At 42.1% G+C, this 120,111-nt stretch overlaps 2 protein-coding genes across 9 annotated transcripts; both read right to left on the bottom strand.

Annotated features, from left to right (window-relative positions):
• Positions 1-18,028: 18,028 nt before the first annotated feature.
• On the bottom strand, positions 18,029-37,360 carry mapre1a (microtubule-associated protein, RP/EB family, member 1a). 2 transcript variants are annotated; one of them, XM_060930822.1, is made up of 8 exons: positions 37,337-37,360; positions 27,677-27,803; positions 26,209-26,354; positions 25,882-26,077; positions 21,620-21,658; positions 21,389-21,480; positions 18,348-18,500; positions 18,029-18,255 (listed from the first exon to the last, which is right to left on the bottom strand). In XM_060930822.1, the coding sequence occupies exons 2-8, from the start codon at positions 27,795-27,797 to the stop codon at positions 18,205-18,207; spliced, it is 798 nt and encodes a 265-aa protein (XP_060786805.1). In that variant the 5' UTR covers positions 27,798-27,803; positions 37,337-37,360; the 3' UTR covers positions 18,029-18,204. The 2 variants fall into 2 exon arrangements, with proteins under 2 accessions (XP_060786805.1, XP_060786806.1); XM_060930823.1 differs by having other exon boundaries at positions 27,677-27,799; positions 37,337-37,358.
• A 6,283-nt stretch (positions 37,361-43,643) lies between these two features.
• On the bottom strand, positions 43,644-116,771 carry dnmt3ba (DNA (cytosine-5-)-methyltransferase 3 beta, duplicate a). 7 transcript variants are annotated; one of them, XM_060931960.1, is made up of 27 exons: positions 87,100-87,146; positions 84,405-84,479; positions 83,544-83,670; positions 83,319-83,464; positions 79,595-79,799; positions 77,647-79,406; positions 77,222-77,381; positions 65,974-66,042; positions 65,646-65,710; positions 65,297-65,428; positions 63,521-63,601; positions 60,958-61,107; positions 53,146-53,253; positions 52,937-53,069; positions 51,098-51,217; positions 50,913-50,957; positions 50,742-50,821; positions 50,012-50,124; positions 49,728-49,911; positions 49,403-49,487; positions 49,154-49,299; positions 47,017-47,107; positions 46,776-46,924; positions 46,104-46,189; positions 45,903-45,972; positions 45,701-45,819; positions 43,644-45,530 (listed from the first exon to the last, which is right to left on the bottom strand). In XM_060931960.1, the coding sequence occupies exons 3-27, from the start codon at positions 83,665-83,667 to the stop codon at positions 45,386-45,388; spliced, it is 4,566 nt and encodes a 1,521-aa protein (XP_060787943.1). In that variant the 5' UTR covers positions 83,668-83,670; positions 84,405-84,479; positions 87,100-87,146; the 3' UTR covers positions 43,644-45,385. The 7 variants fall into 7 exon arrangements, with proteins under 7 accessions (XP_060787943.1, XP_060787945.1, XP_060787944.1 ...); XM_060931962.1 differs by lacking the exons at positions 84,405-84,479; positions 87,100-87,146 and adding an exon at positions 116,738-116,771; XM_060931961.1 differs by lacking the exon at positions 84,405-84,479 and having other exon boundaries at positions 87,100-87,183.
• Positions 116,772-120,111: the final 3,340 nt, after the last annotated feature.

Raw genomic sequence — 120,111 nt, 5'->3', positions numbered from 1 at the left:
TGTGCTAAAGTGTATGAAATTTGGTTAAATTGAGAATTGTTGGTTTCTTATTGATGGTAATTTCCCACGTGGAGACTAGATCTCCCGTGGGTGGTGTAGTCACCTTTACTGCCACCTCTACACATTCTCCCACTGTATAAAGTTTACACACTACACAAAATGCTCAACATACGACCTAGATCTGTTCTTTCATCATTTCAAACTGAATTAGGCTACATTTTATTCTACACTCATGCAGAACACTACACTGATGTTAGATCTGCCTATACATAAGTTCAGCTATATGTAAAAAACAATACTTTCAAAAATGAATAATTTAAAAAAAAGATCCATACAACAATCTCTCTGTCTGTTGTGTATGTGCGTGTGCGAAAGTTTTACCGTGCGCAAAAACCTCCCCCCTCTTGATCCAGTCCGGGAGAGCGCATGAAAGCTATTTCAGTTTTAAGACAAATGCACAACACTACACTTAGGTTAGATCTGTTCTTACATCAGTTCAAACTGAATTACATTTTATTCTACACTCATGCAGAACACTAGCCTACAATGAGGTTAGATCTGTCTGTATAGGCTACATAATTTCAAACAGAATGGCCTATTTCAGTTCAATGTATTCTAAGTGGAATGTGAGCTATAGCCTACAAATGTAAAACAATACTTTCAATAATAAAAAAAAGATCCATTCTACAATCTCTCTGTCTGCTGTGTATGTCCGAAAGTTTTAACATGAGCAAAAATCGCTGCCCCTCTTGATCCAGTCCAATATATATGGCTACCTGTGCAATTATTTATTTTTTAAAGATAGAGACCCCCTTAGAGACAAAATGATAATTCGAACCCTGGTGGGTTTCCTCACATGAACTGCTCGCTTCAGGTCCTTTCACAACATTTAGATTGGATTAAGGTCAGGACTTTAACTTGGCCATTCCAAAACATTAACTTTATTCTTCTTTAACCATTCTTTCGTAGAACGACTTGTGTGCTTAGGGTCGTTGTCTTGCTGCATCACCCACCTTCTCTTGACATTCAGTTCATAGACAGATGTCCTGAAATTTTCCTTTAGAATTCACTGGTATAATTCAGAATTCATTGTTCCATCAATGATGGCAAGCCGTCCTGGCCCAGATGCAGCAAAACAGGCCCAAACCATGATACTACCACCACCATGTTTCACAGATAGGATAAGGTTCTTATGCTGGAATGCAGTGTTTTCCTTTCTCCAAACATAATGCTTCTCATTTAAACCAAAAAGTTCTATTTTGGTCTCATCTGTCCACAAAACATTTTTCCAATAGCCTTCTGGCTTGTCCACATGATCTTTAGCAAACTGCAGATGAGCAGCAATGTTCTTTTTGGAGAGCAGTGGCTTTCTCCTTGCAACCCTGCCATGCACACCATTGTTGTTCAGTGTTCTCCTGATCATGACCATTAACATTAGCCAATGTGAGAGAGGCCTTCAGTTGCTTAGAAGTTACCCTGGGGTCCTTTGTGACCTTGCCGACTATTACACACCTTGCTCTTGGAGTGATCTTTGTTGGTCGACCACTCCTGGGGAGGGTAACAATGGTCTTGAATTTCCTCCATTTGTACACAATCTGTCTGACTGTGGATTGGTGGAGTCCAAACTCTTTAGAGATGGTTTTGTAACCTTTTCCAGCCTGATGAGCATCAACAACGCTTTTTCTGAGGTCCTCAGAAATCTCCTTTGTTCGTGCCATGATACACTTCCACAAACATGTGTTGTGAAGATCAGACTTTGATAGATCCCTGTTCTTTAAATAAAACAGGGTGCCCACTCACACCTGATTGTCATCCCATTGATTGAAAACACCTGACTCTAATTTCACCTTCAAATTAACTACTAATCCTAGAGGTTCACATACTTTTGCCACTCACAGCTATGTAATATTGGATCATTTTCCTCAATAAATAAATGACCAAGTATAATATTTTTGTCTCATTTGTTTAACTGGGTTCTCTTTATCTACTTTTAGGACTTGTGTGAAAATCTGATGATGTTTTAGGTCATATTTATGCAGAAATATATAAAATTCTAAAGGGTTCACAAACTTTCAAGCACCACTGTAAACTCTTGCCTTGCAATTCAGACCAAGATCACAGGTATATTGAACATAGGAATGTGAAACTAAAAAACACAAACAATTACTCTTATAAAGTAATGAGGAAACACACTAATAAAGCAGTCATAGTACCATCATGTACATGACTGTTGCCATATAATCATAAGAATAATAGCACATCCAAATAGTCATAATATTTAACAAACAATGCATCTTTTTGTGAAGAGGAAAGGAATATGATCAGAAGAGGAGAAATAAGAGTAGAGGAGTAAAATATTTAGCTGCCATTTTTAGAATACATATAGTAATGAGATCATGTAAGGAATGAAACACAGTGGACCATGCTGTCATGGGAAAATAATCCACAACAAAGTTTATTATTTTCCAATAACTACACATTTTATTCTTCTTATACAACAGCAATTTTTAATTTATTAGTGAATGAATGACAGGTAATGCTTTGTGAATGTTTATAGTTACATTTTACTTTGTGTAATGTCCACAGGATATAAAACTCAATAACCAGTTGTTCCCACACTAGCCTCTGTTTTTTCCCCTCTCTCGAGGTTAGTAAGACATTTAAAAAAGCCTGTCACATTATCGAGATAACAGAAACACAAAGTCCTCTGTCCTGAAGAATCTTGCACAGCATTACACTTTGTCCCAAAATATCTCCTTATAGAAAACTTGAATTTTTTGTGTATTATTGGTGTACTGCCCTCGTAATGGTGTTCATAACCAAAATTAGACAGCCAGCCAACTCCCTGAATGATCAACGCGAGAGTCAGGATGTAGCGTCTCAAGCTCCAAGTTTAATGAAGACTCTTGTTGTCAGACAAGGTGTAAAAAGACAATGCTTCTTATGGCTCAAATTAAACAGATGGCAATGGATGAGAGAACAGCTCCATCTTCAGCTGACCTCTTCATTAACTGACAGCAGCATGTGTTACAACTACTTCCTGCTCACCTTTTTAACTAATTTCTCACTTCCTGCTGCAATACCACATTTGACCACATTACAGGGGGCGCTCAAATGCCAAAACTTCAAAACTGCCTGGGAGGCAGAACACTCCCTGCCTGGCGTCTGCGATGCCACCATCAAATTTACTTGCTAACTTGGTCCTCTTTGGAAAGAAGAAGAATAACTGCTGAGACAGGTCTCAGGAATGTCTTCGGTGTCCCTTGTGCTGCAGTCTTCACTTCGACCTTTCGCACCTTTCCGTCTTGGCTTAGGTAGGTTGATGTGACCAATGCCAGGGGCCACTCATTTCTTGCAGCTTGGCTGTCTTTTAACAGCACTATGTCACCTTGTTGCAGGTTGCGGTGTTCCCCGACCCACTTGCGACGACTCTGTAGTGTAGGGAGGTACTCCCGTCTCCATCGGGTCCAGAACGTGCTCGCGAGGGCTTGTACCTGTCTCCACTGGCTCTGATGGAGGTCTTTGTCTGAAAAGTCTCCAGGTGGAGGAGGCACAGCACCCTTTTGTGTGAGCAGCATTGTGGGAGTCAACAAGTATGGAGCGTCCGGATCGGTGGACACTGGAGTAAGGGGTCTGCTGTTGATAATCACAGAAATTTCGTACATGAAAGTGCATAGGACCTCATGGGAGAGATGGACGTGTTCCTGTAGCAGTATGGAGTCGAAGATCCGCCGGGCTACTCCAATCATCCGCTCCCAGGAGCCTCCCATGTGCGATGAATAGGGGGGATTGAACTCCCAAGAGCAGCCTTGGTTACTGAGGTATCTCTGGATACTACGCCCTTGTTGCTGTTTCAGCAGTCCAAGTTCCTTGCTTGCAGCAATGAAATTCGTCCCGCAGTCGGACCTAAGTTGCTTTGCAGGTCCACGGATTGCAAAGAATCGCCTCAGGGCGTTGATGCAACTAGAGGTGTCCATGGACTCCACTACCTCAATATGCACTGCTCTAGTGCTCATGCAAGTAAACAGTATCGCCCATCGTTTACTTTCAGCAAGTCCTCCTCTGGTGCGCCTTGCGGTGACTTTCCATGGGCCAAACACATCCAGCCCAACATAACTGAAGGGTGGAGATGTGCTGAGGCGCTCAGGTGGCAGATCTGCCATGGTTTGCTCTCCCAACTTGCCTCGAAGCTTCCGACAGGTGATACACCCATGTATGATGGAGCTGACAAGCCTTTTGCATCCGATGATCCATAGGCCTGAAGATCTCACGGCACCTTCAGTGAAATGGCGCCCTTGATGTTTCACCTGCTTGTGGTGGTAGGACACTAACAGGGTGGAAACGTGGTTGCGCTTAGGTAGAACTAGGGGGTTCTTCTCAGAATATTCCAATGGGGCATGTTTGAGCCTGCCTCCAATTCTCACGAGGCCTTCTACCACTATTGGACTGAGCCTGAAGAGTGGGCTTTCTTTGGGCAGAGCCTTGTTGTCAGACAGAGCAGAGAACTCCACTGGGAAAGCTTCTCTTTGAACTGCTTGTATGATGACATTCATGGCTTGTGAACACTCATCAGGTGTACGAGGTTGTTCACACCAATGCCAGCCTTTACATCCCTTTGCATAGTCCTTAAACTTGTAGCATCGGACTATGTGGATTAGCAAGGCGACGGCTCTCACTAGCGAGTCCCAAGAAGAAAAGCGCTCGAACCGATGTGTCGTGAGGGATTGCACTTGGACCTGTGTGTTGAAGCTTGATACCTCAGGTCGCACCTCAACATTGAATTCAGGACTGATGAGTTCGTAGGACTCCAGTTCTTCTTGCAGGCCATCGTATGGTCTTTGAAGGAAAGCTGGTCCGCTGAACCAGGTAGTATTCGCTAGGTTTGATGCAGAGACAGCCCTGGATGCATGATCGGCCGGATTGTGCTCTGTTGGTATATAGAGCCACTGCTCTGGCTTGGTCGACTGACGTATCCTCTGCACTCTGTTATGTACATATACGTAGAAGCGCTTCACCTCATTGTATATGTACCCTAAGACCACTTTGCTATCGCAGTAAAACTTGACTGCATCCATCTTGAGATCCATCTCATCGAGAATGAGCTCTGCCATTTCCACTGCTAGCACAGCGCCGCAAAGTTCAAGCCGAGGGATGGTAGGCTTATACTGAGGAGCTAGCTTGGATTTCCCTAGGACAAAGCCAACATTGCTGTTTCCATCTTCATCAATGGCTCTAAGGTAAGCAACTGCGCCGATAGCCTTGGTGGATGCATCGGAAAACACACAGAGTTCCAATCGTCGTGCCTTAGTAAGGGACTCTGGAGTGTAGGTACGTGGGATGTGCAGCTCTTTCAACTCTAGGAGTGAGTTTCTCCAGGCTACCCATTCACTTTGTTTCTCCTCTGGGAGTGGAGCGTCCCAATCAGAAGTGTCACAGGTAAGTTCCCGTAGTAGAGCTCTTCCTTGCACAGTGACCGGAGAAGCTAGGCCAAGAGGATCAAAGACACTGTTGATAGTGGATAGGACGCCGCGCCGGGTGAATGGCTTGTCATCCACGGACACTTGGAAGGTAAAGGTATCGCTAGCTATCTCCCAGCACAACCCTAGACTCCGCTGCAAGACCGTGCTGTCCTCAGTAAGATCCAGATCCTGTATGCCTACAGCATGATCTTCTGGTGGGAAAGCCTTCATCACAACTGGGCTGTTGGAAACGATCTTGTGCAGTCGAAGGTTTGATTCGGCTAGAGATGCTTGCGTCCTTTTTAGAAGGCTAATGGCCTCTGTGTCACTAGGCAAAGAGACGAGCCCGTCGTCCACATAGAAGTGTCTCTCTATGAACCTTCTTGTATCTGTGCCGTGTTCTCGTTCGCCCTCTTTGGCGGCAAGCCTCAGGCCGTAGATGGCAATGGAAGGCGAAGGGCTATTGCCAAAAACATGTACCTTCATCCGGTACTCAATGATGTCCTTCGTTGGGTTGTTATCCCTGTCCCACAGGAATCTCAAGAAATTCCGGTGGTCCTCTCTGACCAGAAAGCAGTGGAACATTTTCTGGATGTCCGCCATAACTGCCACTTGCTCCTTGCGGAAGCGGATCAGGACCCCCAGCAGGCTATTATTGAGGTCTGGACCTGTCAACAGCACGTTGTTGAGGGAGACGCCACCTTCCTGTGCGCTGGAGTCGAAAACCACTCGAATTTGATCAGGCTTCCGGGGATGATAGACTCCAAATATCGGGAGGTACCAGCACTCCTCTTCTTGCATCAGGGGAAGAGCTGGTTCGGCATGGTCGTTCTCGAAAACCTTTCCCATGAAGTCAAAGAACTGCTGTTTCATCACAGGTTTCCCGTTCAGGGTTTGACAAAGTGAGGAAAGACGATTGAGTGCCTGTTTTCGATTGTTTGGGAGTCGCCTTCGTGGGACCTTGAAGGGTAGTGGGGCGACCCAGTTGTTCTTGTCATCTCTGTACACTTCTGCGTCCATGATCTTTAGAAAGGCTACGTCTTCGATGGATTGAGCAACCTTATTGTCGTTTTCTGTTGTTTGGAACAGGTTCTGACCCAAGAGGTGCTCTGTAACTCTTTCTGAGCTGGATTTGCAGGTGTTGGTGAGACCACTTGGCTGCTCCCCGCCATGGCACACTTTCTCTTTCAGGTCGATGAAGTTGTCACAGGGTGACAAGAAAGAAGGGCGTCCTTTCTCCAAAACGTGGGTCTTGAAGGTACTCACCCTAGGCTTGTGGGCCTGTCCAAGGCACACTTCCCCTACCACTGTCCAGCCCAAGTCCAATCTCTGAGCGAAGGGGGAATCATGAGGGCCGTTAACTTGCTGGCGCACCTTATGTGCTCGAATGATATCCCTCCCTAGCAAGAGGAGGATTTGTGCGTTTGGATCAAGGTCAGGGATGTGCTTTGCCACGGACTTCAGGTGAGGGTGGCACAGAGCGACCTTAGGTGTCGGAATTTCTGACCTATTGGTGGGTACTTGATCGCACTCTATCAGAGGCGGCAAAGCAAGGGTAACTCCTCCATTCACTGACTCTACCTCGAAGCCTTCTGCCTTCCGGCCAGACATTTCAACAATGCCAGCGCAAGTTTTCAATGAATAGCGAAGGGAGCTGCTTTTGACATCAAATAGGTCAAAAAATTCAGGCCTTACCAAGGAGCGGTTGCTCTGGTCGTCATGTATGGCATACATATTGATTGCCCTATCCCGTTGCCCTTTGGGGAATACACAGAACAAGCATATTTTTGAACAGGACATTGCTGGCTGGCCTTCACCGCAAATCTCGGTACAATGTGATGTGACTGTAGGCACAGACGCAAGTGCTTCTCCCTCCTCCTTTTCCTCTGAAGTAGAAGTAGGAGCTGGAACTTTGGGTGTCTGTGGTGCCGGACCAGGGTGCATAGCTGTAATATGGCGGTCACTTTCACACTCACTGCATTTTGGGGTGACTTTACAGTCTTTGGCCAAATGGGAAGTTGATGCACAACATCTATAACATATCCCGTTTTCACGGAGGAACAACTTCCTTTCCTCGAGTGTTCTAGCTCTGAATCCACGGCATTTTTTCAATGGGTGTGGCTTATGATGGATCGGACAGTTTTTTCCTGGATCCTCTGCTTGCTTTGAGGAGATGTTAGACTCAGTCTCTGCTGCAACATCCGTTTTGTGGACTGATACTGGTACCTTTCCACTCCGATAGCCTGTCTTCTCTTTAATGGGAGGGTTGCTACTGTTGGGGATAAGGAAGCTTGGGTCGTTCCTGGCTTCTGCTTCACAGTAGACGAAATCCGCGAAGAAGGAGAATGGGGGAAAGAACCCGTCGTGTTCGTCTTTGAACTTAGAGCCTCGTGATATCCATTTTTCCTGTAGAGCGTGGGGAAGTTTCTCTACTATAGGGCTGATGCCCCGAGAGGTATCTAGAAAAGCCAACCCAGGTAGGTATCCATCCTCTTTTGCAGATAGAAACTCCATGAGGAGGTCTCCGAGCTCCCTCAGTTTGATATGATCCTTACTGGCGATCTTGGGAAAGGTATCCAGTTTCTTGAAAAGAGCTTTTTCAAGTACCTCAGGCGCTGCATATAACTTAATCAGCCTCCTCCATGCATTGCTCAGTGCTGCATTGGGATCGTTGACGTGCACCTGACGAATTGTACGGACATGGCAGGATGATTCCTTGCCCAGCCACTTAGTCAAGAGGTCTAATTCTTCGCTGGCTGAAAGGCTAAGACCTCTGATGGCGTTGTCGAAGGAGGACTGCCATGCCCTAAAATTCTCTGGGCGGTCGTCGAACTGAATGAGACCTGTAGTTACTAGCTCCCGGCGTGCTAAATACTTAACAAAGTCTGTCATGGCAGGTGCCTTAGGCTGATCAGCAGGGTCAGTATGCTGATGGGGTATGTAGGGTTTAGCTGAAGGGTTCATCTTTTGATGGGTATGGTGATGAGAAGTGTACTGTTGTGCTGAAGTAGTTATATTGTGGCCAGTAAGGCGTTGCGAGGAGTAGAGTTGAGCTGCAGGGGTTATGTTGAGGTTGGTATGGCGAAGAGGGGTGTAGGCTTGAGGTGAATGGGCCACATTAAGGGCACGTGACTCATCTTCATTCTGATGATCAGTTCCTCTGACAGGATAAGGTGACACAAAAGGTCGGGGAGGTGCTTTATGTAAGATGGCAGCATTTCGGGCAGAGCGGTCAATATCAGGTTGACCAGTTGGAGTACCCCATGTCAAGAAACTTTCATCAAGTCCGCTGGGTTGAGATCCATGGTCATCATGGCGTGTGGGTACATGTAACTCACTCTGCTCTCTTACATAAGCTCTCGTGCGATCCTCAGCCTCCTTCTTTAAAAACCTCACACTGCAGTGCTCAATGTCTGGAGCTCTAACCTGTTCTTCAGCTGCCTCCAAGACCTCTGCCTGCCTGCTGGCTGCTTCTGCTTCTCTCTGCCGTGCTAAAGTCTCTAGTTCAGCATCAGCTTTTGCTTTTTCGAGAACTGCCTTAGCCTCTCTCTCAGCCTGCTCCACTTTTAATTTAGCTTCTCTCTCTGCGAATGAAGCGCGCACACGTGCTGCTTCCGCCTTAGCTCGGGCCTTGGCTGCTGCACTGGCTGAAGACGTGGATGTGCGTACGCTGGATCTGCTGCTGACATGAGAAGTGTTGTCATTCTCCCTACTTGTTGCCATGATGTGTGTTTTTCCTGTCTTGATCTGTCACTGTTGCTGTTGAGCCGACTCTTCACTGTCTTTTTACTGTACTGCCCTCGTAATGGTGTTCATAACCAAAATTAGACAGCCAGCCAACTCCCTGAATGATCAACGCGAGAGTCAGGATGTAGCGTCTCAAGCTCCAAGTTTAATGAAGACTCTTGTTGTCAGACAAGGTGTAAAAAGACAATGCTTCTTATGGCTCAAATTAAACAGATGGCAATGGATGAGAGAACAGCTCCATCTTCAGCTGACCTCTTCATTAACTGACAGCAGCATGTGTTACAACTACTTCCTGCTCACCTTTTTAACTAATTTCTAACTTCCTGCTGCAATACCACATTTGACCACATTACAGGGGGCGCTAAAATGCCAAAACTTCAAAACTGCCTGGGAGGCAGAACAATTGGCACTCCTTGTACCGTAAAGATTAATAAAAAGGGTTCAAAAAAATCCACCTTTTGATGAAGTAGCTTCATCTCACACTGAACAATTAAAAGGTTGGATTTTCCTTAATTAAAACGAATTTATTCAGAGAAAAATAAATCCCTCAACAAGAAATTATATAATTTCCAGGGGTACCAATAATAGTGGCACATGTTTTTGTTGAAAATAATTATTTCTTGATGAGGGTTTTGTTTTTCTCTGAATAAATTTATCTAAAATAAAGGTTGGATTGGGGCGGCACGGTGGTGTAGTGGTTAGCACTGTTGCTTCATAGCAAGAAGGTCCGGGTTCGAGCCCCGTGGCCGGCGAGGGCCTTTCTGTGCGGAGTTTGCATGTTCTCCCCGTGTCCACGTGGGTTTCCTCTGGGTGCTCCGGTTTCCCCCACAGTCCAAAGACATGCAGGTTAGGTTAACTGGTGACTCTAAATTGACCATAGGTGTGAGTGTGAATGGTTGTCTGTGTCTATGTGTCGGCCCTGTGATGACCTGGCGACTTGTCCAGGGTGTACCCCGCCTTTCGCCCATAGTCAGCTGGGATAGGCTCCAGCTTGCCTGCGACCCTGTAGAACAGGATAAAGCGGCTAGAGATAATGAGATGAGAAAGGTTGGATTGTCATTTTTTCAGTGCGACATGATGCTCCTTCACCAAAAGGTGGATTTTTTTCTAAACCTTTTTTTTTACTAATCTTTACAATGGGTGTCAATAATCATGGAGCATGAATAATTTTAACCTGTTAACTCATACAGTGCTCAGCGTAAATGAGTACACCCCCTTCGAAAAGTAACATTTTAAACAAAATCTCACTGAACACAATTTCCAAAATGTCGAAGACAAAGTTTAATATAACATCTGTTTAACTTATAATGTGAAAGTAAGGTTAATAATATAACTTAGATTACAAATTTTTTCAGTTTTACTCAAATTAGGGTGGTGCAAAAATGAGTACACCTCACAACAAAAACTACTACATCTAGTACTTTGTATGGCCTCCATGATTTTTAATGACGGCACCAAGCCTTCTAGGCATGGAATGAACAAGTTGGCGACATTTTGCAACATCAATCTTTTTCCATTTTTCAACAATGACCTCTTTTAGTGACTGGATGCTGGATGGAGAGTGATGCTCAACTTGTCTCTTCAGAATTCCCCATAGGTGTTCGACTGGGTTCAGATCAGGAGACATACTTGGCCACTGAATCACTTTCACCCTGTTCTTGTTCAGAAATCCAACAGTGGCCTTAGATGTGTGTTTAGTCATGTTGGAAAAGTGCACAATGACCAAGGGCACGGAGTGATGGTAGCATCTTCTCTTTCAGTATAGAGCAATACATCTGTGAATTCATGATGCCATCAATGAAATGCAGCTCCCCGACACCAGCAGCACTCATGCAGCCCCACATAAGGACACTGCCACCACCATGTTTCACTGTAGGCACCATGCCTTTTTCTTTGTATTCCTCACCTTTGCGACGCTATACAGTTTTGAAGTCATCAGTTCCAAAAACATTTATTTTGGTCTCATCACTCCAGAGTCCCAGTCGTCTTCACCTTTGTCAGCATGGGCCCTGGCAAACTCTAGGCGGGTTTTTTTGTGCCTGGGCTTTAGGAGAGGCTTCTTTCATGGATGGCATCCATGCATGCCATTCCTCTGCAGTGTACGCCATATTGTGTCACGGGAAATAGTCACCCCAGTTTGGCTTTCTACTTCTTTAGATAACTGCAGTGAACTTGCATGCTAATTTTCTTCAACCCTTCTCATCAGAAGACACTCCTGTCGAGGTGTTAACTTCTGTGGATGACCTGGACGTCTCTGTGAAATGGTTGCAGTTCCAGCTTTCTTAAAATTTTGTACCACTTTTGCTACAGTGTTCTGACTGATAAGTAAAGCTTTGCTGATCTTCTTGTAGCCTTCACCTTTGTGGTGTAAAGAAATTATTTTCTTTGGGGAATTCTAAAGAGACAAGTTGAGCATCACTCTCCATCCATCATCCAGTCACTAAAAGAGGTCATTGTTGAAGAATGGAAAAAGATTGATGTTGCAAAATGTCGCCAACTTGTTCATTCCATGCCTAGAAGACTTGGTGCTGTCATTAAAAATCATGGTGACCATACAAAGTACAAGATGTAGTAGTTTTTGTTGTGGGGTGTACTCATTTTTGCACCACCCTAATTTGAGTAAAACTGAAAAAAAATGTGTAATCTAAGTTATATTATTAACCTTACTTTCATGCTATAAAAGTTACAGATGTTATATTAAACTTTGTCTTGTCAACATTTTGGAAATTGTGTTCATTGAGATATTGTTTAAAATGCTACTTTTCAAAGGGGGTGTACTCATTTACGCTGAGCACTGTATACATGATGCGTCTGCCATGCAAGTCACTGTGAATGAGTTGTTACTAATAGAAACCATACTGTAGTAGAATACTGTAAGTGCCTTTATATAAACCTCATTTGAATGACCGTTGGCACTATTGTCAAAGTCATAAAAAGTTATTAAAAAAATTAAAAAAATTCAACACTTTCTGACCAGACAGATTCGAGAATTCAACAGTGCAATTATACAGAATTATACAGTACAATAGTATAAAAAGAAACAAGGGTATGCAAGCCTAGTTTTGCAGGACCATCACTAGCTGCATAGCAACATTTCAACAATGGTTGAGGCAGTCAGTTATACAGGGTCTAAAATATATATCCGTCTTATTAGAAGTAACTGAGATGCAAGTTCAACTTTTGGGCAATACCCGCTGTTCCCAAAGAGGTGCTGCAGCACCATTAGATAGAATAAGCACAGAACACATTCACAAACACCACAATGGTCAAGATGAACACAGCCAATATGTAACTTCTACAGCCCCGATTCCAAAAAAGTTGGGACAAAAGTACAAATTGTAAATAAAAACGGAATGCAATAATTTACAAATCTCAAAAACTGATATTGTATTCACAATAGAACATAGACAACATATCAAATGTCGAAAGTGAGACATTTTGAAATTTCATGCCAAATATTGGCTCATTTGAAATTTCATGACAGCAACACATCTCAAAAAAGTTGGGACAGGGGCAATAAGAGGCTGGAAAAGTTAAAGGTAAAAAAACAGCTGGAGGACCAAATTGCAACTCATTAGGTCAATTGGAATTGGCAATAGGTCATTAACATGACTGGGTATAAAAAGAGCATCTTGGAGTGGCAGCGGCTCTCAGAAGTAAAGATGGGAAGAGGATCACCAATCCCCCTAATTCTGCGCCGACAAATAGTGGAGCAATATCAGAAAGGAGTTCGACAGTGTAAAATTGCAAAGAGTTTGAACATATCATCTACAGCACATAATATCAAAAGATTCTGAGAATCTGGAAGAATCTCTGTGCGTAAGGGTCAAGGCCGGAAAACCATACTGGGTGCCCGTGATCTTCGGGCGCTTAGACAGCACTGCATCACATACAGGCATGCTTCTGTATTGAAAATCACAAAATGGGCTCAGGAATATTTCCAGAGAACATTATCTGTGAACACAATTCACCGTGCCATCCGCCGTTGCCAGCTAAAACTCTATAGTTCAAAGAAGAAGCCGTATCTAAACAAGATCCAGAAGCACAGACATTTTCTCTGGGCCAAGGCTCATTTAAAATGGACTGTGGCAAAGTGGAAAACTGTTCTGTGGTCAGACGAATCAAAATTTGAAGTTCTTTATGGAAATCAGGGATGCCGTGTCATTTGGCCTAAAGAGGACAACCCAAGTTATCATCAGCGCGCAGTTCAGAAGCCTGCATCTCTGATGGTATGGGGTTGCATTAGTGCATGTGGCATGGGCAGCTTACACAACTGGAAAGACACCATCAATGCTGAAAGGTATATCCAGGTTCGAGAGCAACATATGCTCCCATCCAGACGACATCTCTTTCAGGGAAGACCTTGCATTTTCCAACATGACAATGCCAAACCACATACTGCATCAATTACAGCATCATGGCTGCGTAGAAGAAGGGTCCGGGTACTGAACTGACCAGCCCGCAGTCCAGATCTTTCACCCATAGAAAACATTTGGCGCATAAGACAAAAAAAAGACCTAAGACAGTTGAGCAAGTAGAATCCTACATTAGACAAGAATGGGTTAACATTCCTATCCCTAAACTTGAGCAACTTGTCTCCGCAGTCCCCAGATGTTTACAGACTGTTGTAAAGAGAAAAGGGGATGTCTCACAGTGGTAAACATGGCCTTGTCCTAACTTTGAGATGTGTTGTCATGAAATTTAAAATCACCTAATTTTTCTCTTTAAATGATACATTTTCTCAGTTTAAACATTTGATATGTCATCTACGTTCTATTCTGAATAAAATATGGAATTTTGAAACTTCCACATCATTGCATTCCGTTTTTATTTACAATTTGTACTTTGTCCCAACTTTTTTGGAATCGGGGTTGTATATTTGAAGCAAGCATACCTACCTACATGAAACAAAACTTTAGCAAAACTATTCTCTTCAACTATCCCCAACATGATGTGGTGTGCGCTAGTTTACAACTCTCTTCAAGTGTCCCAAAACAACATGGAGGTGGGCTAATTTGTGAACAAATGCATCAGATGCATATACATATATTAATCAAATATACCATGCACTGAGAGGCTCTGGTTGAAATTATAGATTCTTTGAGGTGACTAACAGTACGATTTTGTGAGAGGCACAGCCTGAAGAAAATAGTACCCTGTCTTTTGCCCAAAGCCAGCTAGGTTTGGTTCCAGCTTCCCCCATGACTAACAGATAAGCAGCTGGGCTAGACGCAACAATAATCTGGGTATTTATCAAAGGCATAGAACTTTTCATTCTTAAACTTTCCCATCATGCACTACATCCAAGTTGACAAGTCTACTTGTTTTTGATTTAGAGATTTGGATTAAACATTTATGTGACCAATTGCATCAGCTCATAACTAAAGGAACTCAATACTAAACAAACTTTGATAAATGTGGGCTCTGTCAGCAGGGGCACCGCTAGAAATCTTGGACCCTATGAAAGATTCCAATTTAGGGCCCCCCCAGTAAAATTTTCAAGCTCAAGCAACTGAATTTGAAGTCTGTTTTTGGCTGGCACTTTTACTTTACTACGCGTGTGATCAGCTACCTAGCAAGTTTAGGTGATACAATTATTTGGTATATGAACATTTTAAATGCAGAACTGTCAGAATTAGACTGAATAGACTGTTGCCTTAAAATGAACATTCCATGATCTATATGGAAGATATATATATATTTTTTCTTTTATGAGCAACTATTATTAGGCCACTCAGTAGCCTATGGAGTTCATTCAATCCAAATGTTTGTGTTGAGAGAAATTGCATGCATCACTGTATCAGTATGGACTTATAACATTCTGTATGCACATTATGGATACTCCAGAGCCCTCCAGCAAACATAATCAATAATCAGGATTACAAAATGTATTCCTTTGTTTCCTCCATTTATTGACTTATTGTATGTGATCAAATGTATGCCTTGACGAATAACTACACTAGGTTTTTGATACAATTACATAGTGCACTGCAAGAAATCCACTAAGTGTTTTTGGTTTCTTTTAGGCATCACACATTTATTAGAAAACACAGCAAATGTTCAAATATTCAAGTTAAATACCTAGCAACAGTATCAATAAATCCACACATGAACAATAGCAATGATATCTATGACCACAGCTAATGTGCAAAATATTAAAGTTAAAAACTTAACATCAACAAATCCACACATGAACAATGGCAAAACATCTAGACTTAATTATACAATAAAGATACCTATAAAAAAAAGTGATTTTTTTTTTCACACACAGTGTGATATCCGGACTTCATAATTTATCACACCTGCTCCTGCTTAGCAACTTCTAGAATGCTCACCTCTGTTGCGCACAGAGAGAAACTGACAGCTGCTCTAAACTGCGCTAATCCCGCGCCCAGAATCACACTGTACCATTAGTAAAAAGGGTGGAGGGGTGAAATGACTATCATAAATAATTCAAGAAAAATGTTCTAGCAAATCATAACCATGTATAATTTGCATATTTTAACAGATGAAATTAAATATTTTATTTCAAAAACTTACACAAGGCAATACTATTAAAATAATATTAATATCCTTCACAGGGCCCCCCTGTCAGTGCCAGGCCCTTAGAATCGTCCTAACTTTTCCCCCCCTAGCGGCGCCCCTGTCTGTCAGGACCACTTTCGTCAAGGAACTTTATTTACAATGCAATATTTGCAATAAGCTGTATTTGATGGGTGGCTCTGTTCTGGGACCTCCCTGCCCTTCCACGTGCCTATGTGGAAAACCAAGAGGCAGGGAGCACACACCTCCCTGCTCTTCCATGTGCCTACATGGAAAGACTAAAGCAGGGAGAGCCATAGCAAAGACTGTTTCTATTAGAAGATCATAAAACCAAAGCACCCACCCCTTATGTGATTAATTTATGAAGTGTGAAAGACATACATCAATGCCTGTGGTTTCTCTCTCTTCAGGCCATTTACCAGGAGATGAATAGATGGGTTTTCAAGGAGTCTGAAGGTGGATGGATCCAAAAGCACGGATGAAATTGAATTCCTGTGACAAGTCCTTTAATGGAGGATGGCTGCCTTTGTGGGACTCGAAACAGTGAACTATAAAGGCACCGAGATGTGATGTGAACATATGAGGACACCTATCAAGGGGTTGGATATGTTAGGCAGTAAGTGAACAGTCAGTTCTTGAAGTTGATGTGTTGGAAGCAGAAAAATGGGCACGCATAAGGATCTTAGCATCTCTGACAAGGGCCAAATGCAGTGGTTAGATGACTGGGTCAACACACTTCCAAAATTGTTGGTCATGGGGGTGTTCCAGGTATGCAGTAATTATCTATCAGAAAGTGGTCCAAAGGAGGACAAATCAGCGAACCACTGAAGAGCACCTGTAGCACAACTTGCTGAAAAAGCTAATGCTGGATATGCTAGAAAGGTGTCAGAACGCACAGCACATCACAACTTGCTTTGTATGGGCTGAGGAATTGCAGACTGGTCTGGGCACTCGTGCTGACTCCTGTCTGCTAAGGAAAGTGCCTACAGTAGGCATGTGAGCATCAGAACTGGACCATGGAGCAATGGAAGAAAGTGGCCTGGACTGGGTTGTGAGCAGGCATTAATGATACAGAAATTATATGGATTAAAATCAGACAGCATAAAAGGGGAGGAGTTTGGTTGCAAAATGACTTGCAGAGGAAGCAGCAAAGGTAAGCAGGTTAAAGAAGGTGCTCTCAGAGATTTTCACCAATAGAATGTGTAGAAGGAAATCAGCTGATTTGGTTTGAGATCAGCTGAGCTCAACTTCATGGCCTGCCAGAACTACGCTATGCTCAATTTGTGATCACATTACCTTACTTCAAGAACCACTGTGCTGAAGAACCATTCGGAAGGTCATTGCTGAGAACAGAGTCCTTCAAGCTAAACATGTTCAAATTTAGCAGTAGCTAGTCAAAATTGAGAAGTTAATTAACCTCTCATGAGATATGGCTAATAGTTCAACTTGCTACTGTACACTGCAATAAACCTAAAACTTTAAGCTGCATCATTTTTTGATTCATCGCAAAACTAAGTGAAAATTCTCTTCTATTGAAGATGTGCTGTGCATTCACCCTGTGGTATAAACCTTTCTATACCAGGTTGCTGGTTTCATGGATCTGTCTGTTTTCTTAGATGTATGCCCATTTACTAGGGATCTAAAGAGCCACACAGTGTTACTGGTGCCCCCCCCACCTTTTTTTTTTTTAAATACACCCATAACACTCATCTGAGCAAAACCTCATGATTTAACATTTTAAGCATTTATGCATGTTCTGACTGTAGGTTTTTGTTTCAAGTCAGATTGATTCCCTAAATCCTGGGATCACATTTTTCAGTTTTATTGTTGGTTTGTATGAACTATTAAGGTCACCTGAAGTAAAAATAGAAAAAACAGCCCAAAATTACCATAAAATTTCCATTCCATCAGGATGTAAACGCTATAAAAGGTGTGAATGAATCCTAGAATATCTTCACGTTATGAAAGCAGACAGGGTGCTTGTACTTGATTTCATGCCCAATTAGTGTCCGAGAAAAGGGAAGCTGCCAGAGACAAGACCACAAACCAGTACAAGTTGAACGAAGTAAAGTTAAAAAGCTATAACTGAACAGCAGCATCATACGGTAACAACTGTTTCGGGCAAGATGTAGTCCACACCACAAGCATAGTGCTGCAGAACAGGTTTTAAAACCTCATCATAATTATTACAAACCCAATAACCACTTCTGTAGAAAGTGTGACAAACACCTTTAATATCAAAAATCCTTTAATTCAAAAATAAATATTTGAAGCCACAAATGGAACATTTACAAATATAAAACATTCAAAAAAGTAAATGTGCAAAAGATCAAAAGACACCCAACTGAAGGAAGATGGCAGTCTGCATGTGTAACAATCATCCGTTTAGGGCACTTGAACAAGAACTCGCATGAACAAGAGCTTAACATGAAATCAAGCAATGGCCTAAGATTGCTCAAAACTCTTCTGGTTCATCAGCACCTTCCCCTGGGATCTGAAAACCTTCCTGTTGAAGCAACCAATAAAAATAATGGAATGGCTGACAAACAATACTAACCAAGATCTATACGTACATCTTAAATAGTAAGCAACACTTACATCTGTAGCATACAAAACGTCAACTATTTTTTGCAGCGTGGGATTGGCTTCCCCCTCTTTTTCCTGGCAAACCAGCTCAATGTTCCTCAGTTTGTTGAAATAAAAGTCCCTCTCCTTTTCCAACTCTGCTATGTTGCATTTTAGATCATTCATCTGGTGAAAAAAAAAATAAAATAAAATAAAAATAGAAGTGAAACTGAATACAAAAGCTAGGTATGATACAAGTGGAAGCTGCTTTCATGAAATGGTACTCAATAAGCTGTAGATATGAACTGGACCTACACAATTTGTGCGTGCGTATCACCCGACTGAACGTCTCCAATTTGCTTCATACTTTCTGAAAATAAAATGTCAGTATTACCGATAGTGTGCAACATTTCAGGCTTGTATCTGCATTAGTTTTTAGACAGAGGCTTTAAAGGTGGTGGGGATTGCTTAAATTGTACTGTAAAAATGAGCGCTACAGAAACGGTTACAAAATTCAGCGAGTCATTACTTTTATTCATGCTAGATACATGAAATTTGAAAGCGATTATTGTCTAGTGCAATGTCTTATAGGTCTGCCATTGCATAACTGCCAATTTGTGGCCTGTTAATTTGTATTTTAAAAAACAAAATTCATGCTTTAAAAGAGCATGTATTGATTAGCAAATGCACAAAACATGTTGGCATTTCCATTTGCAGTTAAACATGGTAGATTTGATCTCATCTCATTATCTCTAGCCGCTTTATCCTGTTCTACAGGGTCGCAGGCAAGCTGGAGCCTATCCCAGCTGACTACGGGTGAAAGGTGGGGTACACCCTGGACAAGTCGCCAGGTCATCACAGGGCTTGGTAGATTTGATACCTTAATAAATATGGTTTGGTTCAAGGTATTGTCATACTTTGGGCATCCATCAATCTACACTAATCCATTAGGGTCACAGGGGAAGCTGGAGCCAATTCCAGCTGAGACACAAGAGGCAGGATATACCCTGGGCAGTTCACCAATCTATCGCAGGGCTAACACAGAGACGAGCAACTATTCACACTCGCACCTATGGGCCATTTACAGTAGCCAATTGACCTAATCCACATGGCCTTGGACTATGGAGCACTTGCATGTGACGTCACAGCCGATCCAGATTGTGACAGACGCCATCTTGTCGGTCAAACGCCATCTTGTCGGTCAAACGCCATATTCCGCCTTCTACTTCTAGGTCTACTTCTGCTTTTACTTCTACCTTTTCTTCTGGAAAACCCTACTATATACAATTCTACTACAACAGCTGTGGCTACAAGCTCTCCCTACCTGTGCACAGTTTTTGTGTGTGTGTGTATTTTTGCGTGTTGTTCGTCTGTACCGGACTTCAATATCCACTACAACCGTATGGACTTACTGGACATTGGTTTCCAGCAGAAAGTGACGGTTTGTAGCGATTTCCATCACATGCACAACATTCCGGACGAGAAAAAAAAAACAAAAAAACATTCCGGACGAGATAGAGAGACCAGCGGGGTCTCCGTGGATTGTTATCGGAAGCAAAGCGAAGGAGGTGGTGCCGGGAGCAGAAGCAAAAGCGAGGCTGCAGGCAGAGCCGGCCTGTTGACTAAGCTCAGAAAACAGCCACTCAAACCTCCACTGCCAAGCCTCTACCTCTCCAACACCAGATCCATGTAAACAACACGGACGATTTGGAATTACCTTATTCCATTCTATAATCGGCTGGTCAGTGCTATACTCAATACTTAAGTGACTTACCCATCCAATGAGGATTCTTGTTTACAAGATGCCACATCTGAGTTGCTGACAAATCCTGAATTTCTGTAGAGATAACTGTCCAGAGATTTATAGGCACGCAGTGCTTCACCACTGAACAGCGAGGGAAAGTTAATGAGGTAATTATACACGTCCGGGTATTCCGCTGGCAGTTCAAAATCTGGTCGTGAAAACGCCGTCCGGTAAGCCATAAGGGTCACAAATCTGTAGATCGTTTATTTTAGACATACATCTAGTTATCTGTTCATTAGAAAAATGAGCCGTGTAGTCCGTCGGTTGAAATTGATCCATTCTGTACACGAGTGCAGCAGTATTCAGCGGTGTTTTTGACCGACAAGATGGCGGCTGTGTACTTTCCGGTCACGTGACTGCAAGATCTCTATAGGAGGAAACACCCAGAGGAAACCCACGCAGGAAGATCATTCAAACTCCTCACTGAAAGGTCCCAGTCAGCCACAAGACTCGAACAAGAACCTTCTTGCTGTGAGGTGACAGTGCTAACCACAGTACCACTGTGTTGCCTACTTTGGGTGCTTGTTAATTAAAACAGTCTTTCAAGTGGTATAATTCTTTTTATGGTAGATAAGAGTTGAAAGCTGCGATATGCTTTAGTGTGAATATATAGTGGGCCAAAGTTGCTCAAAAGCACAAAAGTCCCCCCAAGCAGGATATAAATTGGCAAATACGCAACTGTGGACTTTATTTTAGAAGTTAGATAGCTTATACTGGGCAACAGTCCTTGAAAATTTCATGCATCTACTATGAATAGTTCAAAAATAACTTGTGGAACTTTGTAACCTTTGCTCTAGCACTCATTCTTGCAGTAAAATTAGGGCCACACCCCCTTTTTAAAGTCTCCACATCTTAAAAACCTAAATACTGATACAAGCCTGAAATTTTACATCCTATTTATTGGGAAGAGTGATTATTTCCAGGAAGTATGAAGCAAATCAGAGATGGTCAGTCATGAGACCTCCAACGATTTCTCATGGATTGACCCATTCATCATTAACCACCATCATGGTGCATTCCGACCCAGAACACTGAGCATGAGGCAGGAATACACCTGCCTGAATACTACAATGAATTGGTGAGCATCTACATACCACCCCCCCCCCACACACACACACGGCAATTTAGAGTCACCAATCCACCTACCAGCACATTTTAGAATAGTCTCCTACGATTGGTGAACTCCAACAGATTACAATAAGGATTTATACATTACTTCAAGTGTGCATAAAAGGTTATGGAGTACACGTTCTTTTCAGTGAAACCTAACCATCTGAATGAGCTGTTCTCCAGTCACTGTATCTGTTCTCTGGGCTGGAGGAGTTGCCCTCTTGGGAGAAGCTGCGGCCAGTCTCAGTGGAGCTGGGGAACATCATGGTACACAGCACAGTGACTCAAACATGCAATAAGACAGTCAGTGTGGTGCATCATTCTAACAGTAAAGCAGAATAAATCTGCAAGCAACACTAGTTTAGCTACACACACACTTGACATCTCTTACCAACTGGAGCTGTGGGCTTCACTGAACTGATCTGCGCGTCTGAGATTAAGAAAAATGAGAGAGAGGGGGAAGGAAAAGTCAGTCATTCAGGCTGCGAGTTCCTCAGGCACCAACACAAAGCAAATACTGTGTTAGAAAAATGACAGATTAAATGGTACATGCAAAAACAGATTTTTGAATATGTAATGGGGGCATGGCTTGGAATTCTGGTCAGTGTGCCAACAGTTCATGTTCTATTACATGGAAATATCCATGTAACAGAACTAGTCCAAAAGAGTGGCTCTCAAATTTGTTTAGACAGGAACCCCTTTACTTATAAAAAGAAAAAAAAAAAAAACACAAACATACCCCTCAGTATAGATTTTAATGAACATTAAACTACTCAAACAGTTTCATTATTTAAAATGTGTTCAATAATACTATTGACACCTTCCACTCAACTCAATTGGACATTTATAAGCTGACTTGTACGAGTTACTGAGGTTTGGATTGAAGCCAGTCAATTTAAGCAAGTCAAACCGTTATTATAACCCAATAATAGATGCATCATTTATAATGGTGCTGGCTGTGATTTCAAATACTGTCAATTTATTAAAAAATTTTTTTTTTAATTATGGCAGCCCTGGTTATGCCTCAAGGTTTGCAGGGATGAGAGTGGGTGGTCACCAAAAAAGCAGAAAACAAGATGGCGCCCGAAGCCGGGGGTCTGGGAGGGATACCCCCCCAGAAAAATTTTGAAAAATAAGGCCTTACAAACCACTTTTCCTGCAATCTGAGCTGTAGTAGATAAAAAATCTGTTGTCTTTTTTATATATTTACATGAAAATGTGTTTCAAATCAATAGGAGTATTGTTTGAATTCAAAATAAAATCATTTTCTACATTCAAGGGTATGGTTATAATTTATGATCAACAAAAACGACAAACTAAATTCACATTAAACGCAAGTTTTATTAATTATCAAAATGTTCATATATTAATAAAATTTCTTAGGGAGAAAAGGTCAGTCACCCTATGTCCTCATTAGTTGCATATGATTTCAAAGTCTTTTGAAATATTTAAGTTTTCAAAACTGTCAGCATTAATTCAGATTTACTGACCATCATATACATGTTCAATGTATTAAATCAAACGAATGCTAAGTTTATGGGATAATGTCTATGTACACTTTATACAATTATTTATAGTTCACAAGTCACTTCTCATTTTCATTTAATCATTTCGACGACTTCAGCTTTTTGGCCAAAGACAAAAGCTTGTCACTCTTTTTTATACCAGCATCGATTTCACGTACCTTCGCTTCGTCTCGCTTGTCAATTGTATTCAGCATTGAGTAAAAAAAGCCGATACGAAAGAGAAACGTATTTTTGAAGCACAGCGACGATGAACATGTGCAAGTTTCGATAAAATAGAACAGATGCGGGTACTTTTGTAAGAACGGTTATGACTGGCTTTTGTTCTCTCCCACACTCTTGTAAGAACTGTTATGATTGGCTATCATGCTCTCGCCAGCGATGTTTTGGCCAATTACATTGTAGAAAACATTCTACCGCGAGACTTAGCGAGACTAAAGATGGCGAAAATGTAAACATGTAACATCGTCGTACGCTTGAGTATCACGAAGGAACATACCCCAACCCCCCTCAATATGAAAAAAAAAAAAAACGGATTTGGCATATCGATTTTCGCTCAGAAAAAGCGGAAATCTGCCGAAAAGCGGAAAACTCTCATCCCTGGGTTTGAGAATTATGGGTCTCAGTAGCTCCCTTGATACAGTGATTCTGCAAGATTGCCACCAAGACGACGCCTCAATATGACAGCTTGGGTTACTTAAAGTGGGTTTTTACATAGCTTTCCAGCATTCTGGAACCAGAGACATGACACAAGCATTGACGTCTGGTGTAATGTATAACATACTACTTGTGTTTGTGTGATCAGAAATATGTTGGAGGAGAAATTGAAAAGAAGTGAAGTGGGAAGTGATTTGAGACACAAAGGCACACAGACCTTAAATGCTGCCAACAAAGACAGTTGAATTTGACCATCTTATTTCTGAGACCAGCCCAAGGTCAAAATTGCCACACCCGTGTCTCACCATGCCAGCTGTTCCTTTTATACAGATGTCGATTTCAGCTAGACAAGCCTCAACACCAGGCATTGCCCGAATGCCTGACCAAAACGACATCAGCTTTTGGGAACAGAATGTTGTGAAAGCCAAAGCATTTACTCTCAAAGGACATCTACCTGAACTGTGGGCTCGATGGTATTCCTGCCCCTCCATGTTTCAGCAACCCCAAGGACATCTAGTTACAGAGCTATCTGCATGCCATCATCTATACATTGATGCTTATTACTGTTAAAACACTATCCGAAATGTTATTTGTAAAACAATATCTAACTCTAGACTTTCAATGTTGCAAGATTCTAATCTTATCTAATAGTGGATGGTACAATAATTACAAACGCAAACAATCAGCACAGTCCAGTTGTAGCTATCGTCCTATAGTAACTATAATCACTCTTGTAATAATAAAAGCTAGTAGCAAGTACATTCACTGAATGGAAAAACATGCTTGTGTCTCAAATAGTAAACCATACCCTTTACAGTAAATATATCATTTACATAGTGAATTATCCCATAGATAAATATATATCTTACTCCATTTATCATGGATATTGGCCCATCATGCATGTGAAGATGAGGACGACAGGTTTAAAGGTCATAGGCAATGGTCGGAGGTGAAACGTAGAATATCAACTTTGTCTAGAAAAACGACCCAAAAAGCGAATCCTAGTGTCTAATGTGCACCCTAAAATTTAATAAAAAAGTTAAAATGTACTGTTTTGCCCAATTTCCAAAGATTTGTTTACATCTCACTTATGCGCACTTTCACCACCAGGGGGCAGTCGTTGTGACATCATTCAAGGCAAACAGACCGGGAGCAGTTCTGTATTTACTTGCGAACTGAGCACACGTGTACAGACTTTGGTTGTGAGAGGTTGTGTAAAAGCGACAGCAATTTTGAAGTAGGAACTCTCCAAATTGAATATCGAGAGGTGAAACCATACATGTATGAACCTATGGCCGTTGCGAAGCAATCGGTGAATGTGGCTCACTGGTTTGACCGTGCAGCCTCAGAATCGGACAGCGACTTGGCCGACTCTCTGATCGCGGTGACCCCGGACCTCAACAAGACTCGCGCCCAAATGATTTATCCTGGTAGTTATGATAAATTCCTACTTTCATCGTAATACTAAATAAGAGCCCTTTTGAAGAATAATTAAACCGCCCTCCCTAGTGGATATAGGGAACGATTACTTGACCGTGCACCGGTAGGCCACATTAGCCTGCCACCCGTGGCATTATACTATTTATTTGGAAAAAGCCAATCCACTCGCTCCACCTTTTCTCCTCTCTTGGAAAAAGGTAAAAACTTTCTGAACCAGTCCTGTTGTTACAGTTCACTGCACAATAAGGCATGTTTTTTCTTTGGAAATTCCTGAACACACGTCTGCACTCAAGCTGAACAGCAATGCAAGTAAACGGAAATGGACTCAACTCAAGTGGTTTGTCTTGAATGACATCACACACCAAGTGGTCATGAAAATCACAGCGATCCGCACTAACTTGTTTTCTTGGGACCAGAAGAAAATTAGAGGGTTTAACATAAAAGTTTCAAATGTGCATAAATTGAAAACCGTTGCCCATGACCTTTATTATTTCCTCCTAAATGCAATGGCAAACTGAATATGACAGTACTGACTCCTGTTTTATAATTAATCTTTGCAATATTGCTATTTGTTGTTATAGGCAAAAGTGTGTTTTGTATCCTAAACTCACTCACTCTATAAAATGTACGGTACTAGTACGTAATGATATTGATTTACGTTTCATGTTTTCAGGGCTTGTCTTCTGTTGCAGAAATAAGTGTTTTTAAAAATAAATGTTTTTTAAAAAAAAAATCATGTACTTTTGTTTACTCAATTATACCCCTAGAAAACATCAGTATTGCCTTGAACCATGTACTTGAAAACTTGCCAAAATACCACAAAATTTTAGGGCAAAAGGAAATTCAAGGGGGGCAAAAAATTTGAGGCCATTTGCCCTGCAGGGCAAAAGGTGTCAAAAGTTAACATTGAGGCCTGTTAGAGGAAGACCACCACAGAACCCCCATTCCATATTCAGCCATTTCACACAGAACATTAAAAATAGGCTAAAAATGTTCTATTGAATTCTGCTAAGGTTATCTTAATTCCTCATACCCAAACTGCCTTTCCGAGATTTACTGCCTGAACCTGGAGCCGGACACTGGGAGGCAGCAACCTCCTGCCCCTGTCGAGCCACTTCTGGATCATACTCCTTTCCATCATAGTTAGCATCAAAGAATTTCTTAAACCATTGCACAAACTCAAAATTATCCTGGAATCTCCCTCTTACAAGCTTGTCCACTGGTATAATCTACGAAGAACACCAAAACGCATGTTAATTAAATAAAAATAAATTTTACACAGTTATTACTTCTGTTTGCCCAAAGAATGAATATTGGCTTTACACTGTTTGCAAACAAGTAACACCACATCTTTACTTACTTTATTCACCCCGAGCTTTTTAAAGCTTCCTTGAAGAATTTTAAAATTGTAGATATACTCATGCTCCAATTTGGCCTGGAATTTTACTTTCTTCAATGGCACACAAGCTGGGAACAACATATCCATGAACTGACAGTAGGCAGCACCTAGGAACACCAGAGCAGCAACACCGTCTCCAATGAGAAGAGAACTAGACCACATTGAATGTGATCACTGCTCTGTCTGAGTAATCTGAAACTAAGATTTATCATTGTGTATGCGCGCATGCATTCCCTCATCTTGTTAAAAGGAAAGTAACCTCCCTAAATATAAAATGGTGTTCCAATCGAACAAAATATAAAAAGTACCTTGGCCTAGTTATTGATTCTAATTTGAATTGGACAGCTCATGTTAAAGAATTACGTTCAATAAATAAATTGAATAAAATATCTAGAGGTATAGGTATTCTACCCAAAATATATTTCTATATTGGTCAGTCTATATTATTTAAATAATATTGGCTGGTATTGAGTGGTATATCAAATATACTGCATTCAGCTAGCGTATTAGAGTCGAAGACAAGGTCAATATCATGCTAACTGAACAAATTCTCATGTACCATGAAAAAAGCCAGCCAATAATAGCATTCCTTTTATTCCTCTCTATTTCAAAGTTCTCTCAAAATCTTCCGTATTTAATGAAGCAAACCTGGCAGCCATGTTTATTTACAAACTGTATGTATAATCTCATTATACGGCATAATTGTTTGGGGCATTACATAAATCCAATATTCAATCAAATTTTATCCTACAGAACAAAAAGCTGTGAGAATGATCACCTTTTTCTAACAGAGATCAGCACTCTGCTTTAAGAAACACTATTGAAATTGCATGATTTTTATACATTATATAAATATCCAGTATGCTTATTTCATGTACCAGTTTTACCACAACTGTCTGCCAGTAGTTTGTAATGATTTTTTTTTTGTAAATAAGACCTCATCAGTTCATTCTTATGGTACTAGATTAGCAATCAAGGCTCCTTCGGTCCTCCTTAAATCTGGAAGAATTATGGCATATTTGGTATTCAATTTTTAGGTTTGCAAATTTGGAACGAAATTGATGAAAACCGAAAATCTTGCTCACAATTTTCCTTTAAATAAAAGATAGCATTATTTCACTGGACTGAGTTCTTTTTGCTTTTCTGTCCTGTGGCTTTTTTGTTTCTGATTCTGGTCCATGTTTGTTGTTGGGTTCCCCCCACCTGCCTTCTGCCAATTTTTTAAAATAAAACTTTCCCCCTCTTATTTGTAAATGCCACTTAGCTTCGTTTAGCCTGCTGGTTAATCTGACTAGCATATACTTAAAATATTGTGTTATGTTTGTAATACTGTTAGTATGTATGAAATAAAGGTGCATACATGTCGTTAAAAATGATCTGAAATACATGGAAATTGCTGGAGTGAAATGGATCATTGAAATGGACAGACCTGTACACAGCTGCTCAATCTTGGCGTGGTTCATGCGGAGGGAGCTGTTAATCCAGGTCAGCAGTTCATGACGACTGAGGTTGTCACTAGTAACTGACGTGGAGTAAACATTCACCGCCATGCCTGCCTGGTAGAGAAGGTAAACTGTGACTGGGAGGACCTTTTAAAAAGTCTTTGCTCTCAGCCATGAAAAAAGTTCACCCTGAACAACTTGCATATTCATCTTTATGGTTTGATAACACGCTGTAGGGTCATTCCACGCCAAATCAACAAATGTGTGACAAATTTATGCTCGACCATCTCAGATTTCAATGAAATTTGGAGGGCTCAGAGATACTATTAAAAGAAGTTAATCCCCAAAATTTGAGCTTCCTATCTCCAACGGTTTCAGAGATACAGGCATTTGAATTTTTCGATTTTTCTGCATTTTGCTCAAAACATACATATTTCCAAGTGTAATATAATCTTTATTATGCAAGATAGAAGCCTAAAATTTTGCACAGAGAGACTCAATGTCTTGTACTACAAGCTTCAACTTAGAATTTCAATGGTCATTGTATATTAGATGGTGATTTTAACAAGGAAATTAAAAAGACAAATTTGCATTTTTTGCATTTTTAACTCATTCTGGAAGCTTGCCTGTGGCAGTAATGCTTAAACTAAGAATGTTATTCAAATCTACACAGAAATATCTACCAATTTCAGTTTTACCAAGTCTCCACTATTCCTAGTTTGTCTGTAATAGGGTTTTGAAATTCGCCGATTTCTAAAACATGCCATTTTCAGTAGCATGGATTCCAATGTGGGATAGCAGTTAGGAACTTGTAAATTTTTTTCAGTCATCTCCTAGACCCATATTTTATATTTCCAAGTTTTTGTTCTGTGTCTCAAGTATTTCTGAGCTACAGGTGTTTAAAAAATCCATTTTTTCCAAATTCGAATTTGATATTTCCATTTTATTGATGATTAAGGACTGATAAATACAACTAAATGGTTTGTATAGATAAGGAAACATTTTACTTGTGTTTATGTCACAGAAATATGGTTTTAAAAATATCATTTTGAAATAAGCTGAATAATATATGAACATTTCACATTTTTCAGTAAATATATATATAAAAACTAAAGAATTCAGTCATTTTTCATATAAATCACTTGCTCTTCTTGACTGCAAGGAACTTTTCTTTGATAGAATCTACTGTTGACTGGTCAATGGTGTAACTTCTTGCTGACCTAGAACTAGAAGCAGTTGGGGGAAGAATGACTTGTAGAATGTGTTCTGCAGGAACCCAACAAATATCATCCTTCTTCAAAGGCCACTTAAACTGTTTGCAGGGACCATGAGGATGCATAAATTTGACTTCGTAGTCTTCATATTCAGTAGATCTTTGAACTATATTGCCACACCACCAGTTGCCATCATATAGACAGGCAATGTATTGTCCTGGGAAGTATTCTTGCATTGTTTCCTGTTATATGCAGCTTTCTGTTTGTGGCTATACTTGGCAATTTCAGTGGAGAGCAACCCAATTGACAAGGCTTTTGTCAAGTGATTCAGCTACCTCACCAGTGTATGTTGGATCCACATCTACACACATGCTCTCTTGTTCTGATTCTGTAGAACCTGCTGAATCTGCTTGGTTTAAATGTTCTTTCACTCTCTGTGAACATTTAGAACACAATTTTTGTCCAGGTTTAATATTTTTATTTATCAGTTTTGAAAGTGAATCTGCTGTTTCAGGAAGAATTGAACATAATTCTGTTTTAACTTTTTTCTTTTGCCTTTCATATGGATCACAACTTTTCTGTAGCTCTTCATATTTCATCAGAAACAGTTTCTCATGATGCAGACATACTGTGTGCTTTAAATGTTCTCAAGTTCAGTTCTCTGTTTAATTAATGAAATTTGCTCCAAACTGAGAGTGTGTATTTAACTTACAATTTCTGTTGTATGTTAGTTTATGGCAGTCAGAATCTTTCTTTAGTCCAATGCCTATAGAACAGGAAGGAAGTTCAGCCATTTCTAGATGTCTAAGAACAAACTCATTTATACTGATCTCAAATTGAAAGCAACTACAATTAAATTCCCTAGTCAACTATTCAAAATATCCAATCCTTGCAAAGAAACACATTCAGTTAATAACATTGGTAAATTTTCTCAGTGCTCTGTATTACAATGTATTTAATATAATCCAAGCAATATAATGTTATCTGAACAAGTATGCAGTTTACAGACTCTAAAACTATAAGATATGAGCCACCTGTTCTAGTATCAAAGGTCACCTATTGTGCTGTGTTGATACTGATAAGGCTGGCTGTTGACGGGTACACAATAGCTGGTCATTGATTGCTAATGTTACACAGTCTTAGATTAAAATAAATTTACAAATAATTAATACTGAGCATTAACTGAAATTTTATTTAAAATTGAGGAAGAAACATGTCTCCTAACCTACTTGAGCCTTATTGAAGCATTTATTAACCCTCAAATATCAGTTATATGAAAATATATCAAATTCGAATTTGGTGAAAATGGATTTTTTAAACCCCTGTAGTTTAAAAATACTTGAGAGACACAGAAGAAAAATTTGGAAATATAAAAATATGGGTCTTGGGGATTACAGAAAAAAATTTACAAGTTCCTAACTGCTATCCCACATTGGATTTCTTGCTACTGAAAATGGCATGTTTTAGAAATCGGTGAATTTCAAAACCCTATTACAGACAAACTAGGAATAGTGGAGACTTGGTAAAACTGAAATTGGTAGACATTTCTGTGTAGATTTGAATAACATTCTTAGTTTAAGCATTACTGCCACAGGCAAGCTTCCAGAATGAGCTAAAAATGCAAAAAATGCAAATTTGTCTTTTTAATTTCCTTGTTAAAATCACCATCTAATATACAATGACCATTGAAATTCTAAGTTGAAGCTTGTAGTACAAGACATTGAGTGTCTGTGCAAAATTTTAGGTTGCTATCTTGTATAATAATGATTATATTGCACATTGAAATATGTATGTTTTGAGCAAAAAACAAAAATCGAAAAATTCAAATGCCTGTATCTCTGAAACTATTGGTGATAGGAAGCTCAGGTTTTGGGGATTAACTTCTTTTAATAGGGTCATTCCATGTCAATTCACACACCCTCCCCAGTGACACCTCTTCAATTTGCCTGATATTTATTTTATTAGTGCCTTATGATGTCAAAAGAAAGAATCCAAAATTTTAGCTTCCTAGCTGGAACGGTTTTTGAATTTTGGCCCTTCAAAGTTTGGGTGCCACGCCCACTTTTGGGGTCCGGGAATTGTATACTTAATTTGCAAGCATTTTTGGAGGCCCATATCTTTTGTTCTAAGGGGAATATAGACCTGTAAATTGCTACATCTATGTATTCTGGTCCTGTCTATCAGATTCTGCACCTAAAAATAGCACAAGTTGACTAACTTTAGAGATATTAACCCCTTAAAAATGGATTTTTTTAATGACAAATTTTCTTTTGACATTTCAGGGGTCCATATCTTGGAAAGTTTTTGTGTTGATAGGGTTTCAACTGATTTATCATTATATTTGGGAACTCTACTGCGTACTTGGAGAGTTTCAGGGCACTCAGAGGTTTGGTGGGGGTACAGGAGGGCCCCAAATATGGCTTCGGGACAAAATTACCATTTGGTACGCCCTACTTCAGGCCATTAGTTGGCCATGTGGGCACATGATGACTGGAATGAGCCTTTAACCCCATCAACAGACACCTTTTATCAAACTTTTAAGCCAGTAAAAACTTTGATTATCCAACTCCTTCAATATAAACTAAGCATTTGTATATGGTGCTATTTTTGCATATTTTCTGAAAAATCCTAAGTCCGGAAGGTAGGTCAACTGTTGTTTTGACTGCCTATTCATGTTTAAGGTAGTAAAAGCACACCCATATAGTGATTTTAATCTATGGGAAGATTATTTATACCCAATACCCCATTAGTTATATTGACAGTTACAAGGGATAAACCCTTTCCCGGCTGCTTCACGATGCTGTTTTTTTTTTTTTTTACGTTTGACACCTTTCCCTGTATCCAACCAAACTCTGACCACTACACACTTTCCACTTTTTACTAATTGATATGCTAATTTCCCCCACATGAGTGGCTAGGGGCCCCTTCCCCTTTTCTTGAAAAAAAAAAAAAAAAAAAACCTGATGAGTCTAGGTTTAACTTCCAGATCGGATGTCAGAACAAATGTAGTAAAGCAACCAGGATGTTTTTCTTGGGATCATCCCCTTGTTTGCATCTTTCCCTTTCCTGTTTGAAAGATGCATTTAACTATTAAGTGTATAGTGGTCAGAGATTGGTTGGATACAGGGAAAGGTGTCAAATGTAAAAAACCCAGCATCGTGAAACAGCCGGGAAAGGGTTTATCCCTTGTAATTGTCAATATAACTAATGGGGTATTGGGTATAAATAATCTTCCCATAGATTAAAATCACTATATGGGTGTGCTTTTACTACCTTAAACATGAATAGGCAGTCAAAACAACAGTTGACCTACTTTCCGGACTTAGGATTTTTCAGAAAATATGCAAAAATAGTACCATATACTATTAGTTTAGTTTATATTGAAGGAGTTGGATAATCAAAGTTTTTATTGGCTTAAAAGTTTGATAAAAGGTGTCAGTTGATAGGGTTAAAGGTTCATTCCAGTCATCATGTGCCCACATGGCCAACTAATGGCCTGAAGTAGGGCGTACCAAATGGTAATTTTGTCCCGAAGCCATATTTGGGGCCCTCCTGTACCCCCACCAAACCTCTGAGTGCCCTGAAACTCTCTAAGTACACAATAGAGTTCCCAAATATGATGATAAATTAGTTGAAACCCTATCAACACAAAAACTTTCCAAGATATGGACCCCCAAAATGTCAAAAAAATTATTGCGGTCATTAAAAAAATCCACTTAAGGGGTTAATATCTATAAAGTTAGTAAACCTGTGCTATTTATAGGTGCATAATCTGATAGACAGGGCCAGAATACAGAGATATAACAATTTACAGGTCTATATCCCCCTTAGAACAAAAAATATGGGCCTCCAAAAATGCTTGCAAATTAAGTGCACAATTCCCGGACCCCAAAAGTGGGCGTGGCACCCAAACTTTGAAGGGCCATAACTCAAAAAACATTCGAGCTAGGAAGCTAAAATTTTGGATTCTTTCATTTGACATCATAAGGCACTAAGAAAATAAAAATAAGGCAAATTGAAGGTGTCACTGGGGAGGTTTTGGGCATTTGTGTGAATTGACATGGAATGACCCAATAGTAACTCTGAGCCCTCCAAATTTCATTGAAATCTGAGATGGTCGAGCATAACCTCTTGTTGATTTGGCATGGAATGACCCTGTACTCAATGGCACCCAAAGTTTATTTCGCAGTGACCGTTTTAGTTTAAAACATCTTTCACTGACATGTTGGTCTAATTGACTACTTTGGTTAATGGTTTTCTATATTGCCCACAATGCTGGTTGACTACATACTGATAGTAGTGCCTGTAAGATTTAGCCTTTCCTTCACCTCGACATAAAATCACTGCAGCAGTGCTTTAGTCCTTAGGCTGTCCAACTCTCTTGCCTGCTTATCTGTACACTGTTCAAACAGATCAGCTTTCAAAGCTTAACTTTCATGCTATTACTGTCTTTAACATCATTGCACTTGCCAGCTTGGACATTGCTAATTAGTCAAGCTGAGTTTCTGCCAACTCATTTAGCTGCACTGCATTCTCAAACTACGAGTCCAGTGTTTGCTGTCTCCACCATTTCTATATTGGCACTCCTTAATGACACTGAATATTGCTTGAAAATGGTGAGTAAGAAGCTCTTGATTTTTTTTCTAAAAACACACAAGCACAACCACTAACTGCTTAAAGAAACTAGACAGGGACACACTAACGAGTGCAAACCCCGCCTTTTCCCTATTAAAATACATTGGGCGAAAATTTCGAAGTTCTGCCATGACCTTGACCTTTGACCTCCAAAATTTAATGGTTTCCTTCCTGGGTGATTGGCAACACATGTACAAAACTTGGTCCAAATCGATCCATTGGTTCTTGAGATATCTTGCAGACACACAGACAGACACATACACACACAGACTGACGCAGGTGAAAATAATAACCCCTCCGACTACTGTCGGCGGGGTTAATAAACAGAGCGCCCAACAAATTAGCATCACATCACTAAGAACATTAAATATTTATTCATACAACCCCGATTCCAAAAAAGTTGGGACAAAGTACAAATTGTAAATAAAACCGGAATGCAATAATTTACAAATCTCAAAAACTGATACTGTATTCACAATAGAACATAGACAACATATCAAATGTCGAAAGTGAGACATTTTGAAATTTCATGCCAAATATTGGCTCATTTGAAATTTCATGACAGCAACACCTCAAAAAAGTTGGGACGGGGCAATAAGAGGCTGAAAAAGTTAAAGGTATAAAAAAGGAACAGCTGGAGGACCAAATTATAACTCATTAGGTCAATTGGCAATAGGTCATTAACATGACTGGGTATAAAAAGAGCATCTTGGAGTGGCAGCGGCTCTCAGAAGTAAAGATGGGAAGAGGATCACCAATCCCCCTAATTCTGCGCCGACAAATAGTGGAGCAATATCAGAAAGGAGTTCGACAGTGTAAAACTGCAAAGAGTTTGAACATATAATCTACAGTGCATAATATCATCAAAAGATTCAGAGAATCTGGAAGAATCTGTGCGTAAGGGTCAAGGCCGGAAAGCCATACTGGGTCCCCATGATCTTTGGGCCCTTAGACGGCACTGCATCACATACAGGCATGCTTCTGTATTGGAAATCACAAAAAGGGCTCAGGAATATTTCCAGAGAACATTATCTGTGAACACAATTCACCGTGCCATCCGCCATTGCCAGCTTAAACTCTATAGTTCAAAGAAGAAGCCGTATCTAAACATGATCCAGAAGCGCAGACATCTTCTCTGGGCCAAGGCTCATTTAAAATGGACTGTGGCAAAGTGGAAAACTGTTCTGTGGTCAGACGAATCAAAATCTGAAGTTCTTTATGGAAATCAGGGAAGCCGTGTCATTCGGACTAAAGAGGAGAAGGACGACCCAAGTTGTCATCAGTGCTCAGTTCAGAAGCCTGCATCTCTGATGGTATGGGGTTGCATTAGTGCGTGTGGCATGGGCAGCTTACACATCTGGAAAGACACCATCAATGCTGAAAGGTATATCCAGGTTCTAGAGCAACATATGCTCCCATCCAGACGACGTCTCTTTCAGGGAAGACCTTGCATTTTTCCAACATGACAATGCCAAACCACATACTGCATCAATTACAGCATCACGGCTGCGTAGAAGAAGGGTCTGGGTACTGAACTGGCCAACCTGCAGTCCAGATCTTTCACCCATAGAAAACATTTGGCGCATCATAAAACGGAAGATACGACAAAAAAGACCTAAGACAGTTGAGCAACTAGAATCCTACATTAGACAAGAATGGGTTAACATTCCTATCCCTAAACTTGAGCAACTTGTCTCCTCAGTCCCCAGACGTTTACAGACTGTTGTAAAGAGAAAAGGGGATGTCTCACAGTGGTAAACATGGCCTTGTCCCAACTTTTTTGAGATGTGTTGTCATGAAATTTAAAAAAATCACCTAATTTTTCTCTTTAAATGATACATTTTCTCAGTTTAAACATTTTATATGTCATCTATGTTCTACTCTGAATAAAATATGGAATTTTGAAACTTGCACATCATTGCATTCTGTTTTTATTTACAATTTGTACTTTGTCCCAACTTTTTTGGAATCGGGGTTGTACATGTTATTTACCAGCTGGGAGGTCTGTATCGTGAAATACCGTGACCGAGGTCTTGAAAGTACTGACGGAGGCCCTCCGGGCCAAGGTCAGTATTCAAGGCCGAGGTCACGGTATTTCACCATACGGACCGACCTTAAGCTGGTAAATATTCTTTTTTTTTTTCTTTACCAAATTCTAACAGAAAACGAGAGCGCCTGAAAGGGAAAACCAAGCCGGGCCGCTATTTTGAATCCTCATTCACGGCTGTAATGCAAATTGCTTCCTCCTTGGTATACAAGTGCACTTCCATGGCAGGAAAAAGAACAAACTACATTTTGCCGCCTATGTAGTCCCCCATTTATACAAATAGGAGTCATTCAGGATTCAGCCATGTTTTTGCTCGGCGTTAGCAAGTTAGAGTTTTTTTTTAGCTTTCTCCTGAAACGTTTTATTTTATTTCTTCTTCCTCAGGGTAGTAAAACTCGCTTTCGCTGTGAGCACTGGCGTTATCCATGCTGTAAAATTAATGCTATTCTCCTGAGAAATGCTGGCAAAAATGTATAAGATTTGATAATCTTATAAATAAATTTATAAAAAAGATAAACGTTCACAAAAAAATGCTACCATGTTGTGAACGAGCGAGTCGCCAGAGGTCTGTAACCGGGGTCCGTACTGTAGGATACGGACCCGCTCGCCAGCCAATCAGAGCGCAGGATTTGGACCACGAAAAAAATAAATATATTATTTACCAGCTGGGAGGTCCGTATTGTGAAATACCGTGAGAGGGCCTCGGTCAGTATTCAAGGCCGAGGCATTTCACCATACGGACCGACCTTAAGCTCGTAAATAATATATATATTTTTTTTTTACCAAATTCTAACAGAAAACGAGAGCGCCCGAAAGGGAAACCCGTGCCGATCCGCCATTTTGGATCCTCATTCACGGCTGTAATGCAAATGGCTTTCTCCTCGGTATACAAGTGCACTTCCATGGCAGGAAAAAAAAATACGACATTTTGCCACCTATGTAGTCCCCTATTTATACAAATAGGAGTCATTCAGGATTCAGCCATGTTTTTGCTCAGTGTTAGCAAATTACAGGTTTTTAGCTTTCTCCTGAAATGTTCTTTTATTTCTTCTTCCTCAGGGTAGTAAAACTCGCTTTCGCTGTGGTTATCGCTATCCATGCTGTAAAATTAATGCCATTTTCCTGAGAAATACTGAAAAATTTATAAGATTTTTGATAATCTTATTTTAAAAAATAATAATAAATGTTGACCAAAAAAATGCTGCTACTTGTTGTGAACGAGTGAGAGTCCATAACCGGGGTCCGTACCATAGGATACGGACCCGCTCGCCAGCCAATCAGAGCGCAGGATTTGGACCGCGGGGAGGGGGGAGTTCCTGGGTGTCAGGGTGGAGTTTAGTTAAAGGCTAAAAACTCCACCCTGACACCCAGGAACTCCCCCCGGCCCAAAAAAATTACTGGACTAAAAAAATGATTAAAGACAGTTAAGACAGTTGAAGTTAAGACATGCACGAACGTGTTCTACAAAACGTGGTCTTTTCTTGCTCAGTTTATTTTTAGCCTCGTCATCTCACAAATTAACGTTGCTGCAGGATTTAATTAAAGCAGCCAGGTGACAAAACTAAGCTCACGCGCCAGGTTATGTTTCCGCTATGCTATGTAATTCACCAACAAACTTAATTCGTGAAGTAGGTAATTAAAACAAACTACACAGTTTGGTCTCAACCAATTACCAAACTCTAATTTTGCCAGTTTAAAAACGTGAACTAAACTACACTCAGTATAACACACCGGTGTAAAGCCAAACTCACCGCTGCTCGGTTTAGAACCTGCGCCCTTCTGTCCGTGCATCTATATTTACGACTGTGGGCGTGGCCCAGCGGTCACGTGATCACTCTAACGCCAAACGAAAGGTTCCAGTTGCCATTTTGTCCTCACGTCTGAACGTGTTGGAGTCATGGGGAAGGCAACATGGAAGTGCTGGGCTGTGTCTGGAATCACTCACTCATTCACTTCTCCCTATTCACTATCTAGGGAATTCTATAAGGAGGACTATATAGTGACCTCATTGGTAAAATGGAAAAAATAAATAAATAAATAAAAACTAACTTTCGGACACTACTCCGCCGCACTGTTATTGATGCCATTCCTGTCGCACAATTAAAACGTGCCAGATCAGTCGGCTAGTGGGTTTTCAAAGTATTAAATACGTATTATACTGAGCGTGTTTCCCACGTTGATTAATACAAAGTACTGCTGCATCTTTCAATTCTTTTAAATCAAGGCTTTCTTCTTTGTCGCTGCCTTTTATTAAAACAAATTTGAGGCTTTTGATTAATTCCTCGCTCTGCACTGTAACTTTTTTTATTGTTTTTATCGGTCTTATTCTATTTGAGCTTTTATCTATTCTCTTTCTATTTTTAATTGTACTTGAATGTACGTTTACCCCAACACACTACAATATTATTGGCATTTTCGCGCCACAACTTAGAAATTTGTCTCGTGCCAGTTGTCATAAGGAAAAACAAACCACTGCTATGCTCAACTGGCAGCATGGTGGTGTAGTGGTTAGCACTGTTGCCTCACAGCAAGAAGGTCCTGGGTTCACAGCCGGTGAGGGCCTTTCTGTGTGGAGTTTGCACGTTGTCTGCGTGGGTTTCCTCTGGGTGCTCCAGTTTCCCCCACAGTCCAATGTAGGTTAAGTTAATTGGTGGTTCTAAATTGACCATGAGTGTGAATGGTTGTTTGTCTCTGTGTTAACCCTGTGATAATTTGTCCAGGGTGTACCCCGCCCATAGTCAGCTGGGATAGGCTCCAGCTTGCCCGCGACCCTGTAGAACAGGATAAGCGGTTACAGATAATGGATGGATGGTATACTCAATCTAAAATACTTAGCGGCCCTTATGAAACAACTTTTACAGCTTTTCTTTCAGCGCAACCGCAATGCATGATGGTATATATTGCTTGGTTAGTGACCATCGGTTGTACGCTATTTTTCATGATGCATTGTGGGATACTATGATTCCACTATGTAGGGTGTAATAATTCTCACTATACGTTCAGACAGCACCACAAAATGATGAACTCACTATATAGCCCACTATATAGTGAGTAGTGAGTGATTTCGGACACAGGGTTGGTCTTTGTTCAACACTGACTGTCCACCTTATTCAGAACACTTGTACATTCATGCAGTTCTCTAATCAGCCAGTCAAGTGGCAGCAGTGCAATGCAACGGGGGGGAACACCCCACCCTCATGCACATACAGGTCAAGAGCTTCAGGTAATGTTCACATCAAACAGACTGGGCAAAAAAATGTGATCTCTGTGACTAACTATGGCATGGTTGTTGGTACCAGATAGGCTGGTTTGAGTGTTTAAAATTTCTAGCTATCAGGCTCACCCAAACTGGACAGTTGAAGTAAGATTTTGGAAGAAAAAAAAAGTATATCACCTGGTCTTTTTCCACTCTTCAACTGTCCAGTTTGGGTGAGTCTGTGTCCGTGATAGTCTCAGGTTTTTTTTCTTGACTGTCAGGAGTGGAACCTGATGTGCTCTTCTGCTGTTTTAGCCCATCCACCTCAAGGTGTGATGTCTTGTGCATTCTGAGATGCTTTTCTGCTCACCACAATTGTAAAGAGTGAGTATTGAAGTTGCTATAGACTTCCTGTCAGCTCAGACCATTCTGGTTATTCTCCTCTTATCTCTCTCATCAGTAAGGTGTTTCAACCTGCAGACCCTCTGCACACAGGATGTTTTTTGGTTTTCACAGCATTCTGTGTAAACTCTAGAAAGTTTCTGTAGAAACTCTAGAGAATGTGTGAAAATCCCAGATGACCAGCAGTTTCTGAAATCCTCAGACCAGTCTGGCTGACATCAACAATAACGTCATGGTTAAAGTCACAGAGGTCACACTTTTCCTCATTCTTATGTTTGATGTGAATATTACAAGCTCCTGAGATAAGTGCTGCATTCAAATCAGGGAAAATGCTGTCTCAGGAGGGTGTCCCACATGAGAGCAAGGTGACAAGAACCATTGGAAATTGATCAAACTCATTTCCTGTCCTGTAAGCTGCCTTCAAACTGCATCCAGAATCTTCTATTTTGAAGGCAACATTGGCATGCGTGTGTCTAGTCTATCACAAGACAAAGAAAAATGAGAGAACATTGAATAAATGGGTGATTCAGAAACATTTGGGCAAGGTTTGCCCTCTTTGGCCACCCGCTTAGTGACTTGGTCTGCTAAGTGGTTCCCACTGACCTCAATCGAATCACCAGAGTCATGACCTTTGGTTTTGATGATGGACAAATGTTTTGGGCAGGGAACATGCTTCTGAAACATCCATGACAAGATAGGCATGTGATATAGGCTTACCATCAGTGACCTTAAAGCCATCCATCCGTCTATTCATTTTCTGCTGCTTATCCGGGTCTGGATTGCGGGGGTAGCAGCCCAGACTTCCCTCTGCCCAGCCACCTCCACCAGCTCTTCCAGGGGAATACCAAGGCGTTCCCAGGCCTGTCCACCTCATGTTCCATTTTACCATCACTCGTGAACAAGACCCCGAGATACTTGAACTCCTTCACTTGAGGCAGCAACTCATTCCCAACCTAGAGGGAGCATTCTACCATTTTCCATCAGAGAACCATGGCCTCAGACTTGGAGGTGCTGACTCTCATCCCAACTGCTTCACTCTCAGCTGCAAACCATCCCAGTGCTTGCTGAAGGTCATGCTCTGAAGAAGCCAACAGAACCACATCATCTGCAAAGAGCAGAGCTGCAATTCTGAGGATCCCAAACTGGACACCCTCCTCACCTCGGCTGCGCCTTGAGATCCCATCCATGAATATGACAAACAGGATCGGTAACAAGGGGCAGCCTTGGCAGAGTCCAACACCCACCGGGAACATGTTTGACTTTGTGCCGAGAATTCAGACACAGCTCACACTTTGGTTGTACAAGGACCAGATAGCTCATAGCAACAGCCCCGATACCCCATACTCCCGCAATGCCTGCCACAAGAGCCCCCAGGGGATATGGTCGTAAGCCTTTTCCAAATCTACAAAACACATGTAGACTGTCTGGTCATACTCCCCATGAACCCCCCAAAATCCCTGCCAGGGTAAAGAGCTGGTCCACTGTTTCACGGCCAGGATGGAATATGCATTGCTCCTCTTGAGTCTGAGGTTCGACAATCGGTCAGAGCCTCCTTTCCAGCACCCTGAAATAAACTTTCCCAGGGAGGCTGAACAGTGTGAATCCCCTATAATTGGAGCACACTCTCCAGCCCCCTTTTTTGAAAATTGGAACCACCACCCTGGTCTGTCACTACACAGGCACTGTACGCGACCTCCACGTGACACTGAAGAGGCATGTTAGCCAAAACAGCCCAACAATGTCCAGAGCCTTCAGTACCTCAGGGCGAATCTCATCCACCCCTGGCGCCTTGTCACCAAGGAGCTTTTTGACTGTCTCAGTGACCTCTGCCAGAGATATGGGTGGAGCTTCCCCTGAGTCCTCAGACTCCACCTCTTCCATAGACAACGTGTAGGACAGGCTCAGGAGTTCCTCAAAGTGCTCCTTCCACCACCTGACAATATCCCCAGTTCAGGTCAGGAGTTCTCCCCAGCTGCACACAGCCTGAGGCAAGCCCTGCTTCCCTTTCCTGAGTCACCAAACGGTTTGACAGAACTTCCTTGAGGCCAAGCGAAAGTCATGGCCTCCCCAAACTCCTCCCACACCCAGGTTTTTGCTTCAGCAACTGCCAAAGCTGCAGCCCTTCTGGCCTCTCAGTACCTGCCTGCTGTCTCAAGGGACCCCTGGGCCAACCAAGTCCGAAAGGCCTCTTTCTTCAGCTTGACGTCTTCCTTTACTGCTGGTGTCCACCAGCGGGTTCTTAAGTTACCGCCATGACAGGCACCGATGACCTTTTGGCCACAGCTCCTACGAGTTGCCTCTACAATGGAGGCTTTGAACATTCCATTCGGATTCCATGTCACCAACCTCCCCCAGGATGCACAAAAAGCTCTTCCGGGGGTGGGAATTAAAGACCTCACGAACAGAGGACTCCGCCAGACGTTCCCAGTTCACCCTCACTACACGCTTGGGTTTGCCAGGTCTGTCTGGCAGCCTCCCTCGCCATCTGATCCAACTCACCACCAGGTGGTGATCAGTTGACGGCTCTGCTCCTCTCTTCACCCAAGTGTCCAAGACATATGGCCGCAGATCTGATGATACGACCACAAAATCGATCATTGATCTTTGACCTAAGGTGTTGTGGTGTCAGGTACACTTATGAACCACCTTATGCTTGAACATGGTGTTTGTTATGGCCAATCCATGATGAGCACAGAAGTCCAACAACAAAACACCACTCAGTTTTAGATCAGGCAGGCCAATCACCGCCCTCCAAGTTTCTCCATCATTGCCCACGTGAGCGTTGAAGTCCCCCAGAAGAACTATGGAGTCCCCAGTCATCACCCCTTCTAGGACACCACCCAGTGACTCCAAGAAGGCCAAATACTCTGCACTGCTGTTTGGTGCATAAGCACAAACAACAGTCACGGTTTTCCTCTCGGCAACTTGCAGTCCACATAGACGCGACCCTCTCGTTCTTCGGAGAGAACTCCAACACAGCAGCGCTCAGCCAGGGGCTTGTGAATATCCCCACATCTGCCAGGCGCCTCTCACCCTGGGCAACACCAGAAAAGGAGAGAATCCATCCCCTCTCCAGAAGTTTGGTTCCAGAACCGGTGCCATGCTTGGAGGCAAGCTCAACTATATCTAGTTGGTACCGCTCTGCCTCCCACACCAGCTCCCATTCTTTCCCTGTCAGAGAGGTGACATTCCACATCCCAATCACTAGTCTGCGCTGCTGAGGATCAGCATGACCAGGCTCCCACCTTTGCCTACCACCTGGCTCACAATGCACCTGACCCCGGTGCCTGTCCTTGCAGGTGGTGAGCCCACATGGCGGCTGCTCCATGTCATTTCTTTGGGCTGTGCCCCATGAGCCAAGGTCCGGCCACCAGATGCTCGCTGGCAAGCTCCCCTCCCAGATCTGTCTCCAGGAGGCGGCCCCAGCTTCCTGCTCCCGGGCGAGGTGCTGCAGCTCCTTCTTTGCGTTTTCATCGGGGTCTTGAATTGCTCCTAGTCTGGCCCCTTCCCTGGAACAAATTTGCTTTGGGAGATCCTACCAGGGGCTAATGCCTCCAACAACACTGCTCCCAGGATCACTGGGACACCCAAACCCCTCCACCACATTAAGGTGGCGATTTTTGAGAGGGGAATTATTCAAATATTCACTTAAAAATTCCAAGTTTATTAGGAGTGTGTTAGATGCAGGAAATGACCAAAATGTTCTGGATACTAATCCTCTGGGACTAGAACCAGCATTCCACACCTTATGTCAGGGCAGACTATAGTCTTTAGGAGGCAAGCAAATCCTCTGAAAATGATCCTAAGCAAGATTTGAATAGGCACCCTCCTCTCCAAAATGATTAACTTAGCTCAAGCAACCCTCTCAGGTAGGGTTAACATTGTGGCAGAATAAACAGCAAGATCAGATTATAATATCTAAACATAATTAATGAAAAAATATAGCCTTTTATATGATTAACTACCTGGTTAAAAAGACTAAGTAGTTTCTTGTAGATTATCTAATAGCGGAGCTCCAGCGGAGCACCATACCTAAGAAAAAATGGTAAACCCATCGAGTCGATTTTTTTTGTGGTGTGTACATGTACCACCAGTCATACACACCGCCTAGTGGCCAGTGTTAGTAATTACCAGTCATACACACCGCCTAGTGGTCAGTGCTAAGCCAGTAAAGAAATAAAACAAAAGAGACTGGCTATAAGAAAATTCTACAACCCAGAAACAGATGGGAGCTCCGCTCTTAGGCAGTGCCTAAATCTATATATTAATTATGTAATAAACACAGTTGTTTGTATAAGACACAGCTCTGTGCAAAGGTTTGCACCCCTATGACTTTCCTGCTTACTGAATACTAATCAGAAAGCACCTATGATAAACTGAAATGTAGCAAATCCAAAAGAAAATAAGGTGTTTAATTCTTCAGTGAATAAAAAAAAACTGAGCAGGATCAGATTCAACAGTACGTTGAAACAATTTATTAGTTGCCAGTTATACCACATGTCATTCAAGCTTAGTGGACCATCAAGTTACAAGATAAAAATGTAAACTTAGCCCTGTTTATAAGTTGTGACTACCTTACAGGACTTTTATGCTTGTTACTTTAGGAAACTATCACTAGCTGGTACAGCAATGATCACCCTCTGACAATGAGAACCCAAATATAAAAGCTTGTTGTTAACATAATCACTCAGTAGAAAAGTTCAAGAGGATGGAACTAAAACTCAGTCTAAAAAAAAAGAAGAAAAAAGGGTATTAATCAAAAACAATAACAACAACTGATCTGTCAACAAAAACAAACAGAGAAAAGTCAGTTCTAAAGTGTTCTCCATGGACATGTGACCTGCTGGTGTAAATGGTTTATCTCAAGTAGATTCTCCTGATATGCTAACATTTATTATCCAATAAAAAGTAACATAAAAACATTCCACATACATGAATGACTTCACACTTGAAATGCATTCAGCTAATCAGACTTTATGCATCTTGCATTAATATACATGCATTTTATCCCCATTTCAGATTACAGCACAGATGTGACTACAGCACTGATCTAACTGATTTCATGAAAATGCTAGTGAATAGTAATTGATTAACATAAGTTTGTATACAGAATAAATACTAATCTTACAACTTCCAAACAATGAGCACCATTTGTTAGCACCTTGAACTGGATAAATATGACTACCTACAATTATAGCACCTCATTGCTGAATGGACAAATGGAGCCGCGGAATGTTTTTGGCATTTCTTAATGTGAACAAAGCACAAAATGTCGATGTGATCTGATCCTATGTTCATAACAGTGATAAGGCTGGTCATGTTAAAATATATTCAGGAATCACAGTAGTCATGAATAAAATATTAAATGTCCTCTTGCAGGCACTTATGTTATTAAAGGTAGTTGCCTTTTCCTCCTCGTAATATACTGAAAAACTTCAATAAAAAGTGATATCAGCACCAGAAGCTCAAAAAATTAAGCTGTCAATTTAAAAACGTTGAGGCTTATTCACTTTCTGGTTAGATTTTTTTCATATTCAAATCTGATTTGGGATTTGTACTATAAAAATATATTACATGATTACATTAAACATTGTCAAGAGAACCAGTGGCGGTAGTATAAAAGTAGTATATAAACCGAGGAAGAAAAATAATTAAAATTTCTGAAAAATGCATGACAGAATGACTTAAAATGACCATTTTGATTATTAGTATAAAAATTCCTGATCAGACAAGTTCATGTAAAATTAAGAGTGCATATAAGCCCAACTCACTGCCATTCATGTTTATAAATAGGTAAACAGCATTTGTCCGGACAATGTACCAGTCACAGATTATAACTGAGGTAGCGGAGTGGGGTTTCAGCGGCTCTCTCTAGCACAACATTGCCATTAAGACAGTCTTTAAAAAAAAAAAACAGTCTAAACAAAACTAGATCAACAGTACATAAAATGTATAAAATAGAACCAAAAAGTGTCTGTGCAGTCTGGCCTTGATCAAGCTGAAAAAAGTGATCAGGTGACTTTAAAACAATAAAAGTGAGGTCAAAGCTTGCAAAACACAAAAAAAAACCTTCTAAAAATTCATTAAGTAAAAACCTATTGAGAAACATAGACTTTAGGGTTGTAGGTAGAAAACTCTATAATACTACTTTCCCTCTCATTTTATATATCAAGGTTGTTAAGGGATAGTATGCAAAGGATAATTAAGATTCGCATGCAAAGTAATCCTTCAGTGGTGCAAATAAGTGACGAATCACAGGCACGCTCCAGGAACGCCCCAGAACCTTCTGCCTCTGGCCTCGGCCCATGTTATTCACATCAGTGTAATGCTTAGGGAAGCCAAATACCCTGCAATAAAAAGACTGCATTTAAATAAACCTGAATGAAACCATGATGCGCAAAAATATAATATGAAGTTTGCTCAAAGCTTTGAAATGTTCTGCAGTCAAATAACATTCGAAAACATTTGAACTGATTTGTGTCCGGCTCTGTGATTCTCTTTCATTACTGATGCTCACCTTTCCATCTCTGTACACCAAAGGTAATCCTCCTTCCCATTCATGGTAACAGGAAGAGGCCCCATTTTCCCTTGCTTGATGGAATTAGATTTTGTCGTGATGGTGCGGACTTTATTAAACTGTAGAAACAGTGCAGTATAACGTCAGGAGAAGTCAATATCTGCCTAAAAACGGTTAATATCAATGCGTTCCTTTCTCTGACCTGAGCAACCCGACCGACTTCCAGGCAGTCCTGCAGATCTACTTTGTCACTAAGTGATATAGCCATTGGTCTGTAAAGATACATATTGTCATGATATTTTGTTATAATATTTTAATTTAATTAATTTCACTCTCATCGAATACCATGGTTTGGTGATTGGGTGTTCAGTGGAACAATGATTTTAGCTTCAGGTCCAAGTACCTGTTCATTCCAGGTAGGTTGCCCCAGAAGTAGCGAGCTCTGTGAGCGGGACTCACTTTCACAGCATCAATCAGGATCGGATTACACTAACATCAGAAAAGGAAAGAGAGTAAAATGTAAGCTAATATACAACATGTAACTATGAACAACATTCACTAGATCCATTCAAGAGACCCAGTAAAAAGATCAGGAAAATGTTATGAATACGAGTCATAGGAAATAAGAAAATAATAATGCACATGTAACAAATTGAACAAGGAAAGTAAGATTTACAGAATAATAGATCATGTGAATTCACTAATTCATGAATGGATCCCAATTTGTAATTTCTACTTTGGGATAAACAATTGTCTCTCAACAACTTCTTGTCAGTAATGTCTTACATGTTCAGTGAGCTCTAGAATGATTAGCATCCTTACTAAAAATTTGCAAAAATATTGTATAAAATAAATATTACACACAATAATTCAAATTTTCTGCACAAACAATAGGAGAAACTGATAAATAATACATTATCAGTTAAATGCCTTTAAGCACAATTAAAGCACAAAGTTTCTGGAACAGTTGACAATTTGCCAGGATTTGGCCCACAAGCACACTTTTTGCTTACGCGATGGCCTTTAGATGAAAGGTGACACACTGTGTGAGATTCATACCGTATAAAAAGCCTACCTCCAAAAAGCGACAAATGTCAGCTTTATCATGCGCGCTCATGGCCACCACGTTCTCAAAGAGCCAGAAGAATGGTCGGTCATCATCTTCTTTCGGTCTCATCAAAGTTAGCATACGGTAGTACTCAAAGAACAGTCGCCCTGTGCCCTCTAGTACAGAAACAGGAAGAAAAGTGGAGCGCTTGCAAATTTTTAGTGTCACTGAAATACAAGACCATATAAATACAAGACGAGTGTCTTACCAAAAAGGCCTTTTCTGGCTGGGTTCACCATGGATAGGTCGTTACAGGGACTGCCACCAATCAGAAGGTCAAACGGTCCCCATTCTGCCAGCTGTAGTACAGATGAGCAGACATGTTAGAAGGCCTTTATAAAGTAGTCCATTGCTTTTACACTAGTGTCATCAATATGTATAGCAGGGTGTCTACAGGTTTGTCCAAGTTAAATTTAAGACTTTTTAAGACTTTTTCATACCATGTTCCAAAAAAAATTAAGACCAAATCTAAAGTCACGCAAAAACGTACTCTTTTGAAAAAACAAAACAAAACTATATAATTTAATGTAACTTATTGTTCTTTTAAACATTCACCAGAAAACACTATTCTAGTAGAAGTACTTCATTTCTTTTCCTTGACAGGCATTCACACACTCGGAACACAATATAAGGATCGGATAAACTTGTAACTATGTGACAATCAGAATGCAGTCACAACGTTTGAATCCAATGTAACAATGTGAAAATATGAATGAAGTCACACACACAGAATCCAATGCAACAGTTTTTTTTTATTATTATTATTATTTTCTCTGGTTGGGGAGCCATATTGTAAGCAGAATTGTTCAATTCCATCTTTGGTCAAACAACAATGCAGAAAACAACAGTTAAACAATGTGAATGCACATACACCTGAAACTTCGGCTCACTCACTTGAAAGGTATGCTCACTTGCACTTCTTAAAACACTTGGAACGATACCCGCACACAAACAATACTATTCTCTCACATGCACGCAATAGAATATATTCTCTCTCTCTCACACACACACTATTCTCTTACATCTCGCAGATCTATCCTCTTCTCCACGACCGTTAGTGGTGGCAGCGCTGAAGTCGGATATTTGAGGCTGATGCTCGCGACCTTTAGCAAAAGCAACGTGCTTGGCGCTCATATGAGAGTCCACTGCTCTTATCCCCATTGTGCCCGACTTAAAAGTCTTACAGCATGCTACACAGTATGCCTCGTTTGCATCTTTGGGTACAGCTTTCAGCCACCACGAGTATTTTGCATCTTGCAGCCAGTTATCATTAAACTTACATTTACCCATTGTGGCTCGGACTACCCTTCATCAACAGATCAGGCACTGAGTGGTTGTCAAGCACACGTGTGTCTAGCAACCGGTGGATTCTGAGCCTGCGCGGTATAATTGTGAGCATCAAAAACGATTAAACTTTTCCCCATCCTAAGTGTACCACATTTTAACGATATGACGGAGTAAAATCTCCATAAATTTAAGATTGAACATTTAAGACCACGGGGTTTGAAATTTATTGCCGCTTTTCCACTACAAACGCGGCTGAGTCGGGCTGAGCCGTGCCGTGCTGAGTCGGGCTGAGCGGGGCTGTTGGAGTTGCATTTCGACTACAACCGCGCTGAACCGTGCTGGCTGGAAGTGGGTGGACACATTGGGTGGAGTTAGCGAAAGTGGGTGGACGTCAGGTGATGTCGTTAAGCAACGCAAACAGTGACATCAGTGACCTTTTAAGCGGTAGTCTCACGACCCGAATAGTAAACAATAAACATGGAGGACATGGAGTCGTTAGTGTTGCTGGTCTTGGTGCTGTGGCTTGTTGTCACCGACAACGCGGACAGATACTGGCAAGAGCGTATAGATGAGGCGAGGCGCATAAGGCTTCATAATTCTCGTAATTCGTAATTCTTCTCCTTCCGGGTTTACAGATCCCAGCGCGCTCGCGGGGCGTGTGTCGGCATGTGAGGACACTCCTCACCAATCAGTGCACAGGGGAGTGTCTGCTCACGCCCCCAGCCTCACTCGGCACGGCTTGGCTCGCTTCAGCCCCACTCCAAAACGGTGCGAGTTTTAGGGGCTAAGCAGGGCTGAAGCGAGCTGAGTCGTGCTGGTTTTTGGTAGTCGAAACGCGAACCGTGTCGGGCTGAAGTGAGCTGAAGCGAGCTGAAGTGAGCTGAAAAAGGGTAGTGGAAAAGGGCCATAAGACAATTTAAGACTTTTTAATGGCCTTATTTTAGGAAAATTAAATTTAAGACTTTTTAAGACATTTTAAGGACCTGCGGTCGCCCTGGTATAGTGTGAGCGGTAGTGTAGTTTATACGAAACCGACAGAATCATGTCACTGTACTTACATGTTTCCTGGTGATGGTGCGCACATCGTTGACATATTCGATCTTTCCTTCATGCTTGACCATCCCTACGGCAATGGAGTCCTCACAGATCTCAGAAGCAATGTAACGTTCTACCTTGAAGCCTAGATCTTTCAGAACAAGGTAGCCTATGGAAAAAGACAGATTATAATGATATCCTTTTATTCTGGATATTTAAGTTTGTTTTACCTCTATTTCTGATTTATATGAAAGCATAACCCTGAAACTGACCTGTGGCAATTCCATCAAAGAGGGACAAAACCTTGATAGGGCGGCGCTGGTGAGCAGGAATTGAGGGGTAAACTCTGTGTGGTTCCTGTGCCATAGAGAAAAATGGCGCTTATGGGAATCACACAGCACACATGGAAGTTTAGTATTAAGAACCAAAACATTCAATGAAGCCTTAATGAGAATCAAGAGCCAGTAGAGATGAAAGCATGCCTTTCCTTTATACCTCCCTCTATTCCTTCTGTCTTATCTTTCTTTAGAACAATACAACCATCAACAAGGAACAGAATGATAGCCATTTAATGAGGCTCTCTTATTTACTACTTACAAATTCAAAGGCACTGTTATTGGCGAAGAACTCCTGAACACGCACACTCCAATCTGGTCTGAGCTTCAGCACACCATATTTGTTAGGGGGCTGGCAAATGTAGCAGCTCCACGGATCTACATCTTTCAACTTGTCAAATGCCTCTGGTCCAACCAGCATATTAAGACAGTCCTTACAGTAACACCTGAAAGGGAGTGATGTAGTGAGATTGGCCACTGAAGCAAGCAGTTCATCAGTTTAGTTGCATTTAAAACAGAGAAAGTGTGTCTTTATGCAATTCTAACCTGCAGCAGCTGGCATTGCCACACAAAATGACCTCCAGTCCAGCACAGCAGATAGTACAGTAAGACTGATATCCATCTTCATCATATCTGTATAAAGTCTCTGTAAAATTCTCCTATCATGGTATACAACATGCGGACACATACAAAACATTTATAAATCAATACCTGTGCACAATTAACAGTTATTCCATGAAATCGAGTTGTACATGAGCTGATAGCCGACGAAGCGTGGAGCACCGAGTTGGCTATAAGCCACATATGACAAGAATGAGTGGAATAACTGTTTTATTCTATCAGCATTCACTGGATTTTGAGAAACAGAGCATTTTTATTTTTAGCAAATTTGATAAATAAAAACTTCATACAAAATGGCCCACAAAATCATTTCTGCTTAGAATGTAAACAGATCGGCGAAATGACAGTCGCAATTTGTGGAAAATGCTATAATAATAATTCTTGAAAAATAAAAAAGATACGTTCTTACAATCAAATACATTCATTCCATATTTTTTTGCTTTTTTGGGGTTTTGTCTTTGAGTAGAGTTTTTATTTCGTTCTCGGTTGGTTCAGCAACATGCGCCGCCATTTTGTTTTTCTCTACTCACGGTATATGAGCTGATAGCCTAGTAGTGCAGTAGCCAATCAGAGCGTGCGATTGCTCATCTCCAGTGAATGTGGACAGAATAATTGCAGTTATCTCAGCAGGAAAAAGCACACTGTATTTTATTACCTTGCATTTTAAACAAAGGCTCCCTTCAAAGAGTGGATGGAAAATCTCAATGTTTTTATTCCCACATGAGAGGCAGAAATCTAGAGAATGTGTGTAAAAGAAACTGGTTTTTACATTTGCATGCACAACGATATACACTGAAACCCCCCCCCAAACATCACAGCAACTCACCTTCAATATTTTTCCCTTTTACTGAAACTTCATGAACCATTTGCTCTGATGAAGATATAGATTTAATAATATAAGTAACGAGTCACAAACATGATGTAGTATTCATTTGCAAATATACCATTGTCCAAGTAAGCTGCTTAGATTAAATTGTTAAATCTAGGATATAAAAATGTCTTGGCATCTACCTCTTGTGTACTCCTGAGCTACGGAAGGTCTGCTTCTGTGAACATATTTTCTTTTGGCTGGAGGCTGATAATCAGTCAGAGAGGAGTCTGAGGACTCAGTCTTTTGGTTGACAGATGAAGCTGTGTCGTGAAAATGGGTGTTTAGTGTTTAAGATACAAGATATACATAGCTAATACACCATTCCAGGTGTCCGTCATAGGTTCTACAGATGTGGCAGTTGTACAGTTACACTCACTGGTTTTATAATCATGGGTTTACATAACATAATTTGACATCAAAACTACTCTACATGGCAAGTCATTAATTAGAGCAGGGCTATTCAACTCAAATTTGAAGCACAGTCCAGTTTCACAAAATTCCCTGCTTATAACACTCTTATGCCGCTTTTCCACTACAAACGCGGCTGAGTCGGGCTGAGCCGTGCCGTGCTGAGTCGAGCTGAGCGGGGCTGTTGGAGTTGCATTTCGACTACAACCGTGCTGAACCGTGCTGGCTGGAAGTGGGTGGACACATTGGGTGGAGTTAGCGAAAGTGGGTGGACGTCACGTGATGTCGTTAAGCAGCGCAAACAGTGACATCAGTGAGCTTTTAAGCGGTAGTCTCACGACCCGAATAGTAAACAATAAACATGGAGGACATGGAGTCGTTAGTGTTGCTGGTCTTGGTGCTGTGGCTTGTTGTCACCGACAACGCCAACAGATACTGGCAAGAGCGTATAGATGAGGCGAGGCGCATAAGGCTTCATAATTCTCGTAATTCTTCTCCTTCCGGGTTTACGGTGTTTATAGATCCCAGCGTGCTCGCGGGGCGTGTGTGGGCATGTGAGGACACTCCTCCTCACCAATCAGTGCACAGGGGAGTGTCTGCTCACGCCCCCAGCCTCACTCGGCACGGTTTGGCTCACTTCAGCCCTACTCCAAAACCGTGCAAGTTTTAGGGGCTAAGCAGGGCTGAAGCGAGCTGAGTCGTGCTGTTTTTTGGTAGTCGAAACGCGAGCCGTGTCGGGCTGAAGTGAGCTGAAGTGAGCTGAAGCGAGCTGAAAAAGGGTAGTGGAAAAGGGCCATTAGTGAAGCCATGGCCTAATGGTTAGAGAAGCAGCTTTGGGACCAAAAGGTTGCCGGTTCAATTCCTTGGACCAGCAGGAATGGCTGAAGTGCCCTTGAGCAAGACACCTAACACCCCCACCTGCTTCTCAGGTCTGTTGTATGTCGCTCTGGATAAAAGTGTCTGCTAAATGCCTGTAATGTAATGGATAAGGAACTAACATAACTGAACTGACACCACTTATCTTCTAATGCTTAACCGTTAATAGCTATAAATATAACAATTTAAGATGGTTATGTTTTGTTTAGTAGTGGTGCTTCAAATTCCTATGTGTTCCACACATTTATTTTGAATTTGATGCAGGGAGAATACAAGTGTGCTTCTTTCTCCATTCATCGTTAAAAGTTCTATTTTCATCATCAACCATTTGTAAAACAAGTTATCATGCCTTTTCCCTTCTGAACTAACAGCCCTGTTACTAGTCTCTGGTCTGATGAGCTGCCTTCAGCGAAATACTTAAATCCATCTGATTGTATAATATGCAACAGATGATCTGTTACAGAAACTGTGCTAGTTCATGTCCAGAGTCACTGAATTATTGCCAGTTTTTTCATATCTTGATCGGCTCTGCTACAACATTTTTTTAAAGCGTTCGCTTCAGTTCACTGATAAACTTAGCTGGGTCCACCAGGTGATGATCACTGGATTAGAGTTTAAAGTGCATTTTCTGAATGCTGTTCTATAGAGCTCATAAAGTGTGAAGATTAAGGACAAAAACACAGAGTTTTTTTTACCATAAGTGTCTAGAGGTGCAAATCCTTCAGGGCCTGTGGGTTGAAAACCCCCAACAGCCCAGTCCAGCATCTCCTTTATCTCCGACTTGTTCCCAGAGGATGCAAAGGTCTTTGAGCAACGCTCACCTGCCAACTAGACACAAAGGGTACAAGCACACTTTAACACACTCTAAGATTTAATACGAAGTGTGACATTTATTCTGTTTTACCTCAAGAACTTGGTAAATGGCGTCTTTGTAAGCGGGCAGACTGGCATATGAGTTGTTGCAGAAGCACTTTGCAAATGTGGCGAAAGGCAAGAGCCTCTCTGTGCAAATCTGCAGAGATAAAGAAAGAGTCAGTGCTGACTATACTTGGTCCTAGAGGAGGAAAGGCAGAAAAGGTTCTCCTGGTAAAAGAGCAATCCTGGGTTTCAGGACTGTTTTAGCACATCATAATAACACCTTTTCTTCACACCTCTGAAATACATATCGCTGTAACATCTGCACCTGCTTGCACTCAAGATTCCACTTCCCAGAATTCAAATATGGCCGCCACAGACTACAACACCCATCCTGTACCTAACTGCTCACAGTTTCCAGAATTCTAATCTCACACATGCCTGAACTCAATCACTTCTCAGTCACACAGCCACAGTATTTAAGGGCATTCAGTGTACTCACTCACGACAAAGTACGGTATACACTCAGTTCCTTGTGTTTGACTTTACCAAGCCTTCTATTACTGTTCTGCAGAATCGGCTTTGACTTTGTTTTGTATTTTGGACTTTGGCTTTTGATACTGTCTCTGACATCCTGTTTGCTCCTTGCCTGACCATTGCCTGCTTTTTGATTCTGCTTTCTGCCTCAGGATTTGGATTTGTCTGCCAGTTGCCTGAATAAACTCTTTCAGCTTTTACATCCATCTGTTGCCAGCATACCCGATAATCACCGACAGTACCAGTCAAAAGTTTGGACACACCTACTCATGCACAGGTTTTTGGGGTATTTTGACTATTTTCTACATTGTAGAACAATACTGAAGACATCAAAACTATGAAATAACATATCGATCATATATACAGGATATTACATGGTCATTGGAAGATATGAAGTTTATCTTCGAGTAGTGAATGCATGTTTCATTAGTGAGCGAAGCGAATGAGTGACATATATTTTTCAGCACAAGAAGATAAACTTAAATATCTTCAAGCCAATGTGTGATTTTCTTTTTATTATAAAGACACATTCACAAGCAAAAAGTATGCAAATTTATCAAAACAATTAATCAATATCCTCACAAGTGAAATACTGAAAAATGTCACTTGGTGTAGTTCATAGGAAAAAATACGAGTGGCGTATTTCCCAGTAAAACACTCACAATGTGGGAAATAAGGAATTTTAAGCAAACTGTCACAGGACAAACAAGTCTGAAATATTGTCTGTCTGTCCAAATTTCAGCCTGTCCGAATGACGGGCCAAAGGCCCAGAACAATGCGGCGGGGGGTCAGGGGCCTGCCTTAGGGTCCCGGAAGCTGAAGGGCTTTAGATGCCTTCTCAGCTATTTCCAGGCACATTTTTGTGATCTTCAAAGTCCAAATTACACTAAACATTAGTTGCTCATTACACTACAAATCAGGGCTTTGAACCAGAATTTTTTTCCTATTGGTTCGTTCCGAACAGAAACGGAATTTTAACGTTTCCGGTTTTGGGTTCCACCATTAAATAGACATTCCCGAACCGGTTAGAACAAAAAAATTTCGTTCCCGGAACGGTTAATTACGTTCCCTGTCAGCTGTTTAACAAATGGCTATAAAATTATGTCTCTGTCTCATCCAGCTTAAGCCAAATGTAGGTTAAATTCTATTACAACCTTCATTAAATAAGACAAGAAATAATTCAAAACAATTATTATTTCAAATGTTGGCGATTTGGATTCTCAGTATGTCTTCCCATCTACACAAACAGAAAAAGTGCCAAAAATGAAAGATAATTCGTTTAGTGTTTTACCAAAGGCTAGTCAGGCCCTATAGAGGGCTACCGCATGACGTCACCGCGCCGCGAGATTTTGTTAGGCGCCATATTGGAAGGCCAAGTACACATCTATGCAAGTACATACATACATAAAACAAACTACACCTGAAATGTAGCCAGGGCCGGTTCTGCCCTAATCTGGACCCGGGTGCAACATCGCGCACCCCCCCCCCAAAAAAAAACAGTCTAAATCAGGACAACCATCACATAACTATAAACATTTTATATAAACTATTTTAAATAAATGGACTATAATAAATAAGCCTGCAGGCAGCCACGGCGGGCTGCCTTAAAAAGTAACCATTTGTCCTACCTTAAAACTCGTTTTGCATTTTCTGCCTCCTTTTTTGTATTTTCGACCCTCCATTTATTTTCTTTCCTTTTCTGAAAACCCGATTTGTGTCCAGACATTTTGTTCTGCTACCAACGAACTAACTCGTCAGGTCTCGTCTCTCGAGCCCGCGATGATTCCCGTGGGAAGGGCAACAACTGATACATTTTTACAAACAGCCAATAGGGAGGTTGCAACGTTCAGGCTCTTCTTTGCTCAGACACTCAGTAATGGAGACGTGATAGTAGTCCACCTTCCCGCTCTCTCCATTCAGTCAGCGAACGTCACACAGGAAGTGAACCCCAGCGGGTCATAGAAACTTGCGCAGGAGAAGAATGACTTTTATTTGTAGGCTACAGAAACTTCTGGTTTCGTTTCTGTTCCATGTGAAATAGAAAAAGTTCCCGGTTTTCGTTTTCGTTCCTTGAACCGGTTCAAAGCCCTGCTACAAATTGAATATAATTTACAAGAAAATGTCAGAAGAGTCAAGAAAAACATGCTTCAAGTTATACCCAAGAAAACAGTAATACACACAGGTCTATAAACTTTGGCGGGGCTAGGACCATCGGTGACCAAGTTATGAATTGTTAAAGTCGGGCCAGCGGGGGCCCCTGTTTCACAGGCCATGTTCCGACAATGTATTCACCCAGTGTAACATTTGTAAGAAAATTAGAAGTAGATTAGACCCATATCTTTAGAATTTTTCATGGGCCATCCAGTTTGATGCTTTTGAAATACAGATGGACACATTCGAATTATTTTTAATCAGCCATCTGGTCCGATGCTTTTGAAATACAAACAGACAAATGCAAAAATTACTGGTAAATGTCTGCAAGTCTGGCCTCATTTCCCACGCTGCACTCATGCCCATATAATCTACAGAGGATATTACACAGTGGCGCAAAGATCTGAAGTTTAACTTCGAGTGGTGAACATATTCACGAGTGAGTGAAGTGAATGAGTGAAAATATTTTCAACACAAGATAAACTTCATATCTTTGTGGCACTGTGTAATATCCTCTATTACACTGTGTAATTTTCTTTATATTATATGGATGTCAGGACGCGGTAGGAGGCGGATGTAAGTGCAGAAGTGATGTTTATTTACAGTGGTGACAAACACAAACGGGCAAACAGTCCAAATCGGCAGGCAAACTCGTTAATGTGAAGACTAGCAAAAGGTTGGGCGAGGCACAAACCAGATATCACAGGCAGTGAGAAAACAGGAACGAGGAACAGGCACAGGAATCAGAAAACCAGGAAATCAGATACAGGAAATAAGGCTCGGTAATGCGTACTGTCGTAGCGTAATACTTCGCACTGAGCATGCGTCTAAATAGTCTTTATACAGGTGCACATATTGCTCCTTAATCATGGGCAGGTGTGCGTCGTTAACAGCGTGTGTGCGAGAGTCTGCTCAACACGCACGCAGCCCAGGGTGCGCCTGAGAGTTCCTCAGGTGCACGCACCAAAGCGTGCAAGACTGACAGTGGACACATCCACCAAAAAAACCCACAAAAAAACCTGCAAGTTAATCAAAAGAATTTAAATTTTGAACGGGTTTGCCATTTTGACAACACACGTCAAGTCAGCGGGAAAACACTGGCAGTGACGTCATCAGAGTGAAATATTGGAAATAATTATGCACACAGGACAATTTTTCGATGGAATTAAAATGTGTATTATATTCCCTTCTAGCGGTTTTCATTCATTTGGTTTGATAGCATGCAATATTTTTAGCATATCGCTTATCCGACATGTATTATGTCACTCTACCTCATGGAAAATGAGTGTGCAATATGGCTTACAATATTGCATGGTTGTCAAGACAACATAACGTCACACGTCAGAGCTGATGTGACTATTCAGTGAGAAAGTTTTCTGCTGCGCATGTGCAGAAGCATTTCTTTGTTCGCCGGGAAAGATATAGACGTGCTGAACACCCAAAAGGCTACCAAAACTTCATTAGATTTTCTTCACACATATTTACAAAGGAAAAACATACCAATGGACATTGAAAAGCTGGAAAAGAGAGTGTGTATATCAGTTGCAAACCGTTACTATTAGAGCTGGGACTTCAGCTCAGCCAAAACTTACAGACACACCAAAAAAAAAAGCAGCAGGGCAAAGGATTTTGCAAGGGATTAGTGGCAGGCTGATAGACTACTCAACGCCAACCAATATTATTTAAATATGTCACTCAGATCCGTGATGTATTTCGTATGAAAAATGCGAGTTTTTCAACAGGTCATTAAACCTGTTGAAAAGGAACAAACTACAAACATGGACCTTGAACTACAGTTTCCATGAAACACAGTGCCCTCTGTCTCCAGACTATAGAGGTTTTTCACCCACGTGACCAAGTCATGTGATGCTGCCATTTTGGAGGTCATGGCTCGAATCAGTTTGAATGCGAGGAAGGCGACAAACGAAAAACATAAAAGAAAAAGGAGCGAGATGCAGAAAACACCTTCACTATCCAGCGACGTAGGGCATTTACAGGGCGAGCAGAGGGAGAGGTATTTGCAAAAATTGAGGTTAGCAGGCTTAGAGAACGACGTTTACCTGCTTCCACCAGGATTGTTCACTGACGTACGGAAGTACACGAAGCCCTCGTCTTTACCTGACTTCGGCCCACATGATCTGTATACCTATGTCGTTAAAAACCCATCGCCATACACAGGTATTGATCTGAAAGCGTATAAGAGTTTGGATGCCTACAAATATTTTGTGTCAGGCTGGGTAACATGCCTACATCAGCGGGTCGTCCCTGGAGCCGGTGGTCGCCATCTTATTACAGCTAAGGTTTGTTCACATTTTCATTTATTTTCGGTCCTGAGGATAAACAAAATGTTATTAAATGTCATTGAAATGACTTCTTAGTCTGTTGAGACATGGCCCGTTATAAATTTGCTGTTACCAGGCAATGACCAAGAACTGTATTATTAGGGTCGGTGTAGTTGTAGCAGTGTACTAGCAGCTAGCTGTTAGCACTAGCTAATGTCAACAACATAGTAGCTGGTATGTTACTGTAGCAATGTTTACGTTCAGTCATTTGGATGACTGATAAAACCTTTCAGTCTCAAGTTTTTCCTTTACTGTATTTACTAGTTTATGGAGCTAGCGCGCTAGCTCAGGCAGGCTGGGAGCTAGCGCGCTCGCTCCCAGCCTGCCCGAGCGCACTAGCTCAGTAAACTAGTAAATACAGTAAAGGAAAAACTTGAGACTGAAAGGTTTTATCAGTCATCCAAATGACTGAACGTAAACATTGCTACAGTAACATACCAGCTACTATGTTGTTGACATTAGCTAGCTTGACCTTCAAAATGGCGGACACCGGGGCGTCATGTGACCCTGTGACGTCAGGTGAAAAACCTCTATTGAAACTCAACTGTCTCTCATTTCTTTAATCACCTGTCCCTCTATTTAAGCTCCCCAAACAAACACACCAGTGCGAAGTATTGTTCTTCTTGCTCAGTTCATACCAAGCCTTGTTTCTTTCTGACTACTTCTCGTATTTCTGACCCTTTGCTATTTCTCTCATGTTTTCGATCTTTGCTTTCTCTTTCCTACGTTGTTCGCCGATTGCCCGACCTTTGCTAGTTTACCAACTCTGATTCTAGTCTCTCGTCTCGGCTTTGTTGTCAGTCTGTATCCCGCTCTCCTCTGTGCAAACATCTGTAAGTGCCTGCATTCTAACAGCAGAGATTCATACTGGTTAGCTAACTAGCTTGCTTTTCTGCTAACTAGCAAGCAAGGTAAGGTTACATCAGCTGTCATGTGTACATGGAGTAAGCGGCTACATAAAACCCTATTTCAACAGGCTGAATGTTACAACCCCGATTCCAAAAAAGTTGGGACAAAGTACAAATTGTAAATAAAAACGGAATGCAATGATGTGGAAGTTTCAAAATTCCATATTTTATTCAGAATAGAACATAGATGACATATCAAATGTTAAAACTGAGAAAATGTATCATTTAAAGAGAAAAATTAGGTGATTTTAAATTTCATGACAACAACACATCTCAAAAAAGTTGAGACAAGGCCATGTTTACCACTGTGAGACATCCCCTTTTCTCTTTACAACAGTCTGTAAACATCTGGGGACTGAGGAGACAAATTGCTCAAGTTTAGGGATAGGAATGTTAACCCATTCTTGTCTAATGTAGGATTCTAGTTGCTCAACTGTCTTAGGTTTTTTTTTGTCTTATCTTCCGTTTTATGATGCGCCAAATGTTTTCTATGGGTGAAAGATCTGGACTGCAGGCTGGCCAGTTCAGTACCCGGACCCTTCTTCTACACAGCCATGATGCTGTAATTGATGCAGTATGTGGTTTGGCATTGTCATGTTGGAAAATGCAAGGTCTTCCCTGAAAGAGACGTCATCTGGATGGGAGCATATGTTGCTCTAGAACCTGGATATACCTTTCAGCATTGATGGTGTCTTTCCAGATGTGTAAGCTGCTCATTCCACATGCACTAATGCAACCCCATACCATCAGAGATGCAGGCTCCTGAACTGAGCGCTGATAACAACTTGGGTTGTCCTTCTCCTCTTTAGTCCGAATGACACGGCTTCCCTGATTTCCATAAAGAACTTCAAATTTTGATTCGTCTGACCACAGAACAGTTTTCCAGTTTGCCACAGTCCATTTTAAATGAGCCTTGGCCCAGAGAAGATGTCTGCACTTCTGGATCATGTTTAGATACGGCTTCTTCTTTGAACTATCGAGTTTTAGCTGGCAATGGCAGATGGCACAGTGAATTGTGTTCACAGATAATGTTCTCTGGAAATATTCCTGAGCCCATTTTGTGATTTCCAATACAGAAGCATGCCTGTATGTGATGCAGTGCTGTCTAAGGGCCCGAAGATCACGGGCACCCAGTATGGTTTTCCAGCCTTGACCCTTACGCACAGAGATTCTTCCAGATTCTCTGAATCTTTTGATGATATTATGCACTGTAGATGATGATGATGTGTTCAAACTCTTTGCAGTTTTACACTGTCGAACTCCTTTCTGATATTGCTCCACTATTTGTCGGCGCAGAATTAGGGAGATTGGTGATCCTCTTCCCATCTTTGCTTCTGAGAGCCGCTGCCACTCCAAGATGCTCTTTTTATACCCAGTCATGTTAATGACCTATTGCCAATTGACCTAATGAGTTGCAATTTGGTCCTCCAGCTGTTCCTTTTTTGTATCTTTAACTTTTCCAGCCTCTTATTGCCCCTGTCCCAACTTTTTTGAGATGTGTTGCTGTCATGAAATTTCAAATGAGCCAATATTTGGCATGAAATTTCAAAATGTCTCACTTTCGACATTTGATATGTTGTCTATGTTCTATTGTGAATACAATATCAGTTTTTGAGATTTGTAAATTATTGCATTCCGGTTTTATTTATAATTTGTACTTTGTCCCAACTTTTTTGTTGTAGATTTAAAAAAAAAAAATTAATATATGATTTTATTGAATCAGTCAATATTACAATCATAAATGCTTTATTGGTACTGCGTTAGATTTTCTCCTGATGTCTATAGTCATGTTCAAATGCTTCCACAGGGTTCATTTAAGCTCCTCAAACACTCAGATTCCCTTAAGATAGCAGCAGGAACTGAAGATAAATGGTGAGTGAAGGAAAGACTGACTTTCATTAGAATGCAGGGCAACATCCTTACCTCTGAGTACATGCCATCTCCAAACCATTCCACACGTCTCAAACCTTGGGGAGACGTCTTTGTCTTCCACACCACCACAAGACCAGGCCACCATGAGAAACCCTTCACTTTCCCCCACACCAGCTCTCCAACGCCAAAACCCCTCCCATCCTGCAACGAGGAGACACGGAGTTTAGTGAATACATCAATATCATCGGCATTTTCTTAATGGACATCTGATCTAGAAACGTTATTCTTAATATATCCTACTGAAACACACACAGTGAAAACACAAGCACACTGTGCAAAAGTCTTAGGCATATGTAAAGAAATGCTGTAGACCAAAAATGGCTTAAAAATAATGAAATGAAATGTTCAACATTAAAACATACTTTAAACAGCAGTAAGCCATAATAAATGAAACAAAGTCAATATCTGGTGTAAGACGACCCTTTGCTTAAAAAAAAAAAGTAGGCTCAGGTGCAATGAGTGCAGTTTGATAAGGAAATGAGCTGTAGGTTTTACTGAGCATCTTGCAGAACCAGCCATAGTTCTTCTGGACACTTTGTCACACTTGCTTCTTAATTTTGCAGCAAAACCCAGTAGCTTTCATTATGTTTTCTTTTTTTCATCTGAAAAGTGGTCTCTTATGTAATATGCTGCTCAGACACAAACTTTTTTTTCTGTAACATTTAATGTTGTGCTGGAAAACAAATGTTTGGAACTCTACAATGTTTTTGTACTGACTCGATAATGCAGAAGTCATAAAATAAAAATCTATACCAAAGTTTGTATGAAAAAAATATATAGGGTGTCTAAGACTCTTACACAATACTGTGCATATAAACCCCAGAACCTTCTTGCTGTGAGGCAACAGCATTAACCACTGCACCACTGTGCCTCCCATTACTATAAACAGCAGTAAACAGTAAAAAGTTAAATCAATATATGGTGTGACCATTGTTCCATAGTTTTCTCAGAAACTCAACTGGTTGATTATTTGAAACATGCTCACATTCTTCCTTTTTTGCAGGTAATTCTCAATAGTATATATATTTTTTTTTTCCAAAATGAATTTTATGTCTTGACACACTAATACTGAATCCACAAAACAATTAAGACAAATTTTATAAAATAATTTAGAGTACCCAAGACCTTTGCACAGGTTCTCTGGGTTAGAAAAAGAAAATCAAACAAACAAAAACCTTCCAAAACCATAGACATATAAACATAGACGCCGCCTTCTGCGTCATCCTCGCCGCCATATTGGATGTGGCAAAGTGGAGATTCTTCAACCATCTCTGGTATAGCGTCTAGACAGTAGCCGAGAATAAAGATGCCTCATTCATGTGCTGCGTTTAACTGTACCAACAGGTTTACCGTCCAAACGAGATCACATGGGATTACCTTTCACAAGTGAGACTAGAAAAATACTTTTCATTGTATTTGGTCATTATAATGTAATTTTACGAACAGATTTTTCTGACTTTGTGGCTAATATGAAGTCTCGCGCATAATAGCCGCTCAGTGAAACCTGTCTCCAAACAACGAAGTATTTCCTTCGTAACTACGCTGATTGTTGTTAGTTGCTTAGCTAACTTTTCACATACTATGTAGGTTTCCCAAAAATAAAGACATGAAAAAGCAGTGGGAGACAGCTGTGAGACGGGAAGGGTTTTCTGCTACTCCATCATCCATGCTCTGCAGTGAACACTTCAGAACGGAGGATTTTGACAGAACAGGCCAGACAGTCAGGATCAGAGAGGGAGCTGTTCCTTCAGTCTTCAGTTTCCCAGCTCATCTCCAACGGGTAGGTGTATAGTTATAAGCAGTGAGAATTAGATAATACAGTGCCACACTATGATGAACGTTTTTGAACGTATGATGAATGCTTTTAACCTTTCTGAATGTAAAGGAATCAGTGATGTGTTTTGTTTTGGTATGACACTAGAACCTGGCCGAACTCAGTTTGGCGGTCATTCAGCTCACTTTATTCAACGAGAGTAGGTCTGTGTGATGACTCAATAAATAAAACAGTAAATTTTAATTTTCATTCACTATTTCCAGTTTTTCCACTATTTCCATCATTTATCATATTCAGTCTTGTAGGTTGGTTATTGTGGCCTCAGGTTTTGGTAGCTTGCTACGGTATGCTGACCGATTAGCTTATCTGAGCTATCTATCGCGTATCTGTCGCTAGTTTGCAGTGGACAGGGTATTTCGCACACTATTTATAACCATCACATTAAAAGTTATACGTGTTGTTTTGATGCCTGTTTGTTTCCCAAATATATACGTGTGTGTCTTAATGGGTGAATAAAAGGCATCGAGTTAAATATTATTGTAGAAAGGGGCTTTATGAAGTTCAGTCCATTTACTTGCATTGGTTTACGGGGAAGATTCGCCACATCCAATATGGCAGACACTCTGACGTATCCCAGCAACGGGCCACCAGCTCAATGCGGCGTCTATGTTTATATGTCTATGTCCAAAACAACCAATCTGAGGTCAGGAGCCAATCAGTGACTCAGAAATAATTCCCCTAGCATTTCTACAAACACCAATCGAATAATGCGAAAATTACCTGGTACACTTGAGCTCTCTTTCCACGCTTAGGACTTGGTGTAGTGACGCTTGATCCAGTCTGGCTTCCATCGCTTTTCGTCTGGAACCAAGAGAGAACTGATTTTTGTAGAGAACAAAAGTGACGATGGAGACTCAGCATACAATATGTATGAAAAAAGAATGCACAAGCCATAAAGAGACATCATGCTAACCTTACCATGCATATTTCCTTTTAGACACGCCAAGAAAACTGGAGTGGGTAGATCCTTATAAACCACATGCTTGTGTGTTATTCAGAATGATATATATACATTGAAGAAGCACGTAAGCAGAAACAGAAAGGATGAAACAAAGAAAAAAAATGAGCTGCAAGAAGGATAGAAACCGAGGTGCTGGTGCTTTAAAATAGAGGGTGAATCATAAGAGACATGTGTCCAAAGCCAAAGTTGCATCTAGCTGATAAGACAGCAGCAAGAATGACAGAATTCATTCGAAACCAGTCCAATGGGCCAGTTAATCAGCAGGCCAATTAAAGGTGCACTGGTCAATACTGTTATTGTTCTTAATGTTAGAAATATCTGGGGAAATGATTAAACATAATTGTTAACACAATCTGACCAACTCAAGAGACAAGAACAGCTGAAAATATGCAGGTCTGTGTTGGACATCCATCCTATCAGTCATGTTGTAGCATTTTCCTTCAAACGCCCTTCACTCCACGATCATCTGCTCAGAAATGCAAATATGGTGGAATACAGTGCTAAATGGCCAGTGTCTCCAGATACTGTTGTTGTGGGGTAAAAACAAAACAAAACGAAACAAAAATCTTCTACAACAAAGTATAATGAACCCCTAAGGAAGTCAGACATAAATAAATCTTGGCGCAGCTTTTCCATGATGGAGAAATCCTACTAACGCTGAATACTGAAGTAGCTACATTTTTCCTAGATAGGGATTCAGATTAGAAATGATACAAACTGGTAAAATATTTGGCTCAACAACCACAGCAATAAATTGCTGTGCCAGTATTTCCTATGTTTATAAATAACCTTGTAATAAATGGCCAGGTCATAAGAAATTAACAGTGATGGTAAACTGGTTAGCCAAAGTGTTTAATAAAGGATGATCGGCAAAGAAGTTGCCCTTGACCTGGGTCAGGTGGAGGCACAAAGGATCCAATGAGTAGGCCTTTACTGAAATATGTTGGTCAGATAGATTCTTGGGGCGGTATGGTGGTGTAGTGGTTAGTGCTGTTGCCTCACAGCAAGAAGGTCCGGGTTCAAGCCCCGTGGCCGGTGAGGGCCTTTCTGTGCGGAGTTTGCATGTTCTCCCCGTGTCCGTGTGGGTTTCCTCTGGGTGCTCTGGTTTCCCCCACAGTCCAAAGACATGCAGGTTAGGTTAACTGGTGACTCTAAATTGACCGTAGGTGTGAATGTGAGTGTGAATGGTTGTCTGTGTCTATGTGTCAGCCCTGTGATGACCTGGCGACTTGTCCAGGGTGTACCCCGCCTTTCGCCCGTAGTCAGCTGGGATAGGCTCCAGCTTGCCTGCGACCCTGTAGAACAGGATAAAGCGGCTAGAGATAATGAGATGAAATAGATTCTTGGAGGTGAGGCACTGTGTACATGTGCATAAATGGGAGGTGTGGTGGTCAAGAAGAACACAAATCCAATGTTTATGTTGAGCTGCTTGTAACTACAAGATCCCAAACTCTACCAATGCACCTTTAACCAAAGTTGCTGTCACACTCATGACACAGCAGAGAATCCTGCCTCCAGTTTGGGCAGGTACATACCGCCTCTTCGCGCTCGTCCAATTGGAGGCTCTGTGGTTTGGCCCAGGTGCCTGACCCAGCCTGAAAGATAGTGCGTGCCTGCGGCTTCTGTCGCAAACTGCTTTCCCAACCGTAACTCCCCCTAATGGAGTCCTGAGGGATAACAAACAAACATACACACCCTCACTCAGGCCACGCACCTCCAGCAGAAGCACCAGAGGCTGTATTATACCCAAAGTAAGATAAGAAAAGAAAGGTGCTAATAGGAAAGACAGAAAGAAGGGTTAATAGTGTTTTATGGAAATTAGTGTGGGTAGCTGTAGAGATCTGAATTTTATATTTGATCTAAAAACAACAAAAGAGTAATTACCTCCTTTGTCCAGACTATATCATCTTCAGTAAAGACTTGGTCCCCATCTTTGTTTATTTCCACTGCTGCAGGAAAGGAATTTGAGATACACAAATTCAAGCCACCTACTCTGAACATCTATACTGCTCAATATCTATTCATCTATGACAGCAATAAGAGAATACTTTCTTGAGACAGACCACTGATTGTCATTGCATTTGAACAGATCGAATATCTGATCAGTACAGACGAGAAACACCTCGTAAGATAGAGTAGAAAATAAGGTGCTTTGCCATGAAGAGTACATGTTCTGACTGTAAAGCACTTATTTACTGTGTCCTGCTCACACCTGTCTTATTGGTTATCTTCTGCAGTCGCACCGTGCATGGCTTCACTGAGATTGAAAGGTCACTCATCTCTGGAAAACAGCATATTGTTTCCATCAATCCAACTGACTTCTATGAGCAAGATAGCTGGCTCTGATTGGAAGTATTAACTCTATACTGGTATACCATACAAATCAAGATTTTAAGTACCTGTCGGCACTTTGTTTTAGGGTGTATTCACATTAGGCGATCCATACTGTGCCTGAGCATTTTTGACCGCCAAAGTCCATTTTGTTTGACTAGTGTGCTCGCTGTGTGGCATGTTCGGGCAGGGTTCAGCTGGCCTGCTTGGAAGGGGTGGGCTTGGGCGCAGTTCAGTTGGACTCGGGCACAGTTCAGTTGGACTCGGGCACAGTACAAATCAGTGTTATTGCTAACCATGCCCAAGCACGGAACTCAAAATACTACGACGTGCACTTTTCAATCCATTCAAGAATATGTGGATTAATTACAGATCTGACTGATGAACGTGAAATGCAGTCAGCAAGTAAAGCTGTAAATTCGTCTCTCAGTATCAGCTGCCTCCATAAACATCTTCTTATGAGTGCGGCACTATTTACTAAAAACTGCTGCATTGCATAATTGATAAATCTGTACGGCATGTGAGAGGGCCTTGTGTCACCGTGCCCAAAACAACTCCAAATAAGCCACAATGTAAAAACAGCCTTCATCGTTCTATGTGAGAGCACTTTTCTCCAAAAAAAGTTTCATTGTGATGACCTAAGCATACTCAGGCCCAGAACAATGTGAGCGCAGGCCAGTGAGGGAGTGGGGACAATTGTGCTTGGGCACGGTCCAAGGCATAATGTGAGTACGCCCTTCGTGGTTGCAGAAGCACAGCAGCTACTGTACCTGAAGTTGCAAGAGAGCTAAGCTTTCACATCAATGACACTGCTAATATGAATATACCTAATGCAAATGAAATGCAAAGCGAATGCAAAAACATATCTGCACCAAAGTCTTGTAGCCTCTGAATGACTGACTTCTTGGTTGAACACATCCTTGAAAACTATAACTCCAGCGTAATAGGTGTAAATATCTTAACAGAAATCTGAGAATGGCAGAGATTTGCAAGCTTTCAATTACTTTGTGTCATTTGATCCTTAAAGGTCATAGGCAATGGTCGGAGGTGAAACGTAGAATATCAACTTTATTGTCTAGAACAGGGATGGGCAACTGGCGGCCCGCTTCCTTACTCAGTGCGGCCCGTAGATCATTTATTAATTATCAGGGAAAAAAAATTAACTGCTGCCTTTTTTTTTAACACTGTTGACCGATAGAGGGCGCTTCCTATGCAAACAATATCGGGGCCCTGGGCCTTACCCCCTTCAGCGAGGAAGAGAGACAAGAGAGCCATGGCTACTAGCAGTGCAAAAAAAAGAAAACTCGATCAAGAAAACCATACCTTTCAGTCAAGATGGGAAGCAGATTATCTCTTCATAGAATTCAAAGGCAAACCCATGTGTCTGGTTTGCTTACAAACCATAGCAGTCATGAAAGATTTCAACTTTAAGTCGCCACTACAACACCTTGCACAAAGTTAAATATGAGAAGTACACTGGAGCTGCAAGGGCCGCTGTTGTAGCCGACCTCAAATCAAAAGTAAAACAACAACAGCAACTTTTCACCAGAGCCACAACTACACAGGAATCAGCACTCAAAGCCTCTTATGCTGTTTCACTTGAGCTTGCCAAAGCAAAGAAGCCATTGTCAGATGTGGAAATTTGTCAAAGTGTGCACCGTGGAAATGGCCAAAGCTTTTGATGACGATAAGATGGTTAAACACTTTGATACGGTCTCTTTGTCCTGACGCACAGTGACGCGCAGAACTTTTGACATTCATGATCATGTCGAGGGCGGCACGGTGGTGTAGTGGTTAGCGCTGTCGCCTCACAGCAAGAAGGTCCTGGGTTCGAGCCCCGGGGCCGGCGAGGGCCTTTCTGTGTGGAGTTTGCATGTTCTCCCCGTGTCCGCGTGGGTTTCCTCCGGGTGCTCCGGTTTCCCCCACAGTCCAAAGACATGCAGGTTAGGTTAACTGGTGACTCTAAATTGACCGTAGGTGTGAATGTGAGTGTGAATGGTTGTCTGTGTCTATGTGTCAGCCCTGTGATGACCTGGCGACTTGTCCAGGGTGTACCCCGCCTTTCGCCTGTAGTCAGCTGGGATAGGCTCCAGCTTGCCTGCGACCCTGTAGAAGGATAAAGCGGCTAGAGATAATGAGATGAGATGATCATGTCGAAATTAAGCTGAGAAAAGTCATGCATGACTGCAAGTACTTCTCCTTGGCTTTGGATGAGAGTACAGATGTGATGGATGTTAGCCAGCTACTGATTTTTACGAGAACTATTGACAGTTCATTTGAAGTGCACAAGGAGCTATTAAAATTGTTTTTTCTGCATGATACGACTAAGGGCACCGATATATTCAACGGCGCTGACAGTGTTGCAAGTGGATTTGGGGGCGTTGACAAGCTGTCAACTGTTGTTACGGATGGCGCACCCGCGATGCAGGGAAGACACGGAGGTTTCGCAGGGCTCCTCCGACAGAGCGGGGTAAACTGCCCTATACTGCACTGTATCATACATAAGGTGAGTAGCCTCGTATTAACTGTGAGATGTAGACCTGAGTTTGACATGGCAGGACAAAAATATTTTTTTAACGTGCCATGCATTTTATCTCTCCAGGAAGCCCTCTGCGCGAAGACACTGAACTTTAGCCACGTTATGGATTTAGTGACCAAAGTAACAAATCTCATCAGAGGGGGGGGAACAGGTCCCTTTGTCACAGGAGGTTCATTGCCTTTTTGGATGAAGTGGACGCCGCGTATGGGGATTTACAAATGCACACTGAGATCAGATGGATGAGTCGAGGGAAGTGTCTGGAGCGTTTTTTTGCGCTGCGCTCTGAACTACCAGTGTTCTTGGAGAACAGTATTAGTGGTGATACAAGCACCTACTGCAGAAAACTCAGACACACAGTTTATTTGCGGCATGGCCTTTCTGACAGACATCACCTCGCATCTCAAACACCTTAACACACACTTGCAGGGGAGAGACCAAACTGTTTGCGATCTGTATGCACACACAACCGCATTCCAGCGTAAACTCAACCTGTTCATAGAAGGATTTTCTTCCCATCGTCCAAATTTGGCACACTTTCCCGCTTGTGAGGAGATGCGAAAAGATAACCCCAGGTGCGAGAAACTACTTCAGAAGTATCGGGCCGACATCGTTAAACTGCTCCTGCAATTTTTCGATCGTTTCCAAGATTTTCATGTGATGAAACCACGAATTGCGCTATTCACGGACCCCGTCTCTGCTGCTGTCAGCGAGCAACCATCAGAACTGCAGCTCGAACTCTGCGAGTTGCAGTCAGATCCGTATTTTCAAACAAAGCGCAACGAGAGGGGAATTTCATTTTGGAGACTGCTACCAGAGGCACGTTTTCCACTCCTCAGAGATTTTGCTCCGTCAATGGTCAGCATGTTTGGGAGCACTTACATTTGTGAGAGCAGCTTTTCAACAATGAAGCACATTAAGTCAAAAGAGAGGAACAGACTCACGGATGATGCTCTTTTTCATTTGATGCGGATTGGATGCACAAAGATTGACATTGACATCCAGTCTATTGTGCGCCAGCAGGCAAAACCACAAGTATCTCATTAAGTTGCACTTAATGTTTGGCCGCTGTTTTTTTAGTTTTGTGCCTCGTTGAATGTGAGCCCTGTGCACTTTGTTTCTTTTAAAACAAACTTGTGTTTGTCGTTTAACAAGACGAGCATTATGTTAAAAATGCATTTCAGTGTGGAAAATATTAAATAATGTATGTTGGTTCAATAAACATACAGACATAAGAATATACAAATATTTTGTTCTTATTTAAAATTCTTTTGTAACTTCTCTCATATCTGATTAGTTGAAGTGCGCGGTCATGTGGCCCTCTGATGGTGGTGATGATAAATTGTGGTCCTCTTTATCATGCAAGTTGCCCATCCCTGGTCTAGAAGAACGACCCAAAAAGCGAATTCAATCTTCCTAGTGTCTAATTTGCACCCTAAAATTTAATAAAATGGTTAAAATATACTGTTTTGCCCAATTTCTGAAGGTTTGTTTACATCTCACTTATGCGCACTTTCACCGCCAGGGGACAGTCATCGTGACGTCATTCAAGCCAAACAGACTGGGAGCAGTTCTGCGTTTACCTGCGAACCAAGCACACATGTACGGACTTTGGTTGTGAAAGGCTGTGTAAAATGTCTGAAAGAGATAGCGATTTTGAAGTAGGAACTCTCCAAATTGAATATCGAGAGGTGAAACCATATATGTATGAACCTATGGCCATTGTGAAGCAATCTGTGAATGTGGCTCACTGGTTTGACCATGCAGCCTCGGAATCAGACAGCGACTCGACCGACTCTGATCGCGGTGACCCTGGACCTCAACAAGACTCGCGCCCAAACGATTTATCCTGGTAATTATGATAAATTCCTACTTTCGTCGTAATACTAAATAAGAGCCCTTTTGAAGAATAATTAAACCGCCCTCCCTAGTGGATATAGGTAACGATTACTTGACAGTGCGCCGGTAGGCCACATTAGCCTGCCATCCACGGCATTATACTATTTATAGCCTACTCTAAGCGAGGAAATATCCCTTTGTCTCATTTCCACAATGATTGTACAGGATCCCTCAGGAATCTTGAATTGCCAATTACAAGCAAAAGTAAAAATGTTTACCTCCAATCTTCTCCTTTTTGCTTGAGCGTTGCTGGTCCGTTTCTTCTTTGACTGCTTTATTTTGTTTCACCCGCACAATCCACTCTCTCCGCCTTGTCTCCTCTTCCGGAAAAAAAACAACCCTCTGGCTTCACGCGCACAATCCACTCTCTCTGCCTCGTCTCCTCTTTCGGAAAAAGCCAACCCTCTCGCTCAACCTCTTCTCCTTTTTCAGAAAAAGCCAACCCATTCTCTCCGCCTTTTCTCCTCTTCCAGAAAAAGCCAATCCACTCTCTCTGCCTCTTCTCCTCTCTTGGAAAAAGGTAAAAACTTCTTCCTGAACCGGTCCCGTTGTTACAGTTCACTGCACAACAATAAGGCATGGTTTTTCTTTGGAAATTCCTGAACGCACGTCTGCACTCAAGCCGAACGACAACGCAAGTAAATGGAAGTGGACTCAACTCAAGCGGTTTGTGTCACAGTCTGGTCCAGTCCATCCATGCTTTAGATTGTGGGACTTCCACGCCAGCTCCAGGACAAGAATTCAGTCCTGCCTTGCTGAAGGCCATTTCCTGAAGCGGCACTCCCACACCTGCTACTACTCTTCTCCCATCAGCCAGGGCTTTTTAAGAACTGTTTGGAGCTACTCCATTTGCTAGACTGTCTCTTGTAGACTTTCCTCGCCTCACTACAGCTCATTGGTATTGTGTCTTCTTGATTCCCCCTGCCTGAAATTTTCCTTGTTTTTTTGTCAAGTTTTTCTGTCCAGTTTTTTGTCCCTGTTTTCGCCTGCCCGTTCTTTTGGATTGTGTCTTTTGCTACCTCTGCCTGGATTTCCCTTGTCCCTGTGTTCATCAGTTTTTGTGAAGATTTCTCTGCCCTGTTTTTTGTCCCTGATCGTGTCTACCTGCTCCTCTGTGTTTTTGACCTCCTGGCCTGTTTTTTGACAACCGATTTTTGCCTGAGCCCTACTGTACCTTTTGCCTTTCTGCCATCTACTTCATTAAAGAAGTTTTCTCTTTACACTGCCTGTTTTCTGAGTCTGCTCTTGGGTCTTCACTTCACCTAAGCTTGCCACTCGTGACAGCACAGTCTGGCCACATGGACCCAGCAGATTTCGCCCAGCTAAGAGCAACAGTGCAGAAACAGGGAGCTCTCCTTGGGACCCACCAACAGGACATCCAACAGGTGAATCAAAACCTTGTCGCCATCTCTGACACTCTCAATCTTAGTGCCACTCAGCTACAACAGCTTCAAGTAACGTCTGCTCCTACACAATCCCCTCCACCTATCGCTCCTCCAGCTCCTGCTTCAGCCCTCTTCAGAGAGCCGAGACTTCCCACCCCACAGCCATACGATGGAGAACCAGGTACCTGCAGATCATTTTTATCTCAGTGCTCGCTAACCCTTGACCTTCAACCACTGGCCTTCCCTACAGAGCGTTCCCAAGTGGCCTACACTATCACTCTCCTCACTGGCAAAGCTAGGGAGTGGGGAACGGCTATGTGGGATGCCAATGCACCATGCTGCACCAGCTTCAAGGATTTCACAGAGGAGATGAGGCGAACCTTTGATCGCGCTCTGTCTGGCAGAGAGACAGCAAGAGAAATCATGGGGCTGCGGCAGGGTGCCCGGTCCGCTTTTGACTATGCGATTGAGTTTCGCACTTTGGCGGCATCTTATGGCTGGAATGAGAATGCCTTGTTTGACGCATTTTTGAACGGGCTGTCAGACTCCATCAAGGATGAGCTGGTCTCACGAGAACTGCCACCTGATCTCCCCAGTGACATGGACCTCGCCAGCTGTATTGACTCCCGGATCAGACAGCGGGGGAAACAAAGGATTCGGACTAGTCTCGCTCCCCCTCAGCCTCCCATTCCTTCCGCTGAGCGAATGCAGGTAGACCGAGTCCGCATCTCACCTGAGGAACGACAGCGCCGTCGGGATATGAGGGCATGTTTTTATTGCGGACAGCTGGGGCATTTCTGCCAATCTTGCCCTTTAAAACGAAGAGCCCAGCAGTGAGTTTAGGGGCCCTGGTGGGCAATGTCCAAAATCAGCCCCCTACCGATCAACCGCTACTCCCAGTGGTCATTATCCATGGCAATCAGCCTCACGACCTCCAGGCACTCAGCCTCACGACCTCCAGGCACTCACTGATTCAGGGGCTGACAGAAACCTGATCTGCTCGACCACCGCCAAGCACCTGGGGATTCCACTACTGGCTCTGAACCCGTCCCTCACTGTCCTGACCCTTAACGGTCCTGGTCTGACCATCACCCATAGAACAGCCCCGATCACCTTAAGAATTTCTGGCAACCACTCTGAATCCATCCAGTTTTTTGTCATGAATAATCCCCATTTGCCCATAGTTCTTGGTCTGCCCTGGCTAACTCTACATAACCCCCATGTCAATTGGACTAACAATACCATTTTAGGATGGAGTCAATTCTGTTTATTGTCATGCCTGAGATCTGCCCTCCCTCACGCCGAGCTGCTCCAGCCCACCATTGGTGAATATCCTGACCTCTCCAACGTGCCTCCCGAGTATAATGACTTAAAACCTGTGTTCAGTAAGTCTCAAGCTGCTTCCCTTCCTCCCCATAGGCCCTATGACTGTGGAATTGACCTTCTCCCTGGGACTGCACCACCTAAGGGGCGACTTTACTCTCTCTCTCCTTCTGAAAGGCAAGCTGCGGATAAATACATCACCGAGTCCATAGCAGCTGGAATCATTTGTCCCTCCTCTTCTCCTGCAGGGGCAGGATTCTTTTTTATGGAGAAGAAGGACAAATCCTTGCGCCCTTGCATTGATTACCGTGGGATAAATGACATCACCATCAAGAACCGTTACCCCCTACCTCTCATGTCTATGGCGTTTGAGTTATTCCAGGGAGCCCAGATTTTCACCAAGCTAGACCTGCGTAATGCTTACCACCTTGTGAGGATCAGGGAAGGGGACAAATGGAAGACGGCGTTTAACACCCCCACGGGCCACTACGAATATCTCCTGGTTCCGTTTGGCCTGACTAACGCTCCTGCGGTTTTCCAAGCCCTCGTTAATGATGTCCTGAGGGACTACCTTAATGTTTTTGTTTATCTGGATGATATATTGATTTTTTTTTTTCCTGCTCCCTTGATGAACACCGCATCCATGTCAGGCAGGTCCTTCAGCGACTCCTGGAAAATAAACTCTTTGTTAAGGCCGAGAAATGTGAGTTCCATAGAAGTTCTGTCTCCTTTCTGGGTTTCATTATCTCCCCTGCACAGATTCAGATGGACCCCCTGAAACTCAAGGCAGTTGCTGACTGCCCCACCCCGTCCTCTCGGTAAGAACTTCAGCAGTTTCTTGGATTTGCGAATTTCTACAGGCGATTCATCAAGAACTTTAGTACGGTGGCTGGGCCCCTCACGGCTCTAACTTCCACCAAGGTCCCTTTCAGCTGGGAAGAAGGGGCCGAAAAGGCGTTCTCCAAGCTCAAACAAAGGTTCACGTCAGCACCTGTACTCACCATTCCAGATCCGTCCCGGCAATTTGTGGTTGAGGTCGATGCTTCGGAGTCAGGGGTGGGGGCCATATTGTCCCAAAGATCAGCTAGTGACAACAAGCTTCACCCTTGCTCCTTCTTCTCTCGTCAGCTTTCCCCCTCTGAAAGAAACTATGACATTGGCAATAGGGAACTGTTGGCCATTAAACTGGCCTTGGAAGAATGGAGACATTGGTTGGAGGAGTCAGACCTTCCCTTCATCATATGGACAGATCACAAGAACCTCGAATACCTCAGGACTGCCAAGCGCCTCAATTCTCGTCAGGCCCAATGGTCTCTCTTCTTTTCTCGCTTCAAGTTCACACTTTCCTTCCGCCCAGGCTCTAAGAATGGTAAGCCCGATGCCTTGTCCAGAATGTTTTCTCCCTTCCAGGAGGAATCGACCTCCCCTGAGATTATTCTTCCTCTACGGTGCCTGGTGGGGGCCGCTCTGTTAGAGGTGGAAACCCTGGTCCAGAAGGCCCATGAGCAGGGCCCAGTAATGCACCTCCTAACCATCTTTTTGTTCCTGTTTCTATGCAGGCACAGGTGTTGCAGTGGGGTCATGGTTCCAGAATGGCGTGCCACCCAGGAGCAGCCCAGACTCTGGCACTCATCCGACAACATTTTTGGTGGCCATCCATCAAGGAGGACATCCAGAGGTTTGTGGCAGCTTGCGACATCTGTGCCAGGAACAAGACTGGCAACAGACCCCCTGCCGGCCTGCTGAGACCCCTTCCTGTTCCCCACCGGCCCTGGTCACACATAGCCCTGGATTTCGTCACAGGACTCCCTAATTCAGGTGGCAATACTTGTATCCTACCTGTTGTCGACTGTTTTTCTAAAGCCGTTCACTTTATCCCTCTGCCCAAGCTTCCCACCGCCAAGGAGACCGCCGAATTGCTAATACTCCACGTTTTTTGTCTACACGGACTCCCCTCAGACATCGTATCAGACCGTGGACCCCAGTTCTCTGCCCAATTCTGGAAGGCTTTCCGCAAACTCATTGGTGCTTCTCGCAGTCTGTCTTCAGGTTTTCACCCTCAGACCAATGGACAGATGGAATGGGCCAACCAGGAGCTGGAAGTGGCTCTCACGTGCATGGTGTCCAAGGATGCTGCCTCCTGGAGCAAGACCCTTCCTTGGATAGAGTACGCTCACAACTCCTTACCCACCTCTGCTACAGGTCTTTCCCCCTTCCAGTGCTCTCTGGGTTACCAGCCACCTTCCCCGTCCAAGAAGAAGATGTCGCCGTGCCCTCTGCCCAGATGTTTGTGTGCCGCTGCAGGAGAACATGGGCATTGACCAGGAAAAAGCTCCTACGTTCTGTCAAGATGTTTAAAGAGCAAGCCGACAAACACCGCTCGGCAGCTCCCATCTATTGGGTTGGGCAGCGGGTTATGCTCTCCACTCGGCCCTCAAGACGGTCTCCCGCAAATTGGCTCCCAGGTTCATAGGACCTTTCCCCATCTCCAAAGTAATTAATCCCTGCTCTGTAAGACTGTCTCTGCTGTAACCATGCACCATATTCACCCAACTTTCCATGTCTCCCAAGTCAAACCCCTTGTCTCCAGTTCCCTGAAGTTTTCTCTTTACACTGCCTGTTTTCTGAGTCTGCTCTTGGGTCCTCACTTCACCTCAGCTTGCCACTCGTGACTGTTTGTCTTAAATGACGTCACGCGCCAAGTGCATGGATTAAAGCAAAAAAAAATTATTTGACTGAAAATTTACGGCGGGGGGGTTATGGGTGGATTTTGATGAAATTCTACGGGGGGGGGGGTTTATGGGTGGATTTCAATGAAATTCTGAGAATGGTTAACTTAGAACTGATAACTTTATTATCAATTAATTAATGGATTAATATATTCAATTTATTGTTGAGTGATTCTTCACCATTGTTCGTTTTTAAGATAAAAGCACAGACACGTATTTTCTGTGCACAGACACGATCAGCCATAGATGGACTGACCTCCGTTGAGGTGAGACTTGCTCCTGGTAAAGAAGAGGTGTGCTGAAGACCCCTTACATTGGCCTTGTGGCTGGCTTCCAGTTGATGGCGCGACAGCACTTTCTTTCCATTGCTTCCGTATATTATTTTTTTGAGGCAAACCACACAAATGCAAGCACCTGGAATGTTTAGTTTTTTGCACCATGAACTAAATGGCTTTCGGTTTTCACCTATTTCGTACAGCCAAGCCCACCTCCACTTGTTTTTTACACCTTTATCGATGGCAGACACATCAGTGCCTTCTTTCATGTAAAGCGCATCCATGCTGCCGAAACTGAAAGCAGAATGACATGCTCCTCTATGCTTGACGTTAATATAGAAAAAAGTTTGGATCTTCGCTTAAATTAAAATTGGGGTTTGACCTTACTTTGTGTTGAATACGACTTCAAAAACAATTCAAGATTTTATTAAGAGAAATATTGTGGCCAACACGAGTGTTAAGTTACCTAAAAGATCGCGTGAAGTTACCTAAAAGATCCACACTAACTTATTTTAATTATTACTTATTAACAATACTTCTTGGGACCAGAAGAAAATTACAGAGGGTTTTTTTTTAACATAAAGTTTCAAATGTGCATAAATTGAAAACCGTTGCCTATGACCTTTAAATTATACAGATCCTCTCCTGCAGTTAAATGCTAACTGAGATAACAATTCTGGTTTATGCAGAGTTAATCACTGATATGCCGTAATAAGCCATAAATAACGGTGGCATGTGAAAACACATAAATGTGTGTAAGGAGATATAAATGTGTGTAAGGAGGACATAAATGTGTGTATGGTGATGTGTCATACCTTTCTACACAGATTAACTGCAACTAATATCACAAAATTGTGATGGTCACAACTACTACCATCTCAGCCCATGCATGCATAAGGTATATTCAGAGTTTCCTGTTCTGCAGTTATAGGTCAACCTAGTATGCCTAATTTTGGCCAAATTCACTTTTATCTCTGCTTACTTAATGTCTTCTTTTTCCTCTTGTTTCTGACGAGTGTTGTCTTAGCGCTGGAGACTTCAGAGGACGACTCATCATTCGTGGAATCCACTTCTTTAAGGGCATCAGACTCGCTGTCTGCCAAATGGTCATCCAATTGGCTAATGTCCCCATTTTCCACTGCCTATGTACAGTATTATGAACAGTTGGCATATATTAAATTATCTCAGTGTAAAAACACATTGTTATACTATATAGGTCATATATATTGTTACACTAAGTAGGTTTAGTAAAATGTGTTCACATTCATTGAAGCTACATGAACTTTAGATACATATCAATATTTGCATTGCAATGTAAAGGCATCATACCCTATTACGCATTTATAACAAATATGTATGAAGTAAAACACAAATAAATTTATATTTCAATATCTTATTTCTGCATACCTGAGCAAAGACTTTCTCAGCTTCAAAAGGTGGACACGGCAAAGCCAAAAGACTAAGGACAAGTTTCCTGAAGACAGATGTTTTTGCAGTAGTCTTGAGGACGGAGCTCCAATGGTGCTCTAAGGAAGGACTAGGAAAACGATATGACAGGCCTTCTACCTGTCCATTCTCACCACTGTCTTCACCATTTCCTTCCTCAATAAGCTGGTACTCTAGAAACTCATCTCTGAGTTGGGTAGTTACCTCTGGGTTGGTTAAGAGGCCAAACTGTTCACTAAGTTCTACAACACTTTTGGTTGTGAGCTTTAACCGTCCCTCTGGGCTTAGCAGGTGAGACATATTCCTCAGGATACCATCACTCAAGGGAAGCCCCTTAGCAATGCAAGCTGTAAGTGCCTTATAAAAAGCAATACACTCCTCCTGAAATGCCTTTACAAAGTCAGTCAACTCTGCTTCCTTCTCAAACAGAAAATTCTCCACTGCATCCCCACCGAAGCTCAGTTCATTGCTAGGAAGGTGCAGCTTTGTGTTCTCGAGGATGGCTGGGTCTCGCTCCTTCAGAAAACGTGCCACAGCCTGAGGATGGAGAAATGTTGAGGTATAGGAGCGAAGTAGGCCACTTGCTTCCCGTAGGATCTGAACAAGGTCTGCACGAGCAAAACCCTCACGCCTTTCTAGACGATCATTAAAGACTTTAAGTGGTCCAAGAGCATGGTCCAGGAACATGAAGGTAATCCTGAGTTTGGGATCCTTCAACTGAGAGCAGATGTGTTTGGCTTTGTCATCATTCTCACTGCAGGAAGTGAAGTATGAGATTAAGTCTGTCCACATTTCAAGCACCTTGTTTATTAGGATACAAATTTTTTTGCTGTTCTGGAAGAGAGCGTGGACAGAGCCATCAGGGCCACAAACAACAGCAAACAACCCCTTAAGATTGTCATTTTTAGTGCAGCAAGTAGAAAAGTGTTCATAAATGTTCACAATAAGCTGTTGAACCTTGTCAGAAAAGGCCTTTATTCCAGCATTACAGGCTGAGTCTGCCAAGCTATAAAGACCACCAAGAGCCACCGCATTTGGATTAAACTTCTTCAGTTTCAGGGAAACCTCCTCAGACATCTCACCCTGATCGTCAACATAGAAAGCTGCCATGTTGCTCATAGGTAACTCAAATCTTTTCATAATGTCCTTCAAAGACTCAACAATAGCATCATCTGAGTCTACATGCTGAAAAATATCAAGAATCCTTATGCGAAGTTTTGCAGCCTTTTCATCAAAGAACCCAACAAGCACTACACAGCTGTAGTTCTCTTCCTCACTCTCTTTACCTAGTGCCACTTGTCCATAAAGGTAGATACAGTAAGGGACTTGCTTAGCAGCAGAAGAAATGTCTTTTGGGTATTGTAATCCAAGGACATGTCTGGCTGTACTCTTGGAAACCTTTTCAGTGTGAGCAGGCAGACAGTAGGTTTGAATGAAGCGCAACATGAGTTCACTACATGTGAAGTCCTTGACCTGGTTTTCTTTTTTGGATGTCTTTAGTTCTTGCCTTTTGTGCTTTTTACACTGCTGGTGGTGTTCTAAATCAAGCAGTCCTGAGTTAAACACAGTAATATTTAAGTCACAGATTGTGCAGTATGCATAGATATCCCCCAGCGTGCTAGGCTTGATCCATTTGAAGGTTTCTTGCCACCGGGGGTCATAAGTCCTGGACTTATTTTCAGGGACATCCACCTCTGATTCAGACTCCTCCTTCACTTTTCCTGAGCCAACGATTAATCAGATAATTAAATACACACTTTTTTATATTTAACACCAATTGCAATACACCATTATAATATGTAATATAATTAGAAGACCACAACAGGAAAGGATAGCTAATCTAATATCTAACAGTCACCTATAATACAGGGATTATTTGTTTATTTTTCTGTAATAAATATAATCTTACTAGAGGTGTTGAAGTTTGTTGATGATTTTGATCTCTTGGCAGACCGATAATTGAGTTGTGAATGTGCAATCTCTTGTCCATTACGTGCCTCCACTGGGTTATATTCCTGTCCATTCATGTTAGCTTGGAAAAACTTCCGGAACCACTTCAGAAAATTAAAATTACACCTGAATTTCCCTGTTATGAGCTCTTCCACTGGGATAGACTGTAAAAAGAGACAGACAATATCTCAAAAGAAGATTTTATTTGCAAATCTACACTGCCTAGCAAAAAAAAAGTTACACACTCAAATATATTGTTGGCCTTTGGCTTTGATTATGCCACACACTCACTGTGGCATTGTTGTGACATCCTCATGCAAACTCACCACATTTATTTCCATCCAGACTTGCATTATGCTGAGACCTAGTATTTACAATGGAACAGTCAAACCACTCTATAGTCTTCTCCAGCATATCCCAAAGACTTTCAATGGGGTTAAAGTCAGGACTCTGTGGTGGCCAATTGATGTGTGAAAATGATTCTTCATGCCTCCTGAACCACTCTTTCACAATTTGAGCCCAATGAATTTTGCCATTATCGTCCTGGAATGTGTCTGTGCCACCAGGGAAGAAAAAAAATCCATTGATAGGTGAGCCAGCAGGCGGCACGGTGATGTAGTGGTTAGCGCTGTCACCTCACAGCAAGAAGGTCTGGGTTCGAACCCTGTGACCGGCGAGGGCCTTTCTGTGCGGAGTTTACATGTTCTCCCTGTGTCTGCGTGGGTTTCCTCCGGGTGCTCCGGTTTCCCCCACAGTCCAAAGACATGCAGGTTAGGTTAACTGGTGACTCTAAATTGACCGTAGGTGTGAATGTGAGTGTGAATGGTTGTCTGTGTCTATGTGTCAGCCCTGTGATGACCTGGCGACTTGTCCAGGGTGTACCTCGCCTCTCGCCCGTAGTCAGCTGGGATAGGCTCCAGCTTGCTTGCGACCCTGTAGAACAGGATAAAGCGGCTAGAGATAATGAGATGAGGCAGCAGGGGTGTGGTCAAGCATCAGTTTGTGAATGAAGGGTGGGGCCAGGGAAGGTGGGTGGCAAAGTGATCACACCTGTTGTTAATTGATGTTATGTGTGTGTGTTTCAGTGATGACAGAGCATTGATAAGGAGGGGGAGAGCAGCGAGGTGACTGTCTCCCGACTGGAGCATGTGTGTGTTGTGCATGTGTGTATGTGCAAGTTAAAATGTCCAAGTCCACTATTGATCTGAGCTGAGTCGGAGAACAAGATTCCAACTGCACCATTTGACGGTGGCTGTTTCAGCACCATTAACATTAGTTCGTTCCTGACCATGACATATCAACAGGTGAATGTGCATTCTGTTTGTCAGGGAGTGTGAAGTATTCTGTCAGAGACGGTTGGGAGACGGACGTAAGTGCAGAAGCTATGCTTATTAACACAAGTGAAGACGGGTAAACAATGCAGAATGGCAGGCAAAATTGTGAAACAAGCAATAGGTCAAGCGAGGCACAAACAGACTATCGTAGACTTGGCAGAATCAAAGACGGGAAACAGGAAATCAGGGATCAGGAAACCAAACAAGGAAATAAGGCTCGGTAATGTGTCAGCAGCACAATTCGATACTTCACAAAGTAAATGTGTTTTCACAGTTTTCATATAAGCGCGCTGATTGCGCCTGAATCCTGTGCAGGTGCAAGTCCACTTGGTGCACATGCTGTCTATCTGAGAGTCTATCTGATGCACGTGCCAAGGTACGCAGGTGTGACATTCTTGCACGAAATTAGTACAAAAATTAACGTAGATATAAATATCTTATGCGAAATTATTATGGCATGTTACAAAAAATAAAGAAAAAATCCGAGTCCTTGTCCCCAATTTACGAGTCCTAATGCAATTAATGCACAAGTCCGAGTCCAAGCCTGAGTCATCAGTGCTCAAGTCCAAGTTGAGTCACGGGTCCTTGAAATTAGGGCGCAAGTCGGACTCAATTCCTGAGTCCTGGACTCGAGTACTACAAGCCTGGTTAGCAGACTTCATTTTATTGCCACATATTGTTGCTGAGACTCAACCTGATCAACTGAAGCAACCCCAGGTCATAACACTGCCTCCAGAGGCTTGTACAGTGGCCAATATGCATGATGGATGCACCACTTCATGCGCGTCCCTTCTTCCCCTGATACGCCCATCACTCTGGAACAGGGTAACTCTGGACTCATCAGACCACACGACCTTTTCTCCACTGCTCCAGAGTCCAATTTTTATGCTCACTACAAACTTGAAGGCTTTTCTTCTAATTAGCCTCACTAACAAGTGGTTTTCTTACTGTACGTTCACACTAAACATGGCAAAAAAAGACTGGAAGTCATTAATTTTCTATGTGAGCCAGTGTCTCTCAGCGCTGAGCAGTGGCATGATCATTGGCAGCGGGTCTTGGGCGGTGGGGGCATCAGAATAAAGTTGTTAAATTCCAGGCAACTTTATGGTAATGAGCTATAATGTGGTTTGGCAGCAACTAATTGGAATTTAGAATAGCTCTGTTCAAATTTTTCCTAAGTACAATAAAATTGCAGTGAAAAAAACATATAATTAATAATTACGATGGTGGGTTTACCCATTATTTATGATTTGCTTTGCATACAGGGACATAAAAAAACAAAACAAATACACTGCATATTGAAATTTGACTTAGCATTTACCATCAATAACAAAGTCAGACCACACAATAGGCTTTTAATTAGTTTGTTGTTAGTTTATTTTCTTACCAAACATGTTCATTATTTGTCCATTATTTTCCTTCATCAACTGATTTCTTACCTTCACATTTGAAAGATTTCATGAGATTAACTAACCAGTCAGCTCAAAGATACCAGTTGACGTGTGTTTGCTTTGTGGCCCCTTTAAATAAAGTTTGTAAGATGAAGCATTCTGAACAAACCTGTAGCCGCCTATTTCATCTACATCACAGAGTTTCCACCAACTTCAACAGTGTCACTGACAAGGAAGCCAGAGCAAATTTTTTATGCTCACACCACTTTTGGTGTGAACGTATCAGTATGGTCACACAGCTGTTTAGTCCCAATCCTGTGAGTTCTCATCACATTGTGCATGTGGAAATGCTCTTATTTCACTACTCAACATAGCCGTGAGTTCTACAGTCGATTTTTTTTTTTTTTACAATTCAGCTTCACCATGTGTTTACGTGATCTCCATTCATGGTCAGTCAAGATTCTTTCTGACTCCATTTCTTCTAAAAAAAAAAATTCACAGCTCAGTACTATCCATCCAGGTTTTAATAATGCATTGGACAGTTCTTAACCCAGTTCCAACAATTTCAGCAATCTCCTTAGTTGTTTTCTTTACCTGATGCAGGCCAATACTTTGACCCTTCTGAAACACAGTAACAGCTTTTCCAAGACCAGGGGATGCGTCTAGTTTATGAGATACATCTGATGACTTTTTTTTTTTTTAAGAAATGAGAAGCTACTCACTGCATCAGTTAAGGTTAAGAGTTGTTGCCAGCTGAAACGTATTAATCCCTGCAGTAATTATTCAATCAAAGTCTCTTAAGTATTTGCTTATTTAAATCCAAACGGTGACTTTTTTTGGCTAGGCAGTGTAGATCATTATGCAACTCTATATCATTCAGTTCTGGTTTATATTTGGATGCAATACAAATATACAGTAAATGTAAGGTATGGTCAGACAGTATGATGGGAAACCTTACTTTTGTGACACCCATTTTGCTGAATCCTGACTGCAGAAGACTATAGTTGTGGCGAACGTCTGTCTGGTCCTGAAACTGAAACTTAACTTTGTTCATGTCAATGGACCCTGGAAAGAGCCAGTCCATCAGCTGGCAAAAACATGCCCCTGCAATAAACAAACAAACAAACATTAAAGTCTGTACTTTTATTTTAAGCATGACTTTGCTATACAGCAAAACACATACCTGAGCATACTTCTTCCATTTTAGCAAACTTAGTTTGTAGTAAATCGTTCAGCCAGGACAGGAGTTCATAGCGGCTAGATTTGTCCTCAACGGCATCTTGGTCCACGTTAACAACTGTTGCCATTTTCTGTAAGACAGTGAATAGATTTAGACTTATCATCAGATGACCACCTGTAACCAACCACAAAATTAAATTCTAAGTATCTATGATTTGTTTTCATATTGATCTAAGATATCATTTTTAATATAATGCTTATTATAGCACAGTTAGTTCCAGTCCACTAATTTGATTGGACAAGTTAAGTTCCAAGAGTGCTGATACTTAGAATAACAGCACTGGTGCCTTTCACTGTCTGTGTTTCCTACATAAAATTCCAATTCTGGCAATAATTTGTGACACTGAAACTGTTATTACACCTACTATGAGCTATCAGTCGATCTCTGCATTGCATGACAACATACAGTGTTTTATCCAACTCTAGATTCTTTGAGAACTATTTTCATTGATGGAGCAAAAACAAAGAAAATATTCGGCCATATTGTGTTTGAAATGTCAGCTACTCAGTGTTAAAGTTGTGTTTATAGAGTCGTTGTATAGAAGCAACTATCATACTTGCAATCATGCTGCCCTACTTGAGCTCGTATGATATCACTTAATTATTGTGTTATTACAATTTGTTACAGATTAATACATGTTCAATAAATATATTGTGTTGCAAGCTGCATTTATACAAGTCGGATAAATGTACAATGCAGGTATTGCAACCCTGCTTCCTCAGTTATGTTTTAAATGTATTGTACTTTTATATGTATTTTGTGCACTCAAAACATCACAGTTTTCCATCGATCCATCGTCTATACCGCTGAGTGTTGCAGGTGAACTGGAGCCAATCCCAGCTGACTTCGGGTGAGGCAGGGTACACCCTGGACAGGTTGCTAAAATAGAGACAAACAGCCATTCACATATACAGACAACTTAGAGTTAATTTTTTTTGGACTGTTGAGGAAACCCACACGGAAAAGCCCCGAATCAAACCAGAACCTTCTTTGGAACTTTATATACTGTATATCCAGGTCTACTCATTCTGCTTCTGTAAAGAGTCATTATGATCCATATGTGTGATTTGACATAGGTTTTTACACATGCCCTTCCTGACGTCACCCTCCACAATCTACAGTATGTGGACCTGGGACTGGCACTAAGCATGCACTGGCTTGTACAACCCCGGTGGTATTTTACCTACTCTCAGAACTGTGAGGGAAATCAGAGCTCCTGGAGGAAACAGACACAGGCACAGGGACAGCATGCAAACTCCATACAGAAAGGCCCCCGTCAGCCGTGAGGTTAAAATCCGGAACCTTCTTGCTGTGAGGCGACAGTATCTCGGTATCTGTGCACTATTCTTTACCAGGCAATTTTCCTTGAAGGATAAATAATGTAATGTAACGGATTACTCTCGGATTTGCATGTGACTACTGGTACATCTGGATACAGATGCACTAAATACACTGTAAAAAAAAAATTTACGCCAACTTAAAAATTCAAGGCAACAGGATTTTTGAGTTTATGTGACAACTAAGATTTTTAAGTTTTGAAGAAAGGTGTGCCAACTTTTGGTCTCAGATAGCTTAGCCTTCATATTCACACCAACTTAATTTTTTCAGTTTTACATGATAAGAATTCAACTTTAAGGCCATTAATCTTTCATCCAAGTACACCATTGTATGCCATTTGTAGCATTTTAATTGGCTGGTACTGAATTGTTTGCACATTTCGTTTGTCAAATTAGCTTCAGACTTAAAATAAGTGAATGTGTGACTTAACAAAAAAAGCACTGCTACTACAGTTTTATAGCAGTTTTGCTACCATCATGTTAAAATAAACATGCTATTTGAACTGGATTGTTATTTGTTTTATTGTGGGATAAAAAGAAACTTGAACTCAAATTTTGAAGTTTTTACTTGGATGAAAGATTAGTGGCCTTAAAGTTGAATTCTTATCATGTAAAACTGAAAAAAATTAAGTTTGTGTGAGTATGAAGGCTAAGTTATCTGAGACCAAAAGTATACACTACCGTTCAAAAGTTTGGGGTCACCCAGACAATTCTGTGTTTTCCATGAAAAGTCACACTTTTATTTACCACCATAAGTTGTAAAATGAATAGAAAATATAGTCAAGACATTTTTCTGGCCATTTTGAGCATTTAATCGACCCCACAAATGTGATGCTCCAGAAACTCAATCTGCTCAAAGGAAGGTCAGTTTTATAGCTTCTCTAAAGAGCTCAACTGTTTTCAGCTGTGCTAACATGATTGTACAAGGGTTTTCTAATCCTCCATTAGCCTTCTGAGGCAATGAGCAAACACATTGTACCATTAGAACACTGGAGTGAGAGTTGCTGGAAATGGGCCTCTATACACCTATGGAGATATTGCACCAAAAACCAGACATTTGCAGCTAGAATAGTCATTTACCACATTAGCAATGTATAGAGTGGATTTCTGATTAGTTTAAAGTGATCTTCATTGAAAAGAACAGTGCTTTTCTTTCAAAAATAAGGCCATTTCAAAGTGACCCCAAACTTCTGAACGGTAGTGTAAGTTGGCACAATTTTCTTCAAAACTTAAAAATCTTAGTTGTCACATAAACTCAAAAAGTCCAGTTGCCTTGAAATTTTAAGTTGGCGTACCTTTGTTTTTGTTTTTTTACAGTGTAGCACGTCTCTGATTTATCATAGGGTTTGGATGGGGGGAAGAAAGAAAGAAAGCCTGCGCTTCCTCCTCCTTCCCTCGTCAGTTCAGCACTGAGCTCTGTGCTTTCTCTCCTCCCCTTTCAACGCGCAGCGAGTAGCACCACCGAGAGAAAAGAAAATCTCGCGGGACAGTTTTTGCCGCGAACTTTTTGAGAGGAAGTTATGAAGCTCCACTTCTCCGGTCCAATGTGGCGTCCTTTATTTACAGCTTGGCGCGTGCGTTCAGAAAGGAATAAAGCACGGGGTTTGACTGAAGCTGATAACAAACACCAAGCTGGGACACACCGGCTTCTATTAAGTAACACGCTTGTAATAAACGCTGTCCGACTTCAAATCACTTCTTTTGTGAAACATTTATTTCAGCAGACACTGAATTACCGGTACATTCGGCTATTTTGTGACAGCCCGGTTCTTATTTTGCTTGTCGTTTGCCACACCACAATACCACAAAATCGCTTTGTTTTCATTCAGTGTTTGTTGCCGTTTAAGGGCTCTACAGAGATGTTTACAGTCTTCTCCAGTAACACCCAGAAAGATAACTAACGTTATTCAAAAATACACTAATATAAACAGTATTACTATCCATAATTTATAGGCCACTTTGTGTTTTAAGCCGGCTTGGTAGCCTTTTGTGTCAGAACTGTCTCTTTGTGTGTTAGAGGGTCGCATATATCAATACTCCCCGACTACTGCTGCAAACACAAAGTGCCAAACACACGCTCCCGCCTTCTCTGCTTTAAAAAAAAATGTGTAAATGCAAACACGCGGTTTCTTTAGTCTATAAAACTGATTCATCAGTCCTACCTCTGCTTGCTCTTGCTCCCGAAGGCCACCAGTCTGGAAACTAATCGCAATGCATAGCTGCTGCCCTTAACCCGCCTGGCGTCCCCCAACTTATCCATTTTGCAGAATATTATTGGTGGAGAAGGCAAAGTGGGCGGTCCTTTCATGATTTTAGTTAGTATAACACGCGGTCACGTGCCGATGTCTACTCGAATTACAACGGTATTGAATTGATAGCCACTTTACGGTACCGTAGGTTACTGAAGTGTCGTACGCGTAAAGTGTCGAAAAGACATTTACACATTTGGCTCGGAAATCAATGGATTTTCCAATTATGCCTTAATTCGAGTATAGAGTAAACACAAAGAAGACGCAGCGCTGCTAATTATTATTAGCATGATAGAAAAATCAATTTACATGCAGCCCAAATATGTGAAAGTAGGTTTGTCGGGTCCAGTCTCATTGCCCTTAATAAAGCAATCAGGCACTACATCATCACCTCGCTGAATGTGAAACGATGTCAAATTCCTAATTCTGGTTTAAAACGTGAGCCTTGTTTTTCAGCCTCGCGGTTTATAACATACTGTGCTGGAGACATGTCATTACACAAACTGTTCTAAAGACACGCTTATTTAGGTTCAGTGCATTTTTATCATTATAAGTATGAAGTCCACTTAGATAACCAGAATTCTGCAGGCTGAATTGTTTATTTCGTTGTTTTGGCTGTTTCCGAGATTGTTTTATGTCGCTGTCAAGAAGACTGAATAAAGTGCATTTCACTGTACACGGATACAATTAGGCTTCTTAGCGATGCTGAAAATAAGAAACGCTGTCTGTTAACGTTAGAAGTGTTTAGTAAACGCAGAGCCCCATGCTCGGGCTGGGCGGGTTGGGAGAGTGAAATGGCGGCACCATCATCCTCTGTGAGCCGCCCAAACCGAGGAGCTGAAAATGGAGGGTCGGGAAACGCGGGTGTGCGGCTACACTCAAACTAGGCTACACTCTTTCAAAAGTCCTTTCTTTCTCTTTGAGTGTCATAAGCACACTGTGCCCCACAGATCCGCGAAGACTGATTATCTTCCGATATCCACCCTAAAACTGAGGAATGTTGCTGGTAGGCTAGTAAGTAGTAAATAAAGTAAAATGAGGAAACAATTGGGCTTATTTCGATTCTAACTTCCTCCTTGATGCCTGGCTGCACTGTGGATGTGTTAGTGAACATGATGAGCACATTTTAAAATAGTGTTCGTAGTTTTGGATACTACACTGTAAATAAAAAGGGATTAGACATGTCTTATTTAAATACCCCTAAATGTAACACTTAGAAGACATATCTTGGGTGTTTAAAAATACTTGGAAGGCACATCTTGGGTGTTTAAAAATAGTTGGAAGGCACGTCTAGGGTATTTAAAAATAGTTGAAAGGCACGTCTTGGGTGTTTAAAAATACTTGGAAGATATGTCTTGGGTATTTAAAAATAGTTGAAAGGCACGTCTTGAATATTTAAAAATACTTGGAAGACACATCTTGGGTATTTAAAAATAGTTGAAAGGCACGTCTTGGGTGTTTAAAAATACTTGGAAGACACGTCTAGGGTATTTAAAAATAGTTGAAAGGCACGTCTTGGGTATTTAAAAATAGTTGAAAGGCACGTCTTGGGTGTTTAAAAATACTTGGAAGACACATCTTGGGTATTTAAAAATAGTTGAAAGGCACGTCTTGGGTGTTTAAAAATACTTGGAAGACACGTCTTGGGTATTTAAAAATAGTTGAAAGGCACGTCTTGGGTGTTTAAACATACTTGGAAGACACGTCTTGGGTATTTAAAAATAGTTGAAAGGCACGTCTTGAATATTTAAAAATACTTGGAAGACACATCTTGGGTATTTTAAAATAGTTGAAAGGCACGTCTTGTGTGTTTAAAAATACTTGGAAGACACGTCTTGGGTATTTAAAAATAGTTGAAAGGCACGTCTTGGGTATTTAAAAATAGTTGAAAGGCATGTCTTGGGTATTTAAAAATAGTTGAAAGGAACATCTTGGGTATTTAAAAATACTTGGAAGACACGTCTTGGGTATTTAAAAATATGTGGAAGACACGTCTAGGGTATTTAAAAATACTTGGAAGACATGTCTTGGGTATTTAAAAATAGTTGAAAGGCACGTCTTGGGTATTTAAAAATAGTTGAAAGGCATGTCTTGAGTATTTAAAAATAGTTGAAAGGAACATCTTGGGTATTTAAAAATACTTGGAAGACACGTCTAGGGTATTTAAAAATACGTGGAAGACATGTCTAGGGTATTTAAAAATACTTGGAAGACATGTCTTGGGTTTTTAAAAATAGTTGAAAGACACATCTTGGGTATTTAAAAATACTTTAAAGACATGTCTTGGGTATTTAAAAATACTTGGAAGGCATGTCTTGGGTATTTAAAAATACTTGGAAGAAACATCTAGGGTATTTAAAAATACATGAAAGGCACATCTTGGGTATTTAAAAATAGTTGAAAGGCACGTCTTGGGTATTTAAAAATAGTTGAAAGGAACATCTTGGGTATTTAAAAATACTTGGAAGACACATCTAGGGTATTTAAAAATACGTGGAAGACACGTCTAGGGTATTTAAAAATACTTGGAAGACATGTCTTGGGTTTTTAAAAATAGTTGAAAGGCATGTCTTGGATATTTAAAAATACTTGGAAGACACATCTAGGGTATTTAAAAATAGTTGAAAGACACATCTTGGGTATTTAAAAATACTTGAAAGACATGTCTTGGGTATTTAAAAATACTTGGAAGGCACGTCTTGGGTATTTAAAAATACTTGGAAGGCACGTCTTGGGTATTTAAAAATACTTGGAAGACACGTCTAGGGTATTTAAAAATACTTGGAAGGCATGTCTTGGGTATTTAAAAATACTTGGAAGACACGTCTAGGGTATTTAAAAATACTTGGAAGGCATGTCTTGGGTATTTAAAAATACTTGGAAGACATGTCTAGGGTATTTAAAAATACTTGGAAGGCACGTCTTGGGTATTTAAAAATACGTGGAAGACATGTCTAGGGTATTTAAAAATACTTGGAAGACACATCTATGGTATTTTAAAATACTTGGAAGGCACGTCTTGGGTATTTAAAAATACTTGAAAGGCACGTCTTGGGTATTTAAAAATACTTGAAAGGCACGTCTTGGGTATTTAAAAATACTTGGAAGACACATCTAGGGTATTTAAAAATACGTGAAAGACACGTCTTGGGTATTTTAAAATACTTGGAAGGCACATCTTGGGTATTTTAAAATACTTGGAAGGCACGTCTTGGGTATTTAAAAATACTTGGAAGACACGTCTAGGGTATTTAAAAATACTTGGAAGACATGTCTAGGGTATTTAAAATACTTGGAAGACACATCTAGGGTATTTAAAAATACTTGGAAGACATGTCTTGGGTATTTAAAAATATTTGGAAGACATGTCTAGGGTATTTAAAATACTTGGAAGACATGTCTTGGGTATTTAAAAATACTTGGAAGACACATCTAGGGTATTTAGCAATGCCTGGAAGACATATCTTGTGTCCACTGATAGATGCCGGTGTCTTTATAATAGACACATGTTTTCTTGCATCCTCCATATACACCCATGTCTTTCTGAATTTCTGAATTACTGAAGTATTATTTAAATATCTTGGTGTTTCATGTAAATACCCTAGACATGTCTTTTTTTTTTTTTTTACAGTGTATCGGTTTCCTTATTACTTTTTATCAACAAAAATAGAGTAAATATGGAAATATTAATGTCAGGTAGAACATTTAAAAAAGCGTAATATTTGCTGTTTGGCAGCAGCACTATGTGAAAATTATTACCTTATTATCAAAATATTTTGATTTGTTAGGCCTATTTCAATTTTTCTTTGACTTAATAACTCAAAATTCTGGCTCATTACCTCAAAATATTGACATGTCTAAGTCTATGCAAATTAAGTTCCCCTTGTAATCTAGGTCAAGGACATGTAGGTCAAATTAAGTCTGTGGTAGCTGGTGGTTTTGCAGTGCCTGTCAGCAAATCAGTTTTCTTGTATCAAGACAGCTGAGAGGTCCAGAGCTCATGACACAAAAAGTAAAAAAAAAAGTATAATTTGTGAGCACGTTTTACTGATTCCTTCGCACCATATCTATCCTTTCCCTTATTTTAATAATTCATGGACACGGTTTACTAATTTGCAGCCACATTTTACTAATCTGAGGCCATGTTTTACTCATTTATGGCATGTTTTACTAATTTTGGCCACATTTTAATAATTCGTGGCCATGTTTTCCTAATTCGTGGCCACATTTTAATAATTCATTGCTATGTTTTACTAATTCATGGCCATGTTTACCTGATTCATGGCAGTGTTTTAATAATTCGTGGGTATGTTTTACAAATTCATGGCTACATTATTAAAATGTGGGCATGATTTAACTAAAACTAGGGAACAAATTAGTAAAATGTGGTCATGAATTATTTAAATGAGGAAACAAATGAGTAAAATTCGTTTATATATATATATATATATATATATATATATATATATATATATATATATATATATATATATATATTAGTGCTATCAAGCGATTAAAATATTTAATCGTGATTAATGTCGCGACTGTCATAGTTAACTCACGATTAATCACAATTTAATCGCACATTTTTGTCACATGAAAAACCATTGTAATTCTCTTATCAGCATAAAAAAGTGAATGGGCTTGCTTTGTACCAATTTTTTTTTTTTTTAATTGCAGAGCATAACACGTCTCGTCACAGCCACTGCAAAGTCGGGCTGGAGCCGCCGATGGGAAAACGAAACCTAAGCCGAGCACCGTGGCTCTTCGTCCCGAGGCGCGGGGCTAGCACACCATGCCCGCGCTGGTTCTTTGGGGGGAGGGCAGAGGACTCTGGCTGTGCAGGGCGTGGCATTACAGTCTAGCTGCTATCATTTTTCTAAGCAAAGTCTCTGTTCCAAGTTCCTGGCAGTTTCAAAAGCTTATGAAAAACCTACATCATGTCACAGAGCGTTAATCTCACGATAAAAAAATTATCGCCGTTAAAATTGAGTCATGTTAACGCGATAATAACGCGACATTTTTGACAGCACTAATATATATATATATATATATATAATTTTTTTTTTCATGCCATGAGCGGGGCTCCATAAAAAGGTATGGATGCTCATTTTCACCACTTAATATGTCACATAGTATGTCATAATAATGACTTTATGGATTTCAAAATAATGATAACATTTTCTCAAAATTATGACTTAATATCTCTTTATTATGAGATAGGGATTATTATGAGATAAGTCATGAGATAGAATTTTGTTTTTATGAGATAGCAAGTCAAATTATGATATACTATGTGTTTGAGAATTGAAAATCATAATCATGAGATAGGATCTCATTAACATCAGAGAGTAAGTCATAAGATTTCATAATTATGAGAAAGAACATCATACAATTGAGAACATTATCTCATTATTATGAGATATCAAGTAATTATTATGAGAACTTAATTCATAATTACAAGATACCTTTGATGACTGTGGTGCTTTTCCATAGAAAGGACCTATTTTTGCTTCTTGCCTTTATACTTTCAATTTATTTACAATAGTTATATTTCAAAATATACTAGTATGCAGAATGGATTTGGATTAGGCTACTCAACTAACTACAACTCCAAGTGATTTCAGCTGTAACAGATATGTCATGTTCTTTGCTATTTCAATGATTGTCCGTTGTTTATAAGCTTCCACTCCCTTCAAGGAAACTCCCAATCATCATATGAAGAAGCAGTGCATCTAGACAAGACGAGAGTGCACTGTGCAATAAAGTTGGGATTTTTTTTATGAAAATGAATCTTACAGACACTTTGGTAAACATTTTATTGGCTCAATTTAAGTATATTTTAGGGGTAGCCGGGCTTCTCGTGTAGTCTTAAAGCAATCATCTGTGGTCAAAGCTGGTCAAAGCTAGCAGGATAACCTAATTAGATAGCTTTGTTGGCAGATACCTAGGTCATAAGTTTGATAATTAACATATAGATAGCTGCTCAAATTATTTGTTGAACTCATAGTGCACAACACCAGCTATTCCTGTTAATCATACATAGTTTCTACATACTCTTGAAAAAAAAAACAAATCCTCTTCAGTAAGCTACATCACTCCCATTCCTTGTGTGAGTGGAAGGTTAATGTGTGAAGATGTAATCAAAGTTGAGGGGCAATCTCCTGTTAACCAATCACAAAGCTTTCTTTCATAAATTATTTTGCACTTAGGAAAATCTAAAATTCAACATAATTAATCATTCTTTTTGTATACCAAGCCAAATATTTTGGGATAATAAATTAGAACTTTCTTAGAAAAAGTCAAACTTTTGAGATAATACATCAGCATTTTGAGTGACAAAATCAACTGAGAAGGTTGAAGGTCTAAAACACATAGGCTGTAGCTATAAAGAAACATACAGAAATTTAAATGGTCTTGCTCTTTTTTGACCTCAAATAGATTATTATTCAGTTTTTCATCATTAAGTATATTATTCACTCCTGATTATTCCATATAGTAAAACTAGGACAGCTATGTACAATCCCAAATCAGAAAAAGTTGGGATGGTATGTTGAACTTGAAATTAAAACTACAAACTCCATTTCCAGAAAAGTTGGGATATTTTCAGAAATGCAATAAAAACAAAAACATGTGATTTGTTAATTCACATGAACCTTTATTTAACTAACAAAAGTACAAAAAAATTCAATAGTTTAACTGACCAACTTAACTGTATTTTGTAAATATTAAAGAAGTTAGAATTTGATGCCTGCAAGACTCTCAGAAAAAGTTGGGACGGGGCAAAATAAGACTGAAAAGTTTATAGGATATTCAAGTAACACGATTTTGGAAGAATCCACAATAAGCAGGTTAATTGGTAACAGGTGAGGATGATTGGGTATAAAAGGAACATGCACCAAAGGCTCAGTCATTGCAAGCAAGGATGGGTCGTGGCTCAATCCACTGTGCCAAAATTCACGAGAGCATTGTTTGTCAATTCAGAAAGAACATTTCTCAATGCAAGATTGCAGAGAATTTAAGTCTTTCAACATCTACAGTACATAATATTATGAAAAGATTCGGGGAATTCTGAGGCATCTCGGTGCATAAATGACAAGGTCGGAAACCATGCTGCCTTTGAGCCCTTAAGCGGCACTGCCTGAGAAACCGTCATGCAAATGTGACAAATATAGCCACATGGGCTTAGGAGTGCTCCAGAAAACTGTTGTCACATAACACAGTCTGCCACTGCATACAGAAATGCGACCTGAAACCATATTATGCAAGAAGGAAGCCATTGATCAATTCTATGCAGAAACACCGCCGATTTCTCTGGGCCTAAACTCATCTTAGATGGATTAAAAGACAGTGGAAACGTGTGCTATGGTCAGATTATTCCACATTTCAGCTTGTTTTTGAGGAAACCAGACATCGAGTTCTCAGTGCCAAAGGTGAACATGATCATCTAGTTTTATCAGAGAAAGGTGTAAAAATCCAGCATCTGTGATGGTATGGGGTGCATCATTGCCCACAGCATGGGCGAGTTGTATGTGTGTGAAGGTACTATTGATGCAGAGGCGTACACTGGGATTCTAGAGAGACATATGTTGCCATCAAGGCAACGTCTCTTTCCGGGAAGTCCATGCTTATTTCTTCAGGACACTGCCAGGCGTCATTCTGAATGGGCTACAACAGTGTGGCTTTGTAGACACAGAGTGCATGTGCTTGACTGGCCTGCTGCCAGTCCAGCTCTGTTTTTATTGAGAATGTATGGTGCATCATGAAGAGGAGAATCAGACAACAGTGACCATGGACTGTTGAGCAGCTGAAGTTTTGTATCAAGCAAGAATGGACAAAAATTCCATTTGCAAAGCTGTAACAATTAGTCTCCTCAGATCCCATACAATTAAAAAGTGTTATTAAAAGGAAAGGTGATGTAATACAATGGTAATAATGCCTCTATTCCAACTTTTTTGAGTGTGTTACAGGCATCAAATTCTAGCTTTGTTTATATTTACAAAATACAATTAACTTGGTCAGTAAAACTGTTAAATCTCTTCTTTGTAGTTTTGTCAGTTAAATAAATGTTTATATGAATTAACAAATCACAGATTTTTGTTTTTCTTGCATTTTGAAAAATATCCCAACTTTCCTGGAAATGGGGTTTGTAAAAACAATGATTTGTAAATAATCTTTGAACTGTATTGCACTCAAAACAGTACAACAGCACATTGTTTGATGTTTGGCCTCATGAATGTTATTGTTTATTTTGAAAAAAAGCAAACATACACTTATTTCAATTTTGATTTTTGCAACACAAATAAAAAAAAGTCGGGACAGTAAAGCATTTACCACTTTGTAATGTTGTCATTCCTTCTCCCAACATTTAAAAGATATTTAGGGACTGAAGAAACCAATTAATGAACTGTTTTAGGTGTTGTTTTGTCCCATTCTTCCTGCAACCTGGTCTTAAGGTGTGTAACAGTACAGGGTTATTGTTGTCATATTTTTCATTTCAAAATTCGCCACGCATTCTCTATTGGGAACAGAGGGGACAGGCACCCTCTTGATCTGTAGCCATGCCTTTGTAATGGGTGCAGAATGTAGTTTTGCATTGTCTTGTTGAAATATCCTTGTAAAAGATGTTGGTCTTAAAGGCAGCATATGTTGCTCCGAAATTTCAATGTACTTTTCTGCATTAATGCTGCCATCACAGAACTGTAAGTTACCTTTGCCAAAGGCACTGACACAATGACATACCATAACAGACCCTGACTTTTGGACTTGTTGCTGGTAACAGTCTGGCTGGTCCTGAATGGTGTCCATTTCTTCCAAAAAAAGACCTGGAATATTGATTCGTCTGACTACAATACATGTCTGCACTGTGTGATGGTTCATCCCAGATGCCTGTGAGCCCAGAGGATTCAACATTGCTTCTGGATACAGTTAACATAAGGCTTCCTTTTTGCACAGTAAAGTTTTAACTGACATTTGTGGATGGATCTCTGTATTGTAGTGCTTGACAAAGGTTTGCCAAAGTAATCCCGAGCCCATGTGTTTATATCAGCTATAGATGAATGACAGTTCTTGATACAGTGCCATTTGAGGGATCAGAGATCATGGGTGTTCAGCTTAGACTTGTGCCCTTGCCCTTTACGCACCAAAATTCCTCCAGATTCCTTGAATTGTTTAATGATATTATGCATCATAGTGGATGAAAACTCAAAATATATTTGTATCTTTCTTTGAGGAACATAATTTTTAAAGATTTCAATAATTTTCTCATGTATTTGTTGACAAACTGGAGATCCTCAGCCCATCTTCGCTTCTCAAAGATTAGACCTGTCCTGGATATTGAGTTTATACCAAATCATGATTACAGTCACCTGTTGACATCATCTGTTTCAAATCACATAATTATTTAATTGTTTTACCTCATAACTTGCCCTAAATTGCCCTGTCCCAACTTTTTTGTAACATGTTGCAGACCTGAAACACAGGAATGGATGTATGTTTACAAATGAAATGAAGATGACCAGAAAAAACATGAAATATCCTGGGTTCATACTGTGTGCAGTATGCAGACTGGTTTGAAGCCAACATCCCAGTGTTAGAGCCGGTCATTGATGCCAAATGTAGTGCACTAATTAGCTACAAGCATGATCCAAACCAGCAAAACCTACAAGCACTGAAAGCCGCCTGCAGAAAGGCCCAACAAGCTGCCCGTCGCTGCGCAAATGACTACTGGATCCAACTGTCAGCCAAAATCCAGCAGGCATCGGACACTGGTAACATCAGGAGCATGTACGAGGGCATAAAACAAGCAACAAAAGAAGTCTATGCCCCTGAAATCAAAGTCTGGAGATCCGATACCAGACAAAGACAAGCAAATAAAGTGTTGGGTTGAGCACTACGTGGACCTTTACTCCAAAGAAAGCTCCATCATTCAAGAAGCTCTGGATGCCATCGAGGACTTACCTGTTCTGAAAGAACTGGACTTGGAACCCAGTGTGGAAGAGCTTGGTAAAGCTATTGATGCCCTCAAATGCAGAAAAGCTCCCGGTGAGGACAGCATCCCACCTGAGATTATCAAATGCGGAAAGTCAGCTATGCTAAAACCATTTCATGAACCCTTGTGTCTTTGCTGGAGAGACGGCAAAGTACCTCAAGACGTGCAATGCCAAGATAGTCACTTTATACAAAAACAAAGGTGACCATAGTGACTGTAACTGTTAGGACTGGGACTGTTTTGGCCTCTAGAGGCCGCTGTTATTTCCATCTTGTCATGTTTGTTTTGGCCTCTAGAGGCCGCCACTGTGTTTTTGTGTTTGTCTTGATTGCCTGTTTCCTGCCCCGCCTTGTTCCTTAATTGTTTTGTGTATAAATACCCCTCTGTTTGTTCCCTTGTCACTGAATCTTTTTCCTATGCTATGCTGTTAGTGCTAGTTCCCTCTGTCCCATGTACCTTGCCTGTGTCTTTGTATTCTTGGTTTTTGCTTCTTTCTTTTGGACTTTGTGGATTTTGTTTTGACCTTTGGATCTTCTGTGTGTTTGAGTTTTTGCCTCTTCTTTTCTCATTTGGATTTTGGACTTTGAACCTTGGGATATTTTATTTCTGTTTATCTTCTGAGCTTTGGATTATTCTTTTTGTTTTTTTCCCTTGGATTGTACATATTGTAAATAAACTTTTTGATACTTTTCTACTTCCGCCTCACGCCTCAGCACTTGAGTCATCCCCCTGGCCTAGTGGGGGTTTGCTGGATTACCACACCAGCGAACCAGGTTCGAATCCCAGCAAAACCCTAACAGAAAGACTCCGTCATGACCGACTCAGCAGAGGCTGCTTCAACTGTCTACCCAGCCAACCTTCAGGGAATTATGGCAGCTTTGACACGCTTCGGAGCGACCATGGACGCTCATGGACGAACGCTCACAAGCCAATGTGAGGCCCTTGCTCGCCACGAGGTACTGCTTCAGCAAATTGGGAAAACCCTGGCACAGCTGACACCTCTGCCTGCATCTCCTCATCCTGATCCAGCTCCAGTGCCTCCTGCCACACTGTCTCCTTCACCTCGTGAACCCAGCCTTCCTGCACCACAGAGGTATGATGGCAAGCAGGGTGAGTGCTGGGAGTTCCTTACCCAGTGCCAACTCACCTTTGAGCTCCAGCCTACCACCTACACTATGGATCGCCGCAAGATCGCCTTTGTGATAACCTTGTTAGCTGGTAAGGCACGAGCTTGGGCAACAGCTATCTGGCAGAGACGGGGACCCGAGTGCTCTGATTTTGAACTGTTTACTGAAGAGATGCTTTGGGTCTTCGACCAGGCGGACATCAGTACCGACGCGGCCAGAAAGCTCATGTCCATCCGGCAAGGAGGAAGCGTTGCAGACTACGCCATATCGTTCCGGACGCTCGCAGCAGTCAGCGGATGGAATGAGGCTGCCCTGGTTTCAGCCTTTCACCATGGTTTGTCTGACCCCATCAAAGATGGCCTGGCCTCTATTGGATGCCCAAGTGACCTCGAAACTCTGATCTCACATGCTATTTGTCTGGACAACAGGATTAGAGAACGCCTCCAAGTCCTGAGTCTCCCCGGCCTCACTGCCTCTACATGGAGCCCGTCTACCTCCTCCAGTGACTGTCCAGAGTCCATGCAAGTTGGCCGTACTCGTCTCTCCGTAGCCGAGAGGGAGCGCAGAAGGAGGGACAAGTGCTGCATCTACTGTGGCAAGCCTGGTCACTTCCGAGCATCATGTCCCGAGCTCTTGGGAAAAGGACCGCCCCTTCCAGCCGAGGGAGGGTTGTGATGGGGCCTACCCTCTCTCCCGGACTCCCTGGCCAAGGAATCTACATCCCGGTCTCCATCTCCTGGGGTGAGTCCATCCACTCTTGTCAAGCCTTGTTAGACTCAGGGGCGGCTGGAAACTTTATGGATATCAACTTCGCCCAAAGCATCAATATCCCGACTGCGCCTCTTGAAGTCCCACTGTCTGTGTCTGCCCTCGATGGTCAAGCATTAGGTGATGGAAGAGTCACCCAAGTTACTTCTCCAGTCTTCCTCCAGTCTCAAGGTCACAAGGAAGAAATATCCCTGCACCTGATTCCTTCACCTGAGTTCCCAGTTATTCTAGGTCTTCCTTGGCTTACCCGCCACAACCCTCGTATAGACTGGGTCACTAGCCAGGTTGTGGAATGGGGCCCTGCGTGCCATGCCTCTTGTCTGCTCTCTAGCTCTCCTGTGTCTCCTGCTGAGCCCCCTGATCTCACCGAGCTATCTCAAGTTCCCACAGAGTACTGGGATTTGAAGGAGGTATTCAGCAAGAGCAGGGCCGCCGTTCTTCCTCCGCACCGGGCCTACGACTGTGCCATCGACTTGCTCCCTGGGACTACCCCTCCTCGTGGCAGACTGTTTTCCCTCTCTCAGCCAGAACGCAAGGCCATGGAGGAATACCTCAAAGATGCCCTGGTCTCTGGGTTCATTCGACCCTCCACCTCACCTGCTGGTGCCGGCTTCTTCATTGTCGGCAAGAAGGATGGGGGGCTCCGACCATGTATTGACTACAGGGGCCTGAACAAGATCACTGTGCGCAACCGATATCCCCTTCCGCTGATGTCCACAGCATTCGACCTGCTCCAAGGCGCCACCGTCTTCACCAAGTTGGACCTACGGAACGCATACCACCTCATCAGTATCCGACAGGGAGACGAGTGGAAGACTGCCTTTAACACCCCGTCTGGGCACTACGAATACCAGGTGATGCCCTTCAGACTCACCAACGCACCAGCTGTTTTTCAGGCCCTAATCAACAACGTCATGAGGGACATGATTAACCTGTACGTTTTTGTCTACCTCGACGAGATCCTTATCTTTTCCAAGACCGTGCAGGAGCACCGCCACCATGTCCGCCAGGTTCTCCAGAGGCTGCTACAGAACAATCTGTTCGCCAAGGCCCAGAAATGCGAATTTCATGTTCTCGAGGTCTCCTTTCTGGGTTTTATTGTACGGACAGGCCAACTCCAAATGGACCCAGCCAAGACCCTGGCCGTCTGGGACTGGCCCACTCCCAAGTCCGTCAAAGAGGTTCAGCGGTTCTTAGGATTTGCTAACTTCTACCGCAAGTTTATCAGGAACTTTAGTTCTGTAGCAGCACCCATGTCGGACCTCACCAAAGGGACAGGTGGATCTTATGTCTGGTCTCCTCAGGCGGAAAAGGCGCTCAAAGACCTCAAGCACCGCTTCTGCACGGCACCCATTCTGGTCCTCCCGGACACCTCCCAACCATTCATCGTGGAGGTGGACGCCTCGGACAGTGGTGTCGGCGGGGTGCTCTCTCAATGTTTGGAAGGAAAGCTGCACCCCTGCGCTTACTTCTCCCACCGCCTGAGTCCTGCGGAGTCCCGGTACGATGTGGGGGATCGAGAACTGCTAGCGGTCAAACTGGCCCTTGAGGAGTGGAGGCACTGGCTGGAGGGAGCGCAACATCCATTCCTGGTTTGGATGGACCACAAGAACCTGGAGTACCTCCAGCAAGCCAAGAGACTGAACCCACGACAGGCTAGGTGGGCCCTGTTTTTCAGTCGGTTTGACTTCACCCTCTCGTACCGCCCCGGCTCCAAGAACACCAAACCTGACGCACTGTCCAGGCTGTTCTCTGCCACTAACAGGGAGAGTGAAGTCGGGCCTATTATCCCTGTGTCCCGGATTGTGGCCCCTGTCCGCTGGGGTATTGAGGAGGCCGTCCGACAAGCCCAACGCCAGGACCCCGGTCCTGGGACGGGGCCACCAGGCCTTTTGTACGTCCCACATCAAGCCCGGGCCAAGGTTCTCCAGTGGGGTCACTCTTCCCCTCTCACCGCCCGCCCAGGAGCTCGGAGGACCCTGGACTTCCTGAAAAGACGCTTCTGGTGGCCTAACATGGAGAAGGAAGTAAGGTCATTTGTCCTGTCCTGTGAGGTCTGCACCAGAACCAAGAACCCGCAACAGCGTCCCCAGGGTCTCCTGCATCCTCTGACCATTCCCCGGCATCCCTGGTCCCACGTGGCAGTCGACTTCATCACGGGTCTCCCTGAGTCACAAGGTAACACTGTCATATTGGTCATAGTTGACAGATTCTCCAAGACCTGCCACTTTTTACCACTGTGCAAGCTCCCTTCTGCTCTTGAAACTGCTAAATTATTATTCACTCATGTCTTCCGAGTCTTTGGTCTTCCTCAGGACATCGTCTCAGACCGAGGGCCCCAGTTCTCCTCCCGAGTGTGGCACGGGTTCTGCAAGGTCATCGGAGCCACTGCCAGCCTCTCCTCTGGGTTTCACCCACAGTCCAATGGCCAGACGGAGAGGCTCAACCAGGACCTGGAAACCACCCTGCGAGGCCTGGCTATGGATAACCTGACATCGTGGAGCACCTGGCTGCCATGGGCAGAGTATGCCCACAACACCCTGCAGTCATCGGCCACCAAGCTGTCACCATTCCAGTGCCAATTCGGGTTCCAGCCACCTCTGTTCCCAGACCAGGAGGAGGACGCGGGAGTGCCCTCGGTCAACCAATATGTGAGACGGTGTCGCAAGACCTGGAGCAAGGTCAGGAAGACCCTCATCCAGACCTCCAGAACCAACCAGACTCAGGCCAACCACCATAGAAGACCTGCCCACGCTTTCCGCCCTGGGCAGCGGGTTTGGCTGTCCACTAAGGACCTTCTGCTGCGGGTGGAGAACCGCAAGCTTGCTCCTCGCTACATTGGCCCCTTCAAGGTGGTGCGCAGTGTGAACCCTGTCACCTACCGGCTCCAGTTGCCCCGGACTCTGAGGATCAACGCCACATTCCATGTTTCCCTGTTGCGGCCCATACTGACGTCCATGTATGCCCCTGCCCCTAGGAACCCCCCACCACCCCGCATCTTCCAGGGTCAGACTGTGTTCACCGTGCATCGTCTGCTTGACTCCCGCCGGGTCCGCGGCGGGCTTCAATATCTAGTTGATTGGGAGGGCTATGGCCCTGAGGAATGCTGTTGGGTCCCCGCCTGGGACATTCTAGATAAAGGACTATGCCGGGACTTCCATTCGGCCCATCCGGATCGCCCTGGGAACGTCAGGAGATGCTCCTGGGGGGGGGGGTCCTGTTAGGACTGGGACTGTTTTGGCCTCTAGAGGCCGCTGTTATTTCCATCTTGTCATGTTTGTTTTGGCCTCTAGAGGCCGCCACTGTATTTTTGTGTTTGTCTTGATTGCCTGTTTCCTGCCCCGCCTTGTTCCTTAACTGTTTTGTGTATAAATACCCCTGTTTGTTCCCTTGTCACGGAGTCTTTTTCCTATGCTATGCTGTTAGTGCTAGTTCCCTCTGTCCCATGTACCTTGCCTGTGTCTTTGTATTCTTGGTTTTTGCTTCTTTCTTTTGGACTTTGTGGATTTTGTTTTGACCTTTGGATCTTCTGTGCGTTTGAGTTTTTGCCTCTTCTTTTCTCATTTGGATTTTGGACTTTGAACCTTGGGATATTTTATTTCTGTTTATCTTCTGAGCTTTGGATTATTCTTTTTGTTTTTTTTCCCTTGGATTGTACATATTGTAAATAAACTTTTTGATACTTTTCTACTTCCGCCTCACGCCTCTGCACTTGAGTCATCCCCCTGGTGGCCTAGTGGGGGTTTGCTGGATTACCACACCAGCGAACCAGGTTCGAATCCCAGCAAAACCCTAACAGTAACAACTACAGAGGCATTTCCCTACTGAGTATTGTGGGCAAAGTCTTCGCTTGGGTGGTCCTAACTCGACTGCAAGTCTTTGCTGACCACATCTACCCAGAATCCCAGTGTGGATTCAGGTCTGAGAGGTCTCCAGTTGACATGATCTTCTCCATACGACCATCAGTATCAAGAAAACCATTGTCATGTGCCAGAGTGTCCCCGGACCACCATCAATCACCATCAACAATGAAGTGTTTGAAGTTGCCGATCAGTTTACCTACTTAGGCTCCATAGTCAAAAGGAACCTGCAGATGGATAAGGAAATTGACACTTGCATTGCCAAAGCCACCAGTGTAATGTCCAGATTGAGCAAAAGCATGTGGGACAACAACAAGCTGACCTCGAACACCAAACTCAAGGTTTACAAGGCATGCGTCCTCAGTACCCTACTCTATGGCTGTGAATCCTGGATGACTTACACCAGGCAGGAAAACTGTCTGGAAGGCTTCCATCTTCACTGCCTACAATGGATCCTTAACATTACATGACAAGACAAAGTCACCAACACCACTGTTCTGGATCATGCCGGCTCTCTGAGCATGCACCTTTTCCTCAGTCAGCGCCAACTGCGATGGCTGGGTCATGTGCACTAGATAAAAGTTGGTTGAATACCCAAAGACATCCTGTATGGTGAACTGGCTATGGGACACTGCTCAGCAAGCCGCCCAGCACTGTGCTTCAGGGACGTCTGCAAGCGAGACCTGAAGCAGACAGGTATTGACCCAAACAGTTGGGAACTGCTCGCTGGTGACTGCAGCAGCTGGTGCCACGCCATCCAAGAGTGAGTCAAGAGGGGTGATGAGGAACGAAAACAAAAGCTGGAGGCCAAGAGACAATGCAGGAAGGACAAGAAACAAAGCCGTCCCACCACACACTCCAACATCATTTGTCCAACTTGTGGGAGGGACTGCCATGCTAAGATAGGCCTAGATGGTGGCGCGCATGGTTGCAGCAGCTTACGGCTCTCCTTTTCAGTGTTCTATTTTTTGTTTATTTTTGTATTTCTTTCTTGCTTGTTTGTGCAACATCAGTTCTGCAAACACCCAGTACACTCGCCAGACACTTTTAGCCATCGGTGACCAACATCAGGCATCTGTTTCGAGTGACTTTCTCTTCACGCATAACATCCCAGATGACATTGCGAGACCGCTGGGCTCTCCGTGGATTGTTGTCGGGTCTAGGAGGCGGTGCAGACGGAGGAGGGAGAGGAAGCAGAAGTGGGGCCGCAGGTCTGGTGCTATGCTAAGGCTAAGAAAACAACCACACAAGCCACCTCTACCGAGCCTGTATCTCTCCAATGCCAGATCCCTGGTGCATAAAACGGATGATCTGGAATTACAACTTGCTGGAAATCGCTATGTTCGGGACTGCTGTGTTTTAATTATCACAGAAACCTGGCTTCATCCGGAAATACCCGATGCTAGCTTGCAGCTTGCAGGCCGCACTCTGCTCCGCTGGGATAGGAAGGAGAACTCCGGTAAGAGCAGAGGGGGAGGGCTCTGTATTTACGTGCATGATAATTGGTGTAACAACGGAACAATTATAGATAAACACTGTTCCCCAGACCTTGAGTACATGTCTGTAAGATGCCGGCCTTTTTTTCTACCGAGAGAGCTAACTGTAGTGATTGTCACAGCTGTGTATATTCCACCTGACGCCAGTGTAAACACAGTGCTCTCTCTCCTGCTGAACACCATTAATAAACAGCAGCGGGCCCACCCTGATGGTGTTCATATAATCGCAGGAGACTTTAATAAGGCCAACTTGAAGACTGTACTGCCGAGGTTTTACCAACATGTTAAGTGTTCTACTAGAGGGGAGAACACTCTGGATCATGTTTACTCCAACATCAAGCATGCGTACAGAGCCATACCCCTCCCCCACCTTGGCCAGTCAGAACATCTTTCCCTCCTGCTCTCCCCAGCCTACACCCCCCCCTCAAACGCAGAGCCAGGCCCACCACAAGGACTATCACAACCTGGCCTGACAATGCACTCTCCAAACTACAGGACTGCTTTAAACAGACAGATTGGGACTTATTTGAACACCAGGAGCTGGAGACATTCACAGGAACAGTGCTGGACTATATCAAGTTCGGCATCGGGAATGTGACGGTGGATAAAAACATCCGGGTCTTCCCAAACCAGAAACCCTGGATGACCAGCCAGGTCCGCTCACTCCTCAGGGCTCGTGATGCTGCCTTCAGGTCAGGTGATAGAGCTCTGTACAGAGCTGCTTGAGCTGATCTGAAAAGAGTAATAAATAAAGCCAAGGCGGACCACAGGCTGTGCATAGAGTCCCACCTGTCCAGCAACAACACACGGGAGGTGTGGCAGGACATTCAGGACATCACAAACTTCAGAGACTGTGATGTGCCAACAGGAGACTGGAGTGCGCCGCTAGCAGAGGAGCTAAATCGCTTCTTTGCTCGCTTTGAAACATCTCAGCAGCACTCATCTGCTCCTGCCCTGCCCCCACCACCACACAGTTCCTACACCACTCCTTTCACTGTACAGGAGCATGATGTCAGACGGGTGCTCCTGGCAGTGAACCCCAAGAAAGCTGCCGGCCCAGATGGTGTACCTGGTAAGGTGCTCAGAGCTTGTGCCCACCAGCTCGCCCCTACCTTCACCAGGATCTTTAACCTCTCCCTGGCTCAGGCAGTCATCCCGCCCTACCTAAAATCTGCAACAATAATCCCAGTGCCGAAGAAGTCTCCTGTCACCAGCCTGAATGATTACCGTCCTGTGGCCCTCACCCCAGTAATCATGAAGTGCTTCGAGAGACTAGTTCTTCAGCACATCAAGGACCACCTCCCCCCAGACTTCGACCTCTACCAGTTCGCATATCACACAAACAGACCCACAGAGGACGCCATTGCCGTAGCTCTCCACTCTGTGCTAAATCACCTGGAGCAGCAGCAGAGCTACGTCCGCATACTCTTTGTGGATTACAGTTCAGCTTTTAATACAATAATCCCAGACATCCTTATTAGAAAACTGGACACTCTCGGCCTCCCCCCTCTCACATGTGCCTGGTTAAAGGACTTTCTTACTAACCGGCCCCAGACTGTGAGACTTGGCCCCCACTTCTCGTCCACCTGCACATTGAGCACCGGCTCTCCACAGGGCTGTGTGCTGAGCCCCCTCCTGTACTGCCTCTACACCCACGACTGTAGTCCGACCCACAACAACAACAACCTTATCGTCAAGTTTGCTGATGACACCACAGTGGTCAGACTCATCTCAAAGGGAGATGAGGCAGCCTGCAGAGAGGAGGTCCTGAAGTTGGCAGCCTGGTGTTCAGAAAATAACCTTGCTCTGAACACCAAGAAAACCAAAGAGCTCATTGTTGATTTCAGGAAGCACAGCACCGACCTAGCCCCCCTCTACATCAACAACATGTATGTGGAGAGGGTCCACACTTTCCGGTTTCTCGGTGTCCTCATCTCCGCCGACATCTCCTGGTCAGCAAACATTACAGCAGTCATTAAGAAGGCTCAGCAGTGGCTACACTTCCTGAGAATCCTCAGGAAGTACAACTTAAGCTCCAACCTGCTGCTGACCTTCTACCGCTCATCCATCGAGAGCCTGCTGATGTACTGTATTACAGTATGGTATGGCAGCTGCACTGCTGTAGACAGGGAGAGGCTGCAGAGGGTAGTTAAGGTAGCACAGAAGATCATTGGCTGCTCTCTCCCCTCCCTGATGGACATTTACACCTCCCGCTGCCTTAGCAGAGCTAAGAATATTATCAAGGACAGCTCCCACCCTGGTTTTGATCTGTTCGACCTGTTGCCCTCAGGGAGGCGCTACAGGTGCATCAGGTCAAAGACAAATCGATTACAAAACAGCTTCTTTCCAAAAGCCATAACCGCCCTGAACTCGGATATGCTCTGACTTTATAGTCTATTTATTTTACTATTTTACTAATTTATAATGTGCAGTACTTTATAAGGTGACTCTCTATGCAATACTTTACCTCACTCCATAATGTGAAATGCAACACATTCACCTCAGGACTGTGCACCTTACACACAGCACATACACCTCAAGTCTGTGCACCTTACCTTACCTTACCTTACCTTGCAGTACTTCATAATGTGTAATATTTTATCTTATAATGTGACCCTCTCGTGCAATAATTTATAATGTGACTGTCTCTGTGCAATGCTTTATATGTGCAATACCTCACTCCATAATGTGTAACACAACACATACACCTCAGACTGTGCACCTTACCCCCCCTTTTTTTCTCCCCCCTTCCTCTCTCTCTCTCTCTCTCTCTACACGCTGTTTGCACTGTTATTGGAGATGCTTTAAATCTCATTGTACATGTGTATAGTGACAATAAAGGCATTCTATTCTATTCTATTCTATTCTATTCTATTCTATTCTATTCTATTCTATTCTAAGTCACGTGAGGCACTGCACCCAGACCTGACCTGACAGAACGCTACCATCATCCCATGGGACTGACAGATGCTGAAGAAGAATACTGTGTACAATGAAATACAAGTCAAAGTAAATTTGAAATCACTGCTTTCTTTTTTTATTTACATTTTCCATACTGTCCCAACTTTTTTTCTGATTTGGGGTTGTAGTTATGAGAGTGAGAAATGTCTGGATCTACTGACATGTCTTTTGTTAGATTAATTGCAAACCCCTATTTCAGTCTATGGATCAAGTTACTAAGGAAACCATCATTTTTATTGTTGTGAGACAACATGACAGAAAATACAACGCCTACCTAGATTCATGTATATAAACTATTAATAAGGTTTTACATATAGATATAAGATGATCTGATAATGATATTCACAATTCACTATGTAATAGTAAACCTAATCCCTAGACCTAAATATGAGTTTAAAATATTCAGCTTTGTGGCAGCAGGGGTGTGATTGAGCATCAGCTATGGGTGGCGAGGAATCAGGTAGACCTGGCAGGTAACATGACAAGCTTCACCTGTGTTTGATTACTGGCAATTTATTTATTTATTGTCTCTTGTGTTCTTGAAGGGAAGCCATTACCTGGAGAAAGACCTGATACAATGTCGTGTGTGTGTGTGTGTGTGTGTGTGTGTGTGTGTGTGTGTGTGTGTGTGTGTGTGTGTGTGCACACGCATAGAGTGAAGTCACTGAAACATGAAGTTAAAGAAAAGTTGTCAAGCCTATCTCCCATTTCCTCATTTCCCAAGAGCCTTGAGCATGTGGTTGCCTGGTTTAATCATTTCAGAAATCTTCTTGGCTCCCTGGCAGTTAGTGCAAGCCCTGAAGCAGAGGAGGATATTTCCCCTATCCTTACTGACTTAACACCAAAGAAGAGTACCATAGATTGAAGACTTCACTCAAGTCAGGGAAAAGCCTTGGTCCTGACGGGATCCCTGCAGAGGTGTTGAAGAGCTGCAATCTCGATGACATCATCCTAAGCTTCTGCAACCAGGCTTTCTTGTGAAACAGAAAACCTGGCCTGTGTTCTCTTTCATCCCTTATCCCAGCTCCAAAATCTGGCAATTTCTATAAGATGGATAACTACAGAGAAATAAGACTGTCCAGCATCATCGGCAAGCTGTACAATTGTATGATTCTAAATTGCATCTGCCATCCTATTGACACACACTTGAGATACAACCAAAATGGCTTTCATGAAGGCAGGTCCACTCTGGACCATATCCTCACCCTGTGCAGGATCTTGGAAGAGGTAAAAAGGAACAATCTGTCTGCAGTGGTCACCTTCATCAACTTCAAAAAAGCTTTCGATTCTATTAACAACAAAAATGTTTGGAATCTTGAAAGCCTACAACATTCTGCCTCATCTTCTTTCTGTAATCAAAGCCATGTACACAAACACCCGTGCCAAGGTGATAACTCTGGATGGAGAGTCTGAGGAATTTGAAATCAATTCAGGAATATTACAAGGCGACACGTTATCCCCATTCCTGTTCATCATCGTCCTAGACTTTGCACCGAGGAAAGCTGTCAAAGGAAGAGAATCAGAGCTTGGCTTCATAATTACCCCTAGGCATTCCTGGAGGCAGCCTGAAATGTGTCTTACAGACTTAGGCTATGCAGATGACATTTCACTGCTTTTGAATGATATTTCCCAGGCACAAATTCTTCTGGAACGTGTGGAAGAGGAATGCAGCCACATTGGTCTTGAGCTTAATGCTGTGAAGACTGAAGTTTTCATCTGGAACACTCCAAGTAATATACCACTTCACTCCCGGCAAGGTCAATGTCTTGATGAAGTTTCTGATTTCAAGTACCTTGGCTCATGTGGGAACTCATCTGAGATGGACATTGAGGTCAGGAAAGGCCTAGCTTGGAAAGTACTCAACAGCATGACAGATGTTTGGTGATCAAATCTATCTAGACAGCGAAAGCTTCATTTCTTCTCAGCTACTGTCGAATCTGTTTTGCTTTATAGTTGCAAGGGCTGGACCCTCACAACTGCATTGGAGAAATCCCTAAATGGCACCTACATGTGCATGCTCCATAGGGTACTTAACATCAGCTGGAGAGACCATATCACCAGTTCTGAGCTGTACAGTGACATCCCCTGTATCTCAGACAAGATTGGCTACAGGAGGCTTGGCCTTGCTGGCCATTGCTGTTGCCACCCTGACCTTCCCGTAAGTCAGCCAGTGCTGTGGTGTCCAACCCATGGTCATCTGAGGAGGGGCCGCCCTCCAGCCACCTTTCTAGACACACCAATGAAGGGCACTGGGGCTTACAGCCTCTCTGAACTAATATCGTACATCAACAATCGTGATGACTGGGCCAGTAGGCGTATAGCTCGGCTGAGGCCGCATTGACTTAGATTGCTACAAGCCTATATATCTGAAATTCTTTGACAAGAGAATTAAGAATCACACCTTGAATGTGCTATGCATGTACTATATTATGTGCTACTACTACTACTATACATTTTTTAATATTAAGTTTTGTCACACTTTAGTTTTTAATGTTTTTGTTTAGCTTTTGTATGTATTTGTCTGTATGTCCTTACTTTTAAGTTTTTATGCTGAATGCCTCACCATAAGGACAGGTGATAGAGCTTTGTACAGAGCTGCTCGAGCTGATCTGAAAAGAGGAATAAATAAAGCCAAGGTGGACCACAGGCTGCGCATAGAGTCCCACCTGTCCAGCAACAACACACGGGAGGTGTGGCAGGGCATTCAGGACATCACAAACTTCAGAGACTGTGATGTGCCAACAGGAGACTGGAGTGCGCTGCTAGCAGAGGAGCTAAATCGCTTCTTTGCTCGCTTTGAAACATCTCAGCAGCACTCATCTGCTCCTGCCCTGCCCCCACCACCACACAGTTCCTACACCACTCCTTTCACTGTACAGGAGCACGATGTCAGATGGGTGCTCCTGGCAGTGAACCCCAAGAAAGCTGCTGGCCCAGATGGCGTACCTGGTAAGGTGCTCAGAGCGTGCGCCCACCAGCTCGCCCCTACCTTCACCAGGATCTTTAACCTCTCCCTGGCTCAGGCAGTCATCCCGCCCTGCCTAAAATCTGCAACAATAATCCCAGTGCCGAAGAAGTCTCCCGTCACCAGCCTGAATGATTACCGTCCTGTGGCCCTCACCCCAGTAATCATGAAGTGCTTCGAGAGACTAGTTCTTCAGCACATCAAGGACCACCTCCCCCCAGACTTCGACCTCTACCAGTTCGCATATCGCACAAACAGATCCACAGAGGACGCCATTGCCGTAGCTCTCCACTCTGCGCTAAATCACCTGGAGCAGCAGCAGAGCTACGTCCGCATACTCTTTGTGGATTACAGTTCAGCATTTAATACAATAATCCCGGACATCCTTATTAGAAAACTGGACACTCTCGGCCTCTCCCCTCTCACATGTGCCTGGTTAAAGGACTTTCTTACTAACCGGCCCCAGACTGTGAGACTTGGCCCCCACTTCTCCTCCACTCGCACGTTGAGCACCGGCTCTCCACAGTGCTGTGTGCTGAGCCCCCTCCTGTACTGCCTCTACACCCATGACTGTAGTCCTACCCACAACAACAACAACAATCTTATCGTCAAGTTTGCTGACGACACCACAGTGGTCAGACTCATCTCAAAGGGAGATGAGGCAGCCTACAGAGAGGAGGTCCTGAAGTTGGCAGCCTGGTGTTCAGAAAATAACCTCGCTCTGAACACCAAGAAAACCAAAGAACTCATTGTTGACTTCAGGAAGCACAGCACCGACCTAGCCCCCCTCTACATCAACAACGTGTATGTGGAGAGGGTCCACACCTTCCGGTTTCTCGGTGTCCTCATCTCCGCTGACATCTCCTGGTCAGCAAACACTACAGCAGTCATTAAGAAGGCTCAGCAGCGGCTACACTTCCTGAGAGTCCTCAGGAAGTACAACTTAAGCTCCAACCTGCTGCTGACCTTCTACCGCTCATCCATTGGGAGCTTGCTGACGTACTGTATTACAGTATGGTACGGCAGCTGCACTGCTGTAGACAGGGAGAGGCTCCAGAGGGTAGTTAAGGCAGCACAGAAGATCATTGGCTGCCCTCTCCCCTCCCTGATGGACATTTACACCTCCCGCTGCCTTAGCAGAGCTAAGAATATTATCAAGGACAGCTCCCACCCTGGTTTTGATCTGTTCGACCTGTTGCCCTCAGGAAGGCGCTACAGGTGCATCAGGACAAAGACAAATCGATTACAAAACAGCTTCTTTCCAAAAGCCATAACCGCCCTGAACTCGGATATGCTCTGACTTTATAGTCTATTTATTTTACTATTTTACTATTTTACTAATTTTTAATGTGCAGTACTTTATAAGATGACTCTCTATGCAATACTTTTATAATGTACAATACCACACTCCATAATGTGAAATGCAACACATTCACCTCAGGACTGTGCACCTTACACACAACACATACACCTCAGGACTGTGCACCTTACACACAACACATACACCTCAGGACTGTGCACCTTACACACAGCACATAGACCTCAAGCCTGTGCACGTCACCTTACCTTGAAATTCTTCATAATGTGTAATATTTTATCTTATAAATGTGACTCTCTCGTGCAATAATTTATAATGTGACTGTCTCTGTACAATACTTTATATGTGCAATACCTCACTCCATAATGTGTAACACAACACATACACCTCAGACTGTGCACCTTACCCCCCTTACACCCCCCTTTTTTTCTCCCCCTTCCTCTCTCTCTCTCTCTCTCTCTCTCTCTACACGCTGTTTGCACTGTTATTGGAGATGCTTTAATCTCATTGTACATGTGTATAGTGACAATAAAGGCATTCTATTCTATTCTACAACCCCGATTCCAAAAAAGTTGGGACAAAGTACAAATTGTAAATAAAAATGGAATGCAATGATGTGGAAGTTTCAAAATTCCATATTTTATTCAGAATAGAACATAGATGACATATCAAATGTTTAAACTGAGAAAATGTATCATTTAAAGAGAAAAATTAGGTGATTTTAAATTTCATGACAACAACACATCTCAAAAAAGTTGGGACAAGGCCATGTTTACCACTGTGAGACATCCCCTTTTCTCTTTACAACAGTCTGTAAACATCTGGGGACTGAGGAGACAAGTTGCTCAAGTTTAGGGATAGAAATGTTAACCCATTCTTGTCTAATGTAGGATTCTAGTTGCTCAACTGTCTTAGGTCTTTTTTGTCGTATCTTCCGTTTTATGATGCGCCAAATGTTTTCTATGGGTGAAAGATCTGGACTACAGGCTGGCCAGTTCAGTACCCGGACCCTTCTTCTACGCAGCCATGATGCTGTAATTGATGCAATATGTGGTTTGGCATTGTCATGTTGGAAAATGCAAGGTCTTACCTGAAAGAGACGTTGTCTGGATGGGAGCATATGTTGCTCTAGAACCTGGATATACATTTCAGCATTGATGGTGTCTTTCCAGATGTGTAAGCTGCCCATGCCACATGCACTAATGCAACCCCATACCATCAGAGATGCAGGCTTCTGAACTGAGCGCTGAGAACAACTTGGGTCGTCCTTCTCCTCTTTAGTCCGAATGACACGGCGTCCCTGATTTCCATAAAGAACTTCAAATTTTGATTTGTCTGACCACAGAACAGTTTTCCAGTTTGCCACAGTCTATTTTAAATGAGCCTTGGCCCAGAGAAGATGTCTGCACTTCTGGATCATGTTTAGATATGGCTTCTTCTTTGAACTATAGAGTTTTAGCTGGCAACGGCGGATGGCACGGTGAATTATGTTCACAGATAATGTTCTCTGGAAATATTCCTGAGCCCATTTTGTGATTTCCAATACAGAAGCATGTCTGTATGTGATGCAGTGCCGTCTAAGGGCCCGAAGATCACGGGCACCCAGTATGGTTTTCCGGCCTTGACCCTTACGCACAGAGATTCTTCCAGATTCTCTGAATCTTTTGATGATATTATGCACTGTAGATGATGATATGTTCAAACTCTTTGCAATTTTACACTGTCTAACTCCTTTCTGATATTGCTCCACTATTTGTCAGCGCAGAATTAGGGGGATTGATGATCCTCTTCCCATCTTTACTTCTGAGAGCCGCTGCCACTCCAAGATGCTCTTTTTATACCCAGTCATGTTAATGACCTATTGCCAATTAACCTAATGAGTTGCAATTTGGTCCTCCAGCTGTTCCTTTTTTGTACCTTTAACTTTTCCAGCCTCTTATTGCCCCTGTCCCAACTTTTTTGAGATGTGTTGCTGTCATGAAATTTCAAATGAGCCAATATTTGGCATGAAATTTCAGAATGTCTCTCTTTTGACATTTGATATGTTGTCTATGTTCTATTGTGAATACAATATCAGTTTTTGAGATTTGTAAATTATTGCATTCCGTTTTTATTTACAATTTGTACTTTGTCCCAACTTTTTGGGAATCGGGGTTGTATTCTATTCTATTCTATAAGAGGGCCACTCATCAAGCATTTAGGGGTTTTACTGGCTTCTCCTGTACATTTCTTTGTTAGTTACTGTTTTTTGTTTTCAATCTCAAAAAAATTGTGCATGTACTACTTATTATTTTGTATTAGGAATTTTTTATGTGCTAATAAATAAACAAACAAAAAAAGTATTAATACCAATACTAATAATTGACTACCAAGACTACATACTTTTGAGCGCTAAAAGATCATAAACACAAAAGACAAACACAAAAGCAAAGAGCGCAGTCTGAGAGTGATAAAGAGATGTTTGACAGAGAAAATTAAAATGCTCAGACCTCTTGTTATAGCTCCACTGAAACTGGAGAGAGACTCAATAACTGGCCAAAGAATATGCTCAAGTACAATTTACCATTCAAATCCAAAAGGAAAAAAAATTCAAAACACTCAAGAATCAAAAGTGAAAGTGTGGATGAATGCCATCAGCACAGATGGTTCTACCAGCACTCTGCCAGAAGCGGAATAAGATAAGATAAGATAAGATAAGATAAGATAAGATAAGATAAGATAAGATAAGATAAGATAAGATAAGATAAGATAAGATAAGATAAGATAAGATAAGATAAGATAAGATAAGATAAGATAAGATAAGATAATACTTTAATGTCTGGTTGCACAGAAATTTGTCTTGCATTGCACTTCTCCACAATCCACAATCCACGCACAGTAAAAGACACATAAAAAACACAATATGGCCTACAGAGTCCGGTCATGCATCTAGGTCCATAAGCTGTTAGGGCAGCACAGTCCAATAAATTAAAAACCTTAAATGTTCCTGGGGTGTGTAATATAATATTGAATGAAATATGTATTCCATGTAAATGTGTGTGAGGGCTATTTTGTTCTCCTTTGGTTGAGCAGTGATATAGAATGAGGGAGAAAAGAGTGTTTATATTTGTTTCTTCGGCAGCTAGGCATTCTGAAACGTCTTCCAGAAGGGAGGAGCTCGTACTCGTGATTTAGCACATGGGAAGGGTCCAGAGCAATCTTGTCTGCCATCCTGAGTGTGTGTTTAGTGCAACTGTCCAAGAAATTTCCCTCCAAAGTGTGGCCTACCAGTTTTGAACAAATATTCAGAAGTCTGAGTATCCTGTTTTTTAATTGGATTGAGAGGCCACAGAACCAGACTGCCCCCCCCCCCCCCCCCCCCCCCATATTGTAAAATGCTTTGTATTGTGGATGTGAAGAATTGATGTAAGATCTCCTTGCTGGCGCCAAAGGATCTCAGTCTTCTTAGAAAGTATATTCTCTGCTGAACTTTGTTGCAAATGAAGTCCACATGCTGTGACCAGGAGAAGACACTGTCCACATATACTCCTAGATATTTAAAAAATGCCGACTGTGTTATGGGTTTGTCCTGAATTATGACTGGGGCTGGTGTATGTTGAACTGTGCCAAAAATGACCTCCTCCGTTTTGATGGGATTCAAAGTGAGGGCATTCTGCTCACCCCATTGGACCACTCTTCTCACACTCTCGTAGTAGAGGTCAGGCTGCATCTCCTCTGTCATCAACGCCACACTATATACACACTATATACACACTACATTGTTCACTATCAGATCAGTACTTATTTAATCAGATCAGTATTTACCTAGATAACATCCTCAAAGTCTGAGCATACTGTATAATTCAGACACTCGTCTACCTTTCTTGTGCACAGATACAGTAGATACAGTCATGTATAGAATTACTGGGGCTATACATAAAATATTTTAAAAGTCTGTAACAGTTTAATTGTTTGAACAATGGTAGGTGATGCATGGAGATTGAAGCAAAGAAAAACCTTAATATTTCACCATTTACAGTTTAGTTTTGATTTCAAAATCTGTTTGATTTTGAAGGCTACCTCAGTAAAAACTGTTTGAAAAAGTTGCATGAATGAAGCACTTGTGGGAGAAACAAATGTGAATGTGCTATGCATGTATTATGTGCTGCTGCTGCTACTACTACTACTACCACTACTATTCATTTTGTAATATTAAGACTCGTCACACTTTAGTTTTTTATGTTTTTGTTGAGCTTTTGTATGCATTTGTCTGTATTTCCTTACTTTATGCTCAAGGTCAGGGCGGCACGGTGGTGTAATGGTTAGTGCTGTCGCCTCACAGCAAGAAGGTCCTGGGTTCGAGCCCCATGGCCGGCGAGGGCCTTTCTGTGTGGAGTTTGCATGTTCTCCCCATGTCCGCATGGGTTTCCTCCGGGTGCTCCAGTTTCCCCCACAGTCCAAAGACATGCAGGTTAGGTTAACTGGTGACTCTAAATTGACTGTAGGTGTGAATGGTTGTCTGTGTCTATGTGTCAGCCCTGTGATGACCTGGCGACTTGTCCAGGGTGTACCCTGCCTTTCGCCCGTAGTCAGCTGGGATAGGCTCCAGCTTGCCTGCGACCCTGTAGAACAGGATAAAGCGGCTAGAGATAATGAGATGAATGAGATGAGATGCTCAAGGTCTCACCATAGGAGGACAACTCATCAAGCACTTATGGGTTTTATTGGCTCCTCCTGTACATTTCTTAGTTATTGTTTTGTTTGTTTGTTTTCAGTCTCAAAAAATTGTGCATGTACTACTTATTTTGTATTAGGAATTTTTTATGTGCTAATAAATAAACAAACAAAAAAATTAATTAATACCAATATTAATAATTGACCGCCTTTCGCCCGTAGTCAGCTGGGATAGGCTCCAGCTTGCCTGCGACCCTGTAGAAGGATAAAGCGGCTAGAGATAATGAGATGAGATGAGATTAATAATTGACTACCAAGACTACATAAATACTTCTGAGCACTAAAATATCGCAAAGACAAACACAAAAGCAAAGAGCACAGCCTGAGAGTGATAAAGAGATATTTGACTTACATTCAACAGACAGAGAAAATCAAAAAGCTCAGACCTCTTGTCATAGCTCCACTGAGACTAGAGAGAGACTCAATCATTGGCCAAAGTATATGCTCAAGTTCAATTTACCATTCAAATCCAAAAGGGAACAAAATTCAAAACACTCAGGAACTGAAAGTTAAAATGTGGGTGAATGCCATCAGCACAGATGGTTCTACCAGCACTCTACCAGAAGCGGAATACACACTTCACTATCAGATCAGTACTTATTAAATCAGATCAGTATTTACCTAGATAACATCCTCAAAGTCTGAGCATACTGTATAATTCAGACACTCATCTACCTTACCTGTGCACAGATACAGTACATACAGTCATGTACAGAATTACTGGGGCTATACGTAAAATATTTTAAAAGTCTGTAACAGTTTAATTGTTTGAATAATGGTAGGTGATGCATGGAGATTGAGGTGAAGAAGAACCTTAATATTTCACCATTTACAGTTTAGTTTCAGTTTCAAAATCTGTTTGATTTTGAAGGCCACCTCAGTAAAAACTGTTTGAAAAATTTGCATGAATGAAGCACTTGTGTGAGAACAAAAAAACCAACAAAATATAGTACTAGACCTGCGCCATGTCACAAATTTCCCCTCTCAGTGTGTGCCAATTTTCTGAAGAAGATGAGCACTGCTGTTATGTTTTGTTTCACCTTAATTAGTTTCATTATTTGTGCGGTCTTGTCTCTGTTCCTCTGTGAATTCTTGTGAAAGTTTTATTATGCATTACCAAGCATTACTTTCTGTTCCTGTTTCTCATTTTTTGTTCTGCTCTACAACCCCGATTCCCAAAAAGTTGGGACAAAGTACAAATTGTAAATAAAACCGGAATGCAATAATTTACAAATCTCAAAAACTGATATTGTATTCACAATAGAACATAGACAACATATCAAATGTCGAAAGTGAGACATTTTGAGATTTTGAGAAAAAAAGTTGGGACAGGGGGAATAAGAGGCTGGAAAAGTTAAAGGTACAAAAAAGGAACAGCTGGAGGACCAAATTGCAACTCATTAGGTTAATTGGCAATAGGTCATTAACATGACTGGGTATAAAAAGAGCATCTTGGAGTGGCAGCGGCTCTCAGAAGTAAAGATGGGAAGAAGATCATCAATCCCCCTAATTCTGCGCCGACAAATAGTGGAGCAATATCAGAAAGGAGTTCGACAGTGTAAAATTGCAAAGAGTTTGAACATATCATCATCTACAGTGCATAATATCATCAAAAGATTCAGAGAATCTGGAAGAATCTCTGTGCATAAGGGTCAAGGCCGGAAAACCATACTGGGTGCCCGTGATCTTCGGGCCCTTAGACAGCACTGCATCACATACAGGCATGCTTCTGTATTGGAAATCACAAAATGAGCTCAGGAATATTTCCAGAGAACATTATCTGTGAACACAATTCACCGTGCCATCCGCTGTTGCCAGCTAAAACTCTATAGTTCAAAGAAGAAGCCATATCTAAACATGATCCAGAAGCGCATACGTCTTCTCTGGGCCAAGGCTCATTTAAAATGGACTGTGGCAAAGTGGAAAACTGTTTTGTGGTCAGACGAATCAAAATTTGAAGTTCTTTATGGAACTCAGGGATGCCGTGTCATTCGGACTAAAGAGGAGAAGGACAACCCAAGTTGTTATCAGCGCTCAGTTCAGAAGCCTGCATCTCTGATGGTATGGGGTTGCATTAGTGCGTGTGGCATGGGCAGCTTACACATCTGGAAAGACACCATCAATGCTGAAAGGTATATTCAGGTTCTAGAGCAACATATGCTCCCATCCAGACGATGTCTCTTTCAGGGAAGACCTTGCATTTTCCAACATGACAATGCCAAACCACATACTGCATCAATTACAGCATCATGGCTGCGTAGAAGAAGGGTCCGGGTACTGAACTGGCCAGCCTGCAGTCCAGATCTTTCACCCATAGAAAACATTTGGCGCATCATAAAACGGAAGATACGACAAAAAAGACCTAAGACAGTTGAGCAACTAGAATCCTACATTAGACAAGAATGGGTTAACATTCCTATCCCTAAACTTGAGCAACTTGTCTCCTCAGTCCCCAGACGTTTACAGACTGTTGTAAAGAGAAAAGGGGATGTCTCACAGTGGTAAACATGGCCTTGTCCCAACTTTTTTGAGATGTGTTGTCATGAAATTCAAAATCAACTAATTTTTCTCTTTAAATGATACATTTTCTCAGTTTAAACATTTGATATGTCATCTATGTTCTATTCTGAATAAAATATGGAATTTTGAAACTGCCACATCATTGCATTCCATTTTTATTTACAATTTGTACTTTGTCCCAACTTTTTTGGAATCAGGGTTGTAATTATGGATTATCCCTTTTTGCTCTTGCCTTCCTTTTTATAGACTCACACTGTGTACACTGATTTAGATTGTCCCTGATATACCCCCCCCCACACACACACATACACATACATACACATTGTGTATACACACTTGCATCCTCTCTTGTGTTTGGTGGAAAAATGGTGGATAGACCATTTAGGCTTTGTGGCTGGTTGTCCATGGGTTCTTGTGGAGACAGATGAGCTCATGAATTCCAGTAAATATTAAGATAGTTTGACCATCACATAATTTTCTTTATTTTGTACAAAGGCCATCTCAGTCTCCTGATTTAACCCACCTGTGGTCTTCTATAATAAAAATAGAAGTCACATTTGCAAACCTAAGAATATCAAAGAGATTGCTCTGTTTCATTAAAGGGTGACAATAATTATGAAGCTGACTATATTGAGTTTAAAACAATATAGTTTTGATTGAAGGATAGAAACAAGGAGACTGGACATATGTAAAATGGAGGTGATGCAGGCATGATCTTGTTGAAAATTATACAAATACCAGTTTTGAAAAGGAAGTCAGCCCAGAAGTGGATTGGAATGTGAGGTGGTCCATAAAGCATTAAAGGACTCAGTAGCTCCTGAATGTTTTATGCCCCCTCCTCTTTAAATAATGGTGATCTATTCAACCTGAAGGAACTAACAATGGCAGAGAAGTTGGAGGGGGTACGTGTGGAACTCGGCAACTAAATAAAGAGACTGCTGTAAAGCCAGGAGTGAGTCAGAAAGGAGGGAGAGTGCTAACCTAGAAAGAATAGACACTTGATGTAAGGATGTAGAGTGTGTGCTGACTTTGGACATACAGTTTAGTCACCTCGTGACAGAAACGTGACAAAAAAACCCTATTATTACTTCATTACATTTAGCTGAAAGAGTCAAACCATGTGGTTTGACCACATGGTTTGACTGTAGGATCTGAGCTTTATTGTACTTCTAAAGTTCTCACTCCTGAAAAGCAAAGTGGCTTTGG

This window comes from Neoarius graeffei, chromosome 10, assembly GCF_027579695.1.
Source record: "Neoarius graeffei isolate fNeoGra1 chromosome 10, fNeoGra1.pri, whole genome shotgun sequence".
NCBI lineage: Eukaryota > Metazoa > Chordata > Actinopteri > Siluriformes > Ariidae > Neoarius > Neoarius graeffei.
The sequence above is the reverse complement of the archived record's forward strand: the minus strand, read 5'-3'. Positions and strand labels throughout refer to the sequence as shown.

Excerpts from the sequence above, each read along its gene's own strand:
- dnmt3ba (XM_060931962.1), bottom strand. The coding sequence starts at position 83,667 with ATGGCAACAGTTGTTAACGTGGACCAAGATGCCGTTGAGGACAAATCT. Across the intron at positions 79,407-79,594 it reads AACAAACTTCAACACCTCTA|GAAAAGTGAAGGAGGAGTCT; the intron begins GTAAGATTATAT and ends TCGTTGGCTCAG. Across the intron at positions 61,108-63,520 it reads AGAGAGCTCAAGTGTACCAG|GATGGGAGGGGTTTTGGCGT; the intron begins GTAATTTTCGCA and ends TCCTCGTTGCAG.
- mapre1a (XM_060930822.1), bottom strand. The coding sequence starts at position 27,797 with ATGGCGGTGAATGTTTACTCCACGTCAGTTACTAGTGACAACCTCAGT. Across the intron at positions 21,659-25,881 it reads ATCTCGGAAAGGCAGTTTGG|ACGCGCAGATCAGTTCAGTG; the intron begins GTATGAGGAATT and ends TCTTAATCTCAG. Across the intron at positions 21,481-21,619 it reads GAAGCCCACAGCTCCAGTTG|CTCCACTGAGACTGGCCGCA; the intron begins GTAAGAGATGTC and ends GATGTTCCCCAG.